We start from the raw sequence: 109,614 nt of genomic DNA on the forward strand, positions 1-109,614 counted from the left end.
AAGGGATACCTCCTGTCCCCCACATAATTTAATTTTACCATAACTACCTCCCTCATAAGGCCTCCTGCCCCCTCAATCACCACACACACACAAAAACCTAAATTCTGACGGATCTGCAGGCTACGGCTATAATGATGTCGTGATCGGCGCTTATGCTTTCCGCAGACAAAATCAACTGATAGCTCCGTGCTCCACTATTGTATTAAACTGTTACCTGTTTCCTAAGGCCACAGATAGTCGAAATCACTGCCTGCTGCCCGAAACAGTGGGACAGCACCTGAAATGCAGGACTGTCTTGCTCGATCCGGGGCAGCTGAGGGGGCCCTGGCAACCATTGGTCCTAGTGAGGCTGCTTCGTTGGCCCTATGGTTAAAGTGGCCCTGGTTTGTTGATTAACTAGGAAGAAATAGATTTCCTGAACTAACTTGCTACAATAGTGACATTCTTTAACTGTACCACACCATGTTAGACCCACCAAATGTACAAAAGAATTATAAATAACCAAGACTAGGCCACTATAAAATAAACATTAACTTGAAAAATAACCCTGATAGTTTGAAACCTAGAAGTACCTGTCCAGAGAGCAGAATGGAGATGTGTCCTTCAGTGAACTCTGCAAGGGAAAGGGAATTAACAGGTAACAGAAAAAAAAAATCCACTTTCACTCTTGTTATTTGGGATACACAAGACTGCAGGACCAGAAAGAGATCCCACCACCAGTCACCTAGGGCACTGTTGCTTGCAGTACCTTGAGATCTAGATGGGCAGCCAGTAATACAGAGGTGTATGGCCCATAGCATTTGGTAAAGGCGAGGAGCAAGGCCTAAGTAGCTGCCTTGCACAATTGAAGGACAGAAGCCTGATGTTGTACCTACCAGGAAACTCCAGCCTTTCTGATAGCAGTGAACTGGCACGGATCTCTTGCCCATGGCACTGTATGCATCAATGGCCATTTTGCTCCGTAAGGGGATAGTAGTCTGGAAAGGATGTCAGTCCTTTGAGGAATATCCTAAATGGTATATAGAGAGGTTAGTTACAAATATGATAGGTTATTATCTCAGTATGTTCTTTCAGTGTGAGCTTTAGCTTGTCTGTGCAGGTTGAGACGTGTAGACATGTAACGTACACAGTAGCAGTTCAAGCTGGTGATAGGATGGCAAATGCCGTACAGTGCGAGTCTACAAATAAATTGAGGCATTTGGAGTGTTGTTCTGTGATTCCTTATAAAAAAAGAAAAAAGTCTGATAATATCCATGAACGGATGGTTCCTTTATATTAGGATGGTGCACCTTGTTGATTTGGCCAAGCAGTTTAAATGACGTTGGAAATCAATTGAATATAACACGCGCTCAGGGTGACCTGGCGAAGCTTTTTCAAAGGAAATGTGCTATGAAGTGAAGGCCATGATATTGGACTATTTATATGTCAAAGTTGGTGGTATAGCTTATGAATTGGGCATCTCTGTTGGCATGGTTTCCAGTATCATTCATGATGTTTTGATGATGTCCTAGGTTTCCGGAGGGTGTCATGAATGTTGACGCCTGAGCAAAAAACAGGTCACCTGCAATATAAACAAGAGAATTTTAATCATGCTAAGAGAAAATCAATCATTCTCCGTTTGTTACGGGTTATGAAACATGGATCCACTATCATGATCCTGAGACCAAACAAGACTCCATGTAATGAAAGCACAAAGGGTCAACAACTCTGGGATACAGAGGGTGTTTTATTACTAGAACTCGGGCTGCACAAGAGAACACTACTTGAGACACATGCTGCAATGAAGGCCTTACATGAGACAATCAAAGAGACATGCCATGGGAAGCGCTGGCAGGTGTGTTGCTGCTTCATGACAATGCGCCAACTCACAAGCTGCTATCAGGGAATGCTGCTGTCAGGTGAGTCTGTTCTGCTGCTGCAATTTTGGCATTGCCTTGTCAATCTCAGAAAGCTCCTTTAGCTCAGAGGTTCCTGGTTTGGCCAACTAATGGCTGAAGAGGCCTTCTTTACTCAAGTTGCCAACTAAATGTTGTACTACACCTGGCTTGTGCTTGGGGACCCCCTGAACGGAAACCTATACACATTAAGCGATTAGCTAAGAAAGCACACAGACCCCATAGATTATGATGGGGTCCATGTGATTAACGCACAAAACATGCAGAGAGAAAAATGCTGCTTGCAGTACTTTTCTCTCCACATGATTCGTGCGGATACCACATGGACCCCATTACAGTCTATGGGGTCCGTGTGGTTTCTTAGCTAACCACCTTTTAATACGTATAGGTTTCCGTTTCGGGTGGGTCCCCAAGCGGACTCCCTGAATGGACTACTAAACGCAGATATGAAATGGGTCTCAGACTATTATTATTTAATGCCGATTGCTCTCATTCCTCACAGGATGAGAGTGATGGCCATTAAATGACAGATGCAGACATAGCCCTCTCTGGTGTTTGTCTGCATTCGCCCAATGTAGAAATAAAATAAAAATGAAGCTTTTAACTGTTCTGAAAAATGAAAAACACCTTCAAGCTGTTACTCAAATACAGATTATGTCTTATACCAAACTTACGTCTTTATATGATCCCTCTATGTGAGTTTACTGGCATAGAGAGCATGATAAACTCCCCTCAGTGTGCTACTGCTCCATATTGTGAGGAAATGCAGACTATGGTTAACCATTGTCATTTCAACGAGAAGTCACGTGATTTTCAGTTTTGGTCAATAGAAAGGCAAATAACCCTTTCGACTTTTGCTCTTTCAGCTTATTTGTATCTGTGGGGAATTCATATAAAAGCAAGAATTCTACAACAGTAGCAAATTAGCAAAATGCTTCATACAAGCATGGATCAATATTTGCTAGTATCTGTTCTGCTGATAGTCCAGCTGGGTATTGAACTATCTACAGCCAAACCATTGTGAGTATTTTCTAGCATCATTCCACATGCTACACAATAGTATACGTTAATTTACTATTTTAATACACCCATATTTGCATAAATTACTATATTATTATATTATATTATTATTCTATATATATTATTATATATTCTATATAACTTAAAAGTAAATGGTAGCATGTAGTGAAAATTTAGTCCAAGGAGATGTATATTTCCATTGCTATAGGAAATGGTGTCCGTCCTTAAGAGTATGTTCACAAATGGCAGATTTATTGCCATATAGGAGAGTAATAAATTCCATACAAGTAAAATTTCTGCAGCATGTACATGGATTATTGCAACCTTGGTACAGCCAAAAACTAGATTGGCAAAAAATTTCTACTGTTTGTTTCTACATCTTTGATCCAGCAGTCTGTTCCGTTTTATTGCTGTTCTGTTAGATATATATTAGGGCAGGTTCACATCTGCGCCCATGCGCACTTTAGGCAATCCTGCTGGGTTTCCGTCTTCTGCCCTGAGAAACTGGACAAGGGGACGGAAACCCGGCAGTCAGTTTTCAAACCCACTCAAGTGAATGGGTTTGAAAAGTGAGCGCCCGTGAGCGTTTTGTACCTGTGCACGGCGAAACCGTTTTTTTTAACCGGACACAAAGTCGGACATGGAGGACTTTGTGTCTGGTTAAAAAAAAACAAAAAAAAAACCGGTTTTGCCGCGGACAGATACAAAATGCTCATGGGCGCTCACTTTTCAAACCCATTCACTTGAATGGGTTTGAAAACTGACTGCCGGGTTTCCGTCCCCTTGTCCAGTTTCTCGGGATAGAAGATGGAAACCCAGCAGGATTGCCTAAAGCACACACTGGCGTAGATGTGAACCCGCCCGTAGTTTACAGTAGGGAAAAATGGTGCAAAGTATGACCCTGTGGTCATACTTTGCTCCACCTTTCCTTACTTTGTGCTAATGTACATTTACTAGAATAACAATAAGAGGGACAGATAAAAGCTGACTGCTGGATCAAAGATGTAGAAACAACAGGAAATTATTAACCAAGGCATATTACAGATCAGACTGGATAGTATTTGCTGTCTGTTTTCATGGAGACAAGGAAGTCTGCATAGGATTTCTACAAACATATTAGGTAAATTTTTAATTAGGATCAAATAACAAATATTGATTGCAAAAGTGGACAATGAAAATGAATTTTATATTATTGAAGCCTTGTTTATGGCCATCACATTAAGCATGTTATTGCATATACATGTAGTAGCGATATATACATGTATGTTCACATCTGTGATCACATTCCATTCCCCAGTCCTGCAAGCAGGACTTTTCTCTCTACTTTTTTTTGCACTTTTTTTGGTGGAAACTCAGCAGGCCCCATTATAGTCAGCGGGTTTCCATATATAACTGCCTTTTTAAGCGGATCAGATTTCCGTTTCACGAGTTCGGAAGCGGAAGTGGAAAGCCAAACACAGGTGTGAACCTAGCTTAACTATGACATCTACATGTGGGCATTTTCTTGGATTAAAAAAAACAAACAAAAAACTGTCTATGGGAATATACTCGAGTATAAGCTGAATATATATATATATATATATATATATATATATATATATATATTTAGGGGGGGGGGCTATGACCAGCCACAATATTAATGTATAGAATCTCCCACAAAAAATAGTGCAAGAAAGTTCAAAATCACTCCTTTCCCTAGAATACATACAAAAGTAGAACATGACTGTGAAACACATACACATTAGGTATGCCTGTGTCTGAAAGTGCCCGGTCTACTGAATATAGGGGATCTGCAGTGCTCCTGTTCCGTCGGGAAGGGGTTAATAGGAGCACTGCAGATACCCTATATTCAGCCAGACTGAATTCCAAGTGGGGAAAAAATTCCAGTCCTCAAGCTCAGGGAAGGGGCAGACAGACAACCAAAACACCCCCTCCCCTTCCCCAGCACCTACTGCACCCAAAAACTCCGACCATTTAAATTTTTGAAAATTTTCCAGTAGCTGCTGCATTTCCCACCTCGGCTTATACTCGAATCAATAAGTTTTCCCAGTTTTTTGCGTTAAAATTAGGGGCCTTGGCTTATATTCGGGTCGGCTTTACTCCAGTATATACGGTAACAAAAACCCCACAAGCTGCTAAAGTGAGTTCTAAAACAGTGACATGACCCGTATATTGATATGATCTATGTGACCATCAACTGGCTGAAGTGGTATTGTATGGACATGTAAACATAGAACATTGGGGACTGATAGAGCAGCAGGGGGATAACAAGCTGAATAATAATTTGTGAATATGATCTGTTGCTTTCTTATCCCATAAGAAGCTGTTAGTTTTTGTAAAATGTAATATTTTCTCATTCTCCACCAATTGCAATGCTTAGCATTAATTACATCTGATCTTATCCCTGACTGATCTCTCGAAGTCCAACAAGCCTGAGTACTAGTATCCTGCAACCATTTGCCCAAACAAATATTCAGTCAAATGGTCAGTCATACATTATCTTAGGCTGTGTTTACATGTGTCGCAACGCAAATTCTATTAGATTTCAGGGAAAGAATAGTGTTTCATGCTATTTTTTCCCATCATGCGGCATTGTAAGTGAATGGGACACCTTGCATCCACCTCACAACAAATGCTGCACTACATTGTGGCTTTCTTTATGAACAGGCCATGGTGCAAGCCACATTCTATTTATGATGTAAATAAGGGCTCGTTCACATCTGCGCCCAGGTGTCCGTTCTGCAGGTTTCCGTTTCCTGCATAAAACCGAGCAGGAGACGGAAACCTGCAGGAGTCTCTCACCCATTCATTTGAATGGGTGAGAAAGATGTCCGGCCGTGAGCGGCAGTGAGCGTTTTATGCTCTCCGCCACGAAACCGGGTTTTTTAATCCAGACACAGAGTCAGACATGCAGTACTCTGTGTCCGGATTTAAAAATCCGGTTTCGTGGCGGAGAGCATAAAACGCTCACTGCCGCTCAACGCCGGACCCGGTCTGTGCTTTCCGTCTTCTGGCATGCAGAAGACGGAAAGCACAGAACGGAGACCAGAACGCAGGTGTGAACCTAGCGTAAATTGTTTTGTGGCGTGTTTCCTGGTAACTTAAAGGGGCTCTATCACTGGATTTTCGCTATTTTAGTTAAACATATGCCTGAATAGCCTTTAAAAAGGTTATTCAAGTCCTGCTAATTGTTTGTTAAAAGACTCCCCCGTTTTAATGAATTATCTTTTAAACGTATATCTAAATGAGCCCTACATGCACTGTGGGCGTTCCCGTGCACCCCTCACGTCATACTCTGTTCACGCCCTCCTCTCTTGGTTGTTCTTTGTAAGTCCCTCCTCCTGCTTTCTATTCACCAGCTCCAACTGTTTCTTCCCTGCTTCTGGAAAAGGACTTGTGATGACATCACTACTGCTCTGTGATTGGCTTGTCCCTGTTAGGATGTCACTACAAGGTCCTTCGTCGTCTTCTGAGTAGTGATCTATGCAGAGAAGGGGCTATGTTCACGTTACATCCAGCCTATATCCTAAAAATGCTCTCAATGTATATATTAGATGTATCGAAAACTAACATGGACCTGGCCAGTGCCAAAGGAATGTCCTTTGTTGCAAATGTATGGGTAAAATGTTTTAACATAGCTTTTTATTTCACCATATTGGACATCATAGTTGAGTACCCTTTGTACTAATACTGTACATACTCGTATACACTGGTTGGCCATTCTGAGAGACACCTACCACTTCATGATGTTAACTTTCCTGTATGGACAGTAATGACACTGGAGTGTTTCAATTTTCAATCAGAATCCACTCAATTTTCATTGTGAAGCCACACAGAATGGAAAAATTGACTGATCAGAATGGCTTTGAACTAGGCAATGTCATTGTGAAGAATCTCACTTTTGCCAAGCCGCTTGGCACACTTACGATCATCCTTCTTACCTTCCACTCACGTTCCAGGAGTACCTGAGGTCATAAGATAATATGAAACAAGCTATATAAATTTTATATATTTATTATCCCAAGTAGGTCGGTACTAGCCACTATCATATACAGAAATGCATGTCTGAATGTCAAGCAAATACAGGTAAAAACACAATACAATATAGGAAATAAAAAGGGGAATAAAAGAATAGAAAAAAATAGAGATGAGCGAGGACTACGGTATTTGAAACGGTAGTTTCGATATAGCACGCTCCCATTGGAATGAATGGAAGCGGCCAGCGTGCAGGGGGTTAAGTGGCAGGACGCCGGCCCCAGCTGCATGCCGGCTGTGTCCATTCAGGGCCCCTTCACACAGAGTTTACGCTCCATGTATTCTGTCCATTTTACACGTGTAAAATGTAGTTAGCCATTGAGTTCAATGGCTTTTTCGTATAACGCGCGTCTTTTTGCGCGCGTTATATGAAAAAGCCATTGAACTCAATGGCTAACTACATTTTACACATGTATTTTTACACGTGTAAAATGGACAGAATACAGGGCGCGTAAACTCCATGTGAAGGGGCCCTATTCCTATGGGAGGGTGATATTCAAAACTACCAATCGATTAGTACTCGCTCATCTCTAGAAAAAAATAATACCAAACAAAGTTGTGGTCTGGTTCGCTGGGGCTTCACTCCTAGGCCTCAGGTCACTTGCTTAAGTCAGAATTGAGCATGTGCCCACATGCTTTCCAGAATCAGAGCTCTTAGGCCTCACTGCTAGGCCTCAGGGCACTGGTTTAAGTCCACAGCAAGATATGCAGGGGAGAACCTACCCCTTTCGCCGCCCAAGGCGAACTACAGAAAGCCGCCTCCCCCCCCCCGAGGAGGGGGCGGAGCATAGGGGTGTGGCGGAGCGAAGGGGGCGGGGCTTAGCACCGTTCGCAGGCAGAGAGCAGGCACGGAGAAGACCTGCTCTCTTCCTGAGCGTGAGGGGAGGCTACTGGAGCAGCGTTGCTCGGTGCTCGGTGCTCGGTGCTAAGCCAGTCCAGGACAGCTTGTCCTGGACTGGCTTAGACAATCAAAAATGCCGCCCTCCCTGGGGTCCTGACATAGCGCCGCCTGAAGTGTTCGCTTCAGGTCGCCTCATGGGAGGTGCGGCGCTGAGGATATGCATCACATCTTTCCAGGATCAGAGAGAGCTTCTTTCCCTTGGTGTGACCATATCACTCTCCCAGTCTCCTCCCTGAGGGATATCACTAGGAGAGAAAGTCTCCCCTCCATGTTGAAACCAAATAACTATGAACAGTCATAATTTCTTGCCAGATGACTGTAGTATCAGGCAAGAGGTATGATAGGGTTCATGGCAAGGCCCCCATTGTGCAGACACTAAGAATGACACCCCAATTACCTTTTCCCTGTACTCAACAATACCTTGTGAGGACTTGGAGCGTTCAGCTCCCCCATGCGCACCCGAAGAATTTATTGGGGTGACTATAGGATGTTCTTGTGGGAAAATACTATCATAAAACCAGATTTTCTTTGTTGTGTAGTTGGTTCTGGGGTGGCTGCTGTTGGTGTGCCAAATATTCCCACCACATCCTTGCAGGGACTCCCCTTTGCTGGGATAGTGAGTGTAACACTGGTCTGCAAATGGGCTATAAATGGAATTACAAAGGAATTTGATTATGGGGCAGAAATACCACATTCCTGAAACCAAAAGGATTAATATGACCTAGGGATAATACACTGAGGAAAAATACATGACTGGACATACGTAACTGGGGCTCCAATCGTCATAGTCATGCTAGACTAGTTGGTCAAGGATTTCAAAAACAGACAATCTTCTACTGTGATGGTGTTGAGTTTACCAAGATAGGTATAATCTAGGAAAACTGTCCAGCAAGAGGGTTCAGAGAAAGATGTCAGGAATCATTGTGATGAACAGGTGACAAATGATCAAATTGTAGTCCAAATACAATGCTTGTGCTCCAATTAAATTGCCTAAATGTGCACACCCCAGTAGGCACCAGGATTCCGCCCGAAATCAGTGGAATGCAATTCAAATAAAGTTGAAGAAAACTCAAAATAAATATCCGGTAATTAACAACATTATGTCAACATTATGGAATTTACTATGTATCATTTGGTGATAATTAAAATTCATTCACAAAAATGAAATTCTAAAAACGAAGTGCATTCACAACTTATAGGAAACTTACACTTACTAATATGTGCCAGAATACATAATGATTAATAATACTTAACTGGCTAACTAATCAATAAATAAATTACACATGATTATTAGTAATAATACATAAACCAGAGTGCATGGCAATAGTAAAGTGCTATATATAGCAGACTTAACCTCACCACAAAAAAGTCTTAATCCCATACAAGCATAAACGGAGAAAAACATAACACTATATCAATTAATGACTTAATGCCCAAATAAATGTTGCTCATAACAGATCCTCCAAAGTCAAAGGGAGGAGCTAGGTTTATAAACTCACAAACTACAAGGTCCAGGCAGAGTAACAGCACCCAATATCGAGGTGGAACTACAGACAGGCCGATCATTCTGGAACTCCTCATCAGTATAGGTGTTTCCTCAATCTCCCGATTAATGCAACGGCTCCAGGCATCCAGGGGCCTAGCAAAGGTCAAAGACCCTAAGGTTTGCCATAGGTATGTACCCAAGAGATCAGGGCAGACACATAATCCAATAGATTATATGCCAATGTATCAGAACTGTTAATAACCATGCCTTCAACCTTTACTTTTCAGCTTTGTATTGATGGCTCCTAATATCCTACATACTGGAAATGACGAAAAAATTATCGTCCAGTGTCATGAATGTGCATATGAAAAGGATTTGCCAGTGGACATCACAGTGAACAATTTTCCTAAAGATGATCAAAGACTTGACAAAACAGATACTCATCTCAGGGCTTCCAACAATTATCTGGCAACAGCAAACATCAAGGTATGGCAAATATTCCAGAAAACTTTCATCCTCTCCATAGTATGCTTTCTCATCTCTTAGTCTTGTTTACCTGCAACACAGAACAGAAAATGGACAGAAAAATAAAATAAAAAAATCATTGAGGGTGAGACTAGGCCCGGAGTGGTAGGGGGGCCACAGCATCATGACAGTGGTCAGGGAAAGCTAAATGTTACTCATCTTTGTTTCCTGTGGAGATCACTGTACTGAAAATGCTTGCCGCCAGAGGTGTATTAACATTACATAGGAAAAATATCCTTATACCGGGTTAGCCAGTGGAAATGAAATGAAATTTTTTTTTGAGAGAAGTCCTCAGTAGTTGATACCTTTTTAAATGGCTAACTTAAAAAAAAATTATATCAGTCTTTTTAAACTGTTTATTTACGTGTTCTGTTTTTTATCTATATTGCATCTAACACTCCATTCCTGTATAAATATGCCTACCTTCAGAAATTGTGTTATACTAACCTGATGAAGGGACCTAGTAGTCCCGAAAGCTTGATATATCATCAGAAATTTTTTTTAAAGTTAGCCATTAAAAAAGGTATCAACTGCTGAGGACTTCTCTCAAAAAATTTTTTCATTACATAGGAGACAGTGGTAGGAATATCAGGCTTTCTTCAGGATAAGTCATTAACAAGAAATCAGTGTAGGAATCCAACAATTGGGACCCATGCTGATGAGTTGTTTGAAGGGACTGCTGTGCTTGTGCAAGTGCAATGACCCCTTCACTATCTGCATTGCACACTGTTTTATCGCAGCCATGCAAAGTTATTACAAGCTGTTATTACAGTTGCTATGAAACAGATGGTGTGCAATGTAAATAGTAAAAGGATCACAATGCTCACACAAGTGCTACTGTCCCTTCAAAAAGCTGATCAGCAGGGTCCCAGTTTCTGAACCCCACACTGATCTCTTTTTCAAAACCTAGATCAATGGTTTCAACTGTTTGAGCCCCACACATCAGCTGCTTTCCAGAGCATGCAGTTTCCAGCATTGCTTACATTTTGGGCACCGTGTTACTCATTCATCATATTATTGATAACAGTAATTGTGGGTACTACTAGCTGTATCACTTTCAAGTCTCTGATTCCACTGCAGCAGATAACAATTGGCCAAATGGTCAATTACTTGCCCTGGCCTGTTTGCAGCCTGAGGCCTCTGGCGACAACACATTTCACTCTTATCATAATTAGCCCCTGGTTAGTCATGTGATTTACTCATATTTAGAGTGCTGAACAGGGGAACTTCACTATCCTTCTAATAGGTGGGAACCTTAAAAGCGTTTTCCCATCTCCCTCTCTCAGTAGCTTTGCCCGCTGTCTCTTTCTTCTCACTTCCTGTTTTCTTCAACAAGATGGTGGTGGGCCTTAACTGTTTGATGGACAGGATACTATGAAGTACCTCAATTGACCTAGACATTGCCTTTACCTTGATAGATTACTTATTACTAGGAATCTAATTGCAATTTAGTAGTGTGCATTTTTTCGACTGTACAATTATCTGCATTTAAGATCTAAGAGTTCTATATAGCGGGTGAATGAAGTATTGACCACGTCACCAATTTTCTAAGTAAAAGTGCTATTACCATGAAATTTTAGGAGATGTTGGTAACAACCCATTCAATCCACACAGAGAAAGAAATTAAACCATAGATGTCCATAAATGAAGTTAAGTGTATTAATGTGAAATGACACAGGTAAAAAGGTATTGAACATGCTTACTGAAAGTATTTAACCCCTTTCCGACATCTGCCTTACGGATGTCGGGTATTTAAATATGGCAGCCACTCAGCTTCTTAGCTGCCAAATCTCTGCTGTATTATAAGGGCTAGTTCACATGGGGGCAAGGAGACAGATTTTGACAGTGGATTTTGCCTCAAAATCCACCTCCATACAATGGTGGTCTATGGAGACCACTAGCATTCTTTTTTCCGCTAGTGGCATATTGCCGCTAGCAGAAAAAAGAAGCGAGCTGCCATTTCTTCAGGCGGATTCTGCGGGTCGCTGAGCCACGGCTTCCGCCTGGCAGCAGCATCCTCCGGAGTCGGCCCATTCATTTGAGCCGACTCCGGAGGGGGAAGCCGCGACGGCAACGGTCGTGGCAGGCGGGTTCAGTGCCGCACCTCCCATGAGGCGACCTGAAGCGAGCGCTTCAGGCGGCACTATGCCAGGACCTCGGGGAGGGTGGCATTTTTGCTGACCTAAGCCAATCCAGGACAAGCTGTCCTGGACTGGCTTATCACCGCCCCCTGTGTGAACGAGACCTAACTGTGGTCAGAGGGTCTAATTAATAAAGTATTTAAAGAAATAAATATAAAAAACAATAAAAAGTATTAAAAATTCAAATCGCCCCCTTTCCCTAGAATATGTATGAAAAAAAAACCACATTAGAATTCCCTGTGTTTAAAAACCGGCCTACGAAAATGGCTCTTGTGGTTTTCGAATTCTGCAACAAATTAGATTTTCTTTTTCCCAGCATGTTTAAAATGGGCAAACTGCCAATTTGGATTAAAGGGGTTTTCCTATGTCAGTGTCTCAGCACTGGATCAGATCAGATAATTTGCAAATGAGTGTAAACAATGGTCTCAGTGTTATCTGTGTGTTTACATAGAGTGATAACAGACCAGGCTTTATAAGCAAACTCCAATTAGCTGAGATATAGTTGCTGGTATAGTATATGAACATAAATTCATAACAGTCATGAAGCCATGTCATTTACCAGGAAAAAAGTAGCCTATGTGTTAATCGAGGTTACAAACTATCTATGTGCCAAATTTTATCCAAATTCGTTCAGCCGTTTTTGCGTGAAAGAGTAACAAGCACACAAACATCCAAACTTTCACATTTATAATATATATTTTTAAGAAAAGTCACATCTTATTGAACTTTATTTGCAACTTTGTTTTAAATTATTATTTTTTTTAATCTATTTTTCAGATACCTTACAGTTACCTTTCTACCGACCGCAATGAAAAGCAGTTCGTCATTGTTCGAGCCAGTTCAGCCCCTTCAGTCAAGTCATCATTACAGTTTGTAATAGAAAAAGTTATTCTTGTTTCCCCACATACGGGATATATCTTCATCCAAACAGACAAAACAATCTATACGCCAAACCAAAACGGTAATGCAATAATTTATTATAATAATGGAATAATTTTGGATCATACATATTATACAAAATTATATCCTATACAATAAAAGGGTTCATATCAGAGGTTGTTGTGGCTACTTTGATTGGTCTGATATAAAAGTGTCCTAAAATATCCCAACTGATTCCATTGATTTATAATTGAGTATGTCACATTTGTCCCTTTTTTTGAGTCATGTATATGGAGTCTATCAATCAAGTTCTTAAAAGGGAGTTAGTTGTTATTAAACCAGCCCTTGTCCCGTGTACCTTATAGTGCTCAGAACGCACGATGAGCGCAGTGCTATACTTTGTTTGGAGGGTTACTGCATGATTTTGGCAAAAAAACTGGCTTTAAAGGCAGACTCACTGTAAAAGGTTTATCAAGCAATTTTGTAATTTATCCCTAGAATAAACCAAAAAAATTTAATCAGTGCGGGATTGATAACACAGCATGGAATTGGAAACGGTTGGTGCCATGCCCTATAGTGGCTGGGTGTCAGTAGCAGTCCCCTGCTCCCATTGACTTTAGTTTTCACTGATTTTGGATCCATCCAATCAGATATTTATGAACTATTCTGAGACTAAGGCCACACGTAGTGCCTCGCAGCAAAAAAGTGCTGCGGGAAAAACCGTGCCGGCAATGCATTGTGGTTTTTCCTACAGCACTTTTCACAGGTTTCCACTACACACTTTCTGCTTCCATTATACCTATAGGGAAACTGTCAGCGTTTCCGTAGGTATAATTCACATGCTGCGATTTCCAAATCCACAATGGTTTTGTAAATCGCAGCGTATCTGCAGTGCATATTTTTCCACACTGTGGTTATTGGCTAGAATCCCATCCACAATACAGTAACTGTAAAATGCTGGGTTTTTATGCCATTTCAGCCGCCGGCAAACTGTAGTGTTCACACCACGTGGGGTCCCAATCTAATTGTAGTCCATAAATAAAAATTGTTGGCCAACCCCTGATTTTAATTTTTTTGAGCCAAAGTCAGGAGTGGCTTGAAAAGTAAAGCCTTACATGTCTCCTTTCTGATTATTCCACTCCTGACTTTGGCTAAAAGAAAACGCAACAAAATTTGCAACAAAAACCGCAGCGTTTTGACATTGTGGGTCCTTAGACTTAAACTCTGTTCACATGTTATTTGCCTTAGGAAATCTTCCAGAATATGCAGTGAACATAAATACATGCTATATCTTGCTGTATACCAAGAAGTGAAGTATGTCATACATACTGTATGTCCCCACGTTAAAAAAACCCAAAATGTACGGTGTATGAAATACTTACTTTTTGTGATCTCCCATAGTACATGGAAGCGTGGCAGGCTACATTTCCTTTTACAGTTAAGAAAATGACATATTACCTATGTGTACATAGATCCGTGAGATATGAACAAAGCTTTTTTGAGCACTATGCAAAAATATACTAAGTGGTGTTGCCCTCAGGCAAGATGCTATATTATTCCTATTCCATGACAAGATGCTATATTATTCCTGTTCCTTGACAAGATGCTATATTATTCCTGTTCCTTGACAAGATGCTATATCAGTGATGGCGAATCTTTTTGAGACCGAGTGCCCAAACTACAACTCAAAACCCAATAAATTATTGCGGAGTGCCAACACGGCAATTTATCCTTAAAACTCTGTGGATCCACAATTGCGGACAATTATGGACCCACAAATTACAGTCATGTGAATGGGGCTTTACAGAACTTGCACTGAAAGATAAAGGTCTCTGCACTTGGTACTTTTGAACAATTAATGTTCACTATTTACATCACACAGGATCTGTTTTATAGTGACCGTGAAATGTTATTACAGCCTGTACTAATATGATGTCTGCTATAAAACAGATACTGTGTGATATAAATAGTGAAGGGACCCCACACAGTACAATCTGTCCCACAGTGGCCTCCACACACAGTACAATCTGCCCCGCCGTGGCCCCCACACACAGTACAATCTGCCCTGCAGTGGCCCCCAAACACAGTACACTCTACCCCACAGTGGCCCGCACACAGGATTACACCTGTATACTCCACAGTAGCCCCCTCCCCACACAGCATGAAATGGTCCACAGTAGACCCCTCCCACAGAGCATGAAATGGTCCACAGTAGCCCCCTCCCACACAACATGAAATGGTCCACTGTCGCCCCCTCTCATACAGCATCAAATGGTCCACAGTAGCCCCCTTCCCCAGACAGTACACAAACATAAATATACTTACCTAAAGAGCTGCCTGGCATCCTCTCTTCTGTTCACTTACGTCGTCACACGCACGCTGGTGCAGAGGTCAGAGACGTGTGGCCTATACTGCCAGCTTTCAGCTGGATGTGCATTTGCACAACCAGCTGAAGGAAGCGATCGCTCACTAACGGGGAATCCTGTACCGAATTCCCCGTTAGTGAGCGATCAGGGCGACCGCACGCGTGCCAGCATAGAGGGCTCTGCGTGCCCTCTATGGCATGCGTGCCATAGGTTCGCCATCACTGTGCTATATTATTCCTATTCCTTGACAAGATGCTATATTATGTGATCTTTACCATTTTGTTGCAGTAAACTATAGGATTTTCTCAACTGATCAAAACTTGAATCCAGCAGAACGTGAAGTCATTGTGTTATTTCAGGTATGCGAAACTATAAAATCTCATGTCAACAATCCATAAATTCCTAAACAGTTTCCAAAAATAGAGGATTTTTTTCAGCTGTTTGTGGAAAAAAGAAAAAAAAAACCTCATGAAGCTAGAAGAGCATGTGCAGGTTATTATGTAGGGTCGGATGACAAGCCTTCCTTTTACAGCTCCCTTACTTCTCTCCACACCGTATATCACTCATTCTATTGACCCACACAGTATATTGTCCCCTTTACTGACTCGCCAGACACCATAATGCCCCCTTTGTGGGCCCCTACAAAGCATAATGTTTCTTTTTCTGACTTGCTGTGGACAAACAAAGGAAGAAAGCGACTGGATAAAAACGCATGTGAACACTCAGAATTCTGAAGTATGCGCTAAAGTTGTTTGGGTCCAGTATCAGTGGTATCAGTGGTCTTCTGTATATTTTGTTTAAACTTTCACTACGTACAGGTTATATGTATTTTTGTGTCTTATTTTTAGAACCCAAATGGAATAATTGTTCATAGGGAAGAGAAGAGGATTTTGAAAGGATTAACAGGACTGAACCTGAAGATTCCAGAGCCGATCACGTAAGTTTTTAGTTCAGTACCATTGGAAATATATCATAAATTGTCAGAACATCAAGTGCTAACACTTTGTATTACAATTCTGCCTCTATAAGCAACTATGAAATGTATAGAAGTATACAGAAGTGTCAGAAGGGCGGCATTTTTTCCTTGTGAGCTGCCACGTGGACAAGTGCACTGTGTTATGTTGAAATCCATTCATCCATGCAGAAGCTCACAATGGTGTTCTGATACAGAGGTGTAGCATGAAACTCTTGGGCCCCAATGCAAAATATGTAATGGGGCCCCCACTTTTCATGTGCCATCTATAATACTGGTGTCTTTCTATGTTGTAGAAGGGCCTTTTGGCTCTCTGGGGCTCCAGGGCCTGGTAGTGACTGCTACCTCTGCACCTCCTATAGCTACTCCCCTGTTTTGATGGCTCCGCTATACATTGCATTGTGCTTTCAGAGTTTACAGGATGTCTCAGTGTATATTCCACTTCTTGCTCCAAGTATACAGTATCTGTCTGGGATTAAATTTGTTATTGTATGCAGACAATTGTTCAGGTTCAGAGCTGTATATCAAATAGAACAATAAACAAGAGAGTCCAGAGCCCAAAATAGATGTAAATAGAGATGAGCCAACACTGTTCGGATCAGCCGATCCGAACAGCACGCTCCCATAGAAATGAATGGAAGCACCTGTGATGCCGGCCGGCCGCCGGCAAAGTCAGCGTCACAGGTGCTTCCATTCATTTCTATGGGAGCGTGCTGTTCGGATCGGCTGATCCGAACAGTGTTCGCTCATCTCTAGATGTAAACAAGTGAAAAATCCTTGGCCATTCAGTGCATGGATAAATAGACCTCCAGGTCAAGGCAAATGTATAGACAAATAGAAGCAATGAATCCAGCACAAGGCAGCTAGGATATATTTAAAACTTAACTTTTTATTAAAAATAGTGGAAGTCCATAAAAAAGGCTCCAGATACAAAAATAAACAAAAAAAAATCTTCAAACTTACAGAGACATGACATGACTACTTCCACACAGCAGTAGTATTAATTTACTAATTTGTCAAATGTTAGTAACCGCTTGCACTCAATATCAACTGTTTGCCACATAGATGCTGGAAAGTCCTCTATTTCTATTGTGATGATAGTTAAGCTTGTATCAGATTTATCCAACTTTATCCAGTCTTTGCTAAGCTCATTCCAAGTTTTTAGAGCTGCTTTGGTTATTGGAGAGCTGGTCGTGTGCACTGATTTCTAATTCTCAGAAAGAAGACTACATGGCTTTTGTTGGATAATGTTTACTATTTTACGTTTTCTATTTCAGTTTTGGCACATGGAAAATAATAGCAAAATTTAGTCATGCACAGCAGAAAGAATATATGACACAATTTGAAGTGCAGGAATATGGTAAGCAACTATGGACTGGTTGGTATGACTTTGCCCATCTGACATGAATATTGTTTACTTTGTCAAAAGTTTTTAGCCAATGTGCTTTGATATGCCTATGATTACTCCTGCACAGCACAGTTGTAACACATGAACTGAATCTCGTACACACTTGGATACAAGCAGGGCCACATCTGCCGTGAGGTGAGATGAGTATCTTGCCTCAGCTGGCAGATTACTTATGTCCATGAGGGGGCAGCACTGAGAGTATTTATAGGGGCCAAACACGCTGGCATCATTATGTGTCATGGCACCTGCCTTTGGATCCCAGGGGAGGTGAGTACCACTTTTAGATATGTTTGCTCACCTCCCCTGGGCCTCTACTCAATATACTCTGGGGTCTGAAGAGACCCCAGAGTATAATAATGATTCATGATTGGTGAACCCCAAACATTTTGACAAAAACTATAGTGACCACTATCAGAAATTATACTGTATAGAGGCCACTATGAGACATTGTACAGTGTGTTAAAGATCGACTGTGGGACATTATACTGTATGCACTATGGGACATTATTCTGGCGGTGGAGTGCCAGGGCACATATGCAGTGGTAGTAAAGCCTAGTTCAAATTTTCTATTTTGGGAAGGGGGAGAGGCAGGATGGGGTGCCATTTCAATTTTTCACCTCAGGCAGCAGAAAAGCAAGAATTGGCCCTGGATACAAGATCTACTTGTATCTCTAGTCTTGTATTGTACATATTAAGTACATTTTTGTCTGATCTTAATTTTGGCTGGTAATATAATGTTGTTCCTCCAGGAGTTCATCACTGCCAGATCTATCTGGAAGCACTTTATCCCTATTGAAATAAACATGCACACTTGGCCATCAAATTATACATGCACATGTTTCAGAGCTAGAGAATCACTTATAAACATTGATTTGTTATGTCTTCATTGTTTATTTTTACCATATTATCAAATTTTATTGTTAATGTAATTTATTGTTATTTTTTTTTTTTTTTTTTTTTTTACTACAGTGCTTCCAACTTTCAATGTGGAGCTGGAAACAAAAAAGAAGTTTTTTTACTATAAAGATGAACAACTGGTTGTAAATATTAAAGCCACGTAAGAAAATGTCAATAAATTACTATTACTATATTATTATAGACTGCCGTATTTAGCACTTATTTGGTATATGTGTTTTGTAAATATACTCTTCTTTTTAATTATACTTTTAATCTTAATTTAGGTACCTGTTTGGTCAGAATGTAAATGGTTATGCAGTTGTCATATTTGTATTGTACAAAGATACTCTGAAGACTTTACATGGATCTATGAAAAGAGTGGAGGTACCAACTTTGCAAATTTATAAAGCATCACCATATTGTAGTCTGAATGAATAAAGTTGATGGATAAACTAGCTTATAGGGATACACAAACACATTCAGCTATGGTGTATATAGTGGGTTCTGCTTTAATGGAGGGAAAGAGGTAGTTTTAAATATGTATAGAAAAAAAAATCAGGTTGGACTAGTATAATTAGCATAACATGATTGGTGACAAAGTTGTAAAATAGTTCTGGCACATGGCTTTTGTATAAGAACTGGAGAGAAGTCATATCCCATTAAAGGCTGAAGGGGAATGTGAGCTCTCTAAACAAAGAGGAGTGTAAAATGGCAGCATGCATGGCACCACATGGCCCTGGAATCCAAAATAGAGGGCTATCAAGGGGTGCACAAAGGAACAGTGAGTATTTAGCACCGCTGTGGATGTATCTGCAGATAATTTTTGAAAGCTGGATAACACCTTTAAGGTGAAACTGCTTATACCGAAGTTTTAAGGTTCTTAAAGCTTATAACTACTCAGCAACATAAAGTTTAGTGAGGAGCACCATAGGAAAGGTCATTACAAGGTGTTACACATTGATGGGGCCAGTTTAGGGTGGAAAACCTGCCTGACAGATTCCCTGAAATAAAATGGCAGTACAAAATATATGCAGTCTGTTTTAAAGATTTGATATAAATTACCGACAGTACCACTTGTATTTTCAAATAACTTTTAAAAAATCTACAACTCATCCCACAAAAAAACAAGGCCCTAAATAGCTATATAAAAATGCAAAGTTACAAGAGAGATTGTGCTCCCAAAACTGAAGGCCCGTCCGCAGTTCACCACTTGTCTCATTTGCATAAGATATCAAAGATGATTATCTCCAAATCTACAGAAGTTACATATATAAGGCTGGTCTTACACGACCGTAATGCATTTGCGGTCCACAAGTTGCTGATCAGCAACACTAGTTGCTGATCATCAACTTACACTCCGCAGATGTCTGTGAGCTGCCGCACTCGCCCATATAGTTCTATGGGCGAGTCCGTACAGTGCCGTGAATTGCGGCCATTGCGGACATGTTCCAAAAAGTGCGGACCTCGGTTGCAGCCCGGCACACCACGGATAAAATATCCGGTGGTGTACGAGGCTGCATTGACTATAATGTGTCCGCAAATGGTCCGCAATTGAAAACCCTCAATTGCGGACCATTTGTGGACTTAAACTACGGTCGTGTAAGACCAGCCTAACAAAGGGTATGTGTGCAATAATGCAGTGGTAATAGCTGAACATGCTTGGGGGAGGTGGTACATTCTGTATATGTACATAATACTGATCACATTGGCTCAATAACCCCCAAAGAGATACATTAATGTAAAAAAATGTCTCTTGGAATGTAATGACAAAAAAATCTTTAAAAAATTCTAGGTTATTCCTAAATTCAGACTCTAGACCAGGGGTGGGCAATTAATTTTCCCATGGGGCCGTATAAGAAATTGAAACTATGCTAGAGGGCCGCGCCATGGCAAATTTAGCTCCACCTACTTCTATGTTGACTCCACCCATTCCCAATAATCTTTCCATGTGCCCCCACAAAGTATAATCCTCCTACAGTCACCCGTACATTATATGTCCCCACACTATAATGTTCCCTTCCAACTGCCCCACAGTATTAAGTCCCTCTCCTTTTGCCCCAGTGTAAACTGGTGGAAACTAGAGGGGACATTAAACTGGGGCAGCTGGAGGGGGACATTAAACAGTGGGGATAGTTGGAGGGGGGCAATAAATTGACAGCTGGAAGCAGACAATAAACTGTAGGGGTAGCTGGAGGGTGACATTAAACTAGGGGCAACTAGAGGCAGACAGGTCCCCCTACAGCTTCCTCCACAATTTAATGCCCCCTCCCGTTGTCCCCAGTTTAAGTGCCCTCTTCATCTACCCCCAGTTTCATGTCCCCCCTCCATTTCTCCCTCAGTTTCATATCCCCCTTTATTTGCCCCATTTCATGCCCCCTCTCCATCTCTCCCCCAGTTTCATGTCCCCCCTCCATCTGCCATCTCTGCCCCCAGATTCATGTCTCCTCCATCTCTACCCCCAGTCTCATGTCCCCCCCTCCATTTCCCCCCTCCATCTGCCATCTCTGCCCCAGTATAACATTCCCCTTCCATCTCTGTCCCTAGGTTACTGAGACACACAGACAGACACATATAGACACACACACACACTCTCCACTCTGCATCTCACCTTACATCTCTCAATACCTTATGACACACACCACATCTCCATCTTCCTGCCGGCACTAAGACACGCCTCCCTAGTCAAGCTGTGCGGGCCGGACTGAATCAGTCAGAGGGCCGGATATGGCCCGGGGGCTGGGCTTTGCCCAGGTCTGCTCTAGACTATGCCACATAATTATTTCAGACCCCAAATTTGCCTATAGAAATATTTTGTTGTAGACACCCTAAACTATTTTACACCCCAGACTGGTCCCTAACATAAATACAAATTGTAGATCACAAAGAAACAATTAACTTTCCACTTGCTGTTCTGGGGGCTGCCACACACAAGATACTGCGCTGCGTCCGGACCCATTTCAGAGACACAACAACTCAGCAGCCTCACTATCAGCCTACCAAGGCTGGGCTGTTCTGGTGGAACCGCTTTTTCTTTTTTTTAAGTCGCAACATTATTTCTTACTTTATTTGCAGATAAATGATGGAGAAGGAAGTGTAGAGCTCAAAAGAGAACAACTTTTAGAAGCGGTCAGTAATGAAAATGAGCTTATTGGACATTACATTTATGCAAATGTGACAGTCTTTTCAACAGGTATATATTCTGAAGACTGAATACTCAGTAGTACTAAGTATGTCTATTGTTGAAATAATCTATTGATGTAATTATTTGCATTTTCCATGCAGATAGGAGTGCATGCCTAATGTCCAAGTAAGAACCCCCTATGTAGGAGGCCACTTGTCTAATGCATAATATTCAAATCAAACACACCATAGTCAGGAGTCCCATTAACGTGTTCATATACATACTGAAAGCATGCTTTTGGAATACGTGAATGAGTTATCTAGAGTACAGTAGAAATGTATTTTCAGATACTCTTTTAGGGAATACTAAATTAATAGAACTGAGCACCTTTATCTCATAGCCAGGTAGAACTAGTTACAAAGAATATGTTCACTCTAAAGAATTTGTCATGTTCATACATTACTTGGACAACCCATTGATTCGGTACATCCCTACGATGTTCACTCTGTGGAATATGAAGTGAAAGAGGGACCGTCCTCCTTGTGGAAGATGAAAGGAAAACCGCGCTCGCCCAGGTACAGTGAAAAGACTTTATTTTGCACAACGCGTTTCGAGCAACGCGTTGTGCAAAATAAAGTCTTTTCACTGTACCTGGGTGAGCGCGGTTTTCCTTTCATCTTCCACAAGGAGGACGGTCCCTCTTTCGCTTCATTGCTTTGACGTCTTGCAGGCGTTCCTTCCAGCGGCTGCCTATGTCCCTGTTGCTTCCAATATTATACGTCATAGAGTTGTTGTGTCACACACAACTCTTCCAGGTGAGCGGCCAATTTTCTGCTTACTTACCTTTCACCCATCATTTCTACACATTGGTCGGCTCGGTGCCCCTCTCTCTCTGTACTCTGTGGAATATGGCACTGAATTTGAGGCAGATTTTCCATCAAAATTGACTCCAAACTCTGTCTGAAACTAGCCTCCATTGATTTCAATAGGAGTCAGAATTTTTCCTCTACCTGGTGCTTTTTAAACCAGCAGAAAAAATAAGCCTCACGCTAGATCAACAGGTGGTTTCCGCTTGATAACTCCCATTAAAATAAATGGAAATGGAAAAATATTGCCAATTCAATAATCAGAGGGGTTTATGAAGTTAGGCCTCACTGATCTGCTATTGACCTACCCTAAGGATAGGTCATCAATAGTAAAATCATCGAAATCCTGTTTAAGACTATCCAACATGTCAATTTCAACTGAACTGCTTGAGTTTTCTAATTTAATAAGGTAAAAGATGTTGTTTTTTTTTTCTTCTTCCAGATGGCGACTATGTCACAGCACATAAAACCAACATCAAGATTGTGTCTTCACCGTATAATATTGCAGTTACAAGGACTCCGCCTTATTTCAAACCCGGACTTCCATTTAAATTAACAGTAAGAATTCTAAATGTAGTAAATACTTATACACGAATGTTGCTGTTTCTTACTGAGTGTGTGTTGGGGGGAGGTGGTAGTTTGGCGGCGGGCTTTGGAGGAAATTGAATTTTTAGTGACCAGAAGTAACATAAGCTTTAGAAAATCCAGAGGAGATCTGAAATATATAGAACATGGTTTTAATTAATATGGTTTTAATTAACATAATTTAGAGATGACTGTACATCTGAAGATACAGTTTTGTTTCAGGTTTGGGTGATTGAGTCCAAATATTTGTTTCAGGTCGAATAATTTTGTAACTAACCAGAGTTTAAATTGGCTTAAAATATAGTGTATAGTGACACTGTCAGGACTATCTAGCGCATTTCTAGCCCTTTAAGGCAAACACAGTCAAGGTTTTGTCAATGTGACAGTGACATGTACAGATGTAGCAGTTAACCTGAACTGCTGCAACTGGTTAAAGGGCTGCAACATGATATCTGATCACAGAAGACAACAAAATATAATGAAAAGTTGTTAGAAAAACATTTTTCAATGGCTTTTCATTGGTTTCAGTTGTCTTTTTTGATAAGATATCATGCTGTAGTGTTTATCCGTTTGCAGAAGTTTGGTTTAAGTCTGCTACATCTGTATGTCTATGGAAAACTCGTAAGTAGTGGATAGAAATTGCTAACCACATACTGTAGTGTGCTGCCACTTTCTTTTATGCATTTTAACATTTATAACGCGCCAGAAATTAGCCTATTTTGGGGTAAGGTGCTTATCTGTATTTTTTATATGGTGGTTATATTGGAAAAAATACTCCATTTCGGGGACTTGTATGTGAAACAGGTTTGTTAGTTTGGGGTAAAAGTTGTGGCAGTGTGCATCTTTGAACAGAATGGCATTAGGATTGAAGAAGGTAATGGCATATATGGGGACCTTTATTTATTTATTTATTTAACATAATTTTGCCTTTTTTATGCCAATTCTGTGGCACCAATAGTGTGGAATAGAAGAATTTGATGGACCAGTCTGCAGGACTTATCTTGCTGAATGGGGCAGGGGTAGTAGCTGTGGAAACATAAGGGGCAGTAGATTATGGAATTATTGTCATCTTGAAACAAATAAGGGTCAGCTTCCTCCCCTTGCTCTGCTATATCAAGGTCCCTATCTGCATCACAAGGACCCCTCTTACAGTCTAGGAGTCTCAGGTCCACCACCACGATGACCCTGACCCAATTCTTCATCCTCCTCCAGATCTCAAAATGGGACATTTGTCCCGGTGGATAGTTACATGGATAGTGCTTTGATTTAACAATGTGGTTCCAATAACAGATACTTAAGAGGGACCCACCAAATGTTCTGGTGTGGATGCCTGTTCTTCCACATTGGTGCTGAGGGAGGGGTCTGCACGTCATGGTGACTAACTGCGGGATGCAAATGGAGAAGAGGCTCAGCTAGGAGTTCAGCATAGGGGACATACATATCCAAGTGGGCCCTCATACAGTGACCATGTAGTGGTAGATACCATCTCTACACATTGATCTGCAGACCATTTGAATGAATACAGCATAGGAAAAATGTTGTTACTGCTGAGGTCTCTGACTTTTAATCATTCACATTTCCCATCTCTTTCATCTGGACCACCATGAGTAATTCTTCCAACTGCGACTTGTTTCTGTAAAGTTTGCGACAAAGACATCCTTATCTACTCACTTTTCCAGGCACTTGGGTCATGCACTGTGTGTGAGAGGTTAAAAATGGGGGTCATATACTGTATGGGGACCATAAAAAGTGGTCAGATACTGTTTGGGGAGCAAAATGGGGTCATATATTGTGGGGGGCTAAAAAAAAGATGGTCATACTGTGTGAAAGGACAAAGAAAGGTGGTTGTATATTGTGTGGGTTTTTTTCCCGGATAGCACACTGACACATTAATTTCTATGGGCCTGTACACATGACTGTAAATTACACAATCACGTGTGCAGGCCGACAGTCTGGGCTATAAAATATGGAACAGGTCCTATTCTTGTCCAATTTAGTGGCTCTGCTTCCGCGGCTCTTATTCATTAAATGAAAGGGGCCAGTGCGCAGGCAGCATATGGATGACATCTCTGTGTCCCCCGTGTGCTGCCCGTGGCATTCAATCACGGCAGCTGGATAGCACACGGTCGTGTGTAACCTGCTTAAAGGTCAGATGAAAGAAAAAAACACTGTACTATACAACATCATCATCATCCATGTAGCAGGGTCATAAACTGTGGAAGGAAACACCCGAAACAAGCATAGAAATATTTCTATATCTGTCATTTGTATATACGTATAGATTACAAATAAGTGCCCGGGCTGTGAAACTGATTATAGTTTGATCTGATAGGTTTCTGTTAAAAATCCTGACATGACTCCTGCAGCAGGTGTTATCGTGGCTTGTGGAGAAATAAGAGGACGGACATCAGAAGAAGGACTGGCATATCTTCCTATTAATACACAAATAAGTCTTAAAGAGCTAACCTTAACAGTAAGTTATATTCTTTGTAATTAAAAATAGTATCAAAAATATTTTTTTAACTTCAAAGATACCATCATTATACAGTAGTGGCACATTAGTCTTAGCTGGTCTGATGGAAACATTCAAATATCTACTGTGCAGGTAGTTTTAGGGTAGATTATGGAATATAATTGTAGGCAGTTGGATATTGTGGTCGTTTTTTGTTCATTTCACTTATCCACTGTATAGGTGATAACTACTATCCAGTGATTGGGTGTCCACCGAATGTCAAAAAATGGGTCCTATGCTCCCCCTCCCACCTATCAGCAAGAGCATGGTCCAGAGAAGGTGAATAGAGCAATGTTTAACATGTGCACTTGTGACTCCATTCAACTCTATGGCATACCTCCCAACCTTTGAAGAACAGAAAGAGGGACAAAATGTGTGGCACACATAGCACATCGTGGTAAATTTAGCTCCGCCCACTGTTATGTTGACTCCACCCATTCTCATTCATTTTTCCATGTGCCCCACACAGTATAATCTTCCTACAGTCACCAGTACACTATATGTCCACACATTATAATGTTCCCTTTCAACTGCCCCACAGTAGTAAGTCACTCTCCTGGTGTCCCAGTTTATAATAAATAAAGTGTCCCTGCCTTCCCTTTGGGGAGCTATTCTTGCAGCTGATAACTTTGCATGATTATACTTTCACTGCTGGAGAAAGGGAACGTATCCCACCAGTCGGATGCCTACCAATCTAGCAATTATAACCTACACAGTGGATGGATGCTAAGCTGATATTTTTGGAATATTTCATCTACCAGATTTATTTATTTACCCATAGTGTTTTCTGTATTTATGTAAAAATTCTAGGAACATTTTGTTGATTTGTTTTAAGGCTATTCCTACGTGTTAGGGAGGAATAAATGGGATTCCAATGATTGGATCCCTTTAAGTGGTGAAGGAAACCGACCTCCATAATAATATATATTACTAAGTTTCTTATAGTCACCTGTACTATTTATCATTTTCAATATGAAAAGTTGTTTATAACTGGAGGTACGTTTTGTTTCTGTATATATCTATCCATAAAAAAAAAAATAAAATTGAAAGCAGCACAATACTTAAACCAAAGCCGGGTATAGCTATATATCTATGTTATGTTTTAGTTTATGTACATTTTCTCTAAATTTCACTGAAAATTACTTTGCATATTTTATACTTATGTTAGGTCAAAACTGCCGTTGAAGGTTTGCAAGAGAAACAACAGGCTAATGTAACAATGACTGCCAAACCATACAACCCTATGTGGAATCAAAACTTCCTCTATATAGAACCTACACTTTCAAATGATGAAGTCAATATCAATCTGCACATAAAAAGTGAAGATAAAATAGCAGAAAACATCAAATACTTCACTATTCTGGTAAGAAGATTTTTGTATTAGGCATGCGCTTGCATTGTTGTTTTTTTTTTTGTTTGTTTTTTTAATAGTCTGTACAAGTTTATTTTCTGCAAGGTGAAATGTGTTTTTACGCGTACAGGTATTGCTCAGGTTATGCTCAATTTTTTAATGCAGTTTTGAAGCCAGAATCAGGTGTGGATCAAAAATGTAGAGAAAATCTGAAAATTCTGATAGAAGTGAGGATCGACACCAGCTTTAGAACAACAAAAAACTAGCTTTAAGCTGAAATGAGCCCACAACTATTTCAAATGTGAGGACGCCATACAGTGAAATGGTCTGTCATTACACTGTACTGTAACATTACACTATTGGAACTTCTTCCCTAAAACCTTCCCAATTATTCTGGACTCGATGAAATTGCATTGTTTTAAAGCGTTGCCTTCAGGTCAGCCTTAGCATCATACATAAAATGTTTATGATATAATACTTGCAAAGATGCCCATACATATCAGATTAACATTGGCCAAATCCACTGATTCCAGGGGGACCAGTTGACTATCTGATGTTGAATTTTACATCCCTGATGCTAAGTAATGTCTGGTAGTGGCTTACACCCCTCTCACCTTTTAAAACACATGCACATTCAATATACAGTGGAACCTCGACATACGAGTTTAATCCGTTCCAGACCCGAGCTCGTAAGTCGAGCTACTCGTATCTCGAACGGAGTTTTCCCATAGAAAATAATGTAAATAAATCTAATTGGTTCTAGCCCTCTAAAAAGTCCAAAAATTAGCCAAAATGCTGAAGAAAAACACATTTTTAATTAAATGTACAAGGTACAGTACAGTACAGTACTCAGTAATCTTACATTGGCGAAAGACAAGTGTAGCTAACGGAGTGAGGGGGAGGAAGGAGGAAGGACGAGGGGAGGAAGGACGAGCGAGGGGGAGGAAGGAGGAAGGACGAGGGGAGGAAGGACGAGCGAGGGGGAGGAAGGACGAGTTGACTGCACAGGACAAAGGGAGCGTTCACACTAGCGTCGGTGTCCGACAGCTAGTGTCCGATGCTAATGTCCGCACAAGATTTTGCACGGACATTAGCAGTGGACACCGACCCTAGTGTGAACGCTCCCTTTGTCCTGTGCAGTCAACTCGTCCTTCCTCCCCCTCGCTCCCTTAGGCTACGTAAACAACACTTTCTTAAACTGTCAACAAAACAACAGTTGCATACAAATGACAATAAAATTGTAGAAATATTGAACGTACACTTTCCTAACTTTAAAACTTTTAAAGGCAGCATTCACACGGAGTAACGCCGGCGTGTGCTGTACAGTATCCCAGCCATACACGCCGGAGCTACGGCAGGCTGCCGAACACTTCCCATTCACTTCAATGGGAGCGCTCGTAACAGTGGTGTTACGAGCGCTCCCATTGAAGTGAATGGGAAGTGTTCGGCAGCCTGCCGTAGCTCCGGCGTGTATGGCTGTGATACTGTACAGCACACGCCGGCGTTACTCCATGTGAATGATCCCAAACTTTAAACTGAAGTTATGCTTAACTTTACGTGTGTAGCCTACGTTGTCACTACACTAATCATTTGTGTTTGCCTTTTGGCTGCACTTTCAGCATCTTCACATGGAGCAGTTCTTTTCTTCAGAAATTTATCAAGTGACATTTGCTTTTGTCTGCTCTTCAAAATGTTGCGGAAATGAGTCAATGAAGTGTCATTGAACAGTGCTGCTGAACGACTCGTAGCAACTTTCTCAGGATGATTCTTTTCAATGAATCGTGCAACACTCTCCCATTGTGCTAGCATTGATTTTATTTCACTTGTAGGAATCGATTCCTGCAGCTCCTGTACCTCTTCCTCACTACCGCTCATCTCTTGACTCATCTCAGTCTGTTGCATCTCATGCAGCGCCTTCAGATCCTCTGTAGAGAGTGGTTCTTCATGCTCCTCGACAAGCTCCATGATATCGCCCTCGTCTACCTCCAGACTCATCGACTTGCCAAGTGACACAATCTCCTCCAATGGCATGTCGGTCTCTTCCCCGACCCCACCAGAGTCACTTGGTTCAACCGCAGCAGGCCACAGCTTCTTCCATGCCGAGTTCAGTGTCCGTCTTGACACTTCTTGCCAAGCAAGGTCAATCATGTTAAGGCATGAAACAATGTTAAAATGATCCTTCCAAAACTCACGCAATGTCAAATTGGTATTTTCTGTCACATCAAAACATCGGCGGAATAAATGCTTTGTGTACAGTTTCTTGAAATTGGATATAACCTGCTGATCCATTGGTTACAAGACTGAAGTTGTGTTGGGTGGGAGAAAGACAACCTTGATAAATTGAAACTCTTCAAGGATGTCATCTTGAAGAGCGGGCGGGTGGCCTAGAGCATTGTCGAGGAGCAGTAAGGCACGTAGGGGGAGTTTATTACTCAACAGATACTGCTTGACTGTAGGACCAAAAGCAAGATTTACCCAGTCAACGAAAAACTGCCTTGTTACCCATGCCCTTGCATTGGAGCGCCACATAACATGCAGTTTTTCCTTCAAGATCTTGTGGGTCTTGAATGCTCGAGGATTCTCTGAATGGTAAATGAGCAGCGGCTTCACTTTGCAGTCACCAGACGCGTTTGCACACAATGCAAGGGTTAGACGGTCCTTCATGGGCTTATGTCCTGGCATGTGTTTTTCCTCGGCAGTGATGTAAGTCCTACGGGGCATTTTTTTCCAAAATAGGCCCGTTTCATCACAGTTAAATATTTGCTGTGAGACGTAGCCTTCTTCTTCCACTAGCTTAGCGAAATGCGTTATGAACTTGTCCGCTGCTTTCGTGTCTGCACTTGATGCCTCCCCATGCCTTACCACCGAGTGAATTCCAGTTCTCTTTCGAAATTTTTCAAACCAGCCATGACTTCCCTTGAACTCATCTTGATCTTCCGATGTTGAAGGTTGATTGTTTTTTAGGTCTGAGAATATCGCACGAGCTTTAGTGCTGATGATTGCTTCGGTTACTGTATCTCCTGCGAGCTCCTTTTCTTTGATCCATATTAGCAATAACCTCTCCATTTCCTCATGTACTGATGTCCTAAGTTGGGATAATACCGTCGTGCCTTTCGCTGGTTTAGCACTTTTAATGATGTCCTTCTGCTTTAGGATCGCACAAATAGTGGAAGTACTCTGTTCGTACATCCGAGCAAGTTCTATAACACGAGTCCCTTTCTCATGTAACTTTATCAGCTCCTGCTTCATTTCTATGGACATCATCCTTTTCTTCTTGTCAGCGCTTACTTTCTTCTTGGGACCCATGATGCAAAAGAAAATGGCCGACATCACCGGATGCAAGGGGATTCTGGGTCAGGTGACGCGCAAGCTGGGCTCGTATTCCGAATTTGAGCTCGTGTGTCGAACAGAAATTTCGCTCGCATCGAGGCTCGTAACTTGGATTACTCGTATGCGGAGCCACTCGTATGTCGAGGTTCCACTGTACGTTGTATTAGCTGTCTACCAAACAAGCTTGTTAGCCTGACTGCTATTGTAGGTGCCTGGCCAACTTTATAACAAATTAGAACAATGCCAAATATTGGTATGTCACAAATTGTAGTAATACACATCAAATATCAGTATGTCACAAATTATATTAATATATATCAAATATCAGTATGACAATTATATTAATATATATCAAATATCAGTATGTCACAAATTATATTTATATATGTCAAATATTATAATGTCACAAATTATATTTATGAATGGCAAATATTGGTACGCCACAAATTATATTAATAAACTGAAATGCCAATAGTTTCTAATCAGACATTCTTCATTTACTAGATTCTGAGCAGAGGAAAAATTTTGCAGACAATATTTCAGAAAAGGAGTGGAACAGAACAAATTTCTGCAGTACGGTTTTATGTGACACCAGATATGCTACCTTCTTTCAGGATTGTGGCTTATTACTATGTGTTTCTCAGTGGTGGTATGCTTGAATTAGTGTCTGACTCTGTCTGGCTCAATCTGAAAAGAACCTGCAAGGGCTCGGTAAGTAACATTTTGGTCAGTGTCACCAGGAATGGATACTGACAAAAGTAATGTTGTCCAGGATTATAAAACATGACTACTTTTTTCTAAACACCGTTCATTGCAGCTTTGCCCTTATTGTCTTCAATGTAGATGAGCTGCAATGGCGACACAATCTATAGATAGTTGTTTTGCTCTGTCTGATAGAAAACATCTCCTCATAAATGCCGAGATAGGAATACATCTTCCAAGAAATTTAATTTCTTTCTTTCATGCTCCCTTCTAAGAGCCATAACTTCTTTATTTTTCGGTCAATGTACCTACCGGTATATCATATCATTGTTTTTTGCAGGACAAATTGTAGTTTTCAATTGCACTATTTTGAGGATATATATATATATATATATATATATATATATATATATATATATATTAATTTAATTTATTAATTTTGAGGGTAAAATCAACAGCTATTCCTTTATTGTATTTTGTATTTCCAGTGATACCTAATATGTACTTTGCACAATAAAAACATATTCGTTGGAAAAAAAAAAAGTCAAATTTGTGTCAATGCGTTTCATGAGCCATGACTTCATGAAATTATTTGGCTATATAATGACATGAGAGAGGATTCTTTTGTGAAAGAGGTTTTGGCTTTTGGCTCCATTATTTTTCAAATATAATTTATTGACTAGCTAACTTAAATCATTTTTTGAGTAGGGGAAAGATTTTTTTTTTGTAAACTCCATGTAGTGTGCAATACAAATAATTTTATTCTCTAGATCAATGTGCAACAGGATAAAATATGTAAGCTTTTTATTATTATGAACTATTTAAAATATGAAAAAAGAGTACTATTTACTTTTTGGTGTGAATTTATTTTTTAATTTTCTGTAGATTAAATTTTTTGTTCCAGTGGAGAAATTGAAGCAAACAGAGCTTATATAATGGAAGATATACAATAGCATTCCAAATCATTATTACTAGAGATGAGCGAACATATTTGATATTCGTTTCGAATAGTCCCTCAATATTCGACTATTCGAACGAATATTGAACCCCATTATAGTCTATGGGGAAAAAATGCTCGTTTCAGGGGATCCCACTCTTCGACTAAGGAGAGTCACCAAGTCCACTATGACACCCCAGGAAATGATGCCAACACCCTGGAATGCAACTGGGACAGCAGGGGAAGCATCTAACATGCCCAAGTCACTGTATTATGTCGGGATCCCTGTCAGCTTGCGATATGCGGGAGCTGACTTTTTCCCATAGGAATGCATTGACCAGTGTTGATTGGCTGAATGCCAAACAGACTACAGCATTCGGCCAATCAACGCTGGTTCTGCCGGAGGTGTGTCTGTGAGGAGGCGGAGTCTAAGATCGCACCAGAATGTAGACTGCTGTGGAGCAATCTTAGACTTCGCCTCCTCCGGCAGAACCAGCGTTGATTGGCCGAATGCTATACTCTGTATGGCATTCGGCCAATCAATGCTGGTCAATGCATTCCTATGGGAAAAAGTCAGCTCGCACATATCGAAAGCTGACAGGGATCCTGACGAGATACCGCCCCAAAGAGCTGGGTGAGTAATATTCCCACCTAAATAAAGGTAATCCCTAGCTAACCCTGCCTTTACATCTATCCCTGTCTCACAGTCACATAGTTCACAGTCTTAAATTAACCGAATGTTAAATCCACCATTCGTATAAATTGGAGGTCACCTGATTTAGCCAGCCAATTACTTTTTCCGATTTTTTTTCGATGCCTCCATTGTCGTAGTTCCTGTCCCACCTCCCCTGCAAGTTACTGGTTCAAAAAAGTGCCAGGGAAGGTGGGAGGGGAATCAAATTTTTAGTGCGTTTGCCTTGTGGTATTCAATTGGAATCGAATACCTCGAACGACCTGATATTCAATCCAATATCTATTCGATCGAACAGTGTTTGCTCATCTCTAATTATTACCTGTTGTGGTTTTTTGTCTTCACAGCTAAAAATAAATCCATCCAAAAGGCCTGCAAATTTTTACAGACCTCAAGAAAAGGTTGAACTTCAGTTGACTGGAGATAAAGGAGCATATGTGGGCTTAGTGGCTGTAGACAAAGCAGTATTTGTCTTAAATAATAAATCCAGGCTCACCCAGGACAAGGTCAGTACTAAACTAGTTGTACTGAATTTTGTACACATTTAAAGCATAGTGTAGCTCTGCAGAGCATTGTTTCTCAACCTTTTCAAGGGAAATACCCCAGTGAAAAACCATCTCAATGGAGTTCCTCCAAACTAGCTATTATTCATAGATGTTTACAAAATAATGTTTATCAGTGTCACAATAGCACAGGATCAAATATACTTAAAACTTAACATATACTAACCAGTGCTCAAATCTAAAAAGAACCGTCGTCTTACCAGGGCGGGACAAAACGGAGCTGGTAACCATAATGCATCATGACAAACATCTTAGGTTCAAGGGGTAAGGGATACGTCCGTACATAGCTCCTGTCCTGACAAGGACAGTTCCAGTCTGACTCTGTGACTATCCCTGGTAAAATACATCTATTCAGAGATTGGGATAGGGATCTGACCACTCAATCTCCAAAACATATTAATGTTTTGAGGCAACAAGCAAACATTACAGTATTTGGGGCCAGAAGATTATTTAAAAATAGTATTTCTAAGAACATTGAGAGGTAGGTAATCCTATTAATATTATAAATGTGAAAGTTTGTGAGTTTGGATGTTTGTGGGTTTGTGTTTCCGGATGTTTGTTAGTCAATCACGCAAAATCCGCTCGACCGATTTGGCTGAAATTTTCCACAAACATAGTTAATACACCCCATTGCGCAATAGGCTACTTTTCGTCACAATAGCGCACATACGTTTTTCCCAGGACCCCCACAAACCCCAAACTCACATCACCATCTCTGCAATCTCACACACTTTGGACCATAGCAAGCCACAAAATTCATATTACCCTCTACAGCCTCGCCCCTAACTCCACACAATCTCATATACATATACTTTACCACTTTGCCCCTCACCTTAACGATACTGCAGGAGGCTCTCTTTAACGCTCCAGAGCAGCCATGTTTGCCAACCCCCACCGCTATGACAATCCGCGACACCGCCCACCCATGTCAATACCCCTAGGCGGTCTAATAAATGCAAAAAAAAAAGTTTAAAAAAAGTAAAAAAATATTAAAAAAAAAAAAAAAAAAGGATAAAAAATTCAAATCACCCCCCTTTCCCTAGAACACATATAAAAGTAGTTAAAAACTGTGAAACACATACATGTTAGGTATCCCCGCGTCCAAAATCGCCTGCTCTACAAAGCTATACAAATATTTTTCCTGTTCGGTAAACGCCGTAGCGGGAAAAATGGTCAAAAGTGCCAAACCGCCGTTTTTTCACTGTTTTGATTCGGATAAAAATTTGAATAAAAAGTGATCAAAGCAATAACATTTCCTGAAGATGGTAGAACTACAAAGTACACCCAGTCCCGCAAAAAAAGACGCCATATACATTCCCGTACATGCACATATAAAAAAGTTACGGCTGTCGGAATATGGCGACTTTTCAAAAAAAAATTTTTTCACAGTTTTGGATTTGTTTTTAAGGGGTCAAAATGTAACTAAAACCATATAAATTTGGTATCCCCGGAATCGTAACGAAACACAGAATACAGGGGACATGTAATTTTGGTTGCACAGTGAACGCCGTAAAACGAAAGCCCGTAAGAAAGTCGCAGAAATGCATTTTTTCTTGAAATCCACCCCATTTTGAATTTTTTCCCTGCTTCCCAGTACATCATATAGAATAATTAATGGCGGCATCATGAAGAAAAATTTGTCCCGCCAAAATTAAGACCTCATATGGCTCTGGGAGCCGAGAAATAAAAAAGTTATGGGGTTTAGAAGGAGGGGAGTCAAAAACGAAAATCAAAAAATGCCATTGGCAGCAAAGGGTTAACTTCAAATACCTCTGTCCCAAAGTCACTATGTAAAGTTTTTCACAACACCGTATATATAGCAGCTCAACTACAAATTAACTTCAACACAAAAGTCTCACGTATTCTCAGAATTACAGCAAAAACAAGATACAAACTTACATTTCATATCCCATACCTTAAACACACTACGAAAACCTTACCCACGCCTGTATATACCCACTTCTACAATCACCGCAGACGAAGTCGCGGGTACCAGCTAGTATAATATATATACAGCATGTGTGTATGTGATATATTTATATTAGTGTGTACATAGCGATGTATTTGTTTTTGTTTGCATCTAAAACTCTGCGCCATAATTTAGGCTTTTCAGATTCATAAATCTGAGTGATATTTAAGCCCCTTGCAGAGGACCGTGGGCAGGATCAGTGTGCTATCTGTGATTTTCCCGACTAGCACACTGACCTATTCATTTCTATGGGTTCATGCACACGACCGTGGTTTCCACGGATCAGTGTGCGGACTATCAGTCCAGGCCGCAAAGTTTATAGCAGGTCCTATTCTTAGCAGGTCGTATTTGCGGACAAGCTAGGGACATTATTAGATGTCTCCTGTGTTTTGTTTTGTTTTTTCTGTGGATCGCAAACTCAGATCACACACTGATAATACAGTGTCTGTTTTTGCAGAAATACAGCACTGATGCTGAAGACACACTAATGAGACACTGTCTGCAAGAAATGAACACTGGTTACTAATTTGCGGACAACAAAATACACACAGTCGACTAACTAGAGCAAATTTAGCCACGCCCATTTTGGTACACAAATTTCAATTGTTTAGCCAGTCTTACATTTCTAATTTTTTTGTGCACTTTATGCATAAATATATCATATTTGATGTACCCCAGACATTTTGATGCAAAAAAAAAAAAGACATAAAAGTTTCCCACTTGATAAATGTGCCCCACTGGCTTTGGCTTAAATTTTTTTCCCAAAATTGCAAACACAAAAAGTTGCATTTTTGCAGTGTGGGGGCTTAGCCTTCAGGTAGTTTTGTGAGATTTATTTTTCTAACATTGGCTTTGTTAAACCTAGATATGGGATGACGTACAACAAAATGACATTGGATGCACAGCTGGTGGTGGAGCTAACCCTTTGGGTGTATTTCAAGATGCTGGTCTAGATTTTACAACCAATATAGAGAAAATACATACTCTACCCAGAAGTGGTAAGTATAATAATTCGCAACCATACAGTGCTATTAAATACTGCGGAAGTCCTATTAAGGGCTCGTTCACATCCGCGCCTGGTCTCCGTTCTGCAGGTTTCCATTTCCTGCACAAAACTGAGCAGGAGACGGAAACCTGCAGGACTCTTTCATACCCATTCATTTGAATGGGTTTGAAAGATGTCCGGCCGTGAGCATAAAACGCTCACCGGCGCACACGGCCAGACCCGGTGTGACAGCTTTCCATCTTCTGCATGCAGAAGACGGAAAGCTCAGAACGGACTCCGGGCGCTAGTGTGAACCTAGCATCAGACTACATTTGGTAATCCAGACACTACTATAATCTGCCATTCAACACAAGTCTGCAATATATGAGAAACCCACAAAACCACAAGCAGAAGTCTAGGCAGAGAGAATTGGTTAGAAAATAACTGTAATCCAACACAAAGTTAGGCCAGGGCCCCTTGTAGATTAAATGCTGCAATTTTGCCATGGCAGAAACCCTGAAGCAAAAACTGCTGCTTTTTACAATAACTGCAAAGTGGATGGGATTCTGGCTAATGCCATCCACACATAACAGCATGTCCGCTGCGGATATTTTTCTGCAATTTCAAGAAACTGTCACGCTTTTGTAAATCGCAGCATGTAAATTATACTTATGGAATGTGGGGTCTTAGCCTTATATTAGAAAGCTATTCTTAGGCTGAGGCCCCATGCTGCAGAAATGCAGATTTTGCTGCGGTTGTTTTGGAGCCAAAGCCAAGAATGGCTACAAAAGGAAAGAGAGATATATAGGAAGTTCTTATACTTCTACATTCTGCTCAGTCCACTACTGGCTTTGGTTCAAAAAACCACAGCAAGATCTGCAACGAAAAAGCTGTGTTTCCGCATCGTGGGGCCTTACCCTTAGGCTAAGGCCACACTGGCCAGAAACGCAGCAAAAAAAAAGCAGCGTAAAAAACCACAGAGAAAACACTGCATTTTCTGTTGCGGAAAAAAAAGCGCATGTACATGCGTTTTTCATCGCGTTTTTCTGTTTTGCGCTGCGGAAATTCATATCAGTTTTCTGTTGAGTTTTTCATCGTGTTTTTGCTCGAGTTTCTCATGTGCAATAAAGGTAATTAAAAGGCTATGTTGAAAATCCTAAGGAATTATGGTCCTCTACTATTTAGGCCGGGAAAAATCGTGGAGTTTTACAGTACTTGTAAAGTGGATGGGATTCATGTGAATCCCATGCCCACTTTGCGGAAAAAATCGCAGCGCGGACATGCTGCGGTTTCCAAAACTGTCCCGGCTTTGAAAATTGCACCATGTCAATTTTATCTACGAAAATGCCGGGGGCTTTCCTTTAGATATAATTGTAACAGAAAGTCCATGGAGTAAAACTCTGTGAACTTTCTGTTTAAAGTACTGCGGGAAGAACCACAATGTGTTCACGCCGCGGTTGTTCCTGCAGCGCTTTAGTGCTGCGATTCCAGCCCGTAAGGCCTTAGCCTCAACCAAGCAAAACAGTGAGTTTTTGTCTGCGGATTTTGATGCTTTTCCGTGGCGTTTCTGCACAGTTTTGGCAACACATTTATCATGAGTTTTCACACTCTCCATAGAAATCTATGGAGGGAAAAACTCAGCGTTTCCGCAACTATAATTGACATGCTGCGTTTTTCAAAAACGCGAACGTTTTTCAAAAACACAGCTTTTCCGCAGCATTTTTCTCCACAGTGTGGGGCTAAGATTAGACCAAATTGCATTCACTATGCTGATACTGTAAAACGTAGCGTTTTTCGCTGCGTTTCCGCAATGCCCAAAAATACTACCTTTCCGCCCAGTGGGGCCTTAGCCTTAGCTTTTTTCGTTGCAGAATTTGCTGCGGTTTTTTGAGCCAAAGCCAGGAGTGGACTGAGCAGAAAATAGAAGTATAAGAACTTCCTATATATTTCCCATTCCTTTTGTAGCCATTCTTGGCTTTGGCCATTATACATCTCCATGGCCACCCTATAATCCAGATAGTCTTATAATTATTACGTATTTGAGCCAATTGACTTTGGCTCATTCAAATTCATTTTATTTGCAGTCCAGGAGAAAAGTGTAGCATATAAAGAAAATCTGAAATAATATGTGCCCCAGTGGTCTTTTGTGACCCTTGAGTAACCAACTATCAAACGTGAAACAAAAATAAGTATAAAAAACGCACTTAAAGTAATTGTCCAGAATTGTCATTGTCACCAGAAAAGCTTTCTACAATACTCATAGCGTATTGTGTTTACCATTTTTTTTAAACTATATGCCTAGATTGTATCTTCTGTCTGAAAAGTTAACAAATAGGACAAAAGGAGGCTTATGTTTTGTGTTTAACATTAGAGTAAAGGGTGACAGGTATAAACTGCATCCGCCATTCTACTACTTTTGTAGTCTGCTGTTCTGGGATAAAAAATGGCAGTCAATTCAGCACAGTCCAATTTGTGGCTCAGCAATCATGTGCCATACATACTGGCATGATGACTCATGATGGCAGATCCCCTAAACATATCATTGTATTGTATAAGGTTGCACAGGTAAACTAAGGAGAGAGTGTCACATGAAATTCTAATAAAGGAACTAGGAATTAAACTTTTACATTTAGTTTCTTTGCACATCCCATATTTGTTAATGTTATTTATCTGTAAAAAGAACTGCATAAATGCAATAATTTGGTGTGTTTTCCAGATTTTACCTGCTCTTCAAGCCAAAATGAACGCCGCCGCCGTTCACTACATATGTTGGAAGCAAAGCAGAAAAAAGGTGACCACATAAAGTACCTTAAAGATGGGGCTTTTATGTGTGAAATGTACTCATGGATTTTTATGTTGAATTAATCATAATTTACAATCATTTACAAATTAAAGGGGTTTTGCGGCCAAAAATGGTTTTTTCAAAAAAGGTCTCTTAGTGGTATTAATGGGTTAATAGATGCACCCATATATCTTTAGCAGTGTTTTGAGTGGTTTCTGGGTGTTTCTGGGAGCTCCTGGCATATTCTGCATTTTTTTTTACTGGTTCAGCGTCCTGCTATGTAACTTCTACACTAAGTACCTCTCACCTCACTCTCCCCCTTCCTCTCTCCCTCCCTCCTATACACCTCCTCCCTGTCTCTATAGCTATCCTGCTAACTACTACTAGCCCTTCCTTACTTACTCAGCCCAACCCCTGACCCCATTATATACTTACCTCTCTACCTTCCCCTTCCTGTCTTCCACCTGCGCTATGGCTCCTACTACTTTTCTGACTGCAAGTGTTTCTCGAAGCGCTGCTCTGTGCACTGCTGCCGATAATCCACCTCTACTGCACAGCTCCCACGCATGCGCAGTAGCGGTGGATTATAATTATCAGCAGCAGTGTGCAGAGCAGCGCTGGGACAAGCACTTGCAATCAGAAAAGAAGGAGTATCCAATTCGCAGAAAGAAGCCTGGAAGGTAAGTATGGTGGAGTGGATGTGGGAAGGAATAGTAGAGATGTTCTTTTTCCAGCAATGGGGAAACGGATTATCACCGGATAACCGGCAAATGACCGCTCCAGGAATATAGGTAAATATACATTTTTGATTATGTTATTTAGAAAGTAGAAGGGTGTTAGATTAGTGTAAGGATTTCCATTTATACCGGACAACCCCTTTAACTAATATGCCTTATCAAATGATGATATGTTATATTGTAACATATGTATCAATAACCATAATAAATATATACGTCAATAAACAAAATAATTTTATTACTCTACAGCAAGTACAATTCCTCCATATCTGAGACCATGTTGTTTGGCTGGATTACATGAGAGTCCTATGGGACTTCCTTGCAGTAAAAGAAGAAAACAGGTTCAGCTGGGGGAGGACTGTGCAGAAACATTCTTTCAGTGCTGCTTGCATGCGGAGGAAGTAAAAAAACAATTTACCGCTGACTTAGGATGGGACAGGTGTAAGTATGTTGTTACTTTGTTATTCGAATGATCAGGAGTATAAAGCTAGGTTTGTGTTTTAAAGTCTTCGAGTACATATGCCGCAACCCAGAAGGGAGAACCAGAGGATGGGAGTAGTAGAGGCGGTAGAGATGTCACCAGTGGCCTAGTGCCCCCAACCAAACAACTCATATTTTTCCAGATGTAAGGTGGTTTATGAAACAAGGATTTCCAGGAAATTTTGAGCAAAATTGAAATTCATGATAACACCACAGTGTATATTCCTTTAGGCCACATGGCTATAAATATGAGCTGAAGAAGGTCATTGATCCTAAACATTCTAAAGGAATTTATGCTGTGTTATCATAAATTTACATATTGCTTGAAAGTGCCTGGAAATCCTCTATCACTGTTTAATAAACTACATTACATCCTGAAAAGTTGGAATCCCATAAAATATCTTCTATTATATTACAGCTCTCAACTTTTAGGCCCTGTTGACTCTCAAGATTTAGATATTTTTTTTATAAAATGGTATCAGAACTTCAGTCTGCATTCTTCAATGGATAACATTAGTTACAATAGGTCTAAAACATATGGCAAAAATATTCACCTATATGAAGATGGTGATAAATGAAATGTGGAACTCATGCATATAATAATAAACACTGCTAGAACTTTGGCAAACAATCTTGCTAGGTATGTTCATAGCCACCAGACAGTCGAAAATGAGTCAGCTGCTTAAATGGAATCTGTCACCATGACTGGGGCCCCTAAACCAACTTGCATTATGGGGCTGGGGTTTAGGGTAACAAACCTAGTAGTCTGGTTCCATTCATTTACTAAGCATTAATGCGCCATAGATCGGTCCAGGTCTTATTGTCAACAGCTCCCTATGCAGGAACACTCCACTTTTGAAGACACTACATCTTGCTTCCCTGCTCATAGCTGGATTGGCACACAGAAAAATCTGTTTTGAAAGAATCTCTTTAACCTCTTCCAGCCACAGGCATTTGCCAATTTTTGTTTTTGACTCCCCGCCTTTATAACCCAATAACTTTTTTATTTTTTCCATTCATAGAGCAGTATGAGGGCGTAATGTTTGCAGGACAATTGTACTTTTTAATGGTCCCATTTAATATTCTGTATGATATAGTGGGAAGCTAGAAAAAACTGAGAATGGGGTGAAATTGGAGAAAAACTGCATCCTTATGGGATTTGTTTTTATGGTGTTCACTGTGCAGCCAAAATTACTTGTCACCTGTATTCTATGGGTCTGTACAATTCCAGCAACACCAAATTTATAAAGTTTTTTTTTTTGTTACTTTTTAAAACCTTAAAAATAAATCCAAAACTTTGCTAAATTTCTTATATAAAAAAACAACAACTTGAGAGTCTTCAGTAGTTGATAACTTTTTCAATGGCTATAATGATGACAGATTACAAGCTTTCGGAATAACTCTTATCCCTTCCTCGGGTATAGTACTATACAGTCACATCATGAGAGATTTGAAAAATGAGGCCTAGTCCTTAAGGTACTTTTAGGCTGCGCCCTTAAGGGGTTAATATAAACTCTTATAAGCTTTGATTATATCATTCACATCATAATATCCACTGATAAGAGGAAACATGAACAGTATTCTCAAATATGCAGGTCATTCATTACATATCTCTTACCTGCAGCTGATGACACTGAGGAAGATCTGGAAGAAGACAGTGCACCCCGAAGTAAATTCCCTGAGAGTTGGCGCTGGAATTTGTTGGAACTTAAATCTGACTTAAAAGACAAGTAAGTGAGAATACCAGAAAGCAGGGCTGGCTCCAGGTTTGTGTGAGCCCTTGGGTGACAGAGCCCCAGTGGGCCCCTTTTGGAGTAACTTATGCACACTGCAGCAACAAAAAAAATCTAAATTGGGTGTTTCTTGTTGACGGAGACATATGGAAAGGGCTGTATTACAGTTCACCTGTGCAGACATCAGAAAGTAAAGAGGAATTTGAGGTGGACATCTGCCTCGGATTCTTCTTTATTTTCTGCCCCTGGCTCACGGGACAGAGTATCAGTATTCAGCTTTCCACCACTGACTGCTCCCAATTGAATGACTCTAACTAGAGTCTCAAGACGTGGCCTCCGTAACAGCTGTAGAATCTGCGGCAACTTCCAGCAGGAGGCTTTCCCCCCCCCCCCAACTTTCTGCTCCAATTAGTTTAAATAAGTGGAAGAATGAGGGAGGAATCTGCTGCTGATTTAGGTGCAAAATCTGCTGCAAAATGAGTGCCAGATTACTCTGTGTGATCAAGGCCTGACTGTCCACAGTGGCCCCCACTCAGTATTATATGCTCCACAGTGGCCCCCACACAGCATTATGTGCTCTGCAGTGGCCCCAAAACAGCATTATGTGCTACGCAGTGGCTCCCACGCAGCATTATATACTCTGTAGTGCTCTGAACACAGTATTATAAACTTCACAGTGGCCCTCACACAGTATTATAAACTTCACAGTGGCCCCCACACAGTATTATATGCTCACAGTGGCCCCCACACAGTATTATATGTGCCCAGAACCCCCCTTGCTAGAACTGTTGTTATTATTATACTCTGGGGTCACCTCAGACCCCAGAATATAATCATCAAAGGCCCAGGGAAATTGATTACAAATAACAGACACTTATGCTCACCTTACCTCAACTCTCCTGGGAATCCTCGCTCCTCTTCTTCCTTGCAACTGAGGTCCTGCTCCCCAGACATCACTGCTGGGTCCTGTGATTGGGGCTCAGCAATCACGTGGGGCACAATGATGTCATTACACCAAAACAATGATGTCATTATCCTTGCACACCCCATGTTACCGCTGGGGCCCATTCACAGGCCCCAGCAGTGAGGCCTGGGGAGCAGGACCTCAGTCACCGGCCTGAAGAGCTCCGGAGTGGATGCTGAGCCCAGGACAGGTGAGTATAAGTATTTTTTTTATTATTTTTAACCACCTCTCCTGGGTTGGCATTTAATGGAAAGGGGCCTGGTCCTTGTGATAACTCATTTATGAAGTCTCTGTTTCATTTTCAGCACTGTTACTGTGCCATTAGATCTCAATCTACCAGATTCTATCACTACATGGATAATTCAAGCAATCAGCATTAAAGAAGACAAAGGTAACTTGGACATTGTCATTATTACCACCATATTTCTAGACCAAACAGGAACTGAGAAGTACGCTGGATTCTAAATACGTGTGAGCTTATTCAGTCTATTCAGCCTCACTCACTTTTTAGTGTCAGAATTTCTTGAAATATTGAAACTGTGTTTGAAACAAATGAATGGCATTTCTGTCAAAATATTGTGAGAAGGTGACTGGCAGAGTGCTGGAGTCCAGATATATCAGCCGCGGGTTTCTGACATATGTGTGGTCCAGGGCAGATCTAGAGTAGGCCTCAGCCCCGGTGTAGATCCTTTTCTCATTACTAGGTCAGAAAAGGCTGCAGCTCCTGCATTGCAGTGCAGTTCCATGAGGTGAGAGGAGGTGTCTGGTTCTGTCCTGTAACCCAGAGTCCACTGAGACAATATTGCTCCTGTTTTGTTCATGTGGCTGGAAGTAAGCCACATGTATAGTTAGGTTATCAGTTCTGTTTAGCTAGTGGCTCAGACGAGCAGGTATTTATTTTGTTTTTGCCTGAAGTTAAGGCTGTATTTTGTGCCTGAAGCCAAGGTTTATTTATTTTCCTGTTTTTGTTTTTTTTCTAAATAAACCAGTTTGCTGCATATTTTGTGTCCCTGTTTGAGTGTTTGGGTCCGCACCACTGCTTCTACCGAGCTAACTTCCCCACAATAGTTTTACCTAAATAATGCTATAAGCAAGAGTATTAGGTTTTTGTTCGATTTGCACTTGGAGCATATTGGGCCTTCTGGACAAGCAGGCTGCTGTAAAGACCTACACAAGAGCATGTAATACAGTATATGCTTATGGGTCATTCCGTGTCAAGTGAACCAATGATTTTTCCCTCTATATTTTTAATTCTTTTGAGATTTTGTTATTTGGTAATAGTGTGTCAGAGAATGCAAAATGTGAAGAAAATTTTTTTTTCAAAGTTCAGAAAAAGTGCGAATTTCTGTGTTGCCTGCCTTTACATTTCTCCTCATAACTTAGGCTAGAAAAAAGATAGAGAAACAAAATAAACGCCATTCTACTCAGATCTATACAGGCTTTCACCAAATATGTCACAAGAGTATCTTTGTTAATATTTTACCCATGTGAATGCAAACGCAAAATTTTAAAACGCATTTCCGAAAAAAACGTTTTATTTAAAAATTTCAAAAAAATGCACATGGGCCTGCTATGCTCCGAGCCACATCTGTACCAAAATTCAAGATGGGATCGCAATGGGATAATATTTTAAAATATAACTATTACAGTGTCATTCCAAAAATCTTGAATTCAGATCTGTTCAGCCTGTGGACAGTGAAGTCCATGAAGTGGTAGAAGGCGGCACAAGATGGGCAATGGATGACATAACTGGTTATGTGACCTGTGAATATGATCGGCGCTGGTGGCTGGCTACTGTACTCTCCAAAGATTGTGAAAATGAAGACATAAAATTGACTTTTTTGCATCCTTCTGGTCCAGCACCATCCTTTGTGTATCCAAGAAAACCAGACATCTTACAAGTCAACAAAAATCAGATATTAACTCAGGTGGAGCCGAACACCATGACAGGCCGTACATACTCTTTGACACAAAAGGAAATGGCCATTGCTAGTAAGCGCTTATGGACAAGATTACGGTACATTTCACTCACTAGAAAGGACAAATTGATGATAAAAGGCCAGTAGTTTAAAAATATCCTATAAATTGTTTGATTAGTTCATATTTTATAGAATGAGGATTTATCTACTGGACTATTTTTCTTAATAAATTACATGTTTAGTGATATAATAAAAAACAATTGTTACATGTAGAAATAGGTGTTATAAATATTGGTTCTTGTACTCTTGTTAACATATAATTAGGATGAGACTATTTAGAAAATCGCACTTGAGGATATGAGCAGCTTTTTTCTTTCATTTTGTTCAATGCATTCAGGTTGAAAATGCTGAACAAGCTGTGTTCTGATGATAAGATGTATTTGTTCTGGCACTTACAGTATTTGTTTTTTATGTTTTTTTATTGTTGCATATAAATGTTGAATTCAGCAAGTTGTAATTTGAAAAGAAAAAAGGAAGAAGCACACACAAACATAAAATCAGATGATTCAAGGCTTAAATTTTTTTTTTTTTTAAATTGATCCCAATTTGGACCTACCATCTAGGTCCCAGGAAATGTGGTTATTACCGCAACCTTTTTTGTTTTGTTACTTTAATAGTCTCCTCTTACTCTCCTGATGAGCCTTGCGAAACGCGTAGAGAGTGTACTATAGGGCTTACAAATGCTGCTCTCCTGGTCTATTCCTCACACTTACTTGATAATGGTACAGCTATACAGAATGTAGTGAGTGTAGCTTGAGCCTCCTATATCCGACCTATTAGGGGCAGATTGCTACACGCACGGTGTTATAGCGTATAGGGCCATCATTGTGGGACCCAGTTACCATATCCTGTATAGACATTAGGAAGGAGTGACAGGAGCTTTGTCATTGGCCCTTGGAGTTATTTTGGGGGAACTGGCCATACGGGTGGGTGAATTGCCACGCCGCTCTGTTAACAATCTGTATCAGTGGTAGTGGTGTGGATTTTCCCGACTCAGACCACCCCTCTGTCCTATCTATGAAAGGATACAAGTGTGCAATACCTGTTGTTAACACTGTAATACAATAGCAGCCACGAGATACTTTAATAGTTCTTTTTTAATCATATTTATTAAAAGCTACGTTTTATTCTTTATTAGAGTATACCCCTTTACTGAAAAATAAGAACACAAGTAACACAAATGCATTTTTTCACAATTTTAAAACATACGTTTTTTTTCAAATTGCGCATCAAAATTTTGAATTTGATTTCTCCAAAACAAAATATAAAGAAACATCGTCTTGTGACATATCAACTGAAAGCCGGTACCGCTCTGAGAAAAATGATGCCTCTCCCACCTATTTATCTTAATTCTAGCCCAAGATATGTTAAAAAATGTAAAGCCATACCAGACCAAAATTCACACTTTTTCAAAACTTTAGAAGTCTATAAAAAATTAACTGATGAAGAAAAAAATTCAAAACTTTTTATTTGTAATTAACTTAAGTTGTACTTCATAAAAAATAAAAATTTAAAAAATCTAAAGACGTCAGGTAAAAAAAATATTCCTATTTGGATCACTTGATATGGAATGACCCTTATATAGGAAATGCTTTTCTCTGGATGAACCATATAGATAGACAAATATTACAGTCCTATGAAAAAGTTTGGGCACCCCTATTAATCTTAATCATTTTTAGTTCTAAATATTTTGGTGTAGGCAACAGCCATTTCAGTTTGATATATCTAATAACTGATGGACACAGTAATATTTCAGGACTGAAATGAGGTTTATTGTACTAACAGAAAATGTGCAATATGCATGAAACCAAAATTTGACCGGTGCAAAAGTATGGGCACCTCAACAGAAAAGTGACATTAATGTTTAGTAGATTCTCCTTTTGCAAAGATAACAGCCTCTAGTCGCTTCCTGTAGCTTTTAATCAGTTCCTGGATCCTGGATAAAGGTATTTTGGACCATTCCTCTTTACAAAACAATTCAAGTTCAGTTAAGTTTGATGGTCGCCGAGCATGGACATCCTGCTTCAAATCATCCCACAGATGTTCAATGATATTCAGGTCTGGGGACTGGGATGGCCATTCCAGAACATTGTAATTGTTCCTCTGCATGAATGCCTGAGTCGATTTGGAGTGGTGTTTTGGATCATTGTCTTGCTGAAATATCCATCCCCGGCGTAACTTCAACTTCGTCACTGATTCTTGAACATTATTCTCAAGAATCTGCTGATACTGAGTGGAATCCATGCGACCCTCAACTTTAACAAGATTCCCGGTGCCGGCATTGGCCACACAGCCCCAAAGCATGATGGAACCTCCACCAAATTTTACAGTGGGTAGCAAGTGTTTTTCTTGGAATGCTGTTTTTTTTGGACGCCATGCATAACGCCTTTTTGTATAACCAAACAACTCAATCTTTGTTTCATCAGTCCACAGGACCTTCTTCCAAAATGAAGCTGGCTTGTCCAAATGTGCTTTTGCATACCTCAGGAGACTCTGTTTGTGGCGTGCTTGCAGAAACGGCTTCTTTCTCATCACTCTCCCATACAGTTTCTCCTTGTGCAAAGTGTGCTGTATTGTTGACCGATGCACAGTGAAACCATCTTCAGCAAGATGATGCTGCAGCTCTTTGGAGGTGGTCTGTGGATTGTCCTTGACTGTTCTCACCATTCTTCTTCTCTGCCTTTCTGATATTTTTCTTGGCCTGCCACTTCTGGGCTTAACAAGAACTGTCCCTGTGGTCTTCCATTTCCTGACCTGGAAACTGACAGGTTAAATCTCTGAGACAGCTTTTTGTATCCTTCCGCTGAACAACTATGTTGAACAATCTTTGTTTTCAGATCATTTGAGAGTTGTTTTGAGTAGCCCATGATGCCACTCTTCAGAGGAGATTCAAATAGTAGAACAACTTGCAATTGGCCACCTTAAATACCTTTTCTTATGATTGGATACATCTGGCTATGAAGTTCAAAGCTCACTGAGGTTACAAAACCAATTATGTGCTTCAGTAAGTCAGTAAAAAGTAGTTAGGAGTATTCAAATCAATAAAATGATAAGGGTGCCCATACTTTTGCACCGATCAAATTTTGGTTTAATGCATATTGTACATTTTCTGTTAGTACAATAAACCTCATTTCAATCCTGAAATATTACTGTGTCCATCAGTTATTAGATATATCAAACTGAAATGGCTGCTGCAAACACCAAAATATTTAGAACTAAAAATGATTAAGATTCATAGGGGTGCCCAAACTTTTTCATAGGACTGTATTTGAGCACTGATTCCCCAGTACAACAGGTTACTGCTTACTAAACTTGACTAGTCTAGGAACAACAAACCACACGTTTTTAAATTGAATGTATTGATTATGCAAATGGTTAAACAAGTATAATATGAAAATCACATTCTAACAGGCTCACTGTAATTCTTATATTTACAACCGTTTTGACATTGAGGACTAATTGTCTAATATACAGTACCAAAAATAAATTAGCAGAAATATCTTTTTAACTACTGGAATATATATTTTTCTTTTTTCAGGCATTTGCGTATCAGAACCATACCAACTGACCACTTTTAAGGAATTTTTCATTGACCTGAGAATGCCTTACAGTGTTATAAAAAACGAGCAAGTACAGATTCGGGCAGTAATCCACAATTATACGCCAAGTCAAGCTGTGGTTTGTTTTTTATTATTTTATTATTTAATTTTTCTATCCTGTCATGCATAATGCAAAGGAAAAACAGCACTTTGCATTGTTTTGTCTCCCTTAGTGTAAGAGGTTATTGTTTAACCACTTACCTTGTTTATGCTGTCTGTGTTATTACATCACTGCATATGATTTATTTCTGCAATTGATATATTCCCAAATGTAGCTATGTAATTCCAGGTGTGATGGTAAAATGTCCAGTGTGAATATATATGCATGTTGTGTGCAGGCAGCTGGTGAGGCAGACAGCCATTTTATGTCTTAGGGAGCGTTCACACTGCCGTCGGTGTCCGACAGGTAGTGTCCGCTGCTAATATCCGTTCAAAATCTTTTGCGGACATTATCAGCGGACACTAGCTGTGTCCGTGACATTTTGCATTGATTTAAATGGACATCGGGTGCGTTGTTTTACACTCCATACCTGTCCTTAAGTGTCCGTTCCCAAAGATGTCTGACTTTTCAAGCGGACAGCAAAACCCGACAAGGTCTGCTTGAAAAGTTGGACATCTTTGGAAACGGACACTTAAGGACACCCATGGACAGTAAAAGAACGCACCCGATGTCCATTTAAATCAATGCAAAATGTCACGGACAAAGCTAGTGACGCTGCTAATGTCCGCAAAACATTTTGAACGGACATTAGCAGCGAACACTAGCTGTTGGACACCAACGGTAGTGTGAACGCTCCCTTAGAGAAATTCCCAGTAGCACAGGAACAGTTTGGTTGCAGGAGGTTTACAGTATATCCAAAAATAGCATTAATTATCCCAAACGGTAAGCTCCTTAAGGAAAATATATACCGCAACATGCAAGTTAACGTATTTTGGTCACTTTGATTTGTCCAAACAATAACAATACATTGATACCAATAAAAAGTACATTTTGTGGTGACCTGGTGGCTCAGTGGTTAGCACGGCAGCCTTGTAGCGCTTGAGTCCTGGGTTCGAATCCAACCGAGGACAGCATCTGCTAGGAGTTTGTATGTTCTCCCCGTGTTTGCATGGGTTTCCTCCCACACTTCAAAGATATACTAATAGGAAAAAAACAAACAAAAAAAGAATATTTTGTGCCGCAAATAAAGAACCCTGACATATTTCCGTCAAAAGTTCAGTAAAAAGTTATAGGCTTCAGAATACGGTGACCCCAGGAAAATTATTCATTTTCAAAAAAGTGATATTTTATTTGTAAAAGCAGTAAAACATAAAAACCAATATAAATATGGTATCGCCATAATCATAATCTCCAACCGGACAAAGTTACCATGTCATTTTTAATGTACCCTAAATGGCGTAAAAACAAAATGCAAAAAATTATGATAGTATTGTGTGTTATTTCATATGGACCCCAAAAAAGTTAGCTAATCCAAAATGGTGGAAATTGAACGTACAACTCGTCACGCAAAGAATAAGCCCTCACATAGGTAGGTCAACAGAAAAATAAAAAAGTCATGAATTTTGGAATACGGGGAAGGAAACTATGAAAAAAGTCGCCAAGCATTAATGTACAAACTAGCCTGCGTCATTAAAGGGTTAAACAGATGTCGTTAAATGTAAAGGACTACATTTTAAAACTGTGTGTATGTTTTTGCCCAAATGACTTATTTATTTTGCTCTATTGTAAAGATTGTTTCTCGCTTTCCAGGCCAGGGTGAAGTTCTTTTATAATGAGAATATATGCAGTTTGGCTACTAAATCCAGAGGTTATCAGGAAACCGTTAAAATACCAGCACAGTCATCCAAGGTGGTGTACTATGTTGTTATCCCACTCAAAGCAACAGAAGTTCACATAGATGTTTTGGCTACTGTGAGCAGTTCAGGCTTATCGGACAGAGTGAGCAAAGTACTCTATGTGTTGGTATGTATACATTCACTTTTACTTGGACTAGTAAATACATGGCAAACATGGATCTCATTTCTCTGTGCACTATTATACTGTACATAAAAATTGAACCAACTTATGTAGGCACAGTTTGGGAATGCCCACTTCATTGTCTCTGAATAGAAGTTATGTTGTCCAAGACAGCATATTGATGGGCTGTTCTTAAAATACCCCTGAATTGGGCTGTATTAGTGTGACACAGCTACTACAAAGTATACAGAGCCATCTGCTTCCAACCTGATACCCTGCGGAGAACGGCTAATCGGTGAGATGTCAGAGCTCCATCAGATTGATACCTTAATTTTTTTACATGAACTTTTTCATTGAATTTTCAAAAATACAGTAACAAAACTATAAGTATCAAGTTGTAAAGACAAATGTGATGTCTGGCAAGTGAATGAGGCAAATCATGATGTAAAAAGCCAGCATCTAGTTAAACAGTAGGATTAGCAAATACAGATTATACGTACTGTGTATACACTTTAGCAAAAATATATTTATTAATTTATTGGTTTAATTTTTGTTAAAATACTCAGTGTCAGACACCTCTCTTCATGTACACTTATAGGGGGAAGCAAATCAATCACTGGTTAGGACTGTCCAGAATAAGAAGAGAATGAAGGGGTTTCTCCACGAAAGAAAGTTATCCCCATCCATAGGAAATAACTTGTAGATCTGTGGGGTCAGACCAGGCATAATACTTCCCCTATCTCTGGCACACCTTTTGAAATGAATGGACAATTGCGCAATATAGGGTAGGACTTAGAGGGTAACTTTCTTTTGTGGAAAACCCCTTTAAATCAATAATCATTTATTCTGGATTTTGTTTTTCTAGAGCGCTGTACATTAATCTGCTCTTTTCATCTCACCCTGTAACAAGACTCTAATAGATTGGACAACAATTCCATGGTAATAGGTTCTATTTAAAGAGGTATTCCCATGAATATAATCATATCTATATTTGTAGATAATTAAAAGTTAAACATTTTTGCAAATATAAGTAGTTAAAAATTCTGCAGAGTTTTAAAGATTTTCTCTAACTTTCTTAGTGGTGACAGTCTGTTATCTTGATTGGTTTCCAATAGATACGACCACTAATGCAGAGACTTTCTATGGTCTGGGACTTGTCAGGAACCCAGCCATGATTTTCTTATTGTACCTGGGTTATCAGGCAGGGACACTACATGTATCAGAAGATATCCCAGCCACAATAAAGAAATCATGGCGGATTTTCTGACCTTAGAAAGTTCCTGCATTCATGGTTGGATCCACTGGTAACCGATCAAGACAACAACCTGTGACCACAAGATATTTAGGGAAAATCTTTAAAACTCTGCTAAATGTTTAATTACTTATAATTGCAAAAATGTTTAACTTTTAATTATCTACAAATTTAAAAATAATTATGTACATGGGAATACTCCTTTAAGTTAAATTGCCAATACATAACGATCTATAACAGTTTTGGACTTGATTTGTTTTTCTCTTATGTCATTTGTATATTAAAAAAAAAATAGAAAAAACTTTTTGAAAATTTGGGTCCAATCAAGGCCTAACATATCATTGTTTGTGGTCCAAAAAAAAAGTCAGTATACTTTGTGGAGGCCATAAAGAGGGCAATATTATGAGTTGGTTGGGAGCTTAAAAAGGTATCATATACTGTGTTGGAGCCAGTAAAGAGGGCAATATAATGTGTGTGGACCATTACAGGGGGAAATATGCTTTAGAGGGATCTGTAAAAGGGTCAGTATACTGTGTGTGGGCCAGTAAAGGGGATGTTATACTATGCGGGGGCCAAATAAAGTGTTCGTTTTTTTTTTAAATCTGCAAATGTGGGGCATAGCTTGAATTATAATTAGGGTTCCCAATCATGGAAAATATCACTGGGTTGGGTATGTATTGGGGGACCTTTCTGTTGGTCGCGTCAGGCAGCAGAGAGACTAGGTTCACCCCTGCTTTCATGCCCCACTTGGGAGTGTGGTGTGTAGTGATTTGTTTTTTGTGGTTTGAGGGTGTTTCTGGTGTTTATATCTATCAAAGACTTTGTGCAGAAAGTGTTTTTTGTCACAAAGAAGTGCATGTGAATTAAAGAGAAGTTCAAAGAAGTTTGCACAAGTGATAACCATGAAGAAGGAAATAGACTGGTGCACGTAAGTGTGCATGTAAACTGATTCTATTGAAGAGGTGAAGGACAGTGGATTAACTGAAAGAAGCCCTGCAAGGATAAAGATTCCCGTATGGTGAAGAGGTGAAGACAGCGGTGCTTGAATGGCTGACCCCAATCCACCTAGTAATGCAGCAGCTTGCCACTACTTCAGAGAACAAATGAAGAATTGGCCTCTTGACCATATGCATAGATCTTTGTTCACTTTTATCATTTTTTAGAGTCATTGCTCAGCTAATGCATATAGAATCGAATGAAGAGAGCCACACACGTCTACCCACCACCTCATTCATTCTCCTTCTGGATGCAGTGGTCCATATCTGCCTCACTAGGAGGGATGAGGTTCTGAGATGTAACATTTCCTGTACCTGTACTCTTTTCAATGTAAGCCTTTATTAATGGCACATCTAAAATAGAAAGTATTAATGTATAGTTTACATATTAAAATTAAATCATCCAAATTCAGGACAAGGTTAACAATGACAACAAGCTAACTGCATCATTATATTGTATGCTTATGCTATCAAAGTGTTATGTCTTAAATATTTGGGGCCAGCACAAATCACATTGGCAGCAAAGCCCAGCAGACTACTGTGGCCTCTCAAGTCTGGTTTTGAGGTTTAACCCTAATTCCTCCAATGGACTAAGCCAATCAACAACAACAACAAAATATAATAACACCTTGATGATTGTAAATTTACTTTTAATTATTGTTTTTTTCTCTTTTGTATTTCAGCCGGAAGGGAAACTCATGAGGAAACAAGCTTTTAGTGAAACTATAAACCCTGAAGGTTAGATTCCTGTGAAAAAAGATTGATCCTTACCACTAGTCTAAAATATAGTGCTGTCTTATTGAAAGGGGCATTAGAGGGAAGAATACTGAATAGGTGATAAATGCAACATAAGTGGAAATCCAACCACTGGGACCTTCCAACAGTCACTACAACAAGGGACTCCATTATCTCCCATTGGCATGACTGTGGCAAGAGGCTGTACTAGGCTATTAGTGCCATTTTGCCATTCTGCCAGTGTTTGTAGCCTTTGAAAAGAGTGACAGCATGTATATTTAACTGCCACCCCAGCTTGCCACTGATGCCACTTGCACTAGCAATTGGTGATCTGACTGCTGTAGATATCTGCTTCTTAGACTTCTATGGATACCATACAATATGGTTTCAGATGTGTACTAGTCGTATGTAACATGCAGTATGAATTGAACCTAAGATTTTAACTGAAGCTATGTGATTAACAGGACGCCTTCAGCAGATACACATCAAGACGGAGGCTTTAGAAGGAATGGTTCCTGACAGCATTGCCACAAACTTCATCAGCATACAAGGTGGAACATTATATTATTTGGAAACGTCTACAAAATCTTAGGCTAGATTCTCTTCTACGCTGGAGCAGTGACTAACTCAGACAGGACCCTGTGCAGAAACAGTATATGTTTGCCTTTCTAATTCCATATCTTCTAATAACAGTAATTCTTTACCATGAAATTCTATAGCCCAGGGATTTATATGCAATTGAATAGGAAGCTGATATATGGTGACAGTGTGCCCTCCTACCTACTGAGCCACTGTGCAGCTGTACAGGTTACAGCAATGGTACGCCCAACCGGTACTGGAGGTTCTCTCAGATGTCTCTGCTACAGAAACTGACAAAAAATCTTGATACAACTGTACAGAATAGAGGCACCATGACAAAAACTCAACAGAGCCCAATGAACAGACACCTGGCAGACCCGATTGCCTAGAATTAGGTCTACCATTTTCAAAATGAAAGCAGCGGAGAGAAGTTCTCTGTTGAAGACTTTTCTTTCTGCTAATTTTCGGCAGTTTCTGCCACAGAGTTTCCAATGCAGACTCTAATCACCAATAGAATCACGTTCCAAAAACAGAAAGGACATCTGTGCTTACCCAAACAGGAATCTTTATTGTATCCAACTCTACATTCTACACAACGCATTTCTGGGGATCTATCCTTTATTAAGTGTATACAGATCGGTGCGTGTGATTATTGGATACTATTTTAGTCCGGATTTCTCCTACGAAGATTGTGGACCCTTATGCGGCACCATGGGAATAAGTTACATTGCCTTCTATAGTCGTGGCTTGTCACAACATCAGGTGAGAGTGCAAGGTGACCATTTTTCACTTACTCTAATGCACTCGCCTCTTATTGGCTCACCTTACACACTAATTTTTGTGTGAAAGTATTACGCTATGTACTGCTCTCTCTTTTGTCTATAGAATTGCCAACAGACTCTGCTGCAAATATGAACCCACTCTGAGCTGTGGCATTACCATGTGACTAATGGACATGAGATCACTTCCTGAGAAAAAGAAAGCAGCCATGCTTTCTAATCCTGCAGAACATGTTTATGGACATTCATGTTTATGGACATTTATATGTTATATGTTAAACCGATCAGCTGTTCTCAACAGTTGATATACAGCGAATGCAGCAGGACGCAGACAGCTCTGTTCACTTTGTAGTGGCTGAACTGAGTAACTGCAGCTTAGTTCCCATTCAAGAGAATGGAGCTATCTGCTTCTTGCTCTATTCCTTGTGTATCAGCTTCTGAGAACACACCCCCCCCCCCCCTTCCCCGGCATACATATGCGGTATATAAAATGCCTTTGTGCTTTTGGCCTTAATGTAACCTTACAGACCCATATTTGAGATATGAACCCAACTTTGCCTAAATGTTAAAGATTTCAAAAGTAAGTAGCCCATAGTTATTACAAGTTATAATTTATTTGATATTGTCTTGTTTACACAACTATGTTTTAGTATACCTGCAATTTTATTTATTTATTTTTAGGAGATATAATGGGAGAGACTCTGCTCGGCATCTTAGATGATTCCTATCTTGGATCACTCATATATGTTCCTTACGGCTGCCCAGAGCAGAATATGATCCACACAACTCCAAATGTTATTGTTACTAAGTATTTAGATGTCACGAAAAGGTGGGATGCTGTTGGAGCAGAAAAACGAAGCAAAGCTATTAGTAATATTAAAAAAGGTACACTTTTACCACTTGTAAATCGATGTATTTGCTTTTACATGGATTCTGTAGTTTAGAATAAATGATGCTTACCATTCATAAAAGTTATGCGCTTTTCATATTAGATTTTGAAACCAAAGAGTCAAATATGGGCATTTAACCCCATCCGGCATTATCATATACATGTGCATTCGAGAAAATTAATACATTCCTCTCTACATGTACATAGCCATGATCACACAGGCTCAGATGCGGAGCCCAAGTGTTCAATATGGGAGCCTGGCTGTAACTGCCAGGACAGTGATAACACGGAATCCGTCTGTTTAACCCCTATTATGCTGCAGTCAATAGCAATCTAGGGGTCTCTAGTCAAACTGACAGCATCTGTGGCCCCCTGCAGTTCGATCATGGGCTCCAATGATAGTCCTTCTATTAGATCTATCAGAGGTATGTCCTAATAGAATTCCTGTTCCAAGAAGAATATATTGCAGTGCATACAGTACATACAGTATTATTACAGTGTACTGTACTAGTGATCGAGCTCCCTCGAAATAAATAAAACAAAAAAAGGTTAAAAAAAATATGTAAAAAGGAAAGAAAAACAAACTAACCCCTTTAGAGCCCATTTTCTACTTATAGGAGATTCTAAAGTATATTACAAAATTGTTCACCATACACCCCCCCACTATAGTAGAAATAAAAAAGGTAAATTAGCACTTACACTTTAAGGACAAAACAGGTTGCTTATTTAATTGGTTTAAACACTTGCACATGTAGTAAATTTCACCCATTTGGCATCAAAGGACAATTTTTTTTGTTTTTTATAATCCATGAAACCGTCAAACCATCCCGTGTCCACCACTTGCTCATGCAGATCAATATTTAGTCCTTCTATACAGTGGCTCCTTCACATAGTATAATGTTCCATAGTGCACTTCAGACAGTATAATGTTCCATAATGGCTCCTCCACACAATACAATGTCCATAGTATATCTTTCACGCAATATAATGTCCCATAGTGGACTCCATACAATATAATGATTCACAGCTGCCCCTCCACAGTGTAATGTCTTATAGTGGCCTCTTCACATAGTATAATTTTCCATGGTGGCCTCCACCATGGAATATTATGCACATATAATGGGGACATGCTGACCCAGGGCCGGCTCCAGGTTTTTATGGGCCCTTGGGCGACAGAGCCTCAGTGGGCCCCCTTGTAAAGGAGGCGGGGGAGTCGAGACACTGTGCGTCGCAGATGAAGCGAGTGACGTCATGCAGGAGTGTGGCGTCACCAACGCCATTCCTCCTAATTTTTAATGAGTAGAAAGAGGGGTAAAATGTGCGGCGCGCTCTGCGTGCCGCGGCAAATTTGGCTCCACCCACTTTTATGTTGATTCCACCCATTCTCATTCATTTATCATGTGCTCCCACACAGTATAATCCTCCTACAGTCACCCGTAAATTATATGCCCCCCCTCCATCTCTCCCCCAGTTTCATATACACCCTTCCTCTGTCCCCAGTTTCATGTCCCCCCCTCCATCTCTGTCCCCAGTTTCATCACGTTCTCCCTCTTCATCTGCCCACAGTTTAATGTCCCCCGTCTCTGCCCCAGTGTCATGCCGTTCCCCCCTCCCCTTCATTTGCCCCCCAGTTTCATTGGGCCCCCTCCATCTCTGTCCCCAGTTTCATGCCGTTCTCTCCCCACCCCCTTCATCTTCCCCAGTGTCATGCTGTTCCCCCCTCCCCTTCATTTGCCCCCCAGTTTCATTGGGCCCCCTCCATCTCTGTCCCCAGTTTCATGCCGTCCCCCCCTTCATCTTCCCCATTGTCATGCCGTTCCCCCCCTCCCCTTCATTTGCCCCCAGTTTCATGGGCCCCCTTCATTATGTTCCACCTTAATATTTAATACAAAACAAACACTTACACTCACCTTCTATCACTCACCTTCCATCGTTCCCCCGACGCTCCTCTCTCTCACTCCAGTCACATACGCGATGCAGGAGCTGTGACCTCAGCTCCTGCTTAGCTACGGCCCGGCTTGCGTGTGTAGGCGCGATGTGATGACATCATCGCGCCTACACACGCAAGCCGGGCCAGAGCTTTAAAGCAGGAGCTGAGGTCACAGCTCCTGCTTTAATCGCGTATGTATTCCAGCTCATTGGCGAACGGACGCCGATGAGCTGAAATCGTGACAGGCAAGTGCCGGGGGGCCCCCTGAGGGGGGATCCAGGGCCCGACTATGCCGAGCTGACCGGGACCATTTTGTTAGGGCCGGGCCGCGGGGCCCCGCTAAGCGCGGGGCCCCGGGCGGTTGCCCGGCTCGCCCGGCCCTGGATCCGCCCCTGATTGTAGTTTAATAAGCTTCATCGGAACACTATAGTGTATAATATGTGTTTCTTTTTCAAACAGGCTATCTAACACAACTATCTCATTTATCTGGTGATTCTTTTCAGGGAAGCACATGGTAAGAGTAGAATGTGTAGCTTATCACTTTTAACTTTCTTTTTTGCAATGGACTACTATAGTGTTTGTAGTTCCCAAATTTTTAAATGGGTTTCCCTATCTCAGGCTGAGGCCTCATGTTACAGAACCACGGCTTTTTCTGTTGCAGATTTTGTTGCATTGTTGCCAGGAGTGGATTTAGCAGAAGGTAGAAGTATAATAACATCCTTTATATTTTCCATTCTTTTTGTAGCAATGCTTGGTTTTGGCTCAAAAAACCGCAGCAAAATATTCAACAAAAAAAAGCTGTGTTGCCGCAACATGGGTCCTTAGCCTCAGGGTTTCTTATGTCCTTCTGTCTCCTCCCCCTTCCACTTCCTGGTTCAGACCAACAGAGTACTTTCTGCTTATTCTAAATTTCAAAGTTAAGAGATGTTAGTTAAATATAATGAGGTGTAGCTATCACTCTAATCAGATCTGAAGATAGGGTTCCAATCCAGTATCACAATTGAGGAAAAGACTTCACACTTCAGAATGAATATGTATGCATTTTCAGTGTTTTATTCATACAAGTGATAGAAGGTAGATTATTAACGTTTCGGTCATAATACTTGGCCTTCATCAGACTCAGATATAAGAAATACAGGAGATGAAAATGATGAGGGAGTAGCAGTAGCTGCACAATTAGCAGGCAGGTCACAGAGAAAGTGAGGGAACAATGGCCTAACATGGCTAACGCTGCCCTACAGTGCTTTACCCTGCAATTACAGCATAAGGCAGCACTACACACTACCTTCCTGGGCCATTATTAAACAGAGATCTGTAGAACTGTAAATCATCCAACATGGAGATAATAATCTATTTATGGACATACAAATCAGCCTGCAGGTGCAGATTTGCATATCCATGAAAGATAATGCATTGCTTCATCAATTTGTAGCCACAAAGGTATGTTTCAGTTCCTATTAAAGGCTCTCATATGGCATTATTATTTGGCAGGCATTATGGATAGGGTTGAGCCGATCTTGACTTTTCAGGATCGATTTTGAAATCCGATTTCCGATCATTTTTCATTCGAACCCGATCTCGATCCCAATTCCGATTCCAATGCAAGTCAATGGGATTTTTTTTACGAATCGGAGATCGGATTTTAAAAACAATCCTATTCACTATACAGCATGGAATCTAACAATTGAACGCTTTAATTGGTAGAATCTATGCTGTGTAGTGATTTTTTTTTAATCACTAAGTAGCCAGAGGCTTTTTTTTTAATCCTCTGGGTACTTAGTCCCCCCTGGTGTCAACTTACCTGCAGAGATGGCTGGTCCGGTGCCCGGTGTTCTCGTTGTTCTTCGCCTCGCTGCCCCCGCCTCCCAGGTCTCCTAAACCACAAGCCCCGCCTTCTTCCTAGCTCTTTAACACTAACCTGGGAGGCGGGCCAATGAGGCGAAGAAAAATGAGAACACCGGGCACCGGACCAGCCATCTCTGCAGGTAAGTAGCTAATAGAGATGTTAGCTAGTCTCCCATTAGAATGAATGAACGCAGCCGGTGCACAGGGGGTTAAGGCTGTGTGCCGGCTGCTTCCATTCATTCCTATGGAACCACAGCGGAGCCTTCACACTGAGTATACACTCTGCTCAGAATGAGCGGAGTGTGTACTCAGTGTGAAGGCTAACATTGTTAGCTTTTCCCACAATGCTTGGCCAGTAGCAAAGCATTGTGGGAACTAATCACCGATCTCGATCCCACCTAAAAAGATCGTGTTTGGAATTCCGATCGCGATCGTGAAATTTTCTTGATCGACGATCGGAATCCGATCTTTTCCGAACATGATCGCTCAACTCTAATTATGGATCATTACAGACCCTCCTTTAACTCCTTCCCACTGGTGGCATTTTTCAATTTTTGTTTTTGACTCCCTGCCTTCCAAACCCCATAACTTTTTATTTTTCCTTTCATAAAAAGGGCTTATTGTTTGCTGGACAAATTGTCCTTCATATTGGTACCATTTATTATTCTGTACAATGTACTAGGAAGCTGGAAAAAATTCAGAATGGGGTTGTATTGGAGGAAAAGTGCATTTTTGCGACTTTCTTATTGGCTTCGTCTTTACGACATTCACTGTGCAGCAAAATGAACTTGTCATCCGTATTCTATGTTTCGGTATGATACCGAGGATACCAAATTTAGGAACCTTGCAGACAGCCGCGGGTGAGTTCAGTGTGCTATCCGGGTTTTTCCCAAATAGGACACTGACCCATTCATTTCTATTGGTCCACGCACACAACTATGTATTACAGAGATCAGTGTGCGACCGACAGTCTGGTCCGCAAAACTCAGGATAGGTCCTTTTCCTGTAATGTATAGAATGGCTTGCTCCTTCCTATTCCCTGGTTGAACTTGATGGACATATATTTTTTTTCAATTGTACTAACTATATAACTATGTAGCAAATTTACTCAGCTTACTTTTTGCTATTTGTATTGATGGCAAACCCCTTTAAGTTAAAGGCTTACTAATCAAGTTATTATCTTCCAGGTTAACTGCATATGTAGTAAAGATATTTTCAATGGCTTTAAAGGCAAACTTGGTGTATGTTGACAAAAACATGCTATGTAAAAGTTCCATGTGGCTGGTCAAAAATCAACAAAATAATGGTAAATTTAAGGAACCTGGAACTGTGTATGCAAAATCCATGCAGGTAAGACATTCTGTTTATCACAGTTGAAAAAGTACCATAAATGAGAAATGGAAACAATGGAGCCGACTCCTCCCCTCCCTGCATCATATATATCTATGTGTAAAGTGAATAGTAGTCTTAAAGGGGTTTTCCAAAACTCTTTTTTTTAAACAAAGGTCTGTTAGTGCTATTAATGGTTTAATAAGTGTACCCAAATAGCTTTAGTAGTGTTTTGAGTGATTTCTGGGTTTCTCTGGGAGCTCATGGCATCCTTTGCATTTGTTTATAGGTTGTAGCTTCCTGTGCTTTTATCCTACAATTACCGTGATGCATTGCATGAGCTGACTCACACTACCCTCCTCTCCCTCCCTCCTTCCTTCCCCTCTCACTCCCTCACACCCTCTCCCTGTCTACTTAGCTATCCTGCCCACTACAAGACGTTCCCAACTAACTAACTATCCTCTCATCTTCTTATAACGGTCTGTAAATATCTGGGAAGTGCTGGAGTTTTAGGGGAGGAATGTTGTCCCATTCTTTCTAGGTTTATGTCCAACAACAACAATCCCAGCCCATTGTTCTAAGGCAGCAATATAGAAGACATCCTGGACTTGTCCCAGTACCAAGGGATGCAGTTTGATGAGTGGCACTAGCACCATTCAACTAAAGCTCCATGGGACATTCCACAGCAAAAAAGCGCTGCGGGAAAAACCGTGGGGGCAACACATCGCATTTCTTCCCACAGCGCTTTCGACATAATTTTTCCGCAGCATTTCCGTCCCGTGGGGCTCCGGCCTTCCTCTGTTTTTCCTTCACCAACTTCGGCTCTTTGATGTATGCAGGGATTTACTCGGATCCTTCTGTCACTCAGAGGTAGCCAGTGCCTTATTTCATGCAGCTGCAGCATGGGGAGATGATGCCAGGGCAGGAGATATTAAAATGATTGAGTGGCTGATTATAAGGATAGGTTCAATGGGAGACAATTTGACTACTGGGAGTCCTTCATAAGGCAGAGGTCTCTGTAGAAAATTAAGTACATTATGGACAACTACTCATACCATTGGGTTTCATGGGATAGCAGAGCACCTTCAGTGGAAGATTCTTACAACTCCAGTGCAGTCGTGAAAGGTTCAAAAGATCATTCACCTAGTCATAAGCATTTTCAATAGGGCCAATAACTCTTTGGGCAAGTAGACCACCGAGGAGGGGAAGTTCACTACTGTTTATCACTTACATAGATATTTTTGAGACTCTCATACTAGTTTTCAGTCTGATCTGATTGAACTATGTATCATATTAATGTTTATGCTGTAGCTTGTGCAGACATGTACTGTGTGATTGTGTTCTATTGAAGCTGGTGGATAGTTTAATTTCTCCATTGTATCAATTACATTGTATTCTAGCCTCTACTTCAGCTCACATTTTCACAGATCTCAAACCCATTGACACTCCATTGATGGACAAGTGCCCTTTGACCTCCAGCACACTCTCACATGTGATCAAGCTCCTTTTAGCCTCCAGTTGACTGACATTCCTTTAATTTATGAACCCCAGGCCTAAGACTATATTCACACCGTCAGCCATTTGCATCTGCTCTCTCTCCGTTTATCCTCCAGTTATAAACAACTTTTTATCAATTAATAGTACTGTTTAATGTATGAAACTTTGTATTATATATTATCTTCTTTTCAGGAATTTACTTTCTCCATATTAGTCTATGAAGAGAAGAGTGATATAGAAAGGGCACTCAAATAATTGTTACCGTTACACTTTTTGCTATGCTTTGTTTTTATAACATTGCTAGTGCTGCATCCCAATGGAGGGAAACAGAGGTGGAAGTATTAGTTTTGGTGGTGATGTCAGGGGTAGACCAAAGTGGGTCTATTAGTGGGTCTCAGGCAGCAGTAACATGATTAGTGTTTGGGCCCCTTGTGGAAAGATGGGAATGGGGAGGGAAAATACTAGTCCCCCCGCCTATGTGTCTGGATATCATTTCAATTTCTATATAGTAAACTGGATAATTTGTTAAATAATCTAACCAGTTAATTATATGGTACATAGTATGGCTGAAATGTTGTAAACTGTCTATCTGTATGTAGGACAGTGAGCATACAGTGAGTCATTCACCACTCGTACTGGAGGCCTAGCCCTGCTCAGGGGCTTCCCTATTGGCCAGTCTGAGCCTGTCTCAGTTTAATCACACCTTTCTCCATTGGAAGAATATGCAAATCTGACTTCCATGATGTAATTAGGATGCCAGTGCCTCAAGTATGCACACCAATAGAGGGCGCTCACTGAGAATGTGCTAGTCTATCTTCCATGATGTAATTAGGAAGACAGAGTCTCAGTCAAGCAAGCCTATAGAGGGCGCTCCCTTTAACATCATGCCGACCTTCTCAGAAGCCTTTGTTTGCAATGATGTTGGGATTTAACCAGCACACCTATATGGTGCTCTCTCCCTATGGAGTGACGGTATCCCCTTAAACCTTTGTCCATTGTCAGCAAAACCACTATCCACATCTCCATGCATAAAGGAGGCATCCAAAGAAAAAATACAGAGCATGCCATCCTAGAACTAAATGCGTAATACATCACAACACTTCTACAAGGTAATTTCCACCCTGCTTCTCACACAACAGTCTACTGCCCTCACAGCTCCACAGGTGGTTTACTATAGATTCACACTTGTGCTCAGGTTTCTGTTCTTCAGGTCCACTTAGGGACCCGAAGGTTAGAACTTTCGGGTCCCTAAGTGGACCTGAAGAGTGGAAAACTGAGCACAAGTGTGAATCTATAGTAAACCAAATTAGAAGGTTAGTAAAGTAAACCAAGTAGAAGGTGGCTTCTATTGTGTGTATCCTAGTGTGATGGGAGAGTGGAAGCAGAGTTTCCCTTTTATAGTTGCATATGTGGTTGTGGAGAGTAAAGTGCAAGGGTCTGTTCACACTGAGTTTTTTTTCAGGTGGATCCGCCTCAAAATCCACCTGAAAAAATGCCTCTCGTTCATTTGAAAGTGAGTCACTAGCAGTTTTTTTCAGCTAGCGGAAAAAAAAAGAGACATGACCTATCTTCAGGCAGATTCCGCCTGGAAAAACCCATTGAATTCAATGGGAAGCAGAAAAAATGTGGAGTGGTTTTTGCGAAAACCGCTTCAAAAACCGCTAGCGTTTTTTAAAGGGAAGTTTCCAGGTCAATACTGTGTGCTGGAGCAGAAACACCATTACACAAAAGGCAACAAAAAACACATTATGTAAAAAAAACCACATCAAAAAACAGTTTCCTAATTCCTAAAGCAGATTTTTTTCAGCTTGCAAAAAATTTGGTGTTAACATACCCTGAGAATACCCAACAGAATTGTATGGCAGCGAATGAGAGATATCTTTATTAGACTGATTTGTGAAACCATTTTAAAAATCCTTGTTGTTTTCTTGTCTTTCTAGGGTGGCTATGCAGAGTCCGAGTCCTCACTTACAGCATTTGTACTTATTGCACTAGCTGAATTAGAAAACACCTGTAATCAGATAGTAAGTACAGATTATGTTACATGACCTGGATGTCGCAATTCCATTATATAATAAATTCCGTATCTGGTGTATAATATGCGATCCTGAACAATAACTAAGAAAATAAACTTCCTGACCTCAAAAACCTTGTGTATAAATGCACATTATGCATCATTAAATCATTCTTTATTACTGAGGCAGAGGTAAGCCATAGGACATCTTGTGTCCTGTTATAAAGATGATTCAGTCACTCTGTATGAAGTTTGACATTTCTTTAATTCAAATGCAATCCTTATATACAGTAATGACGATTCGGTCTTCATTAGACATTATGTTTATAGTAGTAAATGTATTGTATCAGATCCTGAAAATACATTAGCTATACAATAGAAACCATGTTAAATGGCATTAAGTCAATAAATTCCAGTAATAGTATCAAACAAATGTAACAACTAGTATGCTTTTATTCTCATGTGAAGCAAATAAGACTAACAATAGTACTAAGGACCATCATATGGTGGGTGGGGGCATGAAGGACCATCATATGGTGGGTGGGGGCACGAAGGATTATTATACAGTTGGTGGGGCACTAAGGAGCTTTATACTGTGGGTGGAGGCACTAAGCAGCATTATATATTAGGCAGGGGGAGGGGATATTAAGGAGAATTATACTGTGGGGGGTACGGTATAATGTCCCATTATTGTGCCACCTCACAGTATGCTGCTTAGTACCCCGACCACATCAGTGCCGTCACACATAGTTAACACTTGGCAGCCGGTATGAACATTCATCTCCCACCCGCTGTCCCTAAGCTCTGATACCTTACACTAAGCAGCAGCAGGGATCGGTAATTGTCCCTGTTGCCAGCACAATATAAGAGCTAGTGCAAGGGATCAGGGCTTGGAGACAGCGGGCGATAGATGAAGGTTTCTCTCACCTGCTGTCATAATGACACTGCTAGGAGGCTGCAGTTCAACATTTGAGTATCCCTGTATTATATGATCTATAAAAGTATGATGGTGTTCAGCATAATCTCCCCTACTATGCACTGTTGCTGGTTTGATATAACGTTGTTGTCCCCTTCAAGCCTAATATAGAGAACTGTTTCAATTTATTACTGGACTCATATCTCAGCATACACATTGAAAAGTAATTTTCTTTTTTTTCTAGGAAATTGAAAAAGCAATAGAGAAAGCTGAAAAATACCTTGAAGATGAGCTTCCAAAGTTAAAACACACCTATAGTGCTGCTATAACCTCTTATGCTCTTTCTTTACTAGGAAACACTAAAAATATAGGTATTATTGATTCATTTGCAAACAAAGGTAAATTTTCTTTTTTCTTTTTTATACATAATTTCGGGATTCTATTCTAACATTTAGTTGAATGCACATCATGTTATTTTCAATATAACAATATAGACATTGTGAGCAGTTCATTTTACATTTACATCATTGTGTGATTTTTTTTTTTCCACCCCCAGTACTCTTAGGTCGGGTTCACACAGGAGTTTTTTGGTCCGGATTTTGATGCTCAAAAAACTGCCTCCCATTCATTTCAATGGGAGCTGGTCATTTCCTGTTTCGCGAGCGTCTTTTTTCACCACTCTGTCTTTCACAGATCAGCAAGGGTCCTGGGTGTCAGATAGCTTTGTTTTATGTGTAGTGTCTGTGCTGACTTACTTCAACTCAGCTCCCGTTCATTTGCATAGGAGTTAAAGGGGCTCTATCAGCAAAATCATGTGATAGAGCCCCACATATGCGTGAATAGCCTTTAAAAAGGCTATTCAGGCACCGTAAATGCTATATTAAACTACCCCCGTTTTAAAATAAAACCCTAAAACAGAATGTGATAAACTTACCGAACGTGCACACTGGGCGGGCATTCAGGGTGTGCCGTCTTCTTCATCCACGCCTCCTCTTCCTCCGATGTCCTCGGGTCCCGTCCTCCTCCGGCGCTCGCGAACTGACATTGCTTAAAAAAAATGACCTGGGCGCCTGCGCAGTAGCCGTAGTAGAAGCAGCATGCTACTGCGCAAGCGTCCAGGCCATTTTTTTTAAGCAATGTCAGTTCGCGAGCGCCGGAGGAGGACGGGACCCGAGGACATCGGAGGAAGAGAAGGCGTGAATGAAGAAGACGGCGCACCCTGAATGCCCGCCCAGTGTGCACGTTCGGTAAGTTTATCACATTCTGTTTTAGGGTTTTATTTTAAAACGGTGGGGTAGTTTAATCTAACTTTTATGGTGCCTGAATAACCTTTTTAAAGGCTATTCACACATATGTGGGGCTCTATCAGCATGATTTTGCTTGATAGAGCCCCTTTAAGTTGCAGTATCTCAGCACAGCCACCAGACATAGAGAAGAACTATCTGATTCCAGCTCTGTTCTCCATATAGTGGCTGGTGGGAACAACTGATTGGCTGGGTCAGACTGCCACCACACTAATATTGATGACCGAGCCCAAGGATAGGCTACCAATATAATTTGCCTGGAAACTCCTTTTGAAAAAGACCTTCATTGGAAACACAACTTTTTACATCTGTAGTTCTTTTGGGCATACTTTTCTTTTTGCAGTACAGTCTCTACTCTGCTATCAGTTAGATTCCATCTTGATTTTTAGATTTTCCCTGCTTTTTCTTTCTCTTTTACTATCAGTCTCATAAAGCCTCAGCACAGCATCTCATGAGCAGCCAGAGACAATACTCAATTTTCTTAGGGCTAGTTCACACGGAGCAAGAGAGGGCAGATTTTGACATGGAATCAGCCTCAAAATCCGCCCCCTCACAATAGAGGTCTATGTAGACCGCTAGCGTTCTTTTTTCCACTAGCGGTATATTCCCGCTAGTGGAAAAAAGAAATGAGCTGCCCTTTCTTCAGGCAGATTCCGCGGCTGATTCAGCCACGGCGTCCACCTCGCGACAGCACCCTCCGGACTAGGTCCATTCATTTGGTCCTAATCTGGAGCGGAAAGTCACGACGGAATGTGCACACGAGGAACCCCCGTGTGAACTAGCCCTAAGAGTACACTGAGATTATATTTCCCTCCATATTATTCTAAATAAGCTAAGACTTGAAGTATACATTCACGGAGAGAGCATTGTCATCTCCTTCATTATAAGTGGGTGTCAGGAGTCATCAGCAGTAATTATAATAGGTGTTTCTGTATCTGATGATAAAACTTGTGTCATACAGTCCTTGCAATTTCATAACACAGGAAATTAGTGCAAAATATTTGCTAGGTATCTTATAAAAAGGATCTTTCATCAACCTTTAATACACTGATCCCCATACCATTAGAATTTTATCTTTAGGGTCCATTGTTCCTGTGTAATCTGTGCCATTAGTTTTTGTGTTCAATATGCTTATTGGGTTCTCTACTGTCAAGTGGTTGGTTTGTATGGTGTCTGACAGCTCAGAATCAATGTGCCCAAAAACTGTCCTTAGCTTTTAATGGGGTTTTCTGGATATTTGGTAATGATGACCCCTCTTAAGCATAGGTTTCCAATATCAGATCTGTTGTGGTCTGACTCCTTACACCCCACCATTTAGCTGAAATGGGGACTTGTCAGTGCCAGAATTATACAGTAGCCAGAGCAAGAACCAGAACCAAACGGCTGCATACATTGTCTAGTGGCAATGCCACTGCTCTCACTAGCTTGAATGGGCAAGAGTGCAGCATGCATTGCTATTTTTGCCAGCAACAGAATCAAAGAGTTATGGCATGCAAGTATCACAGTATGTTATAAACCAGGGGTCTCAAACTCGCGGCCCGCGGGCCGCATGCAGCCCCCCGAACAATTTTGTGCGGCCCGCACAAGCCTAGGGACGCCGGATCCAAGTTGAATCCGGACGTTTCACCATTTTGCCCACAGGCAGTTTTATATACTGCCGGAAAGCTGACAGTGCGCTGAGTTCAGCACACTGTCGGCTTTCCCGATGTGGGCCCAGTGTGAAGAGCTTACGGTCTGGTACCGTAGCTCTTCTATGGTCAGAAGAGCGTCTCTGACACTCAGTCAGAGACGTCCTTCTTCACAGCACAGCCAATCGCGTTGTGCTGTGAGAGCCGGGAGGAACGTGAGGGACATGAATCTGGGGGCAGAGATGGGGGGACATGAATCTGAGGGCAGAGATGGGGGGACATGAATCTGGGGGCAGATGAAGGGTGTATATGTAACTGGGGGAAAGATGGAGGGGGGACATATAGTTTACGGGTGACTGTAGGAGGATTATACAGTGTGGGGGCACATGAAAAATGAATGGGCGGAGTCAACATAAAAGTGGGTGGAGCTAAATTTGCCGCGGTGCGGCCCGCCGACTGGCTGGGATCTTGCTCTGCGGCCCACATGCTGAGTTGAGTTTGAGACCCCTGTTATAAACTGATATGTGATATGCCACAAAATATGAGAACAGACTATTGTCTATTGTTGTATCATAAATGCAATTTTCCTTTTTTATATTTTGTGTGTGTCTGCAAGATTGATCTGTCTGTTTTTAAAGATAGAACATTTTGGCCCGTTGATAATCCACTGAATGGCTACTTCACTGTGGAGGCCACTGGTTATGCCCTTCTTCAAAAGTTAAAGCTCAAAAAATTTGAAGAAGCCCATAAAATTGCAGAATGGCTGGTGAAAGTAAGAAGTTTTGGAGGAGGATACAGGTCAACACAGGTAACAAATAACAAATTTGATTTTCCTGTTTCACTTCTAGTTTATAATGATCCAGATAACATTTCAGCAAATGAAATTGATTCTCCCATAAACATTTTTATAGTTGCCACAAATCTGACTTTCAGACAAGTTGTGAACCCCCTGTGTTAGGCTTGGCTAAATAAGAGGGACGCAGAGAGTGGATGTATTGTGAACACTGGTATAACTATTGGAACATGGATGAGCAGAGAGGCAGCAAAGAACTTTGGGATGGTTACCGTATTTTTCGGACTATAAGACGCACTTTTTTCCCCAAAAATTTTGGGGGAAAAGAAGGGTGCGTCTTATAGTCTGAATGTAGCGCCTGGCACCCGCCGTAATAGAGAGGCGGATGTCGGCAAGGGATAGACGCCGGCACAGGTTCCGGGGCCTGAGACATCGCTGCGTTCCTCTGCCCTGCATGAAGCCAGCAGCGGGAGGAGTGATGCTATTCTGCTCCTCCATCCCCCCACCGCTGGCTTCATGCAGGGCAGAGGAGCGCAGCGATGTCTCAGGCCCCGGCGTCTATCCCGTGCCGGCATCCGCCTCTCTAGTACAGCGGGTGCCGGGTCAGTATCGGTGGCCCCTTCTCCCCCGGGGCCGGTCCCCACCGGCCCCGTACCTGTAAAGTTGCAGGCCGGCTCCTGCGCGGCGATATTGCAGGAGCCGACCTGTTCGGGTGACAGCCGGGAGCCTAATGAGGCTCCCAGGCCTGTCACTGCTGTATTAGTATTGCGGCTGGTCTCTATGACCAGCCGTAATACAAATAGACAGAATGTCCCATAGACGGCAATACAGTTGTATATAAAATAAAGTAATAAAATAAAATAAAGTAATAAAATAGTAAAAAAAAAAAAAAAAAAAAAAGCTTTAAAAATATATAATAAAAATATAAAATAAATAAAAGTTCTAAATCACCTCCTGTCCCTAGAATATATATATAAAAGTAGAAAATCATATATCATAAACCACCAGGTTTTTTTTCAATACAAGGTGATCTAAGCAATAGATATTCCCCAAAATGGTATAACTAAAAAGTACTTCTGGCCCCGCAAAAAAAACACTCTATGCATCCCCGTACAGCTGCAGGGTCACCTGTCAATGTGGCCTTGCAGCTGTTGCAAAACTACAACTCCCATATATTAAATATTTTACCATTTTTTGCTTCAAAATTTTTTTTCCCTATTTTCCTCCTCTAAAACCTAGGTGCGTCTTATAGTCCGAAAAATACGGTAATTCCTTCCCACCAGGAAGCATTTTTTGATTTTTATTTTTGATTCCCCGCCTTCCACACCCCATTTTTTTATTTCTTCCTTCATAGAGCCATATGTTTGCAGAATAAATTGTTGTTTATAATAATAGCATTTATTATTCTGTACAATGTACTGGGCAGCTGGAAAAAAAATTCAGAATGGGGTGGAAATGGAAAAAAGTGCATTTGTGCGACTTTCTTACAGACTTTGTTTTTACAGCATTCATGGTACAGCCAAAAATACATATCTCCTGTATTCTGTGTTTCAGTCCGATTCCAAGGATACCAAATTTATATATTTTTATTCACATTTTAGCCCTTTAGCAAAAATACAAACTCGCCATATTCTGACACCTGTAACTTTCATATGGGGCCCGGTGTACTTTTTAGTTATACCATTCTGGGGAATGTCTCTTGTTACGGTGTTCACCATATTTTTATCTGTAGACTGCGTGTTTTTGAACCCAGGGATACCTAATGTATATGTGTGTCACAGTAATTTTCTGCTTTTATATGTATTCTAGGGAAAGGCGGGGGATTTGGGCTTTTAATTTCTTTTTAATTTTTAATTTTTTTTTAAAAACTCTATCTATTAGACCCTGTAGGCGTTTGGAACGCCTTATAATATTTAGTTTTCATCTCTATTTTTTCTGCAACAGATGTTTTCCAGCAGTTGATTTCTGCAATAAATACATAATAATCAAATGCATCAAATGCTAATTTTTTCATTAAAGGCCACTGTAATTGCACTGCAAGCCCTGGCACAATACCAGATAGATACAAAATCCCCTCAAATTGTAAACTTAGATGTCCAACTTGTAATAGAAGGAAAAGATAGACCTTTGGAATATACTATCCGAAATAATGATGCATATTTGGAAAGGACAAGTAAGGTAAGTTGTGGATCTTTATTTATATGTTATGTACTGTTCAATAATTCTGCACGTTGTTATTGTCTTAGGCCCGGTTCACATCTGCATTTGGTATTCCGTGCAGGGTGTCCGCATGAGGACCCCCTGAAAAGAATACCGAACACATTGACAAGCAGTGAGCACTGAAAGGACATGGACCCTGTAGACCAGTGATAGCAAACCTTTTAGAGACTGAGTGCCCAAACTGCAACCCAAAACCCACTAAATTTTCGCGGAATGTCAACACAGCCATTTAAACTTAATACTGTGTGGATCCACAATTGCGGACAATTACGGACCACAAATTACAGTCGTGTGATTGGGGTTTTACAGAGCTTTCAATAATACAAACAACTGTACTGAAATGTAAAGCTATCTGCATTTTGTACTTTGAACAAATAATTTTCACTATTTACATCGCACAGGATCTGTTTTATAGTGACCGTGTAATATTCTTACATCTTGTACTAATATCACGTCTGCTATAAAACAGATACTGTGTGATATAAAAAGTGAGGGGACTCCAAACAAAATTATATGCTCTGCAGTGCCCCCCCCCTACAGTATTATATGCTGCACAGTAGGCCCACCACACAGTATTATATTCTCCACAGTACCACAGTAGCCCCCCAGTCTTATATGCTCCACAGTAGGGCCTCCCCCACACAGTATTATACGCTCCATAGTAGCCCCCCACAGGAATGTATGCTCCACAGTGGCACCCACACACAGTATTATATGCTTATAAATACGCCCCCCAGTATTATATGCTCCTCAGTATTATTAGCTCTTTTTTACTCCCCCCAGTATTATAAGCCCTTTGGTACGCCCCCCCTCCCTCCCTTACTATAAGCTCTTTAGTATGCCCCCCCAGTATTATAAGCTCTTTAGTACGCCTTCCCAGTATTATAAGCTTTTTAGTATGCCCCCCCAGTATTATAAGCTCTTTAGTACGCCTTCCCAGTATTATAAGCTTTTTAGTATGCCCCCCCCAGTATTATATGCTCTTTAATACGCCCCCCCAGTATTATATGCTCTTTAGTATCATATACACATTCACACACAGACAGTCACACACAGTCAGCCACAGACAGACACACACAGTCAGCCACAGACAGACACACACAGTCACACAAAGTCACGCTCAACCACACACACAGTCAGTCACAGTCAGCCACAGACAGTCAGCCACAGACAGCCACACACTCTCATACTCACCCATGAAGAGCCGCCGGCGTCCACGTCCTTTTCACTGTGGGCGGTGATGACGTCATCGCGCCCGCGTCAGGGCAGAGGTCAAACTCTGCAGTCAGTGTAGGCCGTGGTCCACGATCCGTGGCCTACACTGACGGTTTTTAGCTGTATGTGCATTTGCACATACAACTGAAGGCAGCGATCGCTCATCAATGGGGAATCCTGTACCGGATTGCCCATTGGTGAGTGATCTGGGCGACCGCTCACGTGCCAGCATGGAGTCCACACAAGTCATGTGGAGAGGAAAGAAGTTCATGAAGTACTTTTCTGTCCACATGTTCCTTGCAGACACCACACAGAAAACAAACAGACCTCATTACAGTCTATGGGGTCTTTGTGCTTTCATAAGCTCACTGCTTGCCAATGCATTTGGTATTCCGATCCGGGGGTCCCCATGCAGACTTTCCGAACAGAATACCGAACGCAGATGTGAACCAGGACTGACAGTACAGGTAGAATGAAAGAAATGCAGCTGGGCATACATTATGATATCCTGTCACACTAAGTTCAAGGCCTACTGAAAAATAAAGATTAAAAAAATATAACATACTAATAAGATCACATAAGACACAATTACATTCGAGTGCCATTTACTTTACATTCTGTCCTTTTCCTTATTGTTAAGGGCTAGTTCACACGTGAACTGCCCGCGCGGGTTTTGACACAGAGAGAGACGCGGCGAGCCGTGTCTCTCTCTTGTCAAAACCCGCCCGCCTGGACCATCGCTGTCGCGGCTTAACCCTCTGCTGTCGGCTCAAATGAATGAGCCGACATAGGAGGGAGCTGCGGGGGGCGGAAGCCGCGCGACTGAGACAGCGCGGCTTCCGCCTGAAGAAAGGACATGTCCTTTCTTTTCTCCGCTAGCAGCAGCTCGCCGCTAGCGGAGAACAGAAGCCCGGCGGTCTCCATAGACCACCATTATAAGGGGAGGTTTTGGACGCGAAATCCGCTGTCAAAAACCTCCCCTTATACTCACGTGTGAACTAGCCCTAATGGAGTTTTCTAGGACTAAAATATGAATGAGTCCAACACACAGGACCCACACAGAGTAGATGGGCAAAGTGCCAGGCCACATAACAGACCATGGGACATCACATTGTTTGCTGCTCAGTCTCATTCCAATGGATAGGATCGAGCTGTAATCCCAAACACAGCCTCTATACAATGTACAGTGCTGTGCTTGGTAAGTAGTGAAGACTGAACACTGCAGTCTCTCCAACAGCCAATAAATGGGGGGCACCAGGTGTTGCACTCCCACCAATCTGATATTGCTAAACTATCCTATGGATAGGTTATCAATATCATAGTCCTGGAAAACTTCAATGCATGAAGAAACTTATTTTTGTCATAAATCAAAAATGTAGGTGAAAAGAAGAAACTTTGCAATATACTTCACTAAAGAAAAGCACCAGTGCCTTTAAGTATTTCTTAAGTGATTATTTTATCACACCCCTATACAAGTAGTCTCAGATTACAATGGTCTCTATGGGGGGAGAGAAACAGAGCTTTGAGGTGTCTACAGCACTAAATGAGTCAATTCTTTGATAAGAAGGTTGGATAGTAATTCCTGACAACTCAGCCGTGTTGTGAGAAAGAACTGTCTCTATATAATATTGATGTCATTCTGTTTGAGGAGCTTTCATTTTCCTTCACACTCTTCTCCTATTGTACATATATAATCAGTCACATGTCTGAATTCACACAGAGTTTTTTTGGTCAGGAATTTGGTCAGGAAACTGACTTGAATTCCCCCTCCAAAGAAACGCTTCATCATACAGTCCTATGGTGAGGTGTCTTTAGGAGGAGGAATTTGAGTCAGTTTCCTGACCAAATTCCTGACCAGAAAAACTCTGTGTGAAGTCATAACGAAACAGACGCTTCTCCTAGTTTAGTTATTCTTTAAATGTAATATTTCACCAGGTATGTGTTTTTTTGTGTATTATATATATTTAAGAGGCCTTTGCCAATATTTGCAAGATATAATATCATTGTCAGTTATGAATTCTGCTTAACTGCCCTCAGATTCCAGCAAATAAAAAGCTGACTATTGAGGTGACAGGAACTGGGAAAGGCACCATAACTGTAAGTCGCACTTGTTTTGCTTAGTATTTTGTCTCTGTAAGTTGCTGAAGTACGTCTTCCAAACTGTGAACTCCACTTTCTAGGGTGTAAGAAAACAGTAGCTTAGAGAGTATAAATGGAGAGGATCGGACTCTTGCACTTTGTGCCATCTTGTTATTTAGGTCCCTACAGTAAATGTCACAGGGAAACTGCCAGGACTGTGGAACACATCAGGTTTTAATGAGTTAGGCTGAGTTCAGACAGGGGTTTCTGGTCTGGAATTTGAAGCGGAGAGCGCCTCAGATTCTGAACCCAATAACGGGTAGCTGCGACTGGATGCCAATGCAGTGCACGGGCTTCCAGTCGCGGCACTCTGCTCCGGATTAGGCCCAAATGAATGGGCCTAGTCGGGAGGGAGTGTCTTCAGGCAGACATCCAGCTGCAGAATCTGCTTGAAGAAAGAGCATGTTGCTTCTTTTTTCCGGGAGCAGCAACAAACTGCTTGCGGAAAAAGGAACCCATTGATTTCAATGGGAGGCGTTTTTTTTTTAGCCGGATTCTGATGCGAATTCTGCATCAAAATCTGGCCCAAAAAATCCCGTGTGAACTCAGCCTTAGATTACAATTGTGGAGGATGTCCTTGCTGTTGGGCAGGTACAGTGTATGGGACAGAGTATGAAATTTATAGTGTTAGGGCCTCTTTCCTAACCGCCCTCCACACCACAACTATTGATCGTAATCTTTGAACAATAGCTAGCACACATATCTATATAAGGCAATAATGGGAAGCGGATGTTGCCGAGAAGTTAAAGGGGTTGTCCCACAAAAAATATAGGTTATAGTTAAATGCAGCCCTTAATCTTAATCCAATAATTCTTATAATAGTATTAGAAAATTGGCACTTTCTGTTTCTATATTTACATCTTTCTTTTGTCTACCCCAGGACTGGACTTTCTGGGCGTAATATCTAATATGTAAATAAGTTGATAAGCATATGTTAGAGATGAGCAAACAGTGTTCTATCGAACACATGTTCGATCGGATATCAGGCTGTTCGATGTGTTCGATTCGAATCGAACATCACGTGGCAAACTCCAAAAAAATTCGATTCCCCTCCCACCTTCCCTGGCGCCTTTTTTGCACCAATAACAGCGCAGGGGAGGTGGGACAGGAACTACGACACTGGAGGCATCGAAAAAAATCGGAAAAAGTCATTGGCTGACGAATTCAGGTGACCTCCGTTTTAGACGAATAGTGGATTTCAAATCCGGGTCATAGGAGAATGTGAACTTTGTGACTAAGTGACAGGGATAGCTGTACAGGCAGGGATAGCTAGGGATAACCTTTATTTAGGTAGGAATGTTATTAAAAATAACTTTTTGGGGCTCTATCGGGTGTGCAATTGTGATTTTTGTGACATAAACTTTTTCCAATAGGAATGCATTGGACAGCGCTGATTGGCCAGAGTACGGAACTCGACCAATCAGCGCTGGCTCTGCTGGAGAAGGCGGAGTCTAAGATCACTCCACACCAGTCTCCATTCAGGTCCGACCTTAGACTCCGCCTCCTCCGGCAGAGCCAGCGCTGATTGGCCGAAGGCTGGCCAATGCATTCCTATTGGTAGCAGTGCTGAGCCAGTTCTGCTCAACTACACCATGTGCCGGTCAGCCCATTTGATATAGCAGAGCCAAGTGTGTACACTCGGCTCTCCTACATCAGATGTAGCAGAGCGCAGAGACGAGTGTGCACACTCGGCTCTGCTACATCTGATGTAGCAGAGACGAGTGTGCACACTCAGCTCTGCTATATCAGATGGGCTGACCGGCACATCAGATGTAGCAGAGCCGAGTGTGCACACTCGGCTCTGCTACATCTGATGTGCCGGTCAGCCCATCTGATATAGCAGAGCAGAGTGTGGATATAGGAATCCATAGGAATGCATTGGCCAGCGCTGATTGGTCAGAGTACGGAATTCGACCAATCAGCGCTGGCTCTGTCGGAGGAGGCGGAGTCTAAGGTCGGACCTGAATGGAGACTGGTGTGGAGCGATCTTAGACTCCGCCTCCTCCAGCAGAGCCAGCGCTGATTGGCCAGAGTACGGAATTCGACCAATCAGCGCTGGCCAATGCATTCCTATGGATTCCTATAGCCACACTCGGCTCTGCTATATCAGATGGGCTGACCGGCACATCAGATGTAGCAGAGCCGAGTGTGCACACTCGGCTCTGCTACATCTGATGTAGCAGAGCCGAGTGTGCACATTTGGCTCTGTTACATCGGATGTAGCAGAGCCGAGTGTGCACACTCGGCTCTGTTACATCAGATGTAGCAGAGCCGAGTGTGCACACTCGGCTCTGCTACATCAGATGGGCTGACCGTCACACGGTGTAGTTGAGCAGAACTGGCTCAGCACTGCTAAGTCTCTGCATGGGACACTAGGACACTGTGCACACTCGGCTCTGCTACATCAGATGTAGCAGAGCCGAGTGTGCACACTCGGCTCTGCTATATCAGATGGGCTGACCGGCACACGGTGTAGTTGAGCAGAACTGGCTCAGCACTACTACCAATAGGAATGCATTGGCCAGCCTTCGGCCAATCAGCGCTGGCTCTGCCGGAGGAGGCGGAGTCTAAGGTCGGACCTGAATGGAGACTGGTGTGGAGCGATCTTAGACTCCGCCTCCTCCAGCAGAGCCAGCGCTGATTGGTCGAATTCCGTACTCTGGCCAATCAGCGCTGGCCAATACATTCCTATGGATTCCTATATCCACACTCGGCTCTGCTATATCAGATGGGCTGACCGGCACACGGTGTAGTTGAGCAGAACTGGCTCAGCACTGCTAAGTCTCTGCATGGGACACTGGGACACTGTGCACACTCGGCTCTGCTACATCAGATGGACCTAGACTGGAGCAGATTCTAACTGAATAATTCCCAATACTTTATGAGTTTGCATGAAAGTGAAACATGAACATGAAAGTGAACATTTGACACAACCTTTGTTTCAGTCCTTCAATAAGAAACTCGTATTTGTGTGTTTGTCTTTTAGGTAATGACAGTTTATCAAGCCTTATTAAATGCAAAAAACCAATGCAACGGATTTACATTAGGAGCAGAAGTGAAACCACATGGTAAGCTCTGGGGTAATAACTTTCCTATAGGCCGGTAGTCAAATAGACTTGGGTGGGCATCTTCAGTTTTTCATCAAGCACATTTAGGGTATGTTCACATGGAGGAAAAGGTGGTTTTTCTGCTGTGTGAACTTTCTGTGTGGCTAGCCATGATGGGATGCCGTTACAGCATTGATTGGGCCTAAACAGAATCAGGTATCAAGCCGCGGACGCTGTGGCTGAATCAGCCGCAGAATGATAGGGCATATCGCTTATTTTTTCCGCTACTAGCCAATGGAAAAAAAAAAAAAAAAAGTGAGCGGCTCCCATTGAAGTCGATGGGAGACATTTTTGCAGGCGGATTTTGAGGCGGATTCCGAGTCAAAATCCACCTACAAAAAACTCCATGTGAACATACCCTTACAGGTACCTAATACACCACTGGAAAACATTGACTATATCACATTCCCCAACACAGTGCCTGACTGTTGATAAATATGGTCTGCTCCCTTTCCAGCCTGGCATCATGTGATCCACTGGGGGCCAGGAACTGTAGGGCTCGTTCACACGGGGCATGAGGGGGCGGATTTTGGCGCTGAATCCACATCATAATCTGTCCCCTCACAATAGAGGTCTATGCAGAACACTAGCTTACTTGTTCCCGCTCACGGAAAAAAGAAGCGAGCTGCCCTTTCTTCAGGCGGATTCTGTGGCTGATTCAGTCCCGGTGTCCGCCTTGCGTCAGCACCTTCTGGTCTAAGCCCATTCATTTGAGCCTACTCCGAACAGTCGTGGCAGGCGCATTTTGGTCCAATTCTGATGCGGATTCCCGCATCAGAATCAGGACCAAAATACGCCATCCCGCTCCCCGTGTGAACTACCCTTAAGAGCCACTCTGCAGTTCAGATTAGGAGGCCATATTCTTCCTGTAACTGAGTATACAACATTGTGTCACCTACATAAAAAATAAACTTTACAGAGAGGGAAAACTATTTTATTTTTTATTTTTTTACTAGTGCTTTGTGCTATTAAAAAAAACATAAGTTGTCCCTCTCTTGTCTAATTATATATATATATATATATATATATATATATATATATATTATTTTTTAAAAAGCATACAAAAATAACAAAAATAAAGCCCTATGTACCAAGAAAAAAGACGCAAAAAAGTATTTGAATAATATCAACACAAAATTTTATCGCCCATGTACCAAGAAAACCCCCAAAGTGTATCTGATCCTTATGTAGGGAAATTTGCCAGTCCTGAAGTGGTTAAAGTGATTAAAGTGTATGTTTAGAAAAAAAAATCTTTGCCCTGCAGTGTCATTTTCAACTTTAGTAGCCTATATAGCTCTACTCCTTTCATTTTCTATGGTTGGGAACATACTTGTACCATGTGACTATCCAGCAACTCCATGTCTCGAGTGCATGACAGTCCAGTTCTTACTATACCCTCCTCCCACCACCAGTTGTGTGCTCAAAAGGAGAGAGTCAGAAAACATGCAAGTTATGTAAACCAGGCAGAGGAGTGGACAAAGTGTGCCCATCAATTCCCAGCTGCCTTTGGACATTACCATAGCAGCCAGATATCTCACACCTTGAGGTAGTAGGTTAGCATAGATCTTCCTTCTGTTTTATTTTAATAATGTTAAAAAGTGAAAATTCTTTAAAAAAAATCTTTTCTATTTTTGGTATTGATCACACTTACTGAATGTTTTTCACAACAGAAACCAAGACTGATGCATATACCCTCCACCTGAGAACTAGGTATTTGTCTTGCAAATTTTAATTAATATGGTATTAACAATTACTGCAAGTGATTAATGCTGTCCTAGTGTGTAACATATATTGGGGCTCAGCATTGTCATCTTTCTCAGTATGTACCTGCACATTTTGTCCCTCTTTCTACTCTTCAAAAGTTGAGAGGTATGGTGTAGGTGACGCCGCGCTCCTGCATGATGTCACTCGCTTCGTCCGCCCACAACGGCGTGCAGTGTCCCGACTCCCGCCTCCTCCACAAGGGGGCCCACTGAGGCTCTGTCGCTCAAGGGCCCATAAAAACCTGGAGCCAGCCCTGGTTGTGAGTACAAGTCTATGGACGAGTACTGTCAGGGAGGGCATTACTCACAGCCCAGCAATGACACTAGGCTCTGAAGAAATCCCTTCCAACAGTGGGCAGATAACAGCACAGATATCTCCACCACCAGAGCACATATTAAGAAAGCCATCAGTGTGCTGAATTCAATGCACTGTCGGCTTTCTAGCGGTATATACAACCTTCACTTTCATAAGGACATAAAAGGTCCTCTTTAAGCTTTACTAAATGTGCCCCGTTATTTTGTTGGAGCATGTTAATGGCATGAATTTTTAATGTGCAAGTCCTGTTGATTTAAACACAGGAAATAATACATGAAAATGACATAATAAACAATCTTGATTATTCTATGGTATTACTTTCATGTGAGTTTTGTAATCATTTAAGAGATTAAACTGTCACTAGGTTCACACTAGCACCCGGAGTCCATTCTGAGCTTTCGGTCTTCTGCATGCAGAAGACGGAAAGCTGTCAGACCAGGTCCAGCCATGAGCTCCGGTGAGTGTTTTATGCTCTCCGCTGCAAAACCGTTTTTTTTAAACCGGACACAGAGAACTGCATGTCCGATTTAAAAAAAAAAAAAAGGTTTCGCGGCGGAGAGCATAAAACGCTCACCGCCACTCACGGCCAGACATCTTTCAAACCATTCAAGTGAATGGGTATGAAAGAGTCCTGCAGGTTTCCGTCTCCTGCTCAGTTTTGTGCAGGAAACGGAAACCTGTATGAACGAAGACCGAGCGCAGATGTGAACGAGCCCTTATTATTATTATTATTATTATTAAAGGCCAGTTTCACTACATCCCTTTGATCCTGTCAGTGTGGGCCATTAAACCCACAGTTGGACTTGTATTACATATATCTTGTATCTTGTAAAATGCCGTGAAGGCACAGCATGGGCAGTGCATGGGGGACACAGATGTCACCTGTGTCCCGCTTGTGCTCCAGCCATGCTTCCACAACTCCTTTCATTCAATGAATATGGAAGCAGGGCTGCAAAATTGGACAGGAATAGGATGCGTTCCATATTTTGCAGTCTGGACTGTCAGCCCACACGCATGACCATGACCATAGAAATGAAAGGGTCAGTGTGATTTATAAAAGGAAAACCCAGCTAGCACACTGACCAGTCATACAGTCGTCTACAAGAGGGTTTAGACTAAGAAAATGTCCAATATGTATTTTTTATATTTAAACACAGGTACCATGGAAAATTGCCTGCTACCATGTCTATCATTGAAATAACCATGCTTTCCGGCTTTGCACCAAACACTGCAGATCTAAAAAAGGTAAATTGTTTAAAACCATAAAATGTCAAAATGAAAAATGCTGATTTGATGTCTTCTTTGTGTTTTCCAAACCAAAATGGTAAGAACCCATATAATAAAGCTAACACATTATGCAGACTGTAGAAAACAGCAGAAAAAAAAATCCCAAACAATTGTGGGATTGCTTTTTTTTTTTTTTGTCTAATCCCAACCATCCTACCAAAAAAAATATACAAATGAAACCATAAACTTTATGGTGTCATAATACTGAGCTATTTTTGTATGAAAAGTGTCTTTTATTGTGCAAAACATGAGCCATACATATTGGGTACTGCTGTAATTGAACAAAATAAGAAAAGAAAAAAAAAATTTTGTACCATACTCCCCAGAAAAAGTTAATCATAAAAACCAACCACCTCCAAAAATAAGTTAAAGGCTACCTAAATGTGATGATAAAAAAAATAAAAAATTGGTACATAAAGTGGTTTTCAAACAATACTTAACAATACTTATTCCCATAGCTCCCAACCGTCCCAGATCTGGTGGGACAGTCCCGATTTTACACTGTTGTTCCACTGTCCCGGATAGCTTACAGTTTGTCCCGCTATACCCCTCCAGTCCCGCTATGCCCGTGAAGTGTTTTGCTGTTAAACTTGGCCCCATTCGCGAGCTCTTACCTCAGAGTAGGGTAAAGGCCAAGATGCTAAAGATGCTAAAATGCTAAATCCTAGTGGACTAAAGCACCTTTGATGAAGTCATGACCATGTGATCAGATTTTTGTGTGGGCGGAGCTAATCTGGATTGTACAGGACAGTGTGGTATTACACAGAAAAAGGAAGCTGCTGGGAATGGAGACTGATGGAAGGTAAGAGGAAAGAAGAGACAGCAAGTGTAAGCAAGAGGGGGGAACTGGGGGCAGATGTAGGGGACAATTAAACTGGAGCAGATGAAGGGGGCAATTAAGCTGGGGAAGATAAAGGGGGACATTAAATTGGTGGCAGATGAAGGGGGACATTAATTTCTCCCTTCTAAGGGGGCATTCACACAGAGTAACGCCAGGCGTGTATCACAACCGTACACGCCGGCGTTACGGCAGACTGCCGAACACTTCCCACTCACTTCAATGGGAGCGCTCGTAACAGCGGCGTTTACGAGCACTCCCATTGAAGTGAATGGGAAGTGTTCGGCAGTCTGCCGTAACGCTGGCGTGTACGGCTGTGATACACGCCCGGCGTTACTCCGTGTGAATGTCCCCTAACTGTTCCCATTTAAACTGGGTATGGATCGAGGAGTGGACATTAAACTGAGAGGAAGATGGAGGGTGGCATTAAACCAGGGACAATAACCTTTATAAAAGCTATTCCATTGTGGAAATACTTAAAAACATGATTTTCAAATGATAGACTCCCTATAAAGTACAACTTGTTCTACAAAAAACACCTTACACAGCAACACTAAATAAAAAATGAAAAGTAATAAATAGTGGACTGTAAAGAGGCCAAGGTTTAAAGGGGTAATGCCACATAAATTATACATCCTCTCTCCGTAGGATTAGGGATAAATTGTTGATCGATGGGGACACCCCACTAATCCTTAGAATGAGGGTCTTTTACTCCATTGAGAATGTAGTAGTGGACCCAGAATGTACTCCCATGCTTCATTCATTTTGACTATCTCAGTTACTCCTATTGAAATAAAAGGAGAAGGATTGTGCATTCTGTGTCTGCCGAAAAGATTCTGAATGGGATCGGTGAGGATCTGACTGCTGAGGCCCCCACGATCCCAAGAACAGGGGTAGAAATGATTCAGTAATTTAGTGGATCAATAATTTTCATGGTGTAACAGCTTTACATATTTAACTATTTTATATTCTATTTTGGTTTTAGTTGACAGATAAGGTAGAAAATTACATTATGAAGTTTGAAACACAAACCACAGCATCCAATGGGACAGTAGTACTGTACCTGACCAAGGTAACTTTTTACTATTTCTCTCTACTGAACTTGTGTCTCTTAATATATATGTACATTACTTCTTTATTCTATTCCAGGTTCCTAATAATGAAGACTTTGAGATTGGATTTGGAATTGAGAAGAAGTTTGAAGTAGGACTGCTGCAGCCAGCTGATATTTCCATATACGAGTATTATGACTTAGGTGATAAGAACTTTTCCTCTACACTTGTAAAGATCCTTCTTCTCTAGTCATTGAAGCTGTTATCAATTATAGTAAAGAATAGTTGACAGGAGTGCCTGCTTTAGGGCTCGTTCACATCTGCACCTGGGGTCTCCGTTATGCAGGTTTCCATTTCTTGCCTGAAACTGGGCAGGAGACGGAAACCTGCAGTCATTTTTCAAACCCATTCAAATGAATGGGTTTGAAAAGTGTCCGGCCGTGAGCGCTGGTAAGCGTTTTGTGCTCTCTGTGGCGAAACCGTTTTTTTTTTAACCAGACACAAAGTCAGACATGCAGGACTTTGTGTCCGGTTAAAAAAAGCCGGTTTCGCTGCAGAGAGCACAAAACGCTCACCGGCACTCACGGCCGGACACGTTCTGACAGGTTTCCGAATTCTGTCGGCAGAAGACAGAAACCTGGAAATGGAAATCAGAAGCTGGATAACAGCATTAGACAATCCTTTTCAATGCATTCTAAGGCTGAGTTCACACAGAGTTTTTTGGTAAGGATTTTGGAAAAATCCGCTTAGTAAAATTCGTGTGGCGTTTTTTGGCACGTTTTTGAGGTGGGTTTTTTTAGAGGCGTTTTTTTTAAATGTGGCCATGCATTATCTTCTTAAAAACACATCGCAGTTTCTGAGGCAGTTTTTGTCAATTTTGCGTCAAATTCTGCATCCAAAAACAGCTGGGTGGATTTTCCGCCTCCCATTGACTTGCATTGATTTTTTCAGGCGCAATCCACCTAAAGAATGGCCCTGTCGATTCTTTTTTCACTAGCGGAAAATAATTGCAAGCGGATTACATAGAACAGTATGGTGAGACGGTTTTTTTGAGGAGGATTTTGAGGCGTATTCCGCCTCAAAATCCTGACCAAAAAACTCCATGCCTTAGGCTGAGTTGACACAGGGTTCTTTGGTCAGTAATTTGGTCAGGAAAAATCCGCTTCAGGAAAATTCATGAGGCATTTTTTGAGGAGTTTTTTGAAGCGTTTCCGCCTGAAAAAATCAATGCAAGTCAATGGGAGGTGGAAAATCCGCCTGGTGTTTATTGAGGCGTTTTTGCCAAAAACCATGCCAAAAAACTGCTAGCAATTTTTCTGCCTCCCATTGACTTGTATTGATTTCCTGAGGCATCCAGCCGCGCACTCCACTCTGGATTAGGCCCAATGAATGGGCCTAGTCCGGAGGAGGGAGTTTCTTCAGGCTGATTCGTGAGGCGACTCGGCCTGGAGAATGAACATCTCGCTTCTTATTTCTGGGAGCCAGAAGAAATGGCTCCCGGAAAAAAGACCTGAGCGGCTCCCATTGATTTTAATGGGAGACGTCTTTTTGGTCAGGGTTTTAAGGCAGATACGGCCTCAAAATCCTAACCAAAAAACTCTGTATGAATTTACCCTTAGGCTCCATTCACACTGAATTTTTTGGCGAGGATTTTGACAGTGAATCTGCCTCAATATCAGCCTCCAAAAAAAGCTTCCCAATAGAACTCTGTAGGGAGGCATTTTTTAGGGAGACTGATTTTGAGGTGGATTCAGCATCAAAATCAGCGCCAAAAAACTCTGTGTGCATTGACCCTTAGGGAGCCTTCACACGGAGTAAACGCTCCGCTCATTCTAGACGTAAACTCGCGCGTATCACATTGAAAGCAATAGGTAAAAAAAAAAAAAAAGCCTCTCATTGATTTCAATGGGGAACGTGCGTATGTCGGCACCCATAGAAATTAATGGGATCTGTTTTAACGCCACTCACTCTGAACGAGTTTTACGTTCAGAATGAGCGAGCGTTTACTCCGTGTGAAGACTCCCTTAGGGTATGTTTAAACAGAGTTTTTTGCAGGCGGATTTTGAGGCAGAATCTGGCTAAAAAAAAGCCTCCCAACTCTCCCATTCATTTTAATAGGAGTGAGGTTCAGATTTTTTCCTCTAGATGATTTTCTGCAAAAGGAAAGAACAAGTTTTTCGGGTTCGTAGTTCACACGGGAGTTTTTTAATCATGATTTTGATGCGGAATCTGCGTCAAAATCTGGTTCAAAAAACCATCTCTCATTGAAATCAATGGGAGCCGGTCATTTCCTTTTTCCTCAAGCGCTTTATTCCTGCTCGCAGAAAAAAGTGACATGCCCTTTCTTCAGGCCTATTCCACCGCTGATTCAGCCGTGGACGTCTGCCTTGCGACACCACCCTCCTGACTAGTCCTATTCATTGGGGCCTAATCCGGAGCAGAATGCAGTGACTGGATTCCGGTGCAGTGCATACAGTCGCGGCCACCGCATCAAAATACGGTCCAAAAAACTCCCATGTGAACTTACCCTAAAGCTGGATTCTGCCTTGCAAACTCCTTTGAAAAGAATAGGAATTAGAAAAAAAGCTAGCATTTTTTTTTTGCAGTGGTTTTTGGACCGGTTCTTGAAAAAAAATTAATCATTTTTTTCTGCCACTCAGTCATGTCAATGAGGTTCGACAAGACAGAATCTGCCTGAAGATAGGTCATGATGCTTTTTTACCTCTAGCTGAAAAAAAATCAGCCTGACTCTCATTGCGAATGGGAGAATTGGGAGTTTTTTGGCTTTTTTAGGGAGCTTTTGAGGTGGATTATGTTTAAAAAATCCACCTGCAAAAAATTCCATGTGAACTTGTCCTAAGAGGACATCTTAAGTCAACAGAAGGGATGTTCTGACAAAAATCTCCCCTATTAGCCAGAGCAGAGAGCCAACGCCACATGCTCTTGAGGACACTGTTTGTCTTAGCAGGGCGAGTAACCAAAAATCAACTAGTTGCCCAAATGAGCGGTTATAAAAGGAATGAGGGGACATTCACACGATGTAATGCGCGCTGATTCTGTCACGATAACTCGTGTAAGAAACAGCGCTGCCAAACAACATCCCATTGACTTCAATGGGTTCCATTTAGCGCGCTTAACACATTGAAATCGATGGGAGGCTTTTTAACCCATTGATTTCAATGTGTTCCGCGCATTAAACGGAACCCATTAAAGTCAATAGGATTCTGTTTTGCAGGGCTGATTCTTACGCAAGTTAACGTGCCAGAATCAGCGCCGCGTTACATTGTGTGACTGCCCCCTGACTCCAATAAATGTTTAATTTGACTCCCACCTGTTTTATTGAGAGTAACTGGCATTTTTTGCTTGAGAATCACCATCCATTGATAATTAAAACTGTGGAATTGGCATCACTGTAGTAGACTCTGTCAAAAAGTGATTACTGTTTTTTTTTATATTACCCTCAGTCTTGTAACCTGTATACTGTATATCTCTTTGACTCAAACATACATATCAACAACCGCAATTAATTTGTAAATGGCAAAGCTATTTATAATATAATGTACTATTGGTCACCCCATAATCCATAGCTTTACTTCTCCTGTATATTTTGATATAAGATTACATTTGGAACTCTGAGCTCATTTGTGAAGAATAAATATCCATAGGACATTTGTGTTTACATTGTCAATTTTCTATGCAGATAAAAAATGCAGCACATTTTATAACCTTCCTGAGGACGGTGGCCATTTAAGAAAAATCTGCAAACAGTCTTTTTGCAAATGTGCTACAGGTAAGTAAGCTGCAAAGTAAATGGTGGTTTTATTTCTTTATTTTTAATTAACATTGTATTGCTTATATACCTACACATCTATGCTGTAGGGGGCACTTAAAGAGGACCTTTCATCAGATTGGGCACAGGCAGTTCTGTATACTGCTGGAAAGCTGACTTCAGCGCACTATCGGCTTTCCCGATCTGTGCCCGGTGTAAAGCGCTATCGGTCCAGGCACCGTAGGGCTTTACAGTCAGAAGGGCGTTTCTGACACTTAGCCAGGGACGCCCTTCTGCCCAGCAGCGCCTATCGCGCTGTACTGGGGAGCAGGGAGGAACACCCCCTCCCTCTCCTGATAATACTCGTCTATGGACGAGCACTGTGAGCAGAGGGAAGGGGCGTTCCTCCCCGCTCACACTGTACAGCGCGATAGGCGCCGCTGGGCAGAAGGGCGTCCCTGGCTAAGTGTCAGAAACGCCCTTCTGACTGTAAAGCCCTACGGTGCCGGGACCGATAGCGCTTTACACCGGGCACAGATCGGGAAAGCCGATAGTGCGCTGAATTCAGCGCACTGTCAGCTTTCCAGCAGTATATAGAACTGCATGTGCCCGATCTGATGATAGGTCCTCTTTAAATAAGGCTCTCAATGGCTAAATGCTCATGCTCGGAAATCCCTTGTACCATAACTCTACTTTACCTATGGAAATTTCTAGGGTATTTATTTAAAGGACAAATCTCACAAATAAGCTACTCTTCAATACATCAATAAATCTGAGGACATCTATCTATCTATCTATCTATCTATCTATCTATCTATCTATCTATCTAGTAGGCCTATATACAGTATTATAACTGCAATATCTGTAACTGGCTTAATAAATGTTTTTATATTTAGAAAAGTGTGCATCTCTAGGCAAAATGACTGATGAAGAAACATTAAAAGAAAAGGCATGTGCAGTAGGAGTGGACTTTGGTATGTGATGATGTATATAGTACACCTACCTTCATACATAGAATGTACTTATTGCAATGATAAATATTAAGTAATATTAAAATCCATGTACTTACTACAGGGAATAATGTTTTTGGAAACTGGACCAATAGTTGTATGATACAACCAATGATGCACCTAAAGTCCTGAGAGCCCCAGTCTAAAATTTGAACAGGACTCCTTAACTCATCCCTATAGCTTATTCTTGATAGCGGCATTTCTGTTGCAGTGTCCCATAGACTTCAAACGGCCACAAATGTCATTATGAATAGCCACTACCAAGAATATAGGGAGTAAGCAGTGCAGGACCAGGCATGTAAATGATGCTGGGAGATGTGCACTCTCTGAAACAGCTGATCTGCGGTGGTACTTAGGATAGTTCATCAACAAAAGATCAGTTGGGGATAGACCATCAATAGCAAGTAACTGAAATACCCCATGGGCCGGAAAGGCCGCAGGAAAAAAATCACTGCATTTTACAGTAACTGCAAAGTGAATGGTATTCTTGCGAATCCCATGCCCATTTCGCAATAAAAACCGCAGCGTAGACACGCTTCGATTTCCAAAACTGGCGCAGTTTTGGAAATCGGAGCATGTCAATTATATCTACGGAAATGCCGATGGCGTATACAAGCTACAAAGGATGAACAAATAAACTTATATGTATCCCAGCTAAACATCACCCATCTAATACAAATCAAGGCTCCGTTTTCACGGAGTAACGCGCTGCTCATTTAGACATGTATACATGTATCAGAGTGCGGCGCTTCAAAACAGATCCCATTGATTTCAATGGGTGCCGGCTTAAGCACGCTACACATTGAAATCAATGGGAGGCTTTGTAACTGTAATGGGATCTGTTTTGAAGCACCGCGCTCTGACTCTTGTATACGTATCTAAATGAGTGGCGCGTTATTCCGTGAGAATGGAGCCTAATGTTCATAGGACATTCATTGTCTTATTATTTAATCTACTGAACCCTGAGTCAGGGGCTGAAATGATAAAATTTTGGTTTCATCATAATAACTGTGTTACACATGTGGAGATTAGCCAAGCCACAGTGTGTTGCCATTTTTTCTCTAATCCCTAAGAAATTAGAAAGATTGGAATTTGTAAATTAGGTTTTTCTGTTATTTTCTCCCATTTTATTTTTATAAATGTTTGCTTGTTGCGTGACACTTTATTTAGTTTTTTTCTTGTATTCTTTTGTAAGCATTGAGCCTTTGAGTTTTTAGTATTGGGTTTGCTCAATATACCCATTATCTTTAAATGTTTGTTTGCTGTCTGATTGCTGTGGAGCAGTGAGTGTGTGTGTGTTGGTACCTATTGGCTCAGTGGTGGCAGCATGTATCTGGGGTGCGTGGACTGTGCTGGGGTGTGATTTATACCTAATTTGCAGTCTTAGCAAAAGGTGTGGGCAAGATAGTGAAGTGAGTGGAGTAAAATAACCCATTATAGTTATACCGACTTCATGTAATAGTATACTATTTGTCATGTAATACTATCCTATGGCAGCACGGTGGCTCAGTGGTTAGCACTGCAGCCTTGCAGCGCTGGAGTCCCTGGTTCAAATCCCACCCAGGGCAACATCTGCAAGGAGTTTGTATGTTCTCCCCGTGTTTGCGTGGGTTTCCTCCCACACATCAAAGACATACTGATAGGGAATTTAGATTGTGAGCCCTATATGGGACAGTGACTGTCAATGTCTGAAGCGCTGCGGAATATGATGGCGCTATATAAGTAAGCATAATAAATAATAATAATCCTACGTTTGTTTTATGTGTTATTTTTTAGTTGTAAAGGTTAAACTAACACACTCAAGTCGGGAAGCCAACTACGATTTCCACAATTTCACCGTTTTGGATGTAATCAAAGAAGGTAAATTAGAAGAAATGTGTCTATTTTTGCAAAAAGTTTATAGAAAAATTAATATTTTAATACTATATTTCCTAATTATTTTTTTTTATTCCCTATGATTTTGCATTAACATTTGCATTTTAGGAATTATTTAAAGGAAATACTATGTAGAGAAACACATACAAGTAAAAAGTAATCCCATTAACTTCTTATTGAATATTCTTCCATTCAGTATCATTACAGGATAGGAGAAATATACAGTATATAAGGATTCTTTGTGGGAATCCCCTCCCTTTCTCAAACCTGTGTCAGGCTGTATATTTCTACAGTATGTGCCATACATTACGGTTTATGGTCATTTTGGAAATCTTATACATAAAGCATCCAACCCCTATAGTGCTATTACATACACTTATCACTGGAATCCTGTGAATAGGGAATCTGAACAGGGGACCAAAAGTTCTAGTGTGCTTGTCTGACTTGTGTTCGTCTTACTGACCTATGTAAAGGGCTGTGACCTATGTAAAGTCAGCTGAAAGCTGTGTTATAATAACATAATTTGTAATAGTTTTATTGGTGTTGGAATTATATTAATCTTCCTATGTGTAAATGTAATGGTGATATATGTAAATACAGCAAATGAATAAGCAAAGATATTCATGGGAAACCCTTGCTATGGTTTGGCCAGCATTAGCCTGCTGAATAATGCCAGTTGGACGTCCTGCCATAAGATGCAACAAATGTGAATGTCTTGCACAAATTGCTGAGCTGTTAGCGTGCCTTGTATCACAGGGGTGGCTAGGTGTTGTATGTGATGGTTCCCTAGATCATCACACAAGTATTTGGGACAGTGTATTGCTCCACAGAAAGGCAGAATTGAAGTACTCACCACAAGGCATCTCTACTTGAACCCCACCATTGTCATAGCCCAGTTCTAGTCTGTAGCAGTCCAGGTTTTTAATTCATGAGACCACTGCAGACAAATGTGACGGTGACTGGCTGTCAGTGGCGAGACATTTAATGGGTGTTTAAAGTGTCTGGAAATGGTTCGAGTAGAGACAGGAGTGAATAATGAAGATGTCGAACAAGGAAACTATGGGAACTGTGCTGATACTTGACGGCAGACCAAACATATCCTCTCTACTGGTGGTCTGTCTGGGCAATCCAGATCCTGTTTGATGTGTGTGCATGCCCTCGGGTAACCACTGCTTCCAGTTATCATCCTGCTTATCTCAGTCCATTTATGCGCCACCTCTCAAAGTCTGTTAATTGGGAAAAATGTCTTTGATTGCTTCACAGAAATATGTCTAGCTGTCAAGAATCTCACCAAGAGATGTGCTATCCCAAAGTAACCTCTGAGAGTCTTTGTAATGGGGACAGTGGGGGAGAGTATTTTTATGCCTTCTTGTGGCAAAACCCAGGGTTTAATCCGACCACACCATTAACCATTTCCAAGTCTGCCTGAGACACAATGGCCAGCCAAGCTCTGCAGCAATCCCTACCTAGGTGCAATATTTTTTTTTTGTCAATGAGTGTATATAGTGCATGAAGACATATAAAATATTGGAACTTCACTGCAGGCTGATTTGATGCAATGACAACTTTACTTAGTATAAAGCGCTATTACTGTGTAGAGGGCAGTGTTACTGTATAATGGCTTCAGGAGAACATTATTACTTTGAACTATCTTGATCCATTAAGGGGTCCTGTTGCTGAGTGTGGCACAAATACAAGGGAACTGTCACCACTTGTGACACTGTTTGTCACTATAATTTTTTAGGTAACTGTGGTTATGACACCATTTTTTCTGATTTGGGGGCATTTAGTGACATTGTAGGCACCTTTAGGAGGCCAGTTTCCCAAACTGCAACCCAAAAGCCACAAATTTATTGCAAAGTGCCAACATGGCAATTTAGCTTTAATACTGAGGTTTTATTTTGCAAAACACAACTCACACATTAACATCTTTTTGTCTAAAAAGAAAAACACACAGTGGCCCCCACATAGTATAATATACACCATAGTGGGCTCCCGCACAGTATCATATGCTAAAGAGTAACCCCCCACACAGCATGATATGCTACTTACCTTACCTCCCACAAAGAGCAGTTGGACGGCCTCCTTCCACCATGGTGCAGGCGCATCTTGCCTGTGTAGGGGCAGCGGTCACACTCTTCTGTCAGTGTAAGCTTTGGTCCCGCAGGCCTATACTGACAGTTTTACACATACAGCTGAAAGAAGCACTTGGTAACGGGGAATACTGTCCCGGATTCCCCATTATTGATCGGGAAGCCTGGATGGGGCGACAGCACACCTACCAACAGAAAGGGCTCTGAATGCCCCCTCTGACACCTTTGCCACCATGGATTTAGGGTACCAGCAATAATTGGAGAAGCAGAAGGATGGTACTAGCACTGAAAAAAACAAGAGGCCTCTGACACTGTAAAGTACCTATGTAGAACTAGTATATTGGCGATATCTGATGGTTTAGTCTGTTTGTGGGCATGATGTAGTGATATGTAGTAATATTATTTTGCTCTTTTATAATATTACATTGTAGCTGTATGAGTATTATTAAGGACTCGTTCACATCTGCGCCCAGTCTCCGTTCATACAGGTTTCCGTTTCCTGCACAAAACAGAGCAGGAGACGGAAACCTGCAGGATTCTTTCATACCCATTAGAATGGGTTTGAAAGATGTCCGGCCGTGAGTGCCGGGGAGCGTTTTATGCTCTCCGCCGCGAAACAATTTTTTTAAACCGGACACAAAAATCGGTTTTGCGGAGGAGAGCATAAAACGCTCGCCGGCGCTCACAGCCGGACTCTGCATGACAGGTTTCCGTCTAATGCATGCAGGAGACGGAAACCTGAAAACGGAGTCTGGGCGCTAGTGTGAACCCAGCATTAGAGGTACACTATCACACATACAGTAAATATTTTTTAATTAAATGGCAATTTATTTGGAGGGCAGGTCATCTATAGGCAGTAGTTCTAGGCCCCAGAGAAATTATTTTTGTTATCCATGGACTACTGCTGTATCTATCACACACCCTTTACTGATCTTGTAAAAGCCTGACTGACTGATCAATCATTTTGAAGCACAGTATTGTGGTGAATAAATGAAAAATAAAATATGTTTTTATAGTAACCCACACCACATGCTGTATTTGCATATTACAGACATTATAGCTTTGTTTTTCTTAGGATGACATCCCTGATCTCTGCGTGGGTCTGACCTTTGTTCATCTTTTTGCAGGAGCAGACATTATATCCACAACCGCTGGTCATCAGCGACAGTTCCTTAATCACATGGCTTGTAGCCAGTCACTTCAACTACAAGTCAATGCAGAATATCTCATAATGAATCACCATTCTAATGTGTGGGACCTTTCAGCATCGTAAGTATCATAACATATAAAACCATTCCTTTATATTGTATGTACAATGTAAGAATGTAAAACTACTCAGCTGTAGATCAGGCCATTTTCACCTCTTCATGACAAGACACATTTTCAGGTTTTCTTTTGTATGGTTTTGAAATTTAGTTTAGCCCTGTAAAATACACAGCAAACTCAGATAAATCTGCTAAGACACAGCAGCTTCTGCAGCCACCCTGACCACTATGAATGGAGCTGGAAGCCATGTTTGTACGCAGTGATGAGGAATACAGGGACAGTAGTAATAAGCCAGATCTGCCTTCTCTGTGGTTGCGTAGCCATTCCTGCTGGTGCACAAAAAACTTAGCAGTGATGTTTTAAAATGTCATTGCTATGTTGCTTGCTCATTTCTGTGTCACCACACAGTATAAAGTCCCTACAGACACCCTAAAACGCCTCCACATTATAATGTCCCCCTGCAATTGCCCCCAGAGTTTATAGTCTCACTCCGCAGTTTAATGTTCCCGTCCAACTACCTCCAGTTTAATGTCCCCCTCTAGTTGCCCTCATATTATTATATCCCTTTCCTGGTACTAAACAAACATAAAAAAACATTAATACTTACTGCTCTTTGTTCCCTGCTGTTCTTCTCTTCTGTCTCTGGGTCCAGTGGCCTCAGGGAGTTGCAGGCACAATGTAAGTGATGTAACTTCATGGCATCTACTACTCCCAGAGTAGAGACAGGAGCAGACTGGTGAAGCAGGGAGAACTATTCTTGTAAACCAGGAATTGCTGCCCGGGACTGTAACACTTAATCCAGGACAGTTGGGAGGTATGCGTTGCATGTCATGAGGTCAGCAAGTTGGTACATTTCACTTTAAATCAAGAAATACCGATTATTAAAGGGAGTCTGTCAGCAGTAAATTGGATATAAACCCAATCTAGTACCTTAGAGAAAATTCTAGTTGTAGTGAGGATGCAGGTCTTCTGGAATAAGTCCACTATGAGATGGTTACTTTTGTAGATCAGAACCCTTTATTCCATGCTTCCATCATCATCGCTCCGTGTCTAATAACTCTTCCCCCTAAGGTCAGCTCCTCCTCCATTACTACCTCACTGTTGCTAGGCAGATAATAATAAGTAAGCAAGTAAGTAGGCAGGCAGAATAAGTAAGCAGAACAGAACATATAGAACATACTTCTAACAACATCACACTAGTTTCCAAATGTGCCTCTGTTATTTAGCTATTCATTGCAAATTAGGGGTGGAAGTGCTGTCCCCAGGGATATAAAGCTGAGACCAAAGTCCAGACAAGCTAAGTTACTTACACAAGTACTTTTCCCATCATTTCCATATGAATACAACAGCAATGCACATTAAAATGGTGCTCCAATGTCAAATAACAGTGGTTACAGCAGTTGGGTTTACACTAATAGGATGAGCGTAATGGACATTAAGTGAATGAAGCAGATTGAGTACCGCCTCCATCTGGATTCCATTTGCATCCACCTCATGTGGAGAAAAAAAAAACAGAATGGAAACTTTCTCATCAGATTTTTTTTTTTTTAATACATTTCTTCCTTTTTCAAATGTGTTTTAATTTTTTTTTTATATGCAAAAAGTTAAACACATACATTTCATCAAAAGTACAAGTAATATCAATGTTCTCTAAAGGTCTTGAAAACAAAATAAACTTCAAAACAAGAAAAACTTTTTTTTTTTTTTTTTTTTTTTCAGTGCTGTAAATGTTTTCCTGCTACTACTATTCAGATATTGTCTCTCTTATCTACAGGTCTAGTTACATGTTCAGCATTGAAACATTCATACTTTTTTGGCCAGAAGAGAATGAAACCTTGCAGCTGTTTGCAGAAACCATGAAGGATAAAGGATGCGATACATAGTCCAAATTTTATGGCATTGGTTTCAAATGAATCCATCTTACTAGTAAACATTCACTAATTAATTACTACATAAGTTTTTTGTATGAATAAACATTTTGGACTTTTAAAGTTAACAATTCTCTTTTTTGCAGTGTACATTATACATGCATTATAAGATAAGCTTAAAAAGGGTACTTATTGTACTATCATACTTTGGCAAAGTCCACTTTCAAAAATTGTACATGCGATGGTAGTAAAATTGTTTTACTAAGCTAGTATTATACTTGTATTATGTATGTATTAATAGTATGTATTATACTAGCATATACTTGTATTATGCACATGTCCACACTGTGTGTGCAAAGGCTGCACTATAGGTCCTTAGTATGCACTCCACTACAGATATGTGAATACCTCTGGAGACACAGGCAGATTTATTATGACTGGTTTATCTTTATGAAGAGGCTTGGGCCATTTTAACTCTCACAGAAAAGTGGCGAGTTCTAATAAATATGTCAGACAAAGGCATCTCCACCCCCGTGTTGCCCACATTTGCACAATGGGGTGAGTGAGGCGCAGAATGGAGGGAGGAGGGAGGGGAAACACCTTTTCATCATCCAGTCTAGTTTATTGTTCAGGTATACACACACAAGAACTTTTATGATTTAGCCCAGTCTACTTCTTGATGCTGACCAATGTAATATTAGTGCAAGCCTTTCCAAAGTCTATTGGAATTTCCTTAGTTTTGGCCACATTCAAGGTAAGTTCTAAGTACACCATTATGAGAAGGTCCTCACCACTACCATAATGTATACAACCTATCACAGCTGAATCATCAGAAAACTTCTGCAAAAAAAAAACAAACAATAATAAACATGAGCTAGAATCATATTGAAAGTCTGATGTATATGCCAAGTAAAGAACTGGTGCTAACACCATTCCCTGTGGTGCAACCAGTACTACTCACTTCCTTATTTGAGAAGCAGGGTGACAACTGAACAAGTTGTGGCCTCTCCATGAGCGCTACTGTGCACGCTCCGGCGCCATTTTCCTATAGGGAATATTGCGAGCTGGCGCTGGAGCGTGTGCAGTAGCGCTCCGGAGGGAGCCCTATTGCGCACGCGCAAAATTTCAATAGAAACCTCCGGGAAGGACAATGCTGGAGCAAGAGCATCAAAAGCAAGATGTATGCCTCAACAGTACTCAAGTGTATTGGCAGATGCCGATATCGTTAATTACGAGGTTGGATTAGAATAGGAGCAAATGGGCTACAACTCATTTCACCTTTATTATAATCCACTCTGGAGGAATGGCATATAATAGTCATTAATAGTGAACGTGGTAAAATGCCCAATTACACACAATTTTGATTCAGGTTGTAATTGCCATCAACAGATCCCTAGAGGAAGTAATACAGGGGACACCCATCCTCCACTTAGCTAATCCTGATTTCTTGTGGCAAGACCCTGTCCACCAGGAGTTAAAAGTGCCATTGTTTCAAGGTCCAATGATAGAGGATCTGTGAGGGAGCATCCCTAATCCACAGGAGGAATATCAAATCTTGCACAGACAGGAGTGTTATATACAGAACCTGATACCTACCGTGGCCTTAAAAGGGTATTCGCTTCTCAAGGATCCTATATATAATGCTAGCTTATCTAAATTCAAGAGCTTTCCTATATACATTGCTTTTGCAATGCTGCTTTGTTTGCTTGCTCTGTGAAATTAATTCTCCCATTGTTTCTATGTGACAAGACAGGATGGATGACTTGAGTCACTGCTCTCTGAGGCAGGGTGAGTGCTCTCATTGTTATATACAGCTCTGTCTACAAGACTATCAGCTCAGTGAACTGCAATTTGTGTTAGCTTTGAGTTTCCAGGCAAACAGACAGATAACAGTCTGTTCTCTAGAAGCATGGTAAATGTTCTATACAGACATGAAAAGTAATATACATTTACTGTGCATATTTGATCTACATTTATATTAGATTTCCAGTGATCATAAATAATCTCTCATGGTAAAGGCAAAGTCTATATTGTGATTCATAGTGTCCTGTTCATTAAACAGTCAAAGCTGCCTCCCCCCACCTTGTGGAAGAATACAGGAAGTGAGACGAGACAGCAGGCAAAGATGCTGAAACAGATAGGAAAACCCATTTAAGGCTAAGGCCTCACACAGCATCCTGACAGTGGCAAGACATGTTTTTCCAACAGCGCTTTTCACAAAGTATGCAGAGTTTCCTCTGCAGACTTTCTGCTTCAATTATATGTATAGGGAAAATGCAGGCGTTTCCATAGGTATAGTTGACATGCTGAGATTTCTAAAATAGATATGATTTTACTACACTGTGGGAATGCTCTAGCATCCTTTACACAGTAACTGTAAAACGCTGTGGGGTTTTTTTTACCCTTGTGGTGTTTACACAACGTGGGGGCCCCAGCCCAAGAAGTCCATATGATTGGACACCCCAACCCTGAAAAAAAGCCTAGGTAGCCAGGGTCAGACAGGGGCTTTACAGAATAGAATCCACATGACCTCTAGATAAAGTGGAAACTAAAAATGTTTTGTGGACAGAAAAGGGAGTTTCAACTAGATTCTCTTTAACTCATAGGTTTGTCCTATCCCAGAGCAATGGTAGAAGTTACATATGAGAATAAAAGTCCAATCAAGACAGCAAAATATATTTATTAATTAGAAATGGCAGCCTGAAAACTAGCTGCTGTTAGGCAGGAAGGTAACAGTGAAGGTTAGATTAACATGGAAACCAGAATTCTTAGCAGTTTATAAGATTGTGTACACCACCTAATGCCTTCATTCTAATGGGGTTGTAGTCTCATATTCCAGGGTCTTTAATAGTTCAGAACACTACGAATGCTGTAAGGAATAAAAACATATTAAAGTTATCAATTTAGGTTGATAGGTTAACACACAAGTTAGTCCACTGATCAAAGGACACATAGAACAATTCTATCAAGACAGCCTTGTAGAAAAGTACCGTAGGCATAATCCAAAGCATCCCTTTTAACCCCTTCCTGACATCCGATGTACTATTACAGTGGATGTCAGCTCCTGAACGGCCTCCATATTTAAATACCCGAGTGGCTACCATGTGTCTGGTGTATTACACGGCAAAGACCCAGCGTTACTGCCTGCAGTAATCAGCGGCATTAAGGCCTCCAGTGCCTCAGTCAAAGATGACCGAAGTGCCGTTTTTCTGTAGACCAGCAGTATCTGGAACAAAATCCAGGGTCAGCGGTTAGTTGATATGACAGATGGGAGCCTACTGGAGGCTCCCATGTTTGACTCATTTATTTGTATTGCAGCCTGTAATACAAATGCTGGTAATTTACAATTTATTTATAGGGGTACAAATAAAACCGTAAAAAAAAAACAAAAACAAACTGCTGAGGCTTGTGATTGTTCCTCGGCGGTCACATTGATGTGGACTAAAATAACGCCGGTGTAATGTCACATGGGTTACATCACCATCATTTTGTGGCATAATGGCAACACGACCAATGAGGCCAAATCACAGGCCTCGACAAAATGACATCATTCGTGAAGTTTCTTTGATCAGAAGAGGCAGGGAAAGTCAATGCAGAAGCCCAGGAGATGGGACTTTTTTTTTTTTTTCATGTTTAATCACCTCCCCTGGGTCTCCGTATACTCTGGTGTCTGAAGAGACCCCATAGTATAATAATGCTTCATAGGGCGGTGAACTCCAAAAATTTTAGGCTCTTCTGAACCCAAATTTTTTTGAAAATTCATAAAGAATACCAAAGGGTCACAATAAAGCGTTATAGTGTGCGGAGGAGTCACTATGGGACATTATAGTGTGTGTAGGGCCTATTGTTAGACATTATACTGTATGAAGGGGCCACTAGAGGGCATTATACTGTGTTGAGACATTATACTTAAAGAGGACCTTCCATCAGGAACGCCCCCTCCACTCCTGATAATACTCGTCTATGGACGAGCACTGTGAGCAGAGGGAGGGGGTGTTCCTCCCCACTCACACTGTACAGCGCTATAAGCGCTGCTGTGGAGAACGATGTTGCTGACTGACTGTCAGAAACGCCCTTCTGACTATAAAGCGCTACGGTACCGGGACCAATAGTGCTTTACCGGGGCACAGATCGGGAAAGCCGATAGTGCGCTGAATTCAGTCAGCTTTCCAGCAGTATATGGAACTGCCTGTGCCCAATCTGATGAAAGGTCCTCTTTAAAGAGGTTGCCAGGAATTCGTTCAGAACATTGAACAGTTTGGTTCAAAATATTTATTTCCTATTTTCCTCCTCTAAACCCTACAGTAGGTGCAACTCAGACAAGTCTTATAAATCAAAACTATATGTTTCAGCAAAACTACAGTGTTTCACAATGTTTCATACATGAAAGCGTTTTCAACCTACCTCTTCCCAGTATGCATCAGTTCAAAAGCTTCATTTATTGAACTGAAGGGTAAAGTGTGAGTCACAAATTCATCAACTTTTATTTTTTTAGCCATGTATTCAGAAACCAGCTTGGGGACACTGTCTACACTCTTCCAACCTGTAAGGAAAGGGATAGTACATGAAAGGTGAAAAGTATGACACACATGCTTAAATTATTCAGTCTTTTAATTGGACGTATAAGGTCAGATTTCCTACTAAAAATGTACCAAAACTACACTTTTTTCTGCAGAAACCAAGCCAACTCATAGGTCATAAAAAGTTAGACTGCATGGTCTATAGGTTTATCATTCAGTAACAGTTACTGCAACAAGTCTGCCATGTGTGTATATAGCCTTAAGACTAAGGCCCCACATTGTGGAAACACAGCTTTTTTTTGTTGCAGATTTTGCTGCGTTTAGTTTGAGCCAAAGCCAAGAATGGTTGCAAAAGGAATAGGAAATGTATAGGAAGTTCTTATACTTCTACCTTCTACTGAATCCACACCTGACTGACTCCAAAAAAAAAACAAAAAAAACAAACACAGCAAAGTCTGCAAAATAAAAAGCTTTGTTTCTGCAACATGGGACTAAAAGGGGTTCCCAGGACTTCGAGTTGAACACTGAATAACCTATCCCGTGCCTACATGAGCTTGATCAGAGTTTGACTCTTAGACCACTAACCAATCAGCTGTTTCCCCCACCAGAAGCCATATACCAGGGATATATCTGAAACTAGCTCTGCTCCTATTCAATTAATGGGAGTAGAGGTTCCTGGATAGAAAGCTGTATGCACCATATAGAGCGCTGTACAATAAAGAGTTATTCCTGGAAACGGCAGAAAACAAACAGAAGCAGAGTTGGTTGTAGCCATATACCAGGTATATGGTTTCCAGCAGATGAAACAGCTGATTGGTGTGGAGCCTGGGTGACACACCCCAAACAACCCATCCCTTTTAAGTTTTCACTGCTTTAACCCATCTATCTTATGAACAATAATAATTTCTAAAAAAAACAAAAAACAAAATACAAAACAAGGCAATTGTAAATAAATTAAAAATGTTTAAGATGTTGTGCATATTAAAATAGTAATGTTTGTAGAAACTTCCATTATTTTATTTACAGACTTGAGATGCCCAAGAGACTTCACCCAGGGGATTATTGCGTAAGAGCCACAAGTTACTTGACTGTAAACAAATGCAAAATAACTACTTGAAGATCCACATGCATATCACATCTAGTCACATAAGTCATTAAACCGTCAGGCATCTTTGCCCTTTTGTATAAGATGCCAAATTGTGTTGCTCACCTCCAAAAGCTGTTCCTTTCCACGTCCGTCCAGTGACCAGCTGAAAAGGCCGAGTTGCAATTTCTTGTCCAGATGCCGCTACCCCCACAATGACACTTACACCCCAGCCTTTGTGACAAGCTTCTAATGCAGCCCTCTAAGGCAAAAAAGAAAGAAGAGCAGCTCATAAGAGAGTGACCCACACAAGCTATACCATGCACAGCTTATGGTGTCACCATACAAACACTGTCAAAATCACTTTTACGTGAGTGTCACCAAAACAGTCCCTACAAGGGAGAAAACAGATTCACAGAAATAAAATCATTTTTTTGGCTTCCTGTTCAGTACCTTGCACCGAGATATTAGCCAGATATGCTAAAGAGCTGTGCAACAAAGGCCTCACTGGTATACTCACTCCCTGCTATGACTGACTCCAGGCAGTGTACATATTAGTCACAGCAAAGATGGAGGGACTGGGTGCTGGGAAGCATAGCTCTTTGCTGCAATGACAACAACAGAGATGCCCTCGTTGCACCAAACAGCTTAAAGCTAATATCTCAAAACACACAAAAAATCCCCCAAAACATTTCATTCACATGAAACCCAGATATCTGAATGTGATTATAGTACAGACCGACTGAAATGGGACATGAAGGCACAGGCATATCATCCATACCATTCAACCACAGACCCGGCACATGCACGGGTTCTCATTTCTTGCACCATTTCTATTCACTGGTCAGATTTAAACATGATGACAAAAGGAGATGCGGTTTTATTAGACTAGCCGTTCAGGCCAAATTTACTAACTGGAACAAAGAAAAACAAGGTGCAAACTTACAAGAGCTCACAAAAGGCATACTTATTGTGTGTAATTCAGAGAGTTCATATAGCCCTAGGGTATATGGTAGGGCCTCGAGATTAGAACCTAAATAAAGATCTCAATTAATTGAGCATTTTACCTTGACTATGAATAATGAATAACTCATTTTAAGACACTCCCTCTGCTTATATACCATTGAGTTTTGGTTATTCACATATCAGTTATCAATTAAACTTCAAGTTCACATCTGTGCCTGAGTCTCTATTGGAGACTCCACTGCCGAAACTGCCAAAAATCAGCAAAGAGAAAAGTCATGCACGGAGGAGGACTTTCCTTCTGCCAGTTTCAGTTTTGAAACACCAGACACTCGATGGACCCCATCATAGTCAATGGGGTATGCCGGTATCTCTTTGTAACTTCTAAAACAGCAGTCCGGCTCGCCGTCATTTATTTCCCTTATACCAAAATGTATTACTAAAATGAGTTCTCTAGATTGTGTCAATTGTTTAGATATGTAATGTGTAGTCTATTGGCAAACATATGGCTATGGCAATGGTTTACATTCATGGGGGCGATGCATTTTTATTCTTTATTTTTATGTATTTGTATTCCATATTATGTCCAGTACAAGCTCATATAAAACCTCAAGGGAACATTCACACTATGTTCTGATTTTTGCAGTTTTCAACTGTACCTGAGACCTCCATAGGATGCTCAGTTAAAAGGTGAGAACAGTAGCATATCAGCTCAGTTCTTATAGCGAAGACCCAGCAGGTCTGTCATGCTGGTAGACACCCCAAAATCCATATTAAATTATGTATCCTTAGAATAGGTCACATTGTGCAAAGTGCAGAAAACAGCTAATTGATATGAGGTCATTAGCATGAAGTCTTTGACAATCTTTTTAACTCTGTGCCACAAACTTACAATATATATATACATTTTTTTTGTAAATGTGAGCCAATGAGTTCCTTAAGAGGCTTCTTACGAATTATTTAAAGGAGATATTTCACTACCTCCACTAACTCCAACTGTGTGCATCCTTCAATAGGCACAGTTTCAGTCAGTTTCTTATACCGACGTGTACTATTCATTTAAGAAAAGTTGTTTTATAATGGGGGTACGCTTTAAGTTCTTATGTGCAGGTTTTGCATGTCTGGGTCTACTAGAGCCAGAGTCATTTATGAAAAACGTACAACCCTATGTAGTTGGACAGAAAGCAAAATAATCATTTTTTTTTAAGCTATGTAATTACCATAACGCCAACATTTCCTATGCATTCGAAGGAATAATCCACTCCTCCGTCAGTCATGTCAACTAGAACTTCCTGGATTGGCTTGCTGAAGTCAGAGGGGCTGATGCATTCAGTAGCTCCAAACTCTTTGGCCTTTTCAAACTTCTCCTTGTTAAGATCAATGCCGATAATGCGCTTGGCACCAGCTACTTTACATCCCATGATGACAGCAAGGCCAACCCCTCCTAGACCAAATACTGCGCAGGTAGATCCTGGCTCCACCTGGAAAGAACAAAGGGAAAAGGATTTAAAACATATACAAAGAGAAGGAATAAGTGTAGTATACACGTAGTGTGTTTTTTTTTTTATCAGTGACATTCCAAAAGACACTATGAAACTATCCTAAAGATATAAAATGGAATTTTCATGAATGTTTGCTAAGGATTATTTTATAAACCAAAATGCAAACATGAATATACATACTAACCTCTCCAGTCAGGTGGGATCCAGCAGTCTCTCCATTCGATCCCCAGTGTTTTGTAGGTCTGCCCATATGTGATCACGTCATCCATTCAGTGCTGAGCAGCGATGCTGTATTGGAATGAGTATCAATGCTCAACTACTGACTGGATATGCATAGATCACATGCGAGCCGAAACTCAGAGACCAGGGACCCAAATAGAGGCTCAAAACTGGATTCCCAGCTGGAGAGTAGAGAATGCTTGTTTTCGTTTTTAAAGTCTCTGACAAAAAACAAAAAAACACTTGTATTACATCTTTCAAGAGGTTTTCTCACAAAATCATTGTCATCTACCCTATTGTCATCTAGTTTTTAAAGGTGTGATCATGTTTGAATGGACTGGTGACCAAACATGAGCTTCGCAGCTTCATCACAGTAAGGAACTGATGAAGGCTGCTAAGCAAAGCCCTGGGTGATTATACTCACTACCATAGACTTTAAATGAAATGGCAGCATGCCCATGTTGTGTGAAGAAAGGGGAGACTCAGAAGCCCATGCTCTAGTATAATATTAGGCTGTGGAGTGATGACTTGTCCTTTGTGGCAAACCATTTAATAACAGACATGAAATTCTGAAGAAAAAGCTTGACTGGCAATTTAATAAATAAATCTGGATTCTAAAAAGGTAGGGTCAACATCCTACTGTAAATCGGACTACCTTGGCAGTGTTCAGAGCTGCTCCGTATCCAGTTGAAACACCACAGCCCAGCAGACAGACTTTGTCCAGAGGAGCAGAGTCCTCTATTTTAGCAACAGAAATGTCAGCAACCACTGTGTATTCAGAGAAAGTGCTGGTGCCCATGAAGTGGAAAATCTGCTTTCCTTTGCAGGTAAACCTGCTGGTTCCATCAGGCATAAATCCACGACCTTGAGTAATCCTGTGAGATAAGCAATAATGACATGAAGTAGCAAAATAAATAAAACTAAATAAAAAGTACAAAACTTATTAATCACCTTCTACAACAGTGTCCCTGCTTGGAGACCTCCTTTCATACCAAGCTACATATTTTGCACATAATGTGTTTTAGTAACATGTTGCTATCTAATCACCACAACTATATTAGGGGTGCGGAATGCCCCCCTAGTACTAGTCTATGGACAAATACTATCAGGAGGGGAGGGAGGCATTATAGGAACGCCCTTCTGACGGTGAAAAGCTACGGTACCGGCACCGATAGCTCAACACCGGGGGCACAAAAAGGGAAAGCCAACAGTGAGCTGAATTCAGCGCACTGTCGGCTTTCTAGCTGTATATAAAACCACATATGCCCCAGGTGGTGAAAGGTCCTCTTTAAACAAGGCCTTTAAGGACCTTGCTTTGAGAACTGGGGTGCTGCGACAGAAAAGGCCTTCCCTAAACTTTTAATTCTAACGTGGACCAATGGAAACGCAGAATCTTCCATTAGACGGCTAGATCGTGTAATGCAAGCCATCACTCCAGAGGTGGCCTCCTTTATACCACCCCAGCCAACACTAGGAATTGCACATAGTAAATGTAGACTTTCATGCAAGCCGTGACAAAAACGATCCTTCTGACCCACATTTGAGTGACATAACCTACAACAGTGAGCGCCATACTACTACTAATGTTTGTCTAGGGAACAACATGGCAGTGTGCTCGATATTATGTACCTGTTTGCAAAGAGTGTCCCTGAAACACTTAAACAACTTGCATATAACGTCACATAATTTTGTCAATAGTGAGTTTCAATGAATAGCAAGAGGGTCCCTTGTGATTCATAGGCTAAAAGTTACCTGATCTTTTGACATAAGTTGGTTTTGGGGTTCAAGCAAAATTTGCATTCCCCACATTGAGGAATATAAAGAGGAATAACTCGGTCACCTGAAAGATTAAAAAAATAAAAAATATTATAAATCATACACAGTAGCCTTTTAAAAATGTTTTTAATACTAAGTTACTACAAATTCATACAAGACTGCTTCTAGCTCTGTATTTTACTTCCATCTAAACAAGCATCAATGTCAACATGAACTTCTGCTGATCTGTGATGGCTGTTTTCAGAATACATTGGGTAAGATTTGTGAAGACTGGTGTATCCAGCACCCGTCTTCATATCCTCTCTGCCAGTGCGGAGGGTGCACCACATTTATGATGAGACACACACACGTCCTCATAAATGAGGTTCACTCTCTGCAGGGCTATGTGTCTGGCGTAAAATCTATACCAGCTCATAGCTGGCATAAATTCCTGCATCATTTATACCAGTTATAAGGAAAGTGGCATGGGCGGTGCAAAAACACCAGGTGTCTGATCATTATTATTTTTTTCTATGCAATAAATCTGGCATTCTCAGAGACGACTAGGAGTACAATCCTGTGTAATTCTCTTTTGCAGTCTCTAAGCATGTACAAACATTGGTCTGCACAGACATAGTGAACAGAAAACAGGACTGTAGAGGGGTTGTACACTGCATGTGTAGACTGTCCTATGTATACATGCATTTCTGTACATTTCAGGCGCACAATATAAATCTAACACCTACAGCCAGTAGGTTTCTGCATTGCCCAATACATTCTTCTGTAGATGTCAGAATTGCTCTGGGAATAGTACTTACATTTTATTATAAGCACAGAAAGCATTATCTAGTTTACCCAGAAAACAGGCAAATCTATTTCCAAATTCTTTATAAGGACGTCTTCAATTCATAGGGTAGTTATAAGGTTGTCTCCTATTCTGAGCCTTCCATCTATTATCTAGGAAGAAAAGCTACTACTAAAAACTACACTTGCTCAGGAGGACCTGGACAGTCAGTGCACTGGATAATACTTTATTTCCTCTGCTGAAACTTCAGTTTTAGGTTATCAAACTGCTGACAGGCCATTGTATTTCTTTAGTGATGGCTGCTCAGTTATTCAGCCCTGTTTTCCCACTTAGTGATGCAGTCATGATTTGCAGAATATTCTGAAACATAACACAATCCTGGCACATAACCTATCTGCCATGTATAGGCACTCCCAATGGATGAATGGCAGCTTCATACACTGGCATGCTGTACACCTTTTCTCAAATTTTTCAGGTCACAGTTTGTACTTACCCACTTTAACTCTTGTAACACCTTCTCCAACACTTTCTACAATTCCAGCTCCTTCATGGCCAAGAATCACTGGGAAACATCCTTCAGGGTCAGCACCACTTAAAGTATAGGAATCAGTGTGGCATACAGCAGTGGACACGATCTACAAACATTTACATGGTTGTCATGAGTCAATTGTTAAGGATTAATGAATAGCAAAGAACATTACCACTGGAAATCCTATTAACATCTTTGTGATTCACTTTTGTATCTATGTAGAACAAACAGCGTTATTAATATTAATTCCCTAAACATTACTTGTAGTAACTTAATAAATGTGTGCTAAGTTTACAAACTACCTATCCATAGATCATAGCTGATATGTGTCTGATCAAAGCGGTATGACTATTGGGATCTCCACCAATCATGAAAAAACGCCCCCCCACAACCCCATCTGAATACAGCAGTGCCTGTGCTCGTGAAAAAACGCCCCCCCGCAACCCCATCTGAATACAGCAGTGCCTGTGCTCCATTCAACTCTATTGGACTGCCAGATATAACCAAGTGCTGTTTTTAGCTTACCTTCTTCAGTCATTCAGAAGGAAAAAAAAAAAAGGAGCAGAAGCATGGCCTATTCAGAAAGGTGCGCAAGAGATCACCGCTTAGATACTTTCTGTAAATAGGTGATCTATTCTGAAAGTTCAGAACTTCTTTATCTGACATTTTTCTGGACAGATTCACAGCACACTGTAGATTACATTTCAGCATACAGACAGTGTGGTCTTCCTTTAAGTTAACACACATACAACTACAGCAAGCTATAAAGAAATAAAAGACTACAACAAATATAACAACGTATTTCTTTCTCTATAAAAGACATGAAACTATCCACACTGCAGTTTTATTGCTATAAAAGTGGAGGGCACTATACAAAAGGTTACCTTTATGCGCACTTCATGAGCTTTGGGCGGTGCCACCTCCACTTCTTCAATAGACAGAGGCTTTCCTGCCTCCCAGGCAACTGCTGCCTTACATTTAATAACCTAGAAAAAGACAGAACAGATATATAAATTATTAAGTAAACCAAGCAGACAATCATAGAACTCTAACCAAAAAAAAAAAAAAAAAAAAAGTAAAAAGCTTGCAGATGATGAACTGAAGTCACAATTGCCAAAACAAACAAGAATAGGAGATGTTCTTGCAGGACAGACATTCCCCCCACATGGATCTGTGAAAAACATGACAATGTGTATCGAGCGCAGAAATGAGTAGGTCCGTATGTTAACCATCATATGGAAAATGTATGGTGATGTCCATAGGGCCTACCAACGCAAAAGGTCTTCTAAACTACTTATGTACAGCTGTACGGGCTGCTTAATGTCATAACCTTGCAGCCAAGAAATCAGCTTTTAATCTGTATGAATGAAGTATTTGGTAAACCCAGGGTGTGGCCACATCTGCCAGAACACTCATTTTCGGCTTCGGTCACCTTGCCAATATAGGAAGACCAGAGGTATAAATGGGTGCCTGGCAGGTATGGCCGTGCCCCAGGTGTACCAAACAGCTCAGCTGTATACAGTTATGTGACAGCATATAAGTGGCTTAGAAGCAGTGGTAGATTCTCAGTAATAGGGTGAATGTAATATTACATAATACAATGCACAATAATTGGACATCCTTATGGTGACCACTTACCCCCATCATATGACCACAGTAAGATAAGCCACATTGTAGCCGTTCTATAGACACAGGGTGACGGTGCAGCAGACACCCCAATACCTTATAACCCAGGACTGTAGTACATGAGGCTGCACACGTTACTACAGAAGACACAAGACCGCGCTAAGCTGAGCCCTTATCTCCTACTGAACAGTACAACAATATGACAAGTTCAAGTGCACGAGCAACGAGCAGCGCGCTGCCGCCATTACAACCCTCTGACAGCGCACAGCCAGCCGCTGAGTCCCCGCAGACAGCTCACCTTCCCGGCAGTGTCCATGATACACTGTGACACCCAGAGCCAAGTCCACGAGCTCCTCTACTTCTACTTGCTAGGTGGCGGCGCCCTGGGCTCTCCTCTCTCTTCAAGATAGCATTGTTGGGCGCCCCCTGCTGCACAGAAGGACCCGAGCGTGTCTGGTGCTCGCTGATTCGCTGCCTATTGAATCTCTCTAGGTTTTGTTTCTCAGATTGACTTCATACTATGATTGTATTGAAGGTTAAAAGATAGTAGCATTGGTGTGTGACATGTCTACAACATTCCCTCCAATATTGTAAATTATATACCCCCTATATTAGGGTAACTGAGGGCTGCACATTCACTGATAACCTCTTCCCTAATGTATTACTTACTGGTCCCCTAAACCTGGGAGGGAGTCACAAAGCTGCCATGACTGTATACAGTGGCGTAACTAGGAATGGCGGGGCCCCGTGGCAAACTTTTGACATGCCCCCCCGACGACCTCTACCGACCCCCTCCTCCGCACTCTATTATGTCCCTTAGTAAGCCCTACACACAGTATTATGTCCCATACTGGCCCCTGCACACAGTATTATGTCCATTAGTGGCCCCTGCACACAGTATTATGTCCATTAGTAAGCCCTGCACACAGTATTATGCCCTATAGTGGCCCCTGCACACAGTATTATGTTCCTTAGTAAGCCCTGCACACAGTATTATGCCCTATAGTGGCCCCTGCACACAGTATTATGTCCATTAGTGGCCCCTGCACACAGTATTATGTCCCATAGTGGCCCCTGCACACAGTATTATGTCCATTAGTGGCCCCTGCACACAGTATTATGTCCATTAGTGGCCCCTGCACACAGTATTATGTCCATTAGTGGCCCCTGCACACAGTATTATGTCCATTAGTGGCCCCTGCACACAGTATTGTCCCTTAGTGGCCCCTGCACACAGTATTATGTCCATTAGTGGCCCCTGCACCGCAGCGGTTGTCACCGGGCCCCCTAATGGCCCGGGCCCTGTAGCAGCCACCTCTCCTGCTTCTATGGTAGTTACGCCCCTGACTGTATACCAGCTACAGATGCCCCTCAACCATACCAACACCTAGGGGCGCTGTGCTTGGCTTGGCACCATGTGTTATAGGAGATGTCCCTCATTGCTAGTATCCTATCCTATTAATATTATAAAGGTGAAAAATCACAGCCAAACGGCTGAATGGATTTTGGTGAAATTTCACACACACCAACATATTTCCCACAAAAGTGCAATAAGCTACTTTAAATGTCGGTCACTCACCCCAAATCACCACCGTCACCCTCCAAAGACACCTCCGGGCTCGGCTGTAGAAGCTGGCATTCTGCCAGCGCTGGTCTGTGCACGCATCTCCTATTGGTACATGGCAGGCTGTGGGCGGGCTATAGAGCCATTGCTGCGGCACCATAGGTTGGGGGCTGAATGCGTGCGTGCCGATTCACCAGGGACACAGTGAGGAAGATGGCGGCAGCCCACATAGTCCCGGAGTCGCAGCTATACCAGGCCACCTGCACACATCGCGGAGGATAAGGAGGAGGCTGCTGCACCCGACTCAACACATACAGGTCAGTGCAGCAGGTGGGTGGGGGTGTCCCGGGGAGGGGGGGGGGGGCAGAGATGGGG

General features: G+C 41.2%; 2 protein-coding genes across 2 annotated transcripts; one reads left to right on the forward strand and one right to left on the reverse strand.

Annotated features, from left to right (window-relative positions):
* Positions 1–2,841: 2,841 nt before the first annotated feature.
* LOC142189629 (complement C3-like) lies at positions 2,842–94,687 on the forward strand. Its single transcript, XM_075262235.1, has 41 exons — positions 2,842–2,915; positions 9,625–9,823; positions 12,781–12,964; positions 15,537–15,607; positions 16,097–16,185; positions 17,499–17,581; positions 18,599–18,686; positions 18,811–18,910; positions 21,599–21,716; positions 22,956–23,071; positions 25,431–25,571; positions 26,779–26,973; positions 30,796–31,002; positions 32,969–33,127; positions 36,019–36,151; positions 38,855–38,929; positions 39,907–40,098; positions 41,762–41,867; positions 43,140–43,225; positions 48,352–48,491; positions 50,163–50,375; positions 53,300–53,354; positions 53,816–53,902; positions 55,391–55,594; positions 57,988–58,042; positions 60,561–60,723; positions 64,140–64,223; positions 65,374–65,527; positions 68,700–68,869; positions 70,874–71,032; positions 74,327–74,386; positions 77,415–77,496; positions 79,206–79,245; positions 80,772–80,859; positions 82,725–82,811; positions 82,889–82,994; positions 86,492–86,581; positions 87,457–87,534; positions 89,347–89,430; positions 92,666–92,807; positions 94,579–94,687. Exons 1-41 carry the CDS (start codon positions 2,842–2,844, stop codon positions 94,685–94,687), a joined length of 4,866 nt encoding a protein of 1,621 aa, XP_075118336.1.
* Positions 94,688–97,332: 2,645 nt separating this feature from the next.
* On the reverse strand, positions 97,333–108,081 carry LOC142217533 (alcohol dehydrogenase class-3). Its single transcript, XM_075285819.1, has 9 exons — positions 107,974–108,081; positions 106,934–107,035; positions 106,014–106,155; positions 104,713–104,800; positions 103,616–103,835; positions 102,460–102,720; positions 100,403–100,538; positions 99,077–99,215; positions 97,333–97,541 (listed from the first exon to the last, which is right to left on the reverse strand). Exons 1-9 carry the CDS (start codon positions 107,989–107,991, stop codon positions 97,517–97,519), a joined length of 1,131 nt encoding a protein of 376 aa, XP_075141920.1. The 5' UTR covers positions 107,992–108,081; the 3' UTR covers positions 97,333–97,516.
* Positions 108,082–109,614: the final 1,533 nt, after the last annotated feature.

The sequence above is a fragment of the Leptodactylus fuscus genome, chromosome 1 (assembly GCF_031893055.1).
Source record: "Leptodactylus fuscus isolate aLepFus1 chromosome 1, aLepFus1.hap2, whole genome shotgun sequence".
NCBI classification, from domain to species: domain Eukaryota; kingdom Metazoa; phylum Chordata; class Amphibia; order Anura; family Leptodactylidae; genus Leptodactylus; species Leptodactylus fuscus.

Bases quoted from the DNA above. Each gene is read 5' to 3' on its own strand.
- LOC142189629 (XM_075262235.1), top strand. From the start codon at position 2,842: ATGGATCAATATTTGCTAGTATCTGTTCTGCTGATAGTCCAGCTGGGT. The intron at 53,903-55,390 runs GTGGAACATTAT...ATTTATTTTTAG, and splicing joins AAACTTCATCAGCATACAAG to GAGATATAATGGGAGAGACT. The intron at 89,431-92,665 runs GTAAATTAGAAG...ATCTTTTTGCAG, and splicing joins TTTGGATGTAATCAAAGAAG to GAGCAGACATTATATCCACA.
- LOC142217533 (XM_075285819.1), bottom strand. The intron at 103,836-104,712 runs GTAACTTTTAGC...CTTATCTCACAG, and splicing joins AACTTATGTCAAAAGATCAG to GATTACTCAAGGTCGTGGAT. The intron at 97,542-99,076 runs GTAGGTTGAAAA...TATTCCTTACAG, and splicing joins CTGATGCATACTGGGAAGAG to CATTCGTAGTGTTCTGAACT.